At 46.0% G+C, this 144,179-nt stretch overlaps 1 protein-coding gene across 2 annotated transcripts; it reads left to right on the top strand.

The window, feature by feature from the left end:
- The first annotated feature begins 75,175 nt into the window (after window positions 1-75,175).
- LPAR2 (lysophosphatidic acid receptor 2) lies at window positions 75,176-132,792 on the top strand. Of its 2 annotated transcripts, none has more exons than XM_077262096.1 (3): window positions 75,176-75,332; window positions 107,510-108,262; window positions 128,222-132,792. In XM_077262096.1, exons 1-3 carry the CDS (start codon window positions 75,326-75,328, stop codon window positions 128,518-128,520), a joined length of 1,059 nt encoding a protein of 352 aa, XP_077118211.1. In that variant the 5' UTR covers window positions 75,176-75,325; the 3' UTR covers window positions 128,521-132,792. The 2 variants fall into 2 exon arrangements, with proteins under 2 accessions (XP_077118211.1, XP_077118210.1); XM_077262095.1 differs by lacking the exon at window positions 75,176-75,332 and adding an exon at window positions 102,892-103,036.
- Window positions 132,793-144,179: the final 11,387 nt, after the last annotated feature.

Genomic DNA, 144,179 nt, shown 5'->3' with positions numbered 1-144,179 from the left:
GAGGGGGCCGGATCTTATTGACCAGGGTGAGGGGGCCAGATGTTATATACCAGGGTGAGGGGCCAGATGTTATATACCAGGGTGAGGGGGCCGGATGTTATAGACCAGGGCGAGGGGGCCAGATGTTATATACCAGGGCGAGGGGGCCGAATGTTATATACCAGGGTGAGGGGGCCAGATGTTATAGACCAGGGTGAGGGGACCGGATGTTATAGACCAGGTTGAGGGGGCCGGATGTTATAGACCAGGGCGAGGGGGCCGGATGTTATATACCAGGGTGAGGGGCCAGATGTTATATACCAGGGTGAGGGGCCAGATGTTATATACCAGGGTGAGGGGACCGGATGTTATAGACCAGGGCGAGGGGGCCGGATGTTATATACCAGGGTGAGGGGCCAGATGTTATATACCAGGGTGAGGGGCCAGATTTTATATACCAGGGTGAGGGGACCGGATGTTATAGACCAGGTTGAGGGGGCCGGATGTTATATACCAGGGTGAGGGGGTCGTATGTTATATATTGAGGTGAGGGGGCCGGATGTTATATACCAGGGCGAGGGGGCTAGATGATATGTGCTAGGGTGAGGGGGCTGGATGTCATATATTGGGGGCGAGGGGGCCGGATGTTATAGACCAGGGCGAGGGGGCCGGATGTTATATACCAGGGCGAGGGGGCCGGATGTTATATACCAGGGCGAGTAGGCCGGATGTTATATACCAGGATGAGGGGGCCGGATGTTATATACCAGGGCGAGGGGGCTAGATGTTATGTGCTAGGGTGAGGGGGCTGGATGTCATATATTGGGGGCGAGGGGGCCGGATGTTATAGACCAGGGCGAGGGGGCCGGATGTTATATACCAGGGCGAGGGGGCCGGATGTTATATACCAGGGCGAGGGGGCCGGATGTTATATACAAGGGCGAGGGGGCCGGATGTTATGTACTAGGATGAGGAGGCCAGATGTTATGTATTGGGGGTGAGGGGGCCGGATGTTATATATTGGGGGCAAGGGGTCTGTATGTTATATTTCGGGGGTGAGGGGGCCAGATATTATACACTGGGGATGAGGGGGCCAAATGTTATACATTGGTGTGAAAACATGGAGGTTATACACAGAAGGTGAGGGGCCGGATGTTATACACGTGGGGTTAGGGGCCAGATGTTATATGGAGCGCCCCCACTGCCGCAGGGCCGAGGGGTACCCGGTACCGGGCCTCAGAGTCTCCGCTCTGGGGGTTGTCACGGTGGCTAGGCCCGGTCCGTGGCCCTGCCAGTCAGTGGGAGACGTCCGGTGAGTGAGTGGTGAATGATGGTGTAGTTGTGAAGTGCCGGTCGCAGCAAATAACGAGGACACCAGGTTGCAGTCTCTTTACCTCTTTATTGAAGATCTCTGGGTCCTCAGTCCGGAATCCGGATAACCAGGCTGCGCAAGTCCGGCCGGTCCAATGGCACCTCCAGAGTTCTCTTTGCAGGTGGAAATCTGTGCCTTCCTACTAGCGCTATGTGGTGTGGTCCTTCCCTGCTGTGCTTACGGAAAGTCCCCACAACTGTTGTGTCTGTTTCTTATGTTCCCTCACAACTCGATTAGATGATGTTCTGCTAATCCTCCGTCCCTCCCAGTGTTATGGTTGGGACGCACCCGTATGACGGGTAGGCTCGGAGCTCTTCCGGGACCCTAGAGTCGCCCCTCTCCACAAGTTGCCCCCTATGTCTTCTTAGGTGATTTAGGTGAGACAGCCCGCCTGTAACTGACTGTCCTGCCGTTGGTTTGAAGTATTGCTTGGAGCTAGATATATAAATACTTCCTCGGCGTTCCGGCCGCCGGTTGTGCGCCTCAGTAGGATGTTGCCTCGGTCTTACAGCACGACTCCTACTGGTATTCTCCTTCTTGCTTTGATCTCGTTTCTCACTCAGCACAATCTATCTCGCTTCTGATCCTTTCTTAGGGCACCGCCGCTATGCTGAGCAGGCACGGTCCCGTGACGTTCTTCCTTGTCGCCAGGCCTCTGTCAGGGTCCCAAACCTGACAGAGACCCTACCGAATCTTCCCCCACAACACCCGCTGCCACAAGGTGTTGCCTGGTTCCAACCCAGTCAGCTTTCTGAACTAACTTTCTGCCTGACCCCCAGTTTACCCGCAATGGTGAGGAGTGGCCTAATAAATAGCACCCTTAGCTCCCCCTGGAGGCCCGACTGTGAAATGTATTGATGTATGTGATACCTGGTCAGATGAACTCCTTCAGTGCCATCAGACGTACCATAGCCCCTGGAGCGCCCCCACACTGCCGCAGGGCCGAGGGGTACCCGGTACCGGGCCTCTGAGTCTCTGTTCTGGGGTTATCACGGTGGCTAGACCCGGTCCGTGACCCTGCTGGTCAGTGGGGGATGTCCGGTGATAGAATAGTGAATGATGGTGTAGTTGTGAAGTGCCGGTCGCAGTAAATAACGAGGACACCAGGTTGCAGTCTCTTTACCTCTTTACTGAAGATCTCCGGGTCCTCAGTCCGGAATCCGGATAACCAGGCTGCGCAAGTCCGGCCGGTCCAATGGCACCTCCAGAGTTCTCTTTGCAGGTGGAAATCTGTGCCTACCTTCTTGCGCTTGTGTGTTGCGGTCCTTCCCTGCTGTGCTTACGGAAAGTCCCCACAACTGTTGTGTCTGTTTCTCGTGTTCCCTCACAACTGTAATGTTCTCCCTTTTAACGTCCCCCTGATCTTACGGTTAGGACGCACCCGTATGACGGGGAGGCTCGGAGCTCTTCCGGGACTCTAGCGTCGCCCCACTCCTGTTGGTACCTCCCTAGGTCTTCCTGGGTCTGGGTGAGACAGCCCGCCTGTAACTGACTGTCCTGCCGTAGGTTTGAAGTATGGCTTGAAGCACTGTACTTCCTCGGCGTTCCGGCCACCGGTTGTGCGCCTCAGTAGGATGTTGCCTCGGTCTAACAGCACGACTCCTACTGGAATTCTCCCTCTGCGGTGATCTCGTTTCTCACTCAGCACAATATATCTCGCTTCTGTTCCTTCCTTGGGCACCGCCGCTATGCTGAGCAGGCACGGTCCCGTGACGTTCTCTCAAGTTGCCAGGCCTCTGTCAGGATCCCACCCCTGACAGGGACCCTACCGAATCTTCCCCCCGCAACACCCTCTGCCACAAGGTGTTGCCTGGTTCCAACCCAGTCAGCTTTCTGACCTAACTTCCTGCCTGACCCCCAGTTTTACCAGTATGTGAGGAGTGGCCTAGTGAATAGAACCCTTAGCTCCCCCTGGAGGCCCGGCTGTGAAATGTCTTGGTGTCTGTGATACCTGGTCAGATGAACTCCTTCAGTGCCATCAGACGTACCATGGCTCCCCTTAGTGGCGGAGCCACAGTACTGCAACGACCAGGACTCTGGGGCGCTGCACTCCCCCCCGGTTAAATCCAGTACTCCGGGACTGGGAAGAAAACAACAATACAGGTTAGCAAAAAGACATACAATATTTGTGAGTGTAAAACAATAAGCATATTTGAACAGAGCTTCCCTTTATGGGAGGTGAGGACACTTGAACGTTACAAAACATGGTTAAATATCATAGCAACATGCTATAAATAACTTGCTCTTACCCAACCGGGTATTCTACTTAGTGCAAATTCACGAACAATACTTTAACATTGCCTTTAAGGACGTACACTCAGCATCCGCTAAAGACCCTCTTATAATCACATTATAAGGCAATTTAACTTTACATTCTCCTTCTTTAAGTCTGCAGGACCGCCTGTCCTAACGGCACCAGACCTTCTGCCTCTCCTTTCTATACAGGACCGCCCCTTTCAGCCCGAGCCTTCTGTCTTTTCAACTGCTATACACAGTATAGAACATAACATTACTTTCAATTTAAGATCACTGAGCCATCTCTATATGGCTCTTAGGAGGACTCACCACTAACCCCTACGGGTTCACTTCCTGTCCTCGTTCTCTAACACATTATTAAACACTTTCTATAAAACATTAAACTTCCTTCATTACTTTCTTACTGACAGGTATGCAGGACACTACGTCTACCCCTACGGGTCTACTGCATCTTTCTTCTAGCTTTCACTTTCTTTCGGGGAACATTATCAGCATTTCTTTACAATTAACTAGTTGGATACATATAACTTTTACATGTAAGCATTATCATCACTTTCTCTCGTCAAGACATTATTGCTATCTATCAGTTCTTTTTTTTTTTTTTTTAAGCAATACGGTTCATCAGCGTAATACATGGACATCCCCTTTAAGAGGGGACCAAGTCTTTATGAGGTAGCATATCTTCTCAGGCTACCAGTCCATACTCAGCAAAGGCTCTGGTGCGGTATCTTCGCAAAGAGTCTCTCTCTAAGTAAAACCAGTAGGGTGCACCTTTAAGAAGGTGCAAACTATTTACAAGCAGTTTGTATCATGCACTGTTCATGATGGCGGCAGTTCTTGATAACAGGAAACAAAAAGTAGAAAAACAAACCAAACAATGGGGATCCCGGGTCAACAAAGGGACCCCTTTAAGAGTTAACCCTGGACGGGTTCAGCAGCAAAATCAGAAAACAAACAGTTAACTATTTACAATAATGCAGTATTCTTTCTTACTGGAACCACGCAGGCGGCAGCACCAGTGGAGGCAACCCCTTAGGATACTGCGCACCACCTGGTACTGCATAAGGGGGAGTGTTGTCCCATCTGGGGGTCTGCGTACCCACCGTCTTCCGTTCTGGCGCAGCAGGAACACCGGTCACCTGAGGAAGCGCCTCCTTGGCCACAACAGCGGTGGTGGTAGCAATACTGCAGGTCGTGGTCTTTACAATTGTACAAGTGGGAGTGACCACGGTGGTCTGGGTGGTGGTCGTGGACCGACCACAAGGTGGTACCTTGGCTACAGGGGACGGCTTTTCCTGCACCTTGGTCGGGGGTTCCATCGGCTTTCTCTTGTGGACGTTCAAAGCGAACCACCCCTTCTCCCCAAAGTGCCTGGTGTAGGTAACGCTGTCCCCCGGGTAGAGGTCCCGATCGGGGTGGCCCTCTCTGAGATGAGACTCCACATCCCGGCAGTTGACAAAGACCTCAGCGTATAACCCCGACTCTTTAATGAAGCCCCAGCCTCCGCGGAGCTTAAAGTCAACTACAATGCCCTGCCTGCGTGGGGCCTGGTGAGTGGTGGGGTCCTTGCGGGCCCGGTCCTTGACCGCCAGGTCTTTTTGATGGTGGGCCTCCAGCCCAGCCTGGTACTCCTTTTCTCTCTCCCTCCACTGCTGTTCTAGCTGGACCTGGTATTCTTCCCAGCTTAGGGCCTGTACCATCTCTCCCTCCTGGGTCCTCACCCCGGGGAACCCCATAAGATTGGATCCGGGGTTCACCCAGCGGCACACTGTGCGCTCCGCGTGGACCTCACACAGCAGGGGAGTGGGTGCGATCGGGGCTCTCATGCGGTGTTCCATGCCCGTGGCCTCCTCCCATGGTAACAGGCGTTGGAGTTTATGGGTCCCAGGGAGAGGGGGTGCTGCAACGGGGCCCACTAACAAATCCTCCTCCGGCGGGACAGGGTCGGCGGACTCACCAGCCGGCGTAGGCTCCTCTTCCGCGACGGGTTCCGCTGGCTCCATCGGCGAGAACTCCGGTAGCAACTCCGGCAGCAGTGGATCCGATGTCAGGAGACTCTCTTTCGGCGCCACCTGGTGCGGAGCCCGGGCCTTCACATTCAGCTGGAGGAGCTGATCGATTAAGTCCTCCATCTCAGCCCGCAGGAAACCAGTGCTATCCGTGGAGGATTGGCTGCGATGCTCATCCGGGTAGTTGGGGGAGACTTCTGCTTCAACCCCGCTTTCGGGTTCCGAGCTGCTGGCCATGGCGTCCTCCACGTGTGTCACTTCCTGGTCCTTTTCCCGCTCTCTCCTTCATGGGCGGTTCCGTTTCCTCTATCTCCGCCCTCCATTGAGGATTAGGAGGCGGATCTCTGCTGCTGACGGACACGTCCTCACAGTGCAGAAATATTTAGACTGGGCGGCCATTATCTTTCGCGCTCTTCAGCTTGTCTACGCCTACTCCACGCCCCTCTTCTTCTCCTGCGCTTCTCCTCAGCGCTGCAATGGCGGCGGTTTTGGCGGTAATCCTTGTAGTAATGGCAATGCACAGTTTCTCAATAAAGCACAGTCCAAGCACAGTAAATCACAGTTCCAAGGCACACATGACCTGATTCTTCAGGCTTAAGTAGATCCTGTTCGTGACGCCAAAATGGAGCGCCCCCACACTGCCGCAGGGCCGAGGGGTACCCGGTACCGGGCCTCTGAATCTCTGTTCTGGGGTTATCACGGTGGCTAGACCCGGTCCGTGACCCTGCTGGTCAGTGGGGGATGTCCGGTGATAGAATAGTGAATGATGGTGTAGTTGTGAAGTGCCGGTCGCAGTAAATAACGAGGACACCAGGTTGCAGTCTCTTTACCTCTTTACTGAAGATCTCCGGGTCCTCAGTCCGGAATCCGGATAACCAGGCTGCGCAAGTCCGGCCGGTCCAATGGCACCTCCAGAGTTCTCTTTGCAGGTGGAAATCTGTGACTACCTTCTTGCGCTTGTGTGTTGCGGACCTTCCCTGCTGTGCTTACGGAAAGTCCCCACAACTGTTGTGTCTGTTTCTCGTGTTCCCTCACAACTGTAATGTTCTCCCTTTTAACGTCCCCCTGATCTTACGGTTAGGACGCACCCGTATGACGGGGAGGCTCGGAGCTCTTCCGGGACTCTAGCGTCGCCCCACTCCTGTTGGTGCCTCCCTAGGTCTTCCTGGGTCTGGGTGAGACAGCCCGCCTGTAACTGACTGTCCTGCCATAGGTTTGAAGTATGGCTTGAAGCACTGTACTTCCTCGGCGTTCCGGCCACCGGTTGTGCGCCTCAGTAGGATGTTGCCTCGGTCTAACAGCACGACTCCTACTGGAATTCTCCCTCTGCGGTGATCTCGTTTCTCACTCAGCACAATATATCTCGCTTCTGTTCCTTCCTTGGGCACCGCCGCTATGCTGAGCAGGCACGGTCCCGTGACGTTCTCTCAAGTTGCCAGGCCTCTGTCAGGATCCCACCCCTGACAGGGACCCTACCGAATCTTCCCCCCGCAACACCCTCTGCCACAAGGTGTTGCCTGGTTCCAACCCAGTCAGCTTTCTGACCTAACTTCCTGCCTGACCCCCAGTTTTACCAGTATGTGAGGAGTGGCCTAGTGAATAGAACCCTTAGCTCCCCCTGGAGGCCCGGCTGTGAAATGTCTTGGTGTCTGTGATACCTGGTCAGATGAACTCCTTCAGTGCCATCAGACGTACCATGGCTCCCCTTAGTGGCGGAGCCACAGTACTGCAACGACCAGGACTCTGGGGCGCTGCACCCCCCTTAGCGGCAGAGCTTCAGTACTGCAACGACCAGGACTCTGGGGCGCTGCATTATACAATGGAGTGAGAACATGGAGGTTCTATACCGGACGCAAGGGATCAGAGATTATACACCAGAGGGCAATCGTGGGCAATGGGTCAGAGGTTATACACTGGAGGCGAGCGAGGGGCCATATGTTATAAATTGTGGGCAATGGGTTAGAGGTTATACATAGAAGGCGAAGAGCTGGATGTTATACACCAGAGGAAATAAAACTGGACGTCATAACATAGAGGCAATAGGGTGAATGAGAAACCTGAACTGAATGATAAAGACTGGTATCCCTATATAGCGTATTCCAGATTTCATTTCTCAGTAGTCTTATAAGAAATGAACGCTGTGCTGTGATTTGTTGCTATGGGTAACAAAGGGTTTTCTTTTAGAAAGTTCTTATGAACCTCCCCCAATGTCTCCTAGATCTCAGATTATTAAGGCAATGATCAGGGATTCTAGATGTTGGTCTCTAGATCTGAGCAAAACAGTTATTTACAAAATGTCCTAATGGGGCGTCTTCGAGTAATAAGGATGTAGGGGACGAGACTGGCTGGTGGCTACTTGCGTGGTAGTGAGGTTTACTTCACGGTCCCTAAACACCCTTTATGGTGCCCCTGCGGGCGTGCGTGTGTGCTTTCTGAGGGTTTGCTGATTACCCCTCTTTGGGCCACAAGTGATATGATGGTATGGGGACTAGTGATGAGCGAATGTGCTCGGATAAGGTGTTATCTGAGCATGCTCGTGTGCTGAGTGTCTTCGGCGTGCTCGAATAATATGCTGTTCGACAGACATACACAGGCAGTGATTAACAAACAGGAAATCCCAGAGTGTGTTGAAACAGACAGAGTGTTTTTTCCACGAGCTCCCTAGCATTAACCTCCCATTGACTGTTTCCTTCACTACAGTGTAGCATCCCACGCAACAGTACTTCTTCTCTCTTCAGAATCTATTCACTAACTCCCTAGTAACCAGGCCCTACCTTCCTGAAAATGCCCATGTAACTACTACCCACCTGGGCTGACTTCTGTTAGTCTGTCAAGGGGTTAACTAAACTGCTGCTGCATATAGTACATGAAAAATCACATATAAAACAGATTATTACAATACGTCATCAATACAAGAAGGAAGGTGTCCGAACGACTTCTCCACCTTTCTTCTTTAAGGCCCCATAATATTGGTGATACCTAGTGAGTGATGAAACCGTGACATCTATCCAGTGGACATACTTATTTCACATACCATAGAAGAGAAGCAGGACGAAGGCACAGCTGTATGACCTCGGGTTGATGAAGCTGCACACACACCAGGGATTACAGGTGCCACTTCCAAAGAAAAAGAATCTGTATGTCCATAGAAAAGAAAGCGGATTGGCACATACTGTCCCGTGCAACAAAATCCTTTATTGTGGCATCATCATGCCAACAGCAGGCAGATAAAACGGTGGAGCAAATACAGACGACGATCGTTTCACACTTACAGGTCACAACCTGTTGAAGCGCAATGTAAGCGTGAAACGATCGTCGTCTGTATTTGCTCCACTGTTTTATCTGCCTGCTGTTGGCATGATGATGCCACAATAAAGGATTTTGTTGCACGGGACGGTATGTGCCAATCCACTTTCTTTTCTATGGACATACTTATTTCACAGCTCTACAGCACATGTTCTCAATCATCATTTCTTTAGAAATTTCAGAGAATTTGAATTATTTCTCAAACCCATTATTGTCAAGGAAGAGGGGAAAAATGTCATATATCATTTCCCAATATATCTGTGATAAATCTCCCCCCCCAAAAAAAAATCCAAGAAAAATACATTTTATATTACTCTTCAAAATGTTCCTGATCAAACCTGCGTGTATTACTTAGTCATTGTGGATCCAGTTACAGCTCTCCGCCACTGCCCTGGTGTTTGATTAGCAGCAGCAATGACGTTTGGTTGCCAGGGCTGCAGCCAATCAGTGGCTCATGTCAACTATACAGGCAAATCTGCTGAGCACTGTGATTAGCTGCGGCGCTGTCAACGTGACTTCAGCGCTGCAGCCGATCATAGGTCTCATCAGCTTTGCTTGTACTTACGGCACAAGCCAATGAGATTGTTTTTGAGGGGGCACCACGGGTCGTGGGATCACACTAAGACCTGAAAATAAACCAATAGAGCAAAAAAAGAAGAAGAGACAGACCAGGTCTATATATACGGGATCACCACGCTTAGACTATAGCTATAATTTTAAGACACAACTTTATTCAAGAAACAACAGTATCAATTGCAAACCACATACATTTTTTAAAAACATTTAAAAAGGCATATTATTGCCATGAAAGCAAACCCACAATAGGGTTAGTAGCCCACACTGAACTCACTAAATAAATGCAGTGGTTACCATAATATCACCTAAACTGCATAGACAGCATAGCCTCACATTCCAAGCAGCCAAGTTAGATGGGCAATACATACAGAAGCATATAAATATATGTACAAAGATAAGGCTTGAAATTTGGGGTTAATAAAGGAATCAGTGCATACACCCCACCAACTGCCTAAATACGACCTCACCCCCTACATGGGAGCAAACGTGTGGCAACATGGCTGAGAAAAACGATAAAGAGGCCACATGGAGCTGCTCAAATCCCAGGTATAATGAACAGCTTACAATGCCTCAGAAAAAGTAAGAGCCCAGTGACCAACAAATATCATAGCCACTTCATGGCCAAACAACATATAGTTACCAATGGTATAATAGCCCCTAGTGTTCAAGTAAGCTATGCCGCTGAGCAGAGTCCAAGTGTGGGCTACACAACTACCCAACGCGTATCGCCACCCGCCGGTGGCTTCGTCAAGCCAATGAGATCACCGATTGGCTTCACCACCGCCAATGTGCGTCAGGGCAGTAAAGGAAAGCCAGCAGTGAACCAGGGGAGGGTAAGTGACACATTTTTCTTTTCATAACTATCAAAGTTTATAGCCAAAACTTCTGAAAGGGTGCAACAATGAGTGGAAATGGCTGCCACGAGAGGTGGTGAGTTCTCCTTCAATGGAAGTCTGCAGAGGCTGGACAGACATCTGTCTGAGATGAGCAGGTTGTTGGATATGATGACACCGGAGGCCCTTTAAAGCTCTAACATTCTATGATACAACCCCTTTAAGTCCCACCTCTTTTGTTCTACTTCAGACAGAGCAGAGGGGGGAGGCTCCTGCTGCAGCCAGTTGTCTTACAACCACACAGGGCAGTGAGAAGGAGGGAGACACACAGACCTTACAGTATATATTTCTTAGAATTAATAGAAAAGGACCAAACAAAAAGGAGGAGATTAAGGGAGGGAGTATGGGATTGACACGACCACCCGCTCTCGCTGCTGACTCCAGTCCTGACAGTGTGCGGTGTACATGCTGTGAGATCTGCCGTCACTTAGAGACTGCAAACTTTTAGCAAAAGACCCGACAACTTCTTTAATAGACAGCTTTGCTAAATACAGTGCACAAAAAATAGCCATATCATTAAAGGGGCTGTCTCAGACAAAACCAAAGTAATAGTAATTTCATATGGATGTCAAGATGAATTTCTTGTCACTACATATAATATTTGTTATGCTTTGTTTATATAGCGCCATCATATTCCGCAGCACTTCACAGACATCATCATCACTGATGCTGGTGTTTTCTTCATTTCTTTATGGAACATGAAGGTAGAGAAAAAAAATCTCAGGAAAAGACATAAAAAATTCTAGCAAAAGACATTTCAGGTTTCTAAAAGGAAACTTTCCTGAAGCATCTTCTGCTTGAAAAACAGACATTTAGGACCAAAGGAAAAATGCAGTGTAAACTAAACCCTAGGATCGAGGTTGTCATTCTCCTTTTCGACCACTAGATGTCACTCTTCTCTTGTTCTTTTTACACATTCCTAACAGTCCTTTATGGTCACTGTGCACACAGAGCTTTCGAATTGAGCTGATAAAAAAGGAACCTATCTAGGAACCAAGAAGACCGGAAAACGTGCAAGGATGAGAGTGCTTGCAAAAGGGTAAATATTTTTTTTTTTTTAATGTATGATAAAAAGCATACATATATCCAACACAACAGACACGAAGATATATTTCACCAAGTTTTTCAGATGGAAATGGACATAGGCTGTAATAGTGGCTGCAGAAAGGAAGATTTTTTTTTATTTTTTTTTTAATTGCACCTCTCCGTTGCGGAGATAGTAGCAATCAAAGTATTTGGCACCTAATGGGTTAACTTTTAAATTCAATATAAAGAGCTACAAAGATGTAAAATCACTAAAGAATAAATGTATATTCAATAATATTAAAACACCAAATTCATGAAAGTTACATTAAAATATGTGGGGAGCTTCACAGAGGTAGAGAGTTCATGAAAAAAGTATCAGGGAGGGGGATAATACTGTATATAGTCAGTATTAAACTCAATGATAAGTAATAGGCTGCATATTACAGACATAGTATTGAATGAGAAATTACAATGACGGTTTAAGGGTAAAAAAAATGTTTTAACACTGACAAATTGTCTATTAAGGTATCTAAAAAAAATTCAATACAATTAAAGGGGTTGTCCACTACTAGGTTAAAATAAAACTTCTTATAGTCCCCTCCATTGCCGTCGCCGTTCCAGCAGTGTCGGCCCTAACGTTCCCGGAGCTCATGTGAGGTTGTTCTGAATCGCCCGCCAGGGCCGTGGGGAACTCGGTACCAGGTCCTGAAGTCACAGGGGAATGTCATGGTGGCGGCGACCCGGTCCGTGGCCCTGGGCGCCCATGTAAAAGGGGAAGGTCTTTAAAGGGAATAAAGTTTATGTTCGTGATGCCACCTGTGATATTCCGTCAGTGGGGACCGACGCGGATTTAAGGGGTCCTCTGGGGTGATGGTATGGCAGCTAGATGGTATAACTTCCCACAGGTGAAGTATATCCCCAGGGCTCCTGGTGTGTAGATGGTAGAATGGTGAGAGGTGCAATGAAGAACGAGGACACAAGGTGCAGTCTCTTTACCTTGCTTACTGAAGTTTTCAGGCAGCCACAGTCTAGGGCACCAGATTACAGGGCAGGCAGGGTCCGGCCGGTTTGGAGGCAAGTTAGGAGTCCCCTTACCCACGTGGAAATCAAAGCCTTCCTCTAACGCCGTTTTGTTGTAGTCCCTTACTGCCTATGGCTTCACATAAGGTTCTCACATATGTTCTCTCTCTCAGTCTCCCCCGTAGTCGGATAGGACACGAACCGTAAGACTGGTGACTTGAGGTGGTTTATAGGGACTCTAGCATGCCCCAGCCTCTAAGGGTGTCACCGTGCCTCCTAGGTACTGAGGTGGACAGGGAACGTGGAGTTCAGCTGTCCTGCCAGTCTCTGATGTAAGTCATGGAGGGCCTTACGATCCTCGGTGTTCCGGCTACCAGTTTCTGCGCCTCAGAAGGAGGCAGCCTGCTCGGGGCTGGTCTCCCCCTGGTATCCTCTCCTGTGCTTTGCTCTCCTGCACGTTCACTACAATGTATTTGGCTTTCTGAATGTCTCTTTCCGGGAGCTGCTGCACTGCGGCTACACAGCTCCGTAAACCCTCTGCTGCCTCAGACTGATCCAGTCTGTTCCCTGGCAAGAACAGAATAACTTTCCCTACAGACTACCGTATATATATGGGGAGTCACCTAGTAAATAGGATCAAAAGCTCCCCCTGGTGGCCTGGAGTGTGAATGTGTTGCATGCTTGTGTTACCTGGTTACAGTTATCACTTCTTGCCTTCAAGCGTTTCCCCATGAGGAAAGCAATGCTACTGTGACGACCAGGACCCTGGGGCACCACAGTTATGTCATGTGAGCCCTGACCCCAATCAGCCCCATTGTCCTGGTTTCTGGACATATTGAACATCAACGGGAAGTCAGGGCTGCAGCTGCTTTCTGACTTCCTGTTTAAGTTCGATTTGTCTGAAGGTGGAGACAGTGACGCCAGCACTGATTGGGCGCAGGGCTCACGTGACATAACACCGACACCGCTGGAACTTCGAGATCGAGACCATACGGGAACAGATTCAAAGTACCATCTCTGGTGACGAGTGTAAAAAAATTGTTTATCTTTGGAAGAAGAACTCTCTAAGTGGGAGTTGGAAATACAAAACAATAAAACCAAAAAATATCTACGTGATCTAGAAGATTACCAATTAAATCGAGTGTATCGGTGGTGTCAGAAACAGCCTAGAAAACAATTAAGGTCGCAATCAATTTCTATCCTCTCCACCACCTCAGAGGGAACATATGGAGATCATTTTTTAGACAAAGGATCAACCTCAACCAGTGGTGGTCTAGCAACAGGTCTCCATCTTCAGCATTCTTTCACACCAGCAACCAAAAAGAAAAAGCATTCATACAATATGAGAGACAAGAAAGCTAAGAGATTCTAAAGGTAATCAATCTATCAAAACACTCACTGAGCAAGTCACAACTGGAGGTACTTTCCAAAGGCCACTTTTTTTCACCGGTGGAGGGTTCTGATAGCTTCACTTTGATTAAGGATTTGGAACTCTTTGCCAGAAAATTAATTTTTTAAAAACATTTTGCTCTGAAATCTGATCTCTCAATGTCTCCGACTGAACTACAGGTTTTAAACGATCTAGAATCCCTGGAGGCAGAAAATGCACAGGCCGAGTCCCCTTCGGCCCCAGTACACCTACATCGGCGATCACGTACCTTCCCACCCTTGTCCGCCTGCCCTCCAGTTGAAATTTTTGTAAAACTGGTTAAAGAAGAGATCAACCAATTAAACCCGGATATTGACCATGATAATATTTCTCCTTCACTAAGAAGAGCTATTAAAGAATTGAAATCTATGAAGGATGTGGTCATTAAACGGGCGGACAAGGGTGGAAACATCGTGACCTGGCCCGTACTACTTTATGAGGCAGAGGCCTTTAGGCAGCTTCATAGATCTGATCACTATAAAAAAAACTTGACACTCTACCATCACTCTCATTCCAGCAGAGTTTAAAACATCTCCTGGATGAAGGAGTAGAATGTTCAGCAATCACTCCTAAAATGAAGGAGGCCCTCCTACCGGAGTTCCCCATTGTTCCGACGTTCTATCTGCTGCCTAGGGGTACCGTCACACAGTGCCATTTTCATCGCTACGACGGCACGATTCGTGACGTTGCAGCGTCGTATAATTATTGCTCCAGCGTCGTATACTGCGGTCACACGTTGCAATAAACGGCACTGGAGCGATAATTTAATGACGTATTTGCGATGTAGAAGCCGTTGGTTACTGTGCGCACATCGTATACAACCTGTGTCACACGATGCAATCATGCCGCCACAGCGGGACACTAGACGATGAAAGAAAGTTTCAAACGATCTGCTACGACGTACGATTCTCAGCGGGGATCCGGATCGCAGTAGCGTGTCAGACACAACGATATCGTAACGATATCGCTAGAACGTCACGAATCGTGCCGTCGTAGCGATCAAAATTGCACTGTGTGACGGTACCCTAAGGTTCACAAGGACCCCTCATGCCCCCCGGGTAGACCCATAGTCTCAGGCATGGGGGTCTTTGTGAACCTTCGTGCCAATTTATTGATTTTTATTTGCAAAAATGTGTGGAGACCCTTCCATCGTTTGTGAAGGACACCACAGATGTCCTGAGAAGATTGGATGGCCTTACTCTTGAAGAAGACATGTGGTTCGTCACTTGCGACGTGGAGTCCCTGTATACGTCGATAGGCCATGACCACGGGATGCGGGCTGTTAAATTTTTTCTTAATATGACCAATTTGGAATCTGAACTTATTAATTTTATTATGGATTTACTACAATTCATACTCACCCATAATTTTTTTGTGTTCAAGGACCGCCCCTTCCTACAGCTCCAGGGCACTGCAATGGGGGTGTCTTGTGCGCCCTCATATGCTAATTTGTTCCTGGGGCTGTGAGAGAGGGATGTGGTCCTTGACACACCTGGTCACAGTTCCGTCATCTCGTGGTTACGTTATATCGACGATATTTTCTTCATATGGCCATGCTCCACGTCGCAACTAGACACTTTTCTGAACCACCTCAATGGCAACATGCTAAATATCAAACTTACCTGGAAATATAGCCAAAGTTCCATTGATTTCCTGGACTTGGCTATTGCGAAATCACCTGACGGAAATATCAATACCGATATCTTTCGCAAGAGTACGGCCACCAATGCACTCCTGCATTTCACGTCGTCCCACCCGCCAAAGCTTAAAAGCTCCATACCGGTGGGACAGTTCTTGTAGGCACGTCGGATTTGTTCTGACGATGGTAGTTTTCACAAACAGACAAGAGACCTTACATGCCGTTTTAGAGACAGGGGCTATAAATATGCAGATATCAATAAGGGTTATTCACAGGCACTGCTGTTGTGAAATTGGATTTTGGGCTCCCCCGGTGGCCACTGGTGGAATTGAACTGGTGTGCATCATCCTCTCTGTTCACCTGTTTCCATCAGGATGTGGGAGTCGCTATTTAGCCTTGCTCCTCTGTCACTTCCATGCCGGTCAACATTGTAATCAGAAGCCTTTCTGTGCATGTTCCTGCTGCTAGACAACTCCCAGCTAAGTTGGACTTAGTCCTTGTTTGTTTTTGCATTTTGTTCCAGTTCACAGCTGTAGTTTCGTTTCTGTGTCTGGAAAGCTCTTGTGATCTGAAATTGCCACTCTGATGTTATGAGTTAATACTAGAGTCTTAAAGTAATTTCAGGATGGTATTTTGATAGGGTTTTCAGCTGACCATGAAAGTGCCCTTTCTGTCTTCCTGCTATCTAGTAAGCGGACCTCAATTTTGCTAAACCTATTTTCATACTACGTTTGTCATTTCATCTAAAATCACCGCCAATATTTGTGGGGGCCTCTGTCTGCCTTTCGGGGAAATTTCTCTAGAGGTGAGCCAGGACTATATTTTCCTCTGCCAGGATTAGTTAGTCCTCCGGCCGGCGCTGGGCGTCTAGGGATAAAACGCAGGCTACGCTACCCGGCTACTGTTAGTTGTGCGGCAGGTTTAGTTCATGGTCAGTTTAGTTTCCATCCTTCCAAGAGCTAGTTCGTATGTTTGCTGGGCTATGTTCTCTTGCCATTGAGAACCATAACAGTTTGACCGGCCAAAAAGGGTTAAATTAATTGACAGAGAAAGGAGAGAAAAGAGAAGTCTGCTGAAGATTTTTTTTTTTTTTCTCAGTTCTGAGTGTGCTTGTAATTGAATCTCTTGCAAGTCTGCCTATATTGCAGCCTTTCTCTCTCTCTCTCCTTCTAATCCTGGAATGGCTCTGTGTTCACCTGTTTAAAATGGATATTCAGAGTTTAGCTGCAGGTTTGGATAATCTCACCACGAAAGTTCAAAACTTACAAGATTTTGTTGTTCATGTTCCTATATCTGAACCTAGAATTCCTTTGCCTGAATTTTTCTCGGGGAATAGATCTTGCTTTCAAAATTTCAAAAATAATTGCAAGTTGTTTTTGTCCCTGAAATCTCGCTCTGCTGGAGATCCTGCTCAGCAGGTCAGGATTGTGATTTCTTTGCTCCGGGGCGACCCTCAGGATTGGGCTTTTGCATTGGCTCCAGGGGATCCTGCGTTGCTCAATGTGGATGCGTTTTTTCTGGCCTTGGGGTTGCTTTATGAGGAACCTCAGTTAGAACTTCAGGCGGAAAAGGCCTTGATGTCCCTATCTCAGGGGCAAGACGAAGCTGAAATATACTGCCAGAAATTCCGTAAATGGGCTGTGCTTACTCAGTGGAATGAGTGCGCCCTGGCGGCGAATTTCAGAGAGGGTCTCTCTGATGCCATTAAGGATGTTATGGTGGGGTTCCCTGTGCCTGCGGGTCTGAATGAGTCCATGACAATGGCTATCCAGATCGATAGGCGTCTGCGGGAGCGCAAACCTGTGCACCATTTGGCGGTGTCTACTGAGAAGACGCCAGAGAATATGCAATGTGATAGAATTCTGTCCAGAAGTGAACGGCAGAATTTTAGACGAAAAAATGGGTTGTGCTTCTATTGCGGTGATTCAACTCATGTTATATCAGCATGCTCTAAGCGTACTAAGAAGCTTGATAAGTCTGTTTCAATTGGCACTTTACAGTCTAAGTTTATTCTATCTGTGACCCTGATTTGTTCTTTATCATCTATTACCGCGGATGCCTATGTCGACTCTGGCGCCGCTTTGAGTCTTATGGATTGGTCCTTTGCCAAACGCTGTGGGTATGATTTGGAGCCTCTTGAAACTCCTATACCCCTGAAGGGGATTGACTCCACCCCATTGGCTAGCAATAAACCACAATACTGGACACAAGTAACTATGCGGATTAATCCGGATCACCAGGAGATTATTCGCTTTCTTGTGCTGTATAACCTACATGATGTGTTGGTGCTTGGATTGCCATGGCTGCAATCTCATAACCCAGTCCTTGACTGGAAAGCTATGTCTGTGTTAAGCTGGGGATGTAAGGGGACGCATGGGGACGTACCTGTGGTTTCCATTTTATCATCTATTCCCTCTGAGATTCCTGAATTCTTGACTGAATATCGTGACGTTTTTGAAGAACCTAAGCTTGGTTCATTACCTCCGCACCGGGAGTGCGATTGTGCCATAGATTTGATTCCGGGTAGCAAATACCCTAAGGGTCGTTTATTTAATCTGTCTGTGCCTGAACATGCTGCTATGCGAGAATATATAAAGGAGTCCTTGGAAAAGGGACATATTCGTCCTTCGTCATCTCCCTTAGGAGCCGGTTTTTTCTTTGTGGCTAAGAAAGATGGCTCTTTGAGGCCGTGCATTGATTATCGGCTTTTGAATAAAATCACGGTTAAATATCAATATCCGTTGCCACTGCTGACTGATTTGTTTGCTCGCATAAAGGGGGCCAAGTGGTTCTCTAAGATAGATCTTCGTGGGGCGTATAATTTGGTGCGAATTAAGCAGGGGGATGAGTGGAAAACCGCATTTAATACGCCCGAGGGCCACTTTGAGTATTTGGTGATGCCTTTTGGTCTTTCAAATGCCCCTTCAGTCTTTCAGTCCTTTATGCATGACATTTTCCGTGATTATTTGGATAAATTTATGATTGTGTATCTGGATGATATTTTGATTTTTTCGGATGACTGGGACTCTCATGTCCAGCAGGTCAGGAGGGTTTTTCAGGTTTTGCGGTCTAATTCCTTGTGTGTGAAGGGTTCTAAGTGCGTTTTTGGGGTTCAAAAGATTTCCTTTTTGGGATATATTTTTTCCCCCTCTTCCATCGAGATGGATCCTGTCAAGGTTCAGGCTATTTGTGATTGGACGCAACCCTCTTCTCTTAAGAGTCTTCAGAAATTTTTGGGCTTTGCTAACTTTTATCGTCGATTTATTGCTGGTTTTTCTGATGTTGTTAAACCATTGACTGATTTGACTAAGAAGGGTGCTGATGTTGCTGATTGGTCCCCTGCTGCTGTGGAGGCCTTTCGGGAGCTTAAGCGCCGCTTTTCTTCCGCCCCTGTGTTGCGTCAGCCTGATGTTGCTCTTCCTTTTCAGGTTGAGGTCGACGCTTCTGAAATCGGAGCTGGGGCGGTTTTGTCGCAGAGAAGTTCCGATTGCTCCGTGATGAGACCTTGTGCTTTTTTCTCGCGTAAATTTTCACCCGCCGAGCGGAATTATGATGTTGAGAATCGGGAGCTTTTGGCCATGAAGTGGGCTTTTGAGGAGTGGCGTCATGGCTTGAGGGGGCTAGACATCAGGTGGTGGTATTGACTGACCACAAAAATCTAATTTATCTTGAGTCCGCCAGACGCCTGAATCCTAGACAGGCGCGCTGGTCGTTGTTTTTCTCTCGGTTTAATTTTGTGGTGTCCTACCTGCCGGGTTCTAAGAATGTTAAGGCGGATGCCCTTTCTAGGAGTTTTGAGCCTGACTCCCCTGGTAATTCTGAACCTACAGGTATCCTTAAGGATGGAGTGATATTGTCTGCCGTTTCTCCAGACCTGCGGCGGGCCTTGCAGGAGTTTCAGGCGGATAGACCTGATCGTTGCCCACCTGGTAGACTGTTTGTTCCTGATGATTGGACCAGTAAAGTCATTTCTGAGGTTCATTCTTCTGCGTTGGCAGGTCATCCTGGAATCTTTGGTACCAGGGATTTGGTGGCAAGGTCCTTCTGGTGGCCTTCCCTGTCTCGAGATGTGCGAGGCTTCGTGCAGTCTTGTGACGTTTGTGCTCGGGCCAAGCCTTGTTGTTCTCGGGCTAGTGGATTGTTGTTGCCCTTGCCTATCCCGAAGAGGCCCTGGACGCACATCTCGATGGATTTTATTTCGGATCTTCCTGTTTCTCAGAAGATGTCTGTCATCTGGGTGGTGTGTGATCGTTTCTCTAAGATGGTCCATTTGGTTCCCCTGCCTAAGTTGCCTTCTTCTTCCGAGTTGGTTCCTCTGTTTTTTCAAAATGTGGTCCGTTTGCATGGTATTCCGGAGAATATCGTTTCTGACAGAGGTACCCAATTCGTGTCTAGATTTTGGCGAGCATTCTGTGCTAGGATGGGCATAGATTTGTCTTTCTCGTCTGCTTTCCATCCTCAGACTAATGGCCAGACCGAGCGGACGAATCAGACCTTGGAGACATATTTGAGGTGTTTTGTGTCTGCAGATCAGGATGATTGGGTTGCTTTTTTGCCTTTAGCGGAGTTTGCCCTCAATAATCGGGCCAGTTCTGCCACCTTGGTGTCTCCCTTTTTCTGTAATTCGGGGTTTCATCCTCGATTTTCTTCTGGTCAGGTGGAATCTTCGGATTGTCCTGGAGTGGATGCTGTGGTGGAGAGGTTGCATCAGATTTGGGGGCAGGTAGTGGACAATTTGAAGTTGTCCCAGGAGAAGACTCAGCTTTTTGCCAACCGCCGGCGTCGGGTTGGTCCTCGGCTTTGTGTTGGGGACTTGGTGTGGTTGTCTTCTCGTTTTGTCCCTATGAGGGTTTCTTCTCCCAAGTTTAAGCCTCGGTTCATCGGCCCGTACAAGATATTGGAGATTCTTAACCCTGTGTCCTTCCGTTTGGACCTCCCTGCATCTTTTTCTATTCATAATGTTTTTCATCGGTCATTATTGCGCAGGTATGAGGTACCGGTTGTGCCTTCCGTTGAGCCTCCTGCTCCGGTGTTGGTTGAGGGCGAGTTGGAGTACGTTGTGGAAAAAATCTTGGACTCCCGTGTTTCCAGACGGAAACTCCAGTATCTGGTCAAATGGAAGGGATACGGTCAGGAGGATAATTCTTGGGTGACTGCCTCTGATGTTCATGCCTCCGATTTGGTCCGTGCCTTTCATAGGGCTCATCCTGATCGCCCTGGTGGTTCTGGTGAGGGTTCGGTGCCCCCTCCTTGAGGGGGGGGTACTGTTGTGAAATTGGATTTTGGGCTCCCCCGGTGGCCACTGGTGGAATTGAACTGGTGTGCATCATCCTCTCTGTTCACCTGTTTCCATCAGGATGTGGGAGTCGCTATTTAGCCTTGCTCCTCTGTCACTTCCATGCCGGTCAACATTGTAATCAGAAGCCTTTCTGTGCATGTTCCTGCTGCTAGACAACTCCCAGCTAAGTTGGACTTAGTCCTTGTTTGTTTTTGCATTTTGTTCCAGTTCACAGCTGTAGTTTCGTTTCTGTGTCTGGAAAGCTCTTGTGATCTGAAATTGCCACTCTGATGTTATGAGTTAATACTAGAGTCTTAAAGTAATTTCAGGATGGTATTTTGATAGGGTTTTCAGCTGACCATGAAAGTGCCCTTTCTGTCTTCCTGCTATCTAGTAAGCGGACCTCAATTTTGCTAAACCTATTTTCATACTACGTTTGTCATTTCATCTAAAATCACCGCCAATATTTGTGGGGGCCTCTGTCTGCCTTTCGGGGAAATTTCTCTAGAGGTGAGCCAGGACTATATTTTCCTCTGCCAGGATTAGTTAGTCCTCCGGCCGGCGCTGGGCGTCTAGGGATAAAACGCAGGCTACGCTACCCGGCTACTGTTAGTTGTGCGGCAGGTTTAGTTCATGGTCAGTTTAGTTTCCATCCTTCCAAGAGCTAGTTCGTATGTTTGCTGGGCTATGTTCTCTTGCCATTGAGAACCATAACACACTGCATTCAGACAGGGCCTCTCTGCTGGCGGGACCGCCCAAAAGGACCTCTAAAAAAATGGATCAAGCACCACGTTTCATTACTCAATGTAATTCTAATTGATCTGAGATCAATAAAATCTTTTGGAAGCATTGGTTGGTCTTGCTGACTGACAAAGACCTGTGTGGTCAACTAACCCCTTATCCTCTCATTACCTGGCGCAAATCTCGCACATTGGGTGATATGTTGTGCAGCAGTCATTATGTCCCCCCCAGAAGTAATCCCTTTGGTACGAGCCTAAAAGGTCCCCCTTGGGGCTGCTTTCCCTGTGGAAATTGTTCAGCCTGTAAATATATCCGTAGGACCAAAGAGTTCACAAACTCCGTCGGGGATAAAATTTACAAAATTGTACATCATATCACTTGTAGTACGGAAGCAGTTGTGTATCGTGCCCGGTGCCCCTGTAACCATATTTACATTGGTATGACTACTAGACCTTTTAAAATTTGTGTTCAGGAACACATCAGGGTCATTAACAATTCAGTGAATTGCCCTGAACCGCTTTTGCTTAAATCTATCCCCAAACATTTCTTTGAGGCCCATCAGAGCAATCCTAAAGGCCTCAGATTTTGTGGGATCGATCATATATACATGGGGATTCGAGGTGGGGACATTAAACAAAAATTACTTCAAAAAGAAACACGCTGGATGGTCACCCTGAAAACACTTTCACCAGTTGGTCTCAATGAGGCCATCAGCTTCAAGTCTTTTTTATAAATCCGTATTTATTTTAACTGGTCTGGACTGGGGTTTTTAGCCTGTGATGTTTCTTCACTTGTTGTCTTTTTTGATTTTTCACTTATGTGTTTTCTTTGATTTAGATTTTGTGCCGACCTTACCTTTTCACTTTCATCTACCAGAGGGAATCTATGGAGGATATCCTACATCTAAGGACGTCAACACCCACAAGAATTACAGCATTCCTGATATTATTGCATTGAGTGTTGTGTGTTTTTTTTTTTTTTCGATGCATAATTATATACTATACATTCTGTCCGTCCACCATCCTCCTGATATATGAGATAATTCTGACTAAATCTGTGTTTAAATATTAAATATTATGATGACAGATTACCCATGACATACTAGGGGTGCCTCATTCACCAGGTCTTAGGATGTACCTCCTTGGCTATACCAGGCCCGGATGGTGCCACACGCCATGGTGGATGACCCCACGGACCTTATAGATTCAGGTATTTTGATCAGCGGATGGTGGCTCCATAATTTAGTATATATCTATAGCACTATGATGGTTCTTTAGATACATTTTTTATTTAGAGCACGCACTCTGAATTTGATGTCAGGTGCACTGATCTTGTGACTATAACTTTTGGATTTGCCTTTTATCTAATTCGGGTCCATATCATAAATCATTGCGGATAATCCCCATTATTTTAGAAACTTTGGATCACTAACGAGAGAAGTAGTTATGTCGCAAATTAGGATATATATGCGATACTATTTAATTTACAGCTGCATCAATATAGCGTTATAGATTTATTTTTTACCTAGAGCAAATGTTTTGTATATAACTGACAGGTGTGTGATCCCTTTTCCTCACGTCCTTACAAGTGCAATGACAGCTTCCTCCCCTGAGCCTCTATGGTATGTGCGCACCCCACGCATGCGCTGTACTGCTCCTGGCAGCATTGTGAGTTGGCTGCATTGACGTGGGGATGGACGGTGATGACGCACGTCCTCCCGCCCATGCTCCATGACGCGCGGCCGCCTTTGCCGCTACGGGCACCTACATCATGATAAGTACGTGCGATGATTTGCCTGCGAGCTCCTATTTTTCCCTATATGTACCCCAGCCCTCCATCTATTCAGTCACGCCTCCTGATGAAGCCACGACAGTGAAACGCGCGTCGAGGCCTTCCCTGCTGTCAGCACGCCGGCATCCCAAGACAACATGTCCCAAGGTAATTTTGGACCATTATGAATGGCGCACACACATATTTTGGCTGCCTGGGCTTGTCATGTGCTTCTGGTCTTTTTGGTTAGACTTAGGGATCATTCCCCATTGACTGACTAAACTTCTATTGCTCGATTGTATACCTTGTTATGAACCTCTTGTTTATCTTATATTCATAAATGATTAATTCCATCATGACCATATAGCATTTGCCAGTGCGTTGCTGTAGCAGGCTTTTTTTCGGATTTGCTGTGTCCTTTTGCCAGTGTCACTTTCACCATCGGTGTAAACTGGCCGTCTTTTAGTTGTTGCTCCCTATCCACCATTTTTTGTCTATATATCTCGTGTACCGGTATGTATTATTTTTTGATATGTATTTGATATCTCAATAAATGTGTATTGATTACTTTTGATACCTCTATTTGTTGGCGTGGATTTCTGGCCACAATTTATCTATTTGTTAGAAATTATGGACAACTAGACCCTTTTGGCATTTGTCATTGTTCCATAGCCACATGCTGCTTTATAGGTTTATATGTTTAGGCTTAGAGGTATGCCCTCTGCTGGCCGAGAGGGTGTTTTTGTATAGGTGTTGCACCACTGGAACTTCGCCGGCACTGGAAGAGTTTTTATTATAACAGGGCCAAACATGGGGAATGAGAAGGGGTTGTCCAAGGAGTGGTCATACCATGTATAAGGTGAGAGTGACCGAAGAGTAGGAACCCTAGAACTCCAATGCATGTTTTGCCTTGCCTTTCCAAGTGGATGTTATCAGACAATTTTCACTGGAGGTGTGTACTTCTTCTCCCTGTATGATGCTGACCAATCATAAGCAGGCAGCAACACACTGGAGAAAGATATAATCACACTTATGTCTGCTGTGCTAAAGCAACTTGTAATCGCACTGCAGTGAGATCAGGCTGTTATAACGTGTTACACAGGAGTAGCCTGCCTGTTCTGCACTACTACACCCTGTATGAGATGTAATGAGACTTTTGCTCTGATCTCACTACAGAGCAAGTGCAAGATAAGCACAACAGACAAAAGGGTGACACATCTTCGGACAGGCAGTATGAGGGAGGAGCAGTACAGCAGAGCTGACAGTGCTAGATGAGGAGGAGAGCTGATAGAATGGATTGTAATGAACACAGCTAAACTCAGCTGTGCTGCTCCTCCCCCTCGAGTTGAGTACCTGAGCAGTCTGACGTGCTCAATTCGCGTATCGAGCACCCGAGCAGTTTACTTCCTGCTAATCGCTAATTATTATTCAAAGATCTATTGATGAAAATCAACTTTATTCATGGGAAAGCTCCTTTAAACACTGACAGCACATGGACTGATGCCATCCTTGTGTTGTACGTGGTCTTTAGAACGTGAAAAACTTGTATGGCCCTCGTCAGTGGCGCATCGCCAATGGCAGGAGATGGCGCAACTGATATGGGGCAAGTGAGATGTGCTCAGCTCAGTTGACTAGTTGACTGGTACAAATAAAAGCAAGTTGAATTCGCAACAAATTTTATAAATATTATTATTATTTATTGTTATAGCGCCATTTATTCCATGGCGCTTTACATGTGAGGAGGGGTATACATAATAAAAACAAGTACAATAATCTTAAACAATACAAGTCATAACCGATACAGGAGGAGAGAGGACCCTGCCCGCGAAGGCTCACAATCTACAAGGGATGGTGAGAGTTTATACCGTATGGAGCACTATTATACTGTATGGAGCATTATATGGAGCCCATTATACTGTATGGAGCACTATTTGGGGCCCATTATACTTTATAAAGCACTATGTGGGGCCCATTATACTATATGGAGCAATATATGGGGCCCATAATACTGTATGGAGGACTATGTGGTGCCCATAATACTGTATGGAGAACTATGTAGGGCCCATAATATTGTATGGAGGACTATGTGGTGCCCATAATACTGTATGGAGGACTATGTGGTGCCCAGAATACTGTATGGAGGACTATGTGGTGCCCATAATACTGTATGGAGGAGTCGGACTATGTGGTGCCCATAATACTGCATAGAGAACTATATAGGAGGAAAATGATTTTGTAAGGCTGCAAGATTGTGAGATATGCTCTTCTGTGACTATAACTTTTGCTATGGGACCCCATGGTTTCTATATACGCCTCTGGCCATCATCATTTGTGACACTGAAAAAAAAGCACATGTCTGTATGTTTTGCACAAAAACACAGACACGTGAACAGCCCCATAGATTATAATGAGTTTGTGTTCTATCCATGAAAAAACGGATTTCACACATATGTGCAACACGGACACCTGCATGAGGCCTCACATCGTGTGTATAGTACAACAGGAATGTGGTAAAAGATCCTTTTAAGAAGGTATCATGGTGACTAGTAAGAATGTGAAAATATCAAGCATGCATGGTACATAAACTGGTTTGGATCGGGTGCAAAAAAATAATTCCCTGAAAAGAAGGCTACACTTAGGTGATCCAACAGGGACGCCCCTATATCAACATCTTTGTGTCTATTGTCTTGGGGATATTTCTGCTTGTTAACCTACATTTAATAAAAGCTCATTTTAACACTTTTGCAATGACTCTGGACGGTCCCTGCATGTTCTTTTGGTTTTGTAGGTTCCTGTTTCATGGTCGTGTTTTGGGACTTCCTACTTTGCTCAGGGTGACAATTTCTTTCTTCTGGCTGAGCATAGCCTAAACCTTCTCCCTCAGAGTCCCCTCATTAATAAGTAGTGAGCAAAGCAAATGTGTTTATTCCTGGGGCCTGGATCTAGGAAAATCTAAAGGATAGCTAGAAGGATATTTAGATAATTGTTTCAAAACACACACACAAAAAAAAACCAAATAGTTCAAATATAAAATTAACGTGGGAAAGAAAACATGATGTGCAAGTGTAAGGATATGGACAAGCTGCCCACGTTTCCATCTTGAAGAAACAAGTTTTATTATGAAAATGTGCTGTGTGGTGTAATGTGAAATGTCATGTATAATGCTATATATATTGTAATGTGAACTGTGATCCCCCATGTTCAACTCCTGACTCACCTGCTCCTCCCCTGCCTGGGACTTTTGCAGTGTCTCATGATTCATGCAGGAAAAATTGACCTCCTGTTCCTACATAACGCTTAGAAGGATTCAGCCAGTCAGTTATTAAAGGGAACCTGTCACCCCCAAAAATCGTATATGAGATAAGGCCAGCGGCATCAGGGGCTTATCTACAGCATTCCGTAATGCTGTAGATAAGCCCCCGATGTATCCCGAAAGGTAAGAAAAACAGGTTATATTATACTCACCCAGGGGTGGTCCCGTTGCGGTCCGGGTCCGAAGGGCGTCGCGGTCCGGGTCCAGCACCTCCTATCTTCATACGATCCCGTCCTCTTCTTGTTGATCTTTCCCGGTGCCTGCGCACTGCAGTACTTTGCTCTGCACTCAACAGGGCAAATCAGTATTTCTGCGCCGGAGCCGCGGCAGGAAGACAAGTAGAAGACGAGATCGTATGAAGATGGGAGGCGATGGACCCGGACCACGACCCATCGGACCCGGACCGCAGTGGGACCGCCTCTGGGTGAGTATAATATAACCTATTTTTCTTACCTTTCAGGATACATCGGGGGCTTATCTGCAGCATTACAGAATGCATTACGGAATGCTGTAGATAAGCCCCCGATGCTGATGGGCTTATCTCATATACAATTTTTGGGGTGATAGATTCCCTTTAAACATGTGATGTCACAGAACTAATGGAAAAGACAAAAATTATCTGAGTAGAAAGTCAAAATGAGCAATTGTAAGTACACAGTGCTATATAATATGATGACTGCAATATATTAAGAGGATACAAGCATCTTTATAAAATAAAGAAGAACATAGAATTGAGGGATGGGCTCTGTGCTCCCTGATTCAACCCTGAGGTACCCCTACCTAACAGCGGAGGTTGGCACCCTAATGTGGATGATGTGGTGCCCCTGGTCAACATGGACTGACCCTACTAGTCCCTATAAGACCCTATTCCTTAATTGAGCACCAAATATATACAGATGCTTCTCACAAAATTAGAATATCATCAAAGCGTTAATTTATTTCAGTGAAACTCATATATTATATAGAGTCATTACACAGAGAGTGATCTATTTCACGTGTTTATTTATGTTAATGTTGATGATTATGGCTTACAGCCAATGAAAACCCAAAAGTCATTATCTCAGTAAATTATAATACTTAATAACACCGGCTTGAAAAATGATTTTAAAATCCGAAATGTATGTTCAGTAAATACCCTTAATACTTGGTCAGGGCTCGTTTTGCATCAATTACTGCTTCAGTGTGGTGTGGCATGGAGGCGATCAGCCTGTGGCACTGCTGAGGGGTTATGGAAGCCCAGGTTGCTTTGATAGCAGCCTTCAGCTCGTCTGCATTGTTGGGTCTGGTGTCTTTCATCTTCCTCTTGACAATTCTCCATAGATTCTCTATGGGGTTAAGGTCAGGCGAGTTTTCTGGCCAATCAAGCCCAGTGATACCGTTGTTTGTAAACCAGGTATTGGTACTTTTGGCAGTGTGGACAGGGGCCAAGTCCTTCTGGAGAATGACATTTCCATCTCCATAAAGCTTGTCGGCAGAGGGAATCATGAAGTGCTTTAAAATGTCCTGGTAGATGGCTGTGCTGTATAAAACACAGTGGACCTACACCAGCAGATGACATGGCTCCCCAAACCATCACTGAGTGTGGACACTTCACACTAGATCTCCAGCAGCTTGGATTGTGGCCTCTCCACTCTTCCTCCGGACTCTGGGACCTTGATTTCCAAATTAAATACAAAATTTACTTTCATCTGAAAACAACACCTTGGACGACTGAGCAACAGTCCAGTTCTTTTTTTCCTTGGCCCAGGTAAGAGGCTTCTGGCGTTGTCTATTGGTCATGAGTGGCTGGACACAAGGAATGCGACACTTGTAGCCCATGTCCTGGATACGTCTGTGTGTGGTGGCTCTTGAAGCAATGACTCCAGCAGCAGTCCACTCCTTGTGAATCTCTCCCAGATTTTTTGAATGACCTTTTCTTAACAATCCTTTCAAGCCTGCGGTTATCCCGGTTGCTTGTGCACCTTTTTCTACCACACTTTTTCCTTCCACTCCACTTTCCATTAATATGCTTGGATACAGCACTCTGTGAACAGCCGGCTTCTTTAGCAATGATCTTTTTGTGGCTTACTGTTGTGATTTTGCTTTTTGCTCCCTCTAGTGGTCATTAGTGATTTGACTCTGGAGCTTCTGTCTTTTCCTATATCCTCACCTGGGCTGTTAGTTCAGGGGCGTTGCTATATAAGCTCCCTGGACCTTCAGTTCAATGCCTGGCATCGTTGAAATCAGAGCTAATCTGTTGTGCTCTTGTCCTATGATCCTGGTTCCTGTATTTCAAGCTAAGTCTGCTTCCTTGCTTTTTGCTTTTGTTTTGTTTGGTATTTTTGTCCAGCTTGTTCCAATCTGTATCCTGACCTTTGCTGGAAGCTCTAGGGGGCTGGTGTTCTCCCCCGGACCGTTAGACGGTTCGGGGGTTCTTGAATCTCCAGCGTGGATTTTTATAGGGTTTTTGTTGACCAGATAAGTTATCTTGCTATATTCTGCTATTAGTAAGCTGGCCTCTCTTTGCTGAACCTGGTTCATTTCTGTGTTTGTCATTTCCTCTTACCTCACCGTTATTATTTGTGGGGGGCTTGTATCTTGCTTTGGGGTCCCTTTCTCTGGAGGCAAGAGAGGTCTTTGTTTTCTTCTCCTAGGGGTAGTTAGATTCTCCGGCTGGCGCGAGTCATCTAGCGATCACCGTAGGCATGATCCCCGGCTACTTCTAGTGTTGGCGTTAGGAGTAGCTATTTGGTCAACCCAGTTACCACAGCCCTATGAGCTGGATTTTTGAATCTCGCAGACTTACATGTTCCTCTGAGACCCTGTCCACTGGGGTCATAACAGTATGCCAGGCCAGTATTAAATGTTTAATGCATTGCAGAAGTGGGATTATAAGAAAGAAAATTTTGAGGTTTTTTTTTCCCTCTCTCATTTTTTTTTTTTTTTTTTTTTTCTTTTCCCCTTTACCTCAGAGTGGCTTAAGCTTGCTGCAGACATGAATGTCCAGACCTTGATTACAAGTGTGGACCAGCTTGCCGCTCGTGTGCAGGGTATACAAGATTATGTTACCAGAAATCCTAGGTCTGAACCCAAGATTCCGATTCCTGAACTGTTTTCAGGAGACCGATTTAAGTTTAGGAATTTCAGGAATAATTGTAAATTGTTTTTGTCCCTGAAACCTTGTTCGTCTGGAGACTCTGCTCAACAAGTAAAAATTGTTATTTCATTCTTACGGGGTGACCCTCAAGATTGGGCTTTTTCGTTGGCGCCAGGAGATCCGGCATTGGCTGATATTGATGCGTTTTTTCTGGCGCTCGGTTTACTTTATGAGGAACCCAATCTTGAGATTCAGGCAGAGAAAGCCTTGCTGGCTATGTCTCAGGGCCAGGACGAGGCTGAGGTGTATTGCCAAAAATTTCGGAAATGGTCCGTGCTGACACATTGGAACGAGTGTGCACTGGCCGCTAATTTTAGAAATGGCCTTTCTGAGGCCATTAAGAATGTTATGGTGGGTTTTCCCATTCCCACAGGTCTGAATGATACCATGTCCCTGGCTATTCAAATTGACCGGCGGTTGCGGGAGCGCAAAACCGCAAATTCCCTCATGTTGTTGTCTGAACAGACACCTGATGTGATGCAATGTGATAGAAAAACCGCAAATTCCCTCATGGTGTTGTCTGAACGGACACCTGATTTGATGCAATGTGATAGAATCCTGACTAGAAATGAGAGGAAAATTCATAGACGCCGGAATGGCTTGTGCTACTACTGTGGTGATTCTACACATGTTATCTCAGCATGCTCTAAACGTATATCTAAGGTTGTTAGTCCTGTCACCGTTGGTAATTTGCATCCTAAGTTTATTCTGTCTGTAACTTTGATTTGCTCACTGTCATCTTATCCTGTCATGGCGTTTGTAGATTCAGGTGCTGCCCTGAGTCTTATGGATCTCTCATTTGCTAAGCGCTGTGGTTTTATTCTTGAACCATTAGAAAATCCTATCCCTCTTAGGGGTATTGATGCTACGCCATTAGCAGAAAATAAACCGCAGTATTGGACACAGGTTACCATGTGCATGACTCCTGAACACCGCGAGGTGATACGTTTTCTCGTTCTACATAAAATGCATGATTTGGTTGTTTTGGGGCTGCCATGGTTACAGACCCATAATCCAGTCCTTGACTGGAAGGCTATGTCAGTGTCTAGTTGGGGCTGTCGTGGTATTCATGAGGATTCCCTGCCTGTGTCTATTGCTTCTTCTACGCCTTCGGAAGTTCCGGAGTATTTGTCTGATTATCAGGATGTCTTTAGCGAGTCCAGGTCCAGTGCATTGCCTCCTCATAGGGAATGTGACTGTGCAATAGATTTGATTCCAGGCAGTAAATTTCCTAAGGGAAGACTGTTTAATCTGTCGATACCTGAACATACCGCTATGCGTTCATATATCAAGGAGTCTCTGGAGAAAGGACACATCCGTCCGTCTTCTTCCCCTCTTGGTGCGGGATTCTTTTTTGTGGCTAAAAAGGACGGATCTTTGAGGCCTTATATTGACTATCGGCTTTTAAATAAGATCACTGTCAAATTTCAGTATCCTTTGCCGCTGTTGTCTGACTTGTTTGCCCGGATTAAAGGTGCCAAGTGGTTTACCAAGATAGACCTTCGTGGTGCGTACAACCTTGTGCGCATTAAGCAAGGGGATGAATGGAAAACCGCATTCAATACGCCCGAAGGTCATTTTGAGTACTTGGTGATGCCTTTTGGGCTCTCTAATGCCCCTTCAGTTTTTCAGTCCTTTATGCATGACATTTTCCGGAACTATCTGGATAAATTTTTGATCGTTTATCTGGATGATATTCTGTTTTTTTCTGATAATTGGGACTCGCATGTGGAGCAGGTCAGGATGGTCTTTAAAATTTTGCGTGAAAATTCTTTGTTTGTCAAGGGCTCAAAGTGTCTTTTTGGTGTACAGAAGGTTCCCTTTTTGGGGTTCATTTTTTCCCCTTCTGCTGTGGAGATGGACCCAGTCAAGGTCCGAGCTATTCTTGATTGGACTCAGCCCTCGTCAGTTAAGAGTCTTCAGAAGTTCTTGGGTTTCGCTAACTTCTACCGTCGTTTTATCGCTAACTTTTCTAGCATTGTGAAACCTTTGACGGATATGACCAAGAAGGGCTCCGATGTGGTTAATTGGGCTCCTGCTGCCGTGGAGGCTTTCCAGGAGTTGAAACGTCGGTTTACTTCGGCGCCTGTTTTGTGCCAGCCTGATGTCTCGCTTCCCTTTCAGGTTGAGGTGGATGCTTCAGAGATTGGAGCAGGGGCCGTTTTGTCGCAGAGAGGCCCTGGTTGCTCTGTTATGAGACCTTGCGCCTTTTTCTCTAGGAAGTTTTCGCCTGCGGAGCGAAATTATGATGTGGGCAATCGGGAGTTGTTGGCCATGAAATGGGCATTTGAGGAGTGGCGTCATTGGCTCGAGGGTGCTAAGCATCGTGTGGTGGTCTTGACTGATCACAAAAATCTGATGTATCTCGAGTCTGCTAAACGCCTGAATCCTAGACAGGCCCGCTGGTCATTGTTTTTCTCCCGTTTTGACTTTGTTGTCTCGTATTTACCAGGTTCAAAAAATGTGAAGGCCGATGCTCTTTCCAGGAGCTTTGTGCCTGATGCTCCTGGAGTGGCTGAACCTGTTGGTATTCTTAAGGATGGTATTATCTTGTCAGCTATTTCTCCAGATCTGCGACGTGTGTTGCAGAGATTTCAGGCTGATAGGCCTGATTCTTGTCCACCTGACAGACTGTTTGTGCCTGATAAGTGGACCAGCAGAGTCATTTCCGAGGTTCATTCCTCGGTGTTGGCAGGTCACCCAGGAATTTTTGGCACCAGAGATCTGGTGGCCAGATCCTTTTGGTGGCCTTCCTTGTCTAGGGATGTGCGGTCATTTGTACAGTCCTGTGGGACTTGTGCTCGAGCTAAGCCTTGCTGTTCTCGTGCCAGCGGGTTGCTCTTGCCCTTGCCTGTCCCTAAGAGACCTTGGACACATATCTCCATGGATTTCATTTCTGATCTTCCGGTGTCTCAAGGCATGTCTGTTATCTGGGTGATATGTGATCGCTTCTCCAAGATGGTCCATTTGGTTCCTTTGCCTAAGCTGCCTTCCTCTTCCGATCTGGTTCCTGTGTTTTTCCAGAACGTGGTTCGTTTGCACGGCATCCCTGAGAATATTGTGTCAGACAGAGGATGCCAGTTCGTTTCCAGATTCTGGCGATCCTTTTGTAGTAGGATGGGCATTGACTTGTCGTTTTCGTCTGCTTTCCATCCTCAGACTAATGGACAGACGGAGCGAACTAATCAGACTTTGGAGGCTTATTTGAGGTGTTTTGTCTCTGCTGATCAGGACGATTGGGTGACCTTCTTGCCGTTGGCTGAGTTTGCCCTTAATAATCGGGCTAGTTCCGCCACCTTGGTTTCGCCGTTTTTCTGCAACTCTGGTTTCCACCCTCGTTTTTCTTCGGGTCATGTGGAACCTTCTGACTGCCCTGGGGTGGATTCTGTGGTGGATAGGTTGCAGCGGATCTGGAATCTTGTGGTGGACAACTTGAAGTTGTCACAGGAGAGGGCTCAGCGCTTTGCCAACCGCCGCCGCGGTGTGGGTCCCCGACTACGTGTTGGGGATTTGGTGTGGCTTTCTTCCCGCTTTGTTCCTATGAAGGTTTCCTCTCCCAAATTTAAACCTCATTTTATTGGTCCTTACAAGATATTGGAAATCCTTAATCCTGTATCCTTTCGCCTGGATCTTCCTGTGTCGTTTGCTATCCACAACGTGTTTCATAGGTCCTTGTTGCGGCGGTACGTTGTGCCTGTGGTTCCTTCTGCTGAGCCTCCTGCTCCGGTGTTGGTTGAGGGCGAGTTGGAGTACGTGGTGGAGAAGATCTTGGATTCTCGTCTCTCCAGGCGGAGGCTTCAGTACCTGGTCAAGTGGAAGGGCTATGGTCAGGAAGATAATTCCTGGGTGGTCGCCTCTGATGTTCATGCGGCCGATTTAGTTCGTGCCTTTCACGCCGCTCGTCCTGATCGCCCTGGTGGTCGTGGTGAGGGTTCGGTGACCCCTCACTAAGGGGGGGGTACTGTTGTGATTTTGCTTTTTGCTCCCTCTAGTGGTCATTAGTGATTTGACTCTGGAGCTTCTGTCTTTTCCTATATCCTCACCTGGGCCGTTAGTTCAGGGGCGTTGCTATATAAGCTCCCTGGACCTTCAGTTCAATGCCTGGCATCGTTGAAATCAGAGCTAATCTGTTGTGCTCTTGTCCTATGATCCTGGTTCCTGTATTTCAAGCTAAGTCTGCTTCTTTGCTTTTTGCTTTTGTTTTGTTTGGTATTTTTGTCCAGCTTGTTCCAATCTGTATCCTGACCTTTGCTGGAAGCTCTAGGGGGCTGGTGTTCTCCCCCCGGACCGTTAGACGGTTCGGGGGTTCTTGAATCTCCAGCGTGGATTTTTATAGGGTTTTTGTTGACCAGATAAGTTATCTTGCTATATTCTGCTATTAGTAAGCTGGCCTCTCTTTGCTGAACCTGGTTCATTTCTGTGTTTGTCATTTCCTCTTACCTCACCGTTATTATTTGTGGGGGGCTTGTATCTTGCTTTGGGGTCCCTTTCTCTGGAGGCAAGAGAGGTCTTTGTTTTCTTCTCCTAGGGTTAGTTAGATTCTCCGGCTGGCGCGAGTCATCTAGCGATCACCGTAGGCATGATCCCCGGCTACTTCTAGTGTTGGCGTTAGGAGTAGCTATTTGGTCAACCCAGTTACCACAGCCCTATGAGCTGGATTTTTGAATCTCGCAGACTTACACGTTCCTCTGAGACCCTGTCCACTGGGGTCATAACAGCTTACCCTCCTTGTGCAGTGTGGCAATGACTGCCTTCTGGACATCTATCAAGTCAGCAGTCTTCCCCATGATTGTGGAGCTACTGAAACAGACTAACGGACCTTTTTAGACGCTTATGAAGCCTTTGCAGGTGTTTTTGTTAATTGTTCTAATTAACTGAGATAATGACTTTTGGGTTGTCATTGGCTGTAAGCCATAATCATCAACATTAACAGAAATAAACACATGAAATAGATCACTCTGTAATGACTCTATATAATATATGAGTTTCACTTTTCGTGTTGAAGAACTGAAATAAATTTACTTTTTGACGATATTCTAATATTGTGAGAAGCACTTGTAAAAACACATAGTGTAATACTACACTAAACACAGAATGTACACAGTGTTATCACATTAGTCCCTATAATAATGGTTACTTTGCTGGGGCACGTGTTGGGCACATGTTGCTTCATTTCAGCAGACCATTGAAAAGTAATGTTTCACCCATACCCTACAACAATATCTCTCATGCCCAAAATGTATCAGTGTCCCTGATGCACAGGTTAAAGGCCAGGAAAGGGAAAAAATATGTTTATTCCCTCCATAACATCGGTGCAAGATATGTACAGCCTTTGTAAAGGGAATAATGTCTCTCCTTTCACAGCAGTTAGTTCAGAGTTAAAGAAGCTTATTAAAGTATGTAACCCACACTTATCTGTATCCTATGTTAGAAAAATGTCCCAGATTTCCAACGCGTTTCGCCCTCTTCATTCTAGGGGTTCATCAGGGGATAATGGTGAGGTAGGAAGGTGCTTGTGATGTGCACAATAAACCTCCATCAGAAGGAACGCACTGCAACCTGCAAAGTGTCCCTAGAAATGATTTTGGCGTGATGAATGACTTGTTTACATGGGACTGCTTATATCTCCATGAACTAAGTTATCATCATAAAGTGACCTCATTATTTAGCTATTTGCCCCCATATGTCTGGCCAGGGGCCTTCAGTCAGGGAAACATTTGGCAGTCATTTTAGTTAATGACGTGATATCTGTTTCCTGCTCTTCATCTTCTCTTTTCATCTTTATCGTTTTTGTCCACCATTATTTTTTATATATGTTCCAATTTTCACCTCCAGCTCCAGACTGAGGCATCGCTGTCAATGCATCAACTGCAGGCGATGCTGGAGATGTGTCCGGCTTACCTGCCTGCAAACAGGTCTGCTATCAATACTCACAGGCAGGGTGTATGATCACACACATGTGCAATGTTAATGGGGTTGCCCACCCCTGATTTATTTTTCTCAAAAACATTCCAGAATACTCTAAAATGGAAAAATATACTCACCTTACTGATCCCCCACCACTCATCCCAGCACCAGGTTTGTGCTTCCTCTTCCAGACGAATGGGCATGTGACCGCTGCAGTCAATCATGTCAAGACGTTAGTAACAGGATGTTAAGAACTGGTCTCTGTGCATCATTTTTTTACCATGTGATAACCAGTGGTGACACTTTAGACCCTCCTGAGTCGAGTGATTCGCTACAGTGACCACATGGCCATCCGACTAAAAGAGGGAATGGGTAGACTGACTAAGGACCAGACGGCTCTGGAAGAGGAGCAGCTTGTATTTTGTAAGGTCGCTACGCCTTTTTTTTTTTTTTTTACTTTAGAACATGTGAAAAAAACAAACAAACTGGGGTGGACTCCCCCTATTAAGGTCCTTACAATTGGTCATCAATATCAGCTTGGCAGGGGTCAACTTTTTCATTAGCAGGGGGTCAACATCGCTCTGTCAACTTTTAGGCTGTGTGCACACGTTGCGGATTTTTCGCGTTTTTATCGCGTTTTTTTCACTATAAAAACGCTATAAAAAACTTGCCTCCAAACCGGCCGGACTCTGCCTACCCTGTGGCCTGGTGCTCTGGACTGTGGATGCTGAAGTCTTCGGTATAAAGAGACTGCAACCTTGTGTCCTCGTTCTTCTCTGCGCCTCTCACCATACCACCGTCTACACACTGGGAAGCCCTGGGGATACACTTCACCTATGGGAAGGTATACCATCTAGCTGCCATAACATCACCCCAGCGGACCCCTTAAAGCAGCGTCAGTCACCCTGACCGAATACCACAGGTGGCGTCACGAACATAAACTTTATCCCTTTAAAGAGCTTTCCCTTTTACATGGGTGCCCAGGGCCATGGACCGGATCACAGCCACCGTGACATCCCCCTGTGAAACTGCAGGACCCGGTACCGAGCACCCCTTGCCCGCGGGGTGACTCATCTGCACCTGTCACCGGGCAGGAACCTAATCCTTGACTGCCCATAGGGATAAACCCTGGATGGGGTAGCCGCTAGTCAGCCTCCACTGCCACTAAAGGCAAAGCAGGAAATCAAATGAGGGAATACACATAGCTTAAGACGACACATGAGAGCTCATGCCAGTGCAGCGCCCCAGAGTCCTGGTCGTTGCAGTACTGACGCTCCGCCACTAAGGGGAGTGTTGGTACGTCTGATGGCACTTAAGGAGTTCACCTGACCAGGTATCACAGACACCAATACACTTCATAGTCTGGCCTCCAGGGGGAGCTAAGGGTGCTATGTATTAGGCCACTCCTCACAATCTGGTAAAACTGGGGGTTGGATAGAAAGTTAGAGAGAAGCTGACTGGGTTGGAACCAGGCAACATCCTGTGGCAGAGGCTGTTGCAGGGGAAGATTCAGGGGGGTCCCTGTCAGGGGTGGGATCATGACAGAGGCCTAGCGAAAAGGACAGAACGTTAAGGAACCGCGCCTGCACTACATCGCGGCGGTATCTCAAGAAAGGACAAGAAGCGAGGTTTATTGTGGAGAGTGAGAAACGAGATCAAAGCAAAAAGGAGATAACACCAGTAGGAGTCGTGCTGTAAGATCGAGGCAACATCCTACTGAGGCGCGTAGCCGGTGGCCGGAACGCCGAGGAAGTATTGGGCTCCAAGCATTACTTCAAACCAACGGCAGGACAGTTAATTATAGGTTGGCTATCTCACCTAAATCACCTAAGCAGACATAGGGGGCAACTGTGGGAGAGGGGTGACACTAGGGTCCTGGAAGAACTCCAGGCCTACCCGTCATACGGGTGCGTCCTATCCATATCATCTGGGGGACGGAGAAGAACATCAGAACAGACATAAGTTGTGGGAAATAACATGAGAAACAGACACAACAGTTGTGAGGACTATCCCGTGGTGCTCAGCAGGGAAGTACTACAACACACAGGCGCTAGAAGGTAGGCACAGATTTCCACCTGCAAAGGGAACTCTGGAGGTGCCATCGGACCGGCCGGTCTCTTGCAGCCCTCTTAACCGTACTCTGGATTGAGGACCTTGAAGCCTTCAGTAAAGAGGTAAAGAGACTGCAACCCTGTGTCCTCGTTATTCATCGCGACCTGCACCACTCACCACCACCTACAACTTTCATTGGACGCCCCTTAGCAGGGTCACGGACCGGGTCTTGCCACCGTGACAACCCCAGAACTGAGACAGAGAGGCCCGGTATCGAGTACCCCACGGCCCTGCGTCTGGGGGCGCTCCACCAGCAATCATCCAAGGGGCTCCAAAAAGAAACTAGTCGACTTCTGGCACTTCCAACAGACAGAGGTAAATAGAGCTATCACCGGCGCCTTGCTGAAGCGACTAATGGTAGCAGCACTTTAAAAAAAATTTTTTTAGTAGTGGTCAACCCCTTTAAGAAATTAACCAGTACAGAATTTGGGCCTTTAAAACGGCATCGGATTAAACAGTTGACAGTTAGGTCTGTAAGAAATCTGGATGACAGCCCAGGAAGAGTGGAGACTAGTAAAGCTTGAATATTGATTTGTGTTCTGCGGTCATAGTGTAATTTCGGCGTGTGCTGTGGTGATTTCCGTATTATCTCAATAAATAAACCCGATGGGGGAAATCAGATGCGAGTAACAAAAATAAACAGGCCGGGCCGTGTCTCTGAAGGCCACAGCTCCCTCTCCAGCCTGTGCTTGTGGGAAGAGGTGGTAATTCACACCAGACTCTGACATTTCACGACAGGATATGGACCCTCATCACCATGTCATAAACCTTCTAAACATCACCACATGCCCTGTTGTTTGTTATTACGATGCATTCATTACCACTACAAAGACCAGGAGAAGAAGTATACAGCAATATTACACTCCACGTCGTCCGCGATGACAGTCACCATTTTGATTTGCGTATGTCGACCACCATTGAACATATTTTATATCTATGCTTGAACAAGTTGAAAAAAATGGAATCATTGTAAAAACCTGGACATATCATATCTTATATTGATCTGGAGTTCCAAATTCTGCTGATTATCATTGAACAGTCAGCAAGTTTGTTGTCAGACATACTCTTATAACCTTACATGGGTTGTCCCATCTTCTGTCTTCAGGAGCCCACCGCTCGCCAATCTCCCAGCTTCCTGCTTGCCGGGAGGTGGTGCTCTTCTGATGATTGACAGTTAGGACCAGCGGCATGGTGGCAGCTGACCTGACTTGAGCGCTCTGCCATGCTTCCACGTACATTCTGTGCTGCAAATGGAAACATCTTTGCCTATTCACCTTGGAAGGAGGTGGAGGACAAAGGCACTGAACCTGGAAGGATGGAGCACCAAGGGTGGACGTATCATTGGAGCAAACTGTGTGGCCACACAGGGGCCCAAGAGGTAATTGGGCCCACTGCTACCTCCAAAGCAGGTAATATTGTGCCTTAGGCCGGCGTCACACTGGCGAGTTTTACGGACGTAAGAGCGCAGAAACTACGTCCGTAAAACTCGCATAACATACGGCACAATTATTCTCAATGGGGCTGCTCCTATTAGCCGTATATTACGGTTCAGTATTATACGGCTTTCTACGGCCGTACAAAATCGCAGCATGCTGCGTTTGTCAGCGTACTGCGCAAAAAAATCGCCAATGAAAGTCTATGGGGGCGTGAAAAATACGGATTCCACACTGACCAGCAGTGTGACTTGCGAGAAATACGCAGCGGTGTTAGTGAAAAGTCGGTAATTCAATTGCCGGCTTTTAATTTCTCCTGCACAAACCCGACAGGATATGAGACATGGTTTACATACAGTAAACCATCTCATATCCCCATTTTTTTTGCATATTCCACATTACTAATGTTAGTAGTGTGTATGTGCAAAATTTCAGCGCTGTAGCTGCTGAAATAAAGGGTTAAATGGCGGAAAAAATTGGCGTGGGCTCCCGCGCAATTTTCTCCGCCAGAATGGTAAAGCCAGTGACTGAGGGCAGATATTAATAGCCTAGAGAGGGTCCATGGTTATTGGCCCCCCCCGTGGCTAAAAACATCTGCCCCCAGCCACCCCAGAAAAGGCACATCTGGAAGATGCGCCTATTCTGGCACTTGGCCACTCTCTTCCCACTCCCTGTAGCGGTGGGATATGGGGTAATGAAGGGTTAATGCCACCTTGCTATTGGAAGGTGACATTAAGCCAGATTAATAATGGAGAGGCGTCAATTATGACACCTATCCATTATTAATCCAATTGTAGGAAAGGGTTAAAAAACACACACACATGATTTAAAAGTATTTTAATGAAAAAAACACAGCGGTTGTTGTAATAATTTATTGTACTCTCAGTCCATCAGGAACACCCTCGCTTGGAAAAATAATAAACGCACAAGATACATACCTTCTGCTGTCAGATCAGGTCCCACGAAGTAATCCATCTGAAGGGGTTAACTAATATTACAGGCAGAGCTGCGATAAACCGCTCGCTCGTACCTGTAATCCCCGGGTGCTGAAAGGAAAGCAGTGATCTATACTTACATTCAGTTGCGGTGATGCGCCCCTGCTGGATGTTCTCATGAACTGCAGCCTGGGAACTTTTTCCCACGCTACAGGTCATATGAGGACATCCACCAGGGGGCGCATCACCGCGACTGAAGGAAATGTAGGTCAATGACCTATAGTTACCTTCAGTCGCGGTGATGCGCCCCCTGGTGGATGTCCTCATATGACCTGTAGCGTGGGAAAAAGTTCCCAGGCTGCAGTTCATGAGAACATCCAGCAGGGGCGCATCACCGCAACTGAATGTAAGTATAGATCACTGCTTTCCTTTCAGCACCCGGGGATTACAGGTACGAGCGAGCGGTTTATCGCAGCTCTGCCTGTAATATTAGTTAACCCCTTCAGATGCCATACGGATTACATACGGAGGATGCCATGCGCAAAATACGCTGACACACCCTGACTACGGATCACTATTTTGGGAACATTTCACCGTATTTCGGCCGTATTACGGCCGTAAAATACGGACCGTATTGTCTTACGCCGAGTGTGACGCCGGCCTTATAGTGAGCTATTTTGCTGCAAAGGGTCCATATATTATTTTTACACAGGCGCCCTCTCCTGTCTGTGTCCGCCACTGTGCAGCAAATAGCCTTGATTTTTTGAGGCAGTCAAAAAGGAAGAGATTTCTAGAGGAAACTCTTTTTTCCTTTTTGAAGGATGTATTTCAAGGCATGTTTAGCTCCCTGAAGCTGTTTAGGAGAATTTTTTCAATTAAATTTAAGGTATGTCTACACAACGTATTTTTCATACAAATTTTGTCTGCCTAAAAAATGAACAAAATGCATAAAAATGTAAAAATGGCACTGCTGTGCACATGTTCAATCTTATGCTACTTTTATTGACCACGTCAGGGTTCGGAAACGCATCGCGATGTACTGATGGGAGCATGCAGGAAACCCTTTCCCTGATCAATACTCCTCGATGTCGCCTTCACTACTAAAAGGGGTTAAATGCCCGCGATCGGTGCTAGCACTGATCATGTGCGTTGCTGCGAGATGTCTGCTCTCACATAGAGCTGACACCCGCACCCGATCGCCGTGGCGCTCAGCATGAGGCCGCGCGATCGCTGTGCCGTGCATATACTGCCAACGTCATTCTGATTGCTCCTGTGTAACGTCATGCTGATTGTAACTGCGGGGAGCCGGTTTTCACTCAGCATTACGTCTGCAGTCACACCCAGAGCAGAGCAGAAGAGAAGCCGTTGCTCTGTCAACATGATGTCAGCAGAAGCAACTGCATCGCTGGCAGGAGCGGTCTGTGATCACTCTGTGTCAGCAAAGATCATCGCAGGGCACAACAGTTAACAACTACTCAGGGTAAAAAAAATTAAATAGTGCTGGATGACCCCTTTAAGATGCTGGCAGAGCAGCCTTCATTTTCCTAGGCGAAGCTGTTTCAGGACAAAGCCAACATTTTTCTTCCTGAAGCGGCTTTGCTGCCGGCATATTTTTTCTGTAATTTATACTGTAATTAGTGAGCAGAAGCCGCCCAAAGTCTGCAGCCCTGCTCTATGTAGCAGAGGCGATTGGACAACTGCAGGTTCTAGTCTCCCCTTGAGACTACTGAAGGAAGTAAAAAGTTAAAAAAGTGATTTAAAAAATATAAAAAAAAATTAAAAAATATAAAAGGTCAAATCAACCCCCTTTTCGCACCATTCAAAATAAAACAATAAAAAAATTTCAAATATACACATTTTTGGTATAGACACGTTCTGAATCGCTCGATCTATCAATATAAAAAAACAATTAATCCAGTCGGTAAACAGCGTAGCGAGAAAAAAAATCGAAATGCCAGAATTGCATTATTTTGGTCGCTGCAACATTGTAATAAAATGCAATAACGGGCGATCAAAAGATTGTATTGAAACCATAATGGTATAACTAAAAACATCAGATCGTCGCTCAAAAAATAAGCCCTCACTCAACCCGAGATCACGAAAAATGGAGACGCCACAGGTCTCGAAAAATAGCAACATTTTTTTGATTAACTATCTTTGGATTTTTTTTTCACCACTTAGATAAGAACCTAGTCATGTTTGGTGTCTGTGAACTTGTAATGTCCTGGAGAATCATATTGGCAGGTCAGTTTTAGCATTTAATGAACATGGTAAAAAAAATCCAAAAAACAATTGTGGAATTGCTTTTTTATTGCATTTGGAATTTTTTCCCCATTTTTCAGTACATGATATGGTAAAATCAATGATGGCATTCAACAGTACAACTCTTCCCGCAAGCCCTCACATGGCCATATTGACGGAAAAATATAAAAGTTATGGCCGTGGGAAGAAGGGGAGCAAAAAATGGAAACGCAAAACCGAAAATACCCCTGTCCTTAAGGGGCTAAAGTAGGACACATGGATGATATTAGGATGATCTCGTTTCTGGGCACAGAAGTGGTGTAAGAAGGTCCCATCCAGTTACTGTACACAGGTCCTCTGTGGTATGGATGCCACCTGCGCTCCGACCACCGACTGCTGCTGACTCATAACAATGAGGCCATTTGCAAAGCAAATATTTATAGGTACGAAAAATGAGTTTCGGCAGATGGGTCTCAGTCACTGAGGCCTGTGCCACCGGGACCGGAAGAACGAAGGAAGAAAGCAGATTATTTGTCTCTCTAGAAGATGCCCGGTCTGTTTCCAATCACAGTCTCCTTTCCTGTAGTTACAAAATAAGGGCATCAGTGACGAGAAATAACCATCTGGCCAACTGTGCTGTGAGATTTAGGATGCGGAAATCCTCCTTATCTAACATCTAGAGGAATTCCCACCATGGGAAACTGTGACCCATGGATTAGGGCCTCTGTATAGATGTCACCATGCCTCACGGATGATATTGTGATCCATCATGGTGTACAGTAGTAAACTAAAACTCGGATTAGTCGTTACTTGCTGACTGGTGGGGTCTTGAGCATCGGGAGCCTATTACAGGCTCTACATACGTTATTAGATTGTTAAGCCTCCATACACATTAGATTAATGTTGCCCAAATCTGGTGATATTCACTAGTTTACGGGACAGTCTAATGTTTATGGGGCCATCTGGCCAAATAGTTATCGGAATAGTTAAGGGTCGGGCATGTCTGATTTCAGACTGATTATCCTATTGTTCATATAGGGACAAACCGGCATCGACTGGTGGCAGCTCTATCAAAGAGAACACAGGAGCGCTTGGCTGAACAAGTTCTCCTGGGTGTGGGAGGGTCAACCTAGGTGGCTGCTGGCCCAACATTTGGTCATCAGCCATGGAATGAGTATAGTGAGCTTTAAATCGATGATGGCCCTCGCGGATCAGAACACTGTTGGATTTGGGTCCATTGCCAGGCTTCTAGACTGCAATTGGATGAGTTGGAATGAAGCAGCAGCACTTAGCTATCTTCATCAGTGTCACAGATACATACAGTCATGGCCCAAACTGTTGTCACCCTTGAAATTATTCCAGAAAATAAAGTATTTCTCCCAGAAAATTATTGCAATTACACATGTTTATTTCCTTTGGGTGTATTGGAAAAATACAAAAAAAACATAGAAAAAAAGGCAAATTGGACATAATTAAAAAAAATAATGGGCCGGACAAAATTGTTGGCACGCTCAACTTAATATTTGGTTGCACACTCTTTGGAATAAATAGCTGCAATCAATGGCTTCCTATAACTATCAACAAGCTTCTTACACCTCTCAACTGGAATTTTGGAGACTGTTCCAGGTCTCTTATATTTGAAGGAGCCTTCTTCCAACAGCAATTTTAGAATCTCTCCACAGGTGTTCAATGGGATTTAGATCGGTACTAATTGCTGGCCACTTCAGAACTCTCCAGTACTTTATTTCCATCCATTTCTTGGTGCATCTTGAAGTATGTTTGGGGTCAATGTCCTGCTGGAAGACCCATGACCTAGGACACAAACCCAGCTTTCTGACACTGGGCACTACATTGCAACTCAAAATCCTTTGGTAATCTTCAGATTTCATGATGCCCAGTGCAAAACGACCCCAAAACATCTTTGAACCTCCACCACATTTGACTGTAGGTATTGTGTTCTTTTCTTTGTAGGCCTCAGTCCATTTTCGGCAAACAGTAGAATGATGTACTTTATCAAAAGTTCTATTTTGGTCTCATCTGTCCACAAAATGCTTTCCTAGAAAGATTTTGGCTTACATACATTTTCAAATTGTGATGGATAGTTTGCGCTAACACTGATGCAGCCTGAGCCTGCAGGACAGCTTGATTTTCTTTGGAACTTGATTGGGGCTGTTTTTCCACCATCAAAACTATCCTGCGTTGCAACCTTAGATCAATTTTCTCTGTTGTCCTCGTCTATAGAGATTAGCTGCAGTGCCATGGGTTATAAACTTCTTGATTATGTTGTGCACTATCGACAAAGGAACATCAAGATCTCTGGAGATGGACTTGTAACGTTTAGATTGTTGATATTTTTCAATAATTTTGGATCTCAAGTCCTCAGACAGTTTTTTTTTTCTTCTTTCTGTTCTCCATGCTTAGTGTGGCCCAAAAAGACACACAATGCAAAGATTGAGTCAACTTTTCCCTTTTTTACCTGGTTTCAGTTGTGAATTTCATATTGCCCACACCTGTTACTTGCCACCGGTTTGTTTGAACAAGCATCACATGCTTGAAACGAAGTTGTTCACCCACAATTTTGGAAAGCTCCGGACCATTTGGGGGCTTTTTGTGTGAAGTGATGTCCAATTTGTCTTTTTTTCAGTTTTTTTTGTGTTGTTACAATACACACAAAGGAAATAGACACAGATATAACAAAACACATATAACTGCAATAATTTTTTTGGGAGAAATACTTCATTTTCTGAAACAATTTCAAGGGCACCAACACTTTCGGCCAAGATTATATATACAGCATCATGGCGCATGTGTAACCAGACGCACTGTTCATGTCCTCCTGGTTATGGTTATGGTCTTGTGAAAAGTGGAAAACAATGGGAAGCGGGTAGCACAATTTCCACATTCTGGTGATCAATGATGGACTTCTGGTAGGAACACTGGATCCAGCTACCTTCACAGCAACACTTGCAAGTGCTATGCTTATTGCATATGCTTATTGACTAGGAAAACATCTACCTCTGATAGATTGCAGAGGTGGCCGATAACCTCAGCAACGAGAATTAAAATATAAAATTAGCTATTCTGTTCTTGAAGGAGAACATTTTGTAAATGGGGGAGGCATTGAGTGTGGTTTATCTTCACTGTGCCTAGACAAGAACCTTGGATCCTTCCATCCCGAGCCCTTGTGGTTAAATCCTTGCCACTCAGCTATCACTTACATCAGATGGAACACCCCTTTAAGAGGATGTCATGACCAGATAGGATTATAGCAGTCTGCTGTCTTGTCTGCTCTGTAAGAAAATAATAGAGGGTCAAGTTTTGTGCCTGCAGTAAAGTGCGCAGTTTACTGAATCTTGCAAGTTTCTCCAGATACTTTCCCTTTAACGACACGTCGGATGACTACAGACAGATGGTAATTATTAACATTTACATGGGAATATGTATATCTACGTAACATCTTAATGAAAGCAGATAAGATTGTCCTGGTGCCGGGAAGTAATTATTATAAACAATCTAATTCTAATACATGGAAAAAGTTGTCAGTAGAAAAAGAAAAATGTTGTAGCTTCCTATAGGAATTTTTCATGTCAAAGTAATAAATGGGTGTTCCCTTCTTGGACCTTCGTGCCGTATTCACACGATCTGCCATAAATTCCCACCTCTGAGACCCATCTGAAAATGTCTTACTTCTCAACAGAGTGCCAGCTCACGCTAGACTAGATGGAGAGGACTGGATATTCAACAGAATTGAATCAATTAACTAATCACACTCTGATCAGAGGTATTATCAGTCATTGTACAGGAGGAGGAGGTGAGCTGTGACATCACCTACTGTGAATGGTGGATCCTGTGTTATCTACTGTATATAGAGGTGTTATAAGTCATTGTACAGGAGGAGGAGGTGAGCTGTGACATCACCTACTGTGAATGGTGGATCCTGTGTTTTCTACTGTATATAGAGGTGATGAGGGAATATGGGTCACAAGGGCCCAGACAAAACGACCAATAAGTCCAAGGTAAACTAATGTATGTAAAAAATTCAAAAAACTTTATTACACAGAATTCATATACAAAATATGACATACATTACATATACAGGGTACAGGTGAGTATCAGGTGCTGCACGGTGTGCCTCAACACCGCATACTAAAAACCAAACAGATTAAGGACGCACGGAGCCCAAGACACACACACCCATATTAATCAAAGCATGTGCCAATTGCAACCTAATCAATAATTCCATCAATATGTTTATACTACACATCTCAGACTATATACAGCCTCAATCGGACCAGAAGACAGGTCCCACTAGTGTATACAGACAAATAGCTGTCCAATGCAGTATGTCCATTAGAGGCAAAAGAAGGTCCAATTTACCTTAGATGGAAAGCTGGGTGGAATGTCCACAGGATCCGTGCGTCCTCCCCGACGCACGTTTCGGTTATTACACCTTCCTCAGGGGGCATGTTTAAGTGCAATAAGGTGCATAGTTTTATAGTCACATAGACCGGAAATGACCGGGAACAACCCGGAAGTAACTAGCGGTAACCATGGAGACCGCTGTATATTAGCCTGGGCAGCCCGGAGGGGCCGTGCAGTGATAACTTATTAATCGGAGTGCGCGCTGCAGGCCGCCGAGCCCGGACAAACACAGGGCCCTGTGAAGTCCGGCGACGGACGCCCATAAGCACAAACACAAACCGAAAAAAAGGGGACGGAAGTGCGCATGCGCAATAGATCAGTTCAGCCAAAGCGGCCATCACAGAAGTGGGAAAAGGCTGCCCATACCATGGTAAATATCTGACTGACAATGGACAACATATACATACAAAAAATATAATCCAAATACAAAATCAGTAATAATATACAGCAGAGTCGGGTTGTAAACAAATAAACCAACATAAAAAGACTATCTTATAAAGATGAAAAACGAGGAGAGGGGGCGGGGCGCAGGGGGATGAAGGGAATGTGCCAAAAGATCTATTGTCCACTGTAAATATACAAAAGTAAGTCTACAGAGGTCCATTTGGATATCCCCGGCTATCCCATTACATAAATTGCCTACATCGGCTCTGTATTACAGATTTTTGTTCTATGGGACACATTATATAGATAATACAAAAGACTGGCAGTCAGTATCAGAATGTAAACTGTATATATAGACAGTATGTATATAGAGGTGTAATAACTCATTGTACAGGAGGAGGAGGTGAGCTGTGACATCACCTACTGTGAATGGTGGATCCTGTGTTTTCTACTGTATATAGAGGTGTTATCAGTCATTGTACAAGAGGAGGAGGTGAGCTGTGACATCACCTACTGTGAATGGTGGATCCTTTGTTATCTACTGTATATAGAGGTGTTATAAGTCATTGTACAGGAGGAGGAGGTGAGCTGTGACATCACCTACTGTGAATGGTGGATCCTGTGTTTTCTACTGTATATAGAGGTGTTATCAGTCATTGTACAAGAGGAGGAGGTGAGCTGTGACATCACCTACTGTGAATGGTGGATCCTTTGTTATCTACTGTATATAGAGGTGTTATAAGTCATTGTACAGGAGGAGGAGGTGAGCTGTGACATCACCTACTGTGAATGGTGGATCCTGTGTTTTCTACTGTATATAGAGGTGTAATAACTCATTGTACAGGAGGAGGAGGTGAGCTGTGACATCACCTACTGTGAATGGTGGATCCTGTGTTTTCTACTGTATATACAGGTGTTATCAGTCATTATACAGGAGGAGGTGAGCTGTGACATCACCTATTGTGATCGGTGGATCCAGTGTTATCTACTGTGTAAAGAGGTGTTATCAGTCATTGTACAGGAGGAGGAGGTAAGCTGTGACATCACCTATTGTGAATAGTGGATCCTGTGTTATCTACTGTATATAGAGGTGTTATCAGTCATTGTACAGGAGGAGGAGGTGAGCTGTAACATCACATATTGTGAATGATGGATCCTGTGTTATCTACTGTATATAGAGGTGTTATCAGTCATTGTACAGGAGGAGGTGAGCTGTGACATCACCTATTGTGAATGGTGAGTCCTGTGTTATCTACTGTATATAGAGGTGTTATCAGTCATTGTACAGGAGGAGGAGGTGAGCTGGGACATCATCTATTGTGAATGGTGGATCTTGTGTTATCTACTGTATATACTGGTATTATCAGTCATTGTACAGGAGGAGGAGGTGAGCTGTGATATCACCTATTATGAATGGTGGATCCTGTGTTATCTACTGTATATAGAGGTGTTATCAGTCATTGTACAGGAGGAGGAGGTGAGCTGTGATATCATTTATTGCGAGTGGTGGATCCTGTGTTATCTACTGTATATAGAGATGTTATCAGTCATTCTACAGGAGGTGGAGGTGAGCACTGACATCACCTATTGTGAATGGTCGATCCTCTGTTATCTACTGTATATAGAGATGTTATCAGTCATTGTACCGGAGGAGGACGTGAGCTGTGACATCACCTATTGTGAATGGTGGATCCTGTGTTATCAACTGTATATAGAGGTGTTATTAGTCATTGTACAGGAGGAGGAGGTGAGCTGTGATATCACCTATTGTGAATGGTGGATCCTGTGTTATCTACTATATACAGAAGTGTTATCAGTCATTGTACAGGAGGAGGAGGTGAGCTGTGACATCACCTATTGTGAATGGTGGATCCTGTGTTACCTACTGTATATAGAGGTGTTATCAGTCATTGTACAGGAGGAGGAGGTGAGCTGTAACATCACATATTGTGAATGATGGATCCTGTGTTATCTACTGTATATAGAGGTGTTATCAGTCATTGTACAGGAGGAGGTGAGCTGTGACATCACCTATTGTGAATGGTGAGTCCTGTGTTATCTACTGTATATAGAGGTGTTATCAGTCATTGTACAGGAGGAGGAGGTGAGCTGGGACATCATCTATTGTGAATGGTGGATCTTGTGTTATCTACTGTATATACTGGTATTATCAGTCATTGTACAGGAGGAGGAGGTGAGCTGTGATATCACCTATTATGAATGGTGGATCCTGTGTTATCTACTGTATATAGAGGTGTTATCAGTCATTGTACAGGAGGAGGAGGTGAGCTGTGATATCATTTATTGCGAGTGGTGGATCCTGTGTTATCTACTGTATATAGAGATGTTATCAGTCATTGTACCTTAGGAGGAGGTGAGCTGTGACATCACCTATTGTAAATGGTCGATCCTGTGTTATCTACTGTATATAGAGATGTTATCAGTCATTGTACCGGAGGAGGAGGTGAGCTGTGACATCACCTATTGTGAATGGTCGATCCTGTGTTATCTACTGTATATAGAGATAATATCAGTCATTCTACAGGAGGTGGAGGTGAGCACTGACATCACCTATTGTGAATGGTCAATCCTGTGTTATCTACTGTATATAGAGATGTTATCAGTCATTGTACCTTAGGAGGAGGTGAGCTGTGACATCACCTATTGTGAATGGTCGATCCTGTGTTATCTACTGTATATAGAGATAATATCAGTCATTCTACAGGAGGTGGAGGTGAGCACTGACATCACCTATTGTGAATGGTCGATCCTCTGTTATCTACTGTATATAGAGATGTTATCAGTCATTGTACCGGAGGAGGACGTGAGCTGTGACATCACCTATTGTGAATGGTGGATCCTGTGTTATCAACTGTATATAGAGGTGTTATTAGTCATTGTACAGGAGGAGGAGGTGAGCTGTGATATCACCTATTGTGAATGGTGGATCCTGTGTTATCTACTATATACAGAAGTGTTATCAGTCATTGTACCGGAGGAGGAGGTGAGCTGTGATATCACCTATTGTGAATGGTGCATCCTGTGTTATCTACTGTATATAGAGGTGTTATCAGTCATTGTACAGGAGGAGGAGGTGAGCTGTGATATCACCTATTGTGAATGGTGGATCCTGTGTTACCTGCTGTATATAGAGGTGTTATCAGTCATTGTACAGGAGGAAAAGGTGGGGTGTGATATCACCTATTGCAAATGATGCATCCTGTGTTATCTACTCTATATATAGAGGTGATATCAGTCATTGTACAGGAGGAATAGGAGGAGGGGAGCTGTGACATCACCTATTGTGAATGGTGGATCCTGTGTTATCTACTGTGTATAGAGGTGTTATCAGTCCATGTACAGGAGGAGGGGAGCTGTGATATCACCTATTGTGAATGGTGCATCCTGTGTTATCTACTGTATAAAGAGGTGTTATCAGTCATTGTACAGGAGGAGGAGGAGGTGAGCTGTGATATCACCTATTGTGAATGGTGCATCCTGTGTTATCTACTGTATATAGAGGTGTTATCAGTCATTGTACAGGAGGAGGAGGTAAGCTGTGACATCACCTATTGTGAATGGTCGATCCTGTGTTATCTACTGTATATAGCGATGTTATCAGTCATTGTACCGGAGGAGGAGGTGAGCTGTGACATCACCTATTGTGAATGGTGGATCCTGTGTTATCTACGGTGTATAGAGGTGTTATCAGTCCTTGTACAGGAGGAGGAGGTGAGCTGTGACATCACCTATTGTGAATGGTGGATCCTGTGTTTTCAACTGTATATAGAGGTGTTATCAGTCATTGTACAGGAGGAGGAGGTGAGCTGTGATATCACCTATTGTGAATGGTGGATCCTGTCTTATCTACTGTATAAAGAGGTGTTATCAGTCATTGTACAGGAGGAGTAGGAGGAGGTGAGCTGTGATATCACCTATTCTGAATGGTGCATCCTGTGTTATCTACTGTATATAGAGGTGTTATCAGTCATTGTACAGGAGGAGGAGGTAAGCTGTGACATCACCTATTGTGAATAGTGGATCCAGTGTTATCTACTGTATATAGAGGTGTTATCAGTCATTGTACCGGAGGAGGAGGTGAGCTGTGACATCACCTATTGTGAATGGTGGATCCTGTGTTTTCAACTGTATATAGAGGTGTTATGTTGTGAACTCTATTTTTGGGCTCCCTCTAGTGGTCACAAGCGGTACTGTGTAGTGTTGTCTTTCTGCAGGTTGGCTTCATCACCTGGTTCGTTATCCTTGGTTGGTTTCCTATTTAGCTCACCTGGGTACTCAGTTCCTTGCCTGCTATCAATGTATTCAGTGCTCTTCAGATTCCTGGTGACTACCTTGCTCCCAGTCTCGCCAAGACAAGCTAAGTTTTTGTTTGTTCAGTTTCTGATTATCAGCGTTCATCATGTTTTTTGTCCAGCTTGTTAAAATGTGATTTCTTACTTGCTGGTTGCTCTAGGGGACTGAGTTTCTCCCCTCACACCGTTAGTTGGTGTGGGGGTTCTTGAAATCTCAGTGTGGATATTTTGTAAGGGTTTTTTACTGACCGCATAGACCCCTTTTCTATTTTCTGCTATCTAGTATTAGTGGGCCTCTTTTGCTGAATCTGCTTTCACCCCTGTGTATGTGCCTTCCTCTTACCTCACCGTTATTATATGTTGGGGGCTTCTATATCTTTTGGGGATTATTTCTCTGGAGGCAAGAGAGGTCTTTCTTTCTCTCTAGGGGTAGTTAGTTCCTCAGGCTCGAGACGTCTAGGATTTTAGACACGTTCACCGGCTGCCTCTAGTGTGGTTGGATAGGTTCGGTTTTGCGGTCAGTCCAGTTTTCCACCTCCCTAGAGCTTGTCCTATGTTTAGTCACCTTGCTGGAGTAATTTGTGATCCTCAACCACTAAGGATCATAACAGTATAGCAGGCCAACAAGTGTTTTTTGCATCGCAGAAGTGGGATTAAAAGAAGACCTGAGTACTTTTTTTTTTTTTTGCTGCAGTCTGTCTAGCTTCTTTCATCCCCTTGAACTCTGAGTGGTTTTGAGCTCAGCTGCAGACATGGATGTTCAGACTCTGACTTCTAGTGTGGATCATCTTGCTGCACGGGTGCAAAGTATTCAGGATTTTGTTATTCATAGCCCTATGTCAGAACCAAAGATACCCATTCCTGAGTTGTTTTCTGGAGATAGATCTAGGTTTCAGAATTTTAAGAATAATTGTAAGTTATTTCTATCTCTGAGACCTCGTTCCTCTGGTGATTCCGCTCAGCAAGTAAAAATTGTTATCTCCTTGTTGCGTGGCGACCCGCAGGATTGGGCTTTCTCTCTGGCGCCAGGAGATCCTGCATTGCTTAATGTGGATGCATTTTTTCTGGCTCTTGGATTGCTTTATGAGGAGCCTAATCTTGAGAATCAGGCAGAAAAAGCGTTGCTGGCCCTCTCTCAAGGGCAGGATGAAGCAGAGGTGTATTGTCAGAAATTTCGGAAATGGTCAGTGCTTACTCAATGGAATGAGTGTGCCCTGGCTGCAAATTTCAGAGAAGGTCTTTCTGAAGCCATTAAGGATGTTATGGTGGGGTTCCCCACCCCTACAAGTCTGAGTGATTCTATGGCTTTAGCCATTCAGGTTGATCGGCGTTTGCGGGAGCGCAAAGCTGCTCATCCTTTGGCGGTATTTTCTGAACAGGGACCTGAGTCTATGCAGTGTGATCGAACCCTGACCAGAATTGAGCGACAAAGTCATAGACGTCAAAATGGGTTGTGCTTTTACTGTGGTGATTCTGCTCATGTTATCTCAGCATGCTCTAAACGCTTAAAAAAGGTTGCTAAACCTGTCACCATTGGTACTATACAGCCTAAATTTATTTTGTCTGTTACTTTGATTTGTTCTTTGTCGTCCTACTCGGTTATGGCCTTTGTGGATTCGGGTGCTGCCCTGAATCTGATGGATTTGTCGTTTGCCAGGCGCTGTGGTTTTGTCCTGGAGCCTTTGGAATTTCCTATTCCTCTGAGGGGAATTGATGCTACGCCATTGGCTGAGAATAAACCTCAGTATTGGACGCAAATGACCATGTGCATGACTCCCGTTCATCAGGAGGTGATTCGCTTTCTTGTTCTGCATAATTTACATGATGTTGTCGTTTTGGGTCTGCCATGGCTGCAGGCTCATAATCCAGTTTTAGATTGGAAAGCTATGTCTGTGTCTAGTTGGGGTTGTCAGGGAATTCATGGCGATACTCCATTGGTGTCTATTGCTTCTTCCACTCCTTCTGTGGTCCCTGAGTTTTTGTCTGACTACCAGGATGTATTTGATGAGCCCAGGTCCAGTGCCCTGCCCCCTCATAGGGATTGTGACTGTGCTATAAATTTAATTCCTGGTAGTAAATTCCCTAAGGGACGACTTTTTAATTTGTCTATACCAGAGCATGCCGCGATGCGGAGTTATATAAAGGAGTCTTTGGAGAAGGGAAATATTCGCCCATCCTCTTCCCCTCTTGGTGAAGGATTCTTTTTTGTGGCCAAGAAGGACGGTTCTTTGAGACCGTGTATAGATTATCGCCTTCTGAATAAAATCACAGTCAAATTTCAGTATCCTTTGCCACTATTGTCTGATTTGTTTGCTCGGATTAAGGGTGCCAGTTGGTTCACCAAGATAGATCTCCGTGGTGCGTATAATCTTGTGCGCATTAAGCAGGGAGATGAATGGAAAACAGCATTTAATACGCCCGAAGGCCATTTTGAGTACTTGGTGATGCCTTTTGGACTCTCTAATGCTCCTTCTGTGTTTCAGTCCTTCATGCATGACATTTTCCGAGAATATCTGGATAAATTTATGATTGTTTATCTGGATGACATTTTGTTTTTTTTCTGATGATTGGGAGTCCCATGTGAAGCAGGTCAGGATGGTGTTTCAGGTCCTGCGTGCTAATGCTTTATTTGTGAAGGGCTCAAAATGCCTCTTCGGAGTACAGAAGGTCTCCTTTTTGGGTTTTATTTTTTCTCCTTCTACTGTGGAGATGGACCCAGTCAAGGTCCAGGCTATTCATGACTGGACTCAGCCCACGTCTGTTAAGAGTCTTCAGAAGTTCTTGGGTTTTGCTAATTTTTACCGTCGTTTCATCGCTAATTTTTCTAGCGTGGTTAAACCTTTGACGGATTTGACCAAGAAGGGCTCTGATGTGACTAATTGGTCTCCTGCGGCCGTGGAGGCCTTTCGGGAGCTTAAGCACCGGTTTTCTTCAGCTCCAGTCTTATGTCAGCCAGATGTCTCTCTCCCCTTCCAGGTCGAGGTTGATGCTTCCGAGATTGGAGCAAGGGCTGTTTTGTCGCAGAGAAGCTCTGAGGGCTCTGTGATGAAGCCGTGTGCTATCTTTTCAAGAAAGTTTTCGCCTGCCGAGCGAAATTATGATGTTGGTAATCGGGAGTTGTTGGCTATGAAGTGGGCATTTGAGGAGTGGCGACATTGGCTCGAAGGAGCTAAACATCGTGTGGTGGTCCTGACTGATCACAAAAATCTGATTTACCTCGAGTCTGCCAAGCGCCTGAATCCTAGACAGGCTCGTTGGTCGTTGTTTTTCTCCCGTTTCAACTTCGTGGTCTCGTACCTGCCTGGTTCGAAGAACGTGAAAGCTGATGCACTTTCTAGGAGTTTTGTGCCTGACTCTCCGGGAGTTTCTGAGCCGGCTGGTATTCTCAGAGAGGGAGTGATTTTGTCTGCCATTTCTCCAGATTTGCGACGAGTGCTGCAGAAATTTCAGGCGGATAGACCTGACCGTTGTCCACCAGACAGACTGTTTGTCCCGGATAGATGGACCAGCAGAGTTATTTCAGAGGTTCATTCTTCGGTGTTGGCGGGTCATCCTGGGATTTTTGGTACCAGAGATTTGGTGGCTAGGTCCTTCTGGTGGCCTTCCTTGTCGTGGGATGTGCATTCCTTTGTGCAGTCTTGTGGGATTTGTGCTCGGGCTAAGCCTTGATGTTCTCGTGCCAGCAGTTTGCTTTTGCCTTTGCCTGTCCCGAAAAGGCCTTGGACGCACATTTCCATGGATTTTATTTCGGATCTGCCAGTATCTCAGAAAATGTCTGTCATCTGGGTGGTGTGTGATCGTTTTTCCAAGATGGTCCATTTGGTGCCTTTGCCTAAGCTGCCTTCCTCCTCCGATTTGGTTCCTCTATTTTTTCAGAATGTGGTTCGCTTGCACGGCATTCCTGAAAATATTGTGTCTGATAGAGGATCCCAGTTTGTGTCCAGGTTTTGGCGAACTTTTTGTGCTAAGATGGGCATTGATTTGTCTTTTTCGTCGGCCTTCCATCCTCAGACTAATGGCCAAACCAAGCGAACTAATCAGACGTTGGAGACTTATTTGAGATGTTTTGTTTCTGCTGATCAGGATGATTGGGTGACTTTTTTGCCATTGGCCGAGTTTGCCCTTAATAATCGGGCTAGTTCTGCTACCTTGGTTTCGCCTTTTTTCTGCAATTCTGGTTTCCATCCTCGTTTTTCCTCGGGTCAGGTTGAGTCTTCTGACTGTCCTGGGGTGGATTCTGTGGTGGATAGGTTGCAGCAGATTTGGAGCCATGTGTTGGACAATCTGAAATTGTCACAGGAGAGGGCTCAGCGCTTTGCCAACCGCCGCCGCGGTGTGGGTCCCCGACTTCGTGTTGGGGATTTGGTGTGGCTGTCTTCTCGGTATATTCCTATGAAGGTTTCATCTCCTAAGTTTAAGCCTCGCTTCATCGGTCCTTATAAGATCTTGGAAATCCTTAACCCGGTGTCTTTTCGTTTGGATCTCCCGACATCGTTTGCCATCCATAATGTGTTCCATAGGTCTTTGTTGCGGAGGTATGTGGTACCTGTGGTTCCTTCTGTTGAGCCTCCTGCTCCGGTGCTGGTCGAGGGCGAATTGGAGTACGTGGTGGAGAAGATTTTGGATTCTCGTATCTCTAGACGGAGACTTCAGTATCTGGTTAAGTGGAAGGGCTATGGTCAGGAGGATAATTCCTGGGTTGTCGCCTCTGATGTTCATGCGGCCGATTTGGTTCATGCCTTCCACGCAGCTCGTCCTGATCGCCCTGGGGGTCTTGATGAGGGTTCGGTGACCCCTCCTCAAGGGGGGGGTTCTGTTGTGAACTCTATTTTTGAGCTAGTTAGTTCCTCAGGCTGGCTCGAGACGTCTAGGATTTTAGACACATTCACCGGCTGCCTCTAGTGTGGTTGGATAGGTTCAGTTTTGCGGTCAGTCCAGTTTTCCACCTCCCTAGAGCTTGTCCTATGTTTAGTCACCTTGCTGGAGTAATTTGTGATCCTCAACCACTAAGGATCATAACAGTGTTATCAGTCATTGTACAGGAGGAGGAGGTGAGCTGTGATATCACCTATTGTGAATGGTGGATCCTGTGTTATCTACTGTATAAAGAGGTGTTATCAGTCATTGTACTGGAGGAGGAGGTGAGCTGTGACATTACCTAATGTGAATGGTCGACCCTGTGTTATCTACTGTATATAGAGATGTTAACAGTCATTGTACTGGAGGAGGAGGTGAGCTATGACATCACCTATTGTGCATGATGGATCCTGTGTTATCTACTGTATATAGAGGTGTTATCAGTCATTGTACAGGAGGAGGAGGTGAGCTGTGATATCACCTATTGTGAATGATGGATCCTGTGTTATCTACTGTATATAGATATGTTATCAGTCCTTGTACAGGAGGAGGTGAGCTGTGATATCACCTATTGCGAATGGTGGATCCTGTGTTATCTACTGTGTATAGAGCTGTTATCAGTCCTTGTATAGGAGGAGGAGGAGTTGAGCTGTGATATCACCTATTGTGAATGATGGATCCTGTGTTATCAACTGTATATAGACATGTTATCAGTCATTGTACAGGAGGAGGAGGTGAGCTGTGATATCAGCTATTGTGAATGGTGGATCCTGTGTTATCTACTGTATATAGAGGTGTTATCAGTCATTGCACAGGAGGAGGAGGAGAGCTGTGATATAATTTATTGTGATTGGTGGGTCCTGTGTTATCTACTGTATATAGAGGTGTTATCAGTCATTGTACATGAGGAGGAGGTGAGCTGTGATATCACCTATTGTGAATGGTGGATTTTGTGTTATCTACTGTATATAGAGGTGTTTTCAGTCATTGTACAGGAGGAGGAGGTGAGCTGTGACATCACCTATTGTGAACGGTGGATCCAGTGTTATCTACTGTGTATATAGCTGTTATCAGTCATTGTACAGGAGGAGGTGAGCTGTGACATCACCTATTGTGAATGGTGAGTTCTGTGTTATCTACTGTATATAGAGGTGTTATCAGTCATTGTACAGGAGGTAGAGGTGAGCTGTGACATCACCTATTGTGAATGGTGGATCCTTTGTTATCTACTGTATATAGAGTTGTTATAAGTCATTGTACAGGAGGAGGAGGTGAGCTGTGACATCACCTACTGTGAATGGTGGATCCTGTGTTGTCTACTGTATATAGTTGTTATCAGTCATTGTACAGGAGGAGGTGAGCTATGACATCACCTATTGTGAATGGTGGATCCTGTGTTATCTACTGTATATAGAGGTGTTATCAGTCATTGTACAGGAGGAGGAGGTGAGCTGTTTCATCACTTATTGTGAATGGCGGATCCTGTGTTATCTACTGTATATAGAGGTGTTATCAGTCATTGTACAGGAGGAGGAGGAGAGCTATGACATCACCTATTGTGAATTGTGGATCCTGTGTTATCTGCTCTATATAGAGGTGTTATCAGTCATTGTACAGGAGGAGGAGGTGAGCTGTGACATCATCTATTGTGAATGGTGGATCCTGTGTTGTCTTCTGTATATAGAGGTGTTATCAGTCATTGTACAGGAGGAGGCGGTGAGCTGTGATATCACCTATTGTGAATTGTGGATCCTGTGTTATCTGCTGTATATAGAGGTGTTATCAGTCATTGTACAGGAGGAGGAGGAGGTGAGCTGTGACATCTATTGTGAATGGTGGATCCTTCATTATCTACTGTATGTAGAGGTGTTATTTGTCATTGTAATCCTGTCTGTGATGATTATGAGACAGCTGAAAATTCTTTTGTATCGAACAGGAAGCGTGAGTCCAGTAGTATGTCTAGTTGCCACTTTGAATATTTCTGAATGTTTCTTTTTTATTAGAGGTAGTGACATAGAAAAGAGAAAAAAAGGGAAAAAAATATCACCAATCTGTAAAAATTACTTTTAACATAAAATTCAATTGTAATTCCAGTAATAGATCATTTTCTTATGACATAAAAATGTGTCTGTGATAGCGATATACTGAGAGTATCGCCGGGGAGCTGAGCAGGTTTTATGTCAGTATGTGATACGTAATTACAGACACGTTAGTCAGGTAATGACCTTCACTAATAAGCGTCCTGGGAGAATTACAGCACCTGAGCCAGGAGGATGTGAGAATGACATGGAAGGTGTGCATGGCCGCAGACAACGCTGTATCCATGACAGTAATGATCATGCGGAAAGGAGGCGTCCCGAGGATATACAGGTATAGGCCGAGATAATGTTTACAATTCTTATATACAGACATTGAAATTGAGCGCCAGTGTGTTATAAATAAAGTTTATTGAAAGTGGAACATCATGTGATCAAAGCTCGGACTGTATCTTACGTGGCAGTGTGGTGGTCCGACAAGAGCATCATAGTCTCTGGGATTCACTCTTGGGTGGGAGGAGGGGGCTACATTTCTACTAAAAGTGTAATAAAAGATTTGGGCATTTGATGAACGTTTCAATAAACTTTATGTGGACCCTCACTCCTCCTGTTATTTGTTGTATTACATGTTATGTGTGATGTCCTGATATTGTCTGTACATGTCCCAGCTTAAGTTTCTGTGCAAATATATTTCTAAAGGTGATATTGACCTGAAATTCTCAGTAGATGTCGGTAGCAACCCATCAAATCACACCATAAATGTCTATATAATAAATTATTTGTAATAATGAGAAATGACACAGGGATAAAGTATTGAACACGCTTACTGAAATTTAATTAATACTTTGTACAAAAGTCTTTCTTGGTGATGACAGCTTCAAGACGCCTCCTGTATGGAGAAACTAGTCACAGGCATTGCTGAGATGTGATTTGCCCCATTCTTGAAGGTCCAGTGGGCTGCTCCTATGAACTTTTCTATTGGATTCAGGTCAGGTCAGGGCAGCTTTATTTTCTTTCTCTGAAACCAACTGAGAGTTTCCTTGGCTGTGTGTTTGGGATCATTATCTTGCTGAAATTTCCACCCTCTTTTCATCTTCATCATCCTGGTAGATGGCATTGGATTTTTATCAAGAAAGTCTTGGTATATTTGTCCATTCATTACTCCTTCAATCACATAAGCTTGCCAGCCAGTGATGTTTGCTGAAAAACAGCCCGGCACCATGATATTCCTACCTCCAAACTTCACTGTTGGTATGGTGTTTTTGGGGTAACATGCAGTGCCTTTTGACCAACAAAATAAAGCTGCATTTTGTAGTGCTGTAGCATGCAAACATGAAAGCTATGAAATCTGAATTGCACTACTGCTTTAGAAAATAGGAAAAATTGAGAATACTTAGTGCATAAATTGGCCAATTCATGTGTACCGCGCAGCCGCAATATGGCAATTCTCTTTGCTGGTGCCTGTCCTGTGGGAACTCCCTCCTATAATGGATTGAAAGCCTACATTTATTTTGGAAGGTAGGATTTTGCTGTATTTAAAATTGCCAGAGGCCGAGGGGTGAAGTTCTCAGTCAGAGAGCCTATGTATACAAATATCAAAAGACTGACCGTCACTTCCAAACAGAAATTAGGTGTGTACAGGTGCTTACTAGGAGTAGCCATCTCCACATGCAGTGCCTTTTGGTCTCCAAATATGGTGTGTATTATGGCAGCCAAAGAATTCAATTTTTGTGTCATCTGACCAGACTATATTCTCCCAGTATTTCACAGGCTTGTTTAAATGTTGTTCAGCAAACTTTAAATATGCTAGAACATGGTTTTTGTTCAGCAATGGAGTCTTGCGTGATGAGCGTGCATACAGACCACAGAGGTTGAATGCATCACTTATTGTTTTCTTTAAAACAATTGTACCTGCTGATTCCAGGTCTTTCTGTAGCTCTACAGAGGTGGAAAGGAAGATTGGCGTGCACTCAAACTGGGTAGTTCAAGGTGCTGGTGAAGTGGGTATAACCTCAGTAAACTGTAGGTAGTTATTCACTGCACACTCCTTTAGATCTGCAGTTTTTTTCACGTGTAGAAACTCAGCACAGTCATAAAAAGGTGGAGGAATATTACTTATGTCACATATTCCTGCACCTCTTTATGACTGTGCTAACGTCTGAGTTTCTACAAGTGAAATAAATTGTTTGCAAATCTAAAGGCGTGTGTTGTGAATTACTACCTACACTCTTCACAGGTGGAGCATGGCTCTTGGAAAATTCTTCTTAAAATTCTTTTCACTCCTATGTCGGAACTGTTGCGTGGAGCACCTGGTCCTGGCCGGTTTATGGTTAAATGATGTTCTTTCCACTTCCAGATTATGGCCCCAACAGTGCTCACTGAAACCCTCAATAGTTTAGAAATTCTTCTGTAACCAATGCCATCAGTATGTTTTGCAACAATAAGGTTACATAGGTCTTGAGACAGCTCACTGGTTTTACCCATCATGAGATACGCCTTGTATGACACTTTGGTATTGGCCTGATTACTGATAGATTTCAGCTGGTGTCATGACTTTCCATGGCTTTTTGCACCTTTCTTTCTTCATGTGTCCAATACTTTTTCCCTATGTCATTTCTTATTATTATACATAACTTAATTTATGGACATTTTCCCCAGAAAATTATTGCAATTACACAAGCTTTGTTACACGCATGTTTATTTCCTTTGTGTGTATTGGAACAACGCAAAAAAAAGAGAAAAAAAGGCAAATTAGATATAATTTCAAACAAAACAGCAAAACAACCCCAGAACATCTTTGAACCTCCACCATACCTAACTGTAGGTACCGTATTCTTTTCTTTGTAGTCCTCATTCCGTTTTAGGTAAACAGTAGAATGATGTGCTTTACCAAAAACTCTATCTTGGTCTCATCGTTCCACAAGACGCTTTCCCAGACGGATTTTGGCTTACTCATGTACATTTCAGCAAACTGAAGTCCAGCCTTTTTTAGGTCTCTGTGTCAGCAGTGGGGTCCTCCTGGGTCTCCTGCCATAGCGATTCCTTACATTCAAATGTCGACGGATAGTTCGCGCTGACACTGATGCACCCTTGAACAGGACAGCTTGAATTTCTTTGGGACTTGATTGGGGCTGCTTATTCACCACCCAGACTATACTGCAATGCAAACTTTCATAGATCTTTCTCTGCCGTCCACACCCGGGGAGATTAGCTACTATTCCGTCCTCCATTTGGATGTTCCTCCTTTCTGTACTCATGACTCATAATAAAGTGTTCTTAATATTTTATAGTGATTTATAAAAATAAAAATTGCTTGCTTTTACTTTATCTGGTGGTTTTTGTTTACTCTTCTCCGGGTTGTAAACTTCTTGATTATGTTGCGCTATGTTGACAAAGGAACATCAAGATATCTGGAGATGAACTTATAACCTTAAGATTGATGATATTATTGAACAATTTTGGTTGGTGCTCAAGTCCTCAGACAGTTCTCTTCTTCTCTATCTGTTCTCCATTTTTAGTGTGGCACACACAGACGCACAATGCAAAGATTGAGTCGAGTTCTCCCCTTTTTATCTGGTTTCAGGTGTGATTTTCTTATTACCCAGATAGGTTACTTGCCACTGGTGAGTTTGAACGAGCATCACATGCTTGAAACAAAGTTGTTTACCCACAATTTTTGAAAGGTACCAACAATTTTGTGTGTCCCATTTTTGGGCATTTGCGTGAAATTTTGTCCAATTTGCCTTTTTTTTCTCTGTTCTTTGTATTTTTTTTTAATACACACAAAGGAAATAAACATGTGTATAACAAAACATGTGTAATTGCAATAATTGTCTGGGAGAAATACTTCATTTTCTGGAACAATTCCAAAGGTGCCAACACTTTCGGCAATGACTGTATATGATAGTGTCCTCTCTTATTATGTATAGCACTGTCTTTTACTACATAGCATTAACTCTTGTTATGAACATCGCCATCCCTTATTATTCAGCATTCTCTCTTGTTACGTATAGCACCATCTCTTATTATATAGCATCCTCTCTTGTTATGTACAGCGCGATCCCTTAATATGCAGCATTCTCTCTTGTTATGTATAGCACTGTCACTTGTTACATAGCATCCTCTCTTGTTATGTACAGCTCCAAATCTCATTATGATTGCATCCTCTCACGTTATATACAGCGCCATCCCTTATTATGAAGAACCCTCTCTTGTTATATATAGTGCCATTTCTTATTATGTAGCACCCTCTCTTATTATATACAGCGCGATCCCTTTGACCCCTGGACAAAGCATTTCATTGTGAAACGCGCATTGGGTGTGGTGGGTCCCCAGTCTCCATCTCTGAGGTACAGTACCTATTACTATGTACTCTTTTGTTGCTTAAATTTCTGCTTTACTTGCATACCTATATGTACAGTATGTTAAGCTGACAGCATCATACATTTACCCTGCTAACATTCCATCACAAACATGGCAACTTTGCCTCCTACAATTTTAAAAACTCCTTGTGTAATGCAGTCAGTTTTCTATGAACATACCTAGATTTACTGTCTAGCACTCTTCACATTATGTGGCTTTGTTATTGCTATACTTTGTTAATATCTATTGCTATTTTTGTACTTTTTTCTGCCACTTATTACATAGCATCCTCTCTTGTTATGTATAGTGCCTTTCTTTATCACACAGCATCCTCTTTTATGTATAACACCATTCCTTACATTGCGAACTCTCTTGTTAGTTGTGTTATTCACAGCGACCTCTCTTTATTACATAGCTTCCTCTCTTATTACATATAAAATGACTGCTGATGGAGCAGTATCTGATCAGAGGACCAGTTTATCAGCCTCCTCCATTAGTAGAGAAGCTTTCCCATTTATTGACATTTTATATCTAACAAGAGAGGATGCTATGAAATAGAGGGCGCTATGAATTACAAGAGAAGGTGTTATGTAATAAAGAGAGGGCACAATGAGCAACAATACTAACAATAGGATACCTATGTAAGAGATGGTGCAGCACATAACCAGAGGTGATACTACATAATAATGGGATGACACTATACAGTATATAACAACAGAAGACGCTATATAATAAGGGACATCCCTATACATAAATAGAGGTTGTTCAACATAATAAGGAATGGTGCTATGCATAATAAGAGAGGAAACTAAGTAATTAAGGATGGCTCTATACATAACAAGAAAGTACACTACTATTTATATTAAGGGACGGCACTATGCATAATAATTGAGTACACCATATACTAAGGGATGGTGCTATACATAATAGGGCTACATTTCTATATCCATGTAAAATGTTGGTGTGCTGACAGATTATTTCTTAGACGGCACACAGTCCCACTGAGTCTGTCCTATTCTGATCCTCAGTATTAGATCAGGATGGGAAATACTCTGAGTTTCATAGATCTCATTCTCGGATGCCTGATGTCACGGATATGAGAAATAGAAACTCTACGGGTCTGTGCGCTGTCTGATAAAACAATCTGGCAGCACTCAGACATTTCACATGAATGTGTGAATTTAACCCAAGGGAGGTTGTTTTACAAATAACAGTATTACTCCCATTATCTTTCTGCCAGTCATTAGGTAAAGAGACAATAAATATTTACATTCAGTGACTGCTGACATCTCATCTGATTAGAGTCCTTTTCTGTTGTTTCTTCCTCCTCCATCATGTTGACATCTCCCAGCCAGGACATTTCTTACCACACTGATCCTCCTGGCCGTGAAAATAGCAAGGTCACATATGTATACATACATTTGCCTCCCGACTAATAAATCCTCCACACTGCGCCTCGGAATACAACCAACCCCTTAACCCTCGGAGCTTTTTTCATTTTTGCGTTTTCGTTTTTCGCTACCCTCCTTCCCAGAGCCATAACTTTTTTAGTTTTCCGTCAATTTGGCCATGTGAGGGCTTATTTTTTGTGGGACAAGTTGTACTTTTGAACAACACCATTAGTTTTACCATGTCGTGTACTAGAAAACGGGAAAAAATTCCAAGTGCGGTGAAATTGCAAACAAGTGCAATAACACACTTGTTTTTTGTTTTGCTTTTTTGCTAGGTTCACTAAATGCTAAAACTGACCTGCCATTATGATTCTTCAGGTCATTATGAGTTCATAGACACCAAACATGTCTAGGTTCTCTTTTATCTAAGTGGTGAAAAGAAATTCCAAACTTTACTAGAAAGAAAAAAAATTTGGGCAATTTTCGATTCACGTAGCGTCTCCATTTTTCATGATCTTGGGTTGGGTGAGAGCTTATTTTTTGCGTGCCGAGCTGATGTTTTTAATAATACCATCTTGGTATTATAGGTAAGATAGGATCTTTTGATCGCCCGTTATTGCATTTTAATGAAATGAAATAGATAAGATATGAATATAAATGAATCAGTCACCATGACTGTCCCACAAATTAATTCTAAGTCCCTGTCCGATGTCTTCTCTTTCCTAAATTTATTATAAGCCCCTGTATAGAGTTCTCCCCAATTTTTAGAATTCCTTGTATGATGATCTCTCTCACCCCCCATTTCATTGTAAGTTCCTGTAGAGTGTCCTCACCCACCCCCAAATTAATTAGTCCCTGACAGCATTCTCCCACACTCCGAATTCATTACAAGTCCCTGATGGCATCCTACTCCACTACCCAACTCATTGTAAGTCTCTAAGGGTATGTGCACACGTCCGGATTTCTTGCAGAAATTTCCTGAAGAAAACCGGAAATTTTCTGCAAGAAATCCGCATTTTTTTTTTTGCGTTTTTTTATGTTTTTTTTGCGTTTTTTTTAGCATTCTGCAAGCGTAATTAGCTTGCAGAATGCTAAAGTTTTCCAAGCGATCTGTAGCATCGCTTGGAAAACTGACTGACAGGTTGGTCACACTTGTCAAACATAGCGTTTGACAAGTGTGACCAACTTTTTACTATAGATGCTGCTTTTGCAGCATCTATAGTAAAAGATAGAATGTTTAAAAATAATTAAAAAAATAAAAAAAATGCTTATACTCACCCGCAGACAGCTGATCTCCTCACCGGCGTCCGTTCCGTATAGCTGGTGTGTGCGCGCAGGACCTTCCATGACGTCGCGGTCACGTGAGTGGTCACATGACCGGTCTCGACCAATCACAAGACAGCGACGTCATCGCAGGTCCTTCACCGCACACCAGCTACAGGAACCGAAGCGACAGCATGCAGTGGAGAGGCGAGAAGACATCGAAGGTGAGTATAGGGCTATTTTTTATTTTAATTCTTATTTTTTGACCACTTATATGGTGCCCAGTCCGTGGAGGAGAGTCTCCTCTCCTCCACCCTGGGTACCAACCGCACATAATCTGCTTACTTCCCGCATGGTGTGCACAGCCCCGTGCGGGAAGTTGGCAGATCAATGGACTCCCAGGTGTGCGGAATCCCCTGCAATTCCGCATTTTAATGAACATGTTGCTTTTTTTTCCGTGATGCGATTTTTTTCGCGGAAAAAAGGCTACATTTGCACAAAAAATGCGGAATACACTGAAAATAATGGGAGGCATATGTAAGCGTTTTTTTCGCGTTTTTATCACGTTTTTATAGCGAAAAAACGCGAAAAAAACCGCGAAAAATACTGAACGTGTGCACATGGCCTAATAGTGTAATCTCCCAACCCCAATTCATTGGATGTCCCTGTATAACATCCTTTTTTCACCCCCCCATTCATTATAAGTCACTGTATGACATCCTTAACCACACCCCACAACATTATAAGTGATTGATAGTGTCCACTTCTACCTCCAAATTCATTATAGGTCGCTGAATAGTGTTACCTCCCACCCCTCAGTTCATTATAATAATATATAGGGACTTACAATGAATTGGGAGGTGGGAAAGGATGCTATCAGGGACCTATAATAAATTGTGGGAATGCCTGAGGATGATATACAGGCATTTAGGCTGATTTCGATGGTGGGGAGGAAGCTACACAGGCACTTGTAGTGAATTGGGTGGTGAAAGAGGAGGCTATGCAGGGACTTAAAATGAATTTGAGGGTGGAGGTGAATACTATGCAAGGACCTATAATGAATTAAGGGGGTGGGAGAGGATGCTATTCATCAACTTATAGCAAACTGGACAGTGGTGCAGGAAGCTATACAGGGACGTATAATTAATTAGGGAGCGGTGGAGGACACTCTACAGGGACTTATAATCAATTGGGGGGCTATGGTGACACAGTCAGGGACTAACCAACATCTTTCACTTCCAAATTAATTAAAAGTTCCTGATAGCATTCTCCCCCCCCCCCAATTCAATATAAATGCTTGATAGCATCTTCTCCCACTCCCCAATTTCAATCCCCAAAGTCCCTTAGAGGGTCCTCCCCCACCCACCAATTCATTATAAGTCTGTGTATAGCATCCTCCCCCACTATTGAATTAATTCTAAATCATCCTATTCCTCCTTCTCCATCCATCATGGTCTCCCCACTGTGTTAATAAAAAAGAGTCTCTCACCTCTCCAGACAAGCCCTCTGCAGCATCACTCCCTTCCTATCCTAACTGAGTACTCTCTAAATGATGCAGGCGATATTCTGACATCATCCCGCCGCACGCGTCATAGAAAAAGCGCTGGGCAGGAAACCGATGATAGTTTCCTGTAGCTCTGCTGCTATTTTTTTTTTACTGTAGGCAATGGAGCTGCAGGAACGCCCCCTGCCCCATTCGCCAGTAATGATGAGGGCAATCTGGCCATGGGCCCCACCGATGTTTTTGATAGATTTTTTAGGCAGTTTCCTGGGGTGAATCAATCTGAAAAAGACGTCATGGGCACATAGCCGCCTGAAAAAGCGCAGCGAAACCACTACAAAAATTTACCCAATGCACAGCAACGTCAAAACGACATTGCTGTACACAAAGTTCAGAAACCCTGGAGCGATTAAAATAAGTAACATGTTTATTCTTCTCTATTATAGAAGATGCAGGAAAAACCCACCGGTGGTGGAACTGTGGCGCCCCAGGGTCCTGGTCGTCACAGTAGCATTGCTTTCCTCCCGGGGAGAGTGATGTTACGCTTGAAGGCAAGAAGGGATAACTGTAAGCAGGTACCACAAACATGCAACACATTCACACTCCAGGCCACCAGGGGGAGCTTTTGATCCTATTTACTAGGTGACTCCCCATATATATACAGTTAGTCCTCGGGTTACCACGGTCACGAGTTACGTTGTTTTGTGGTTACGACACTTTATACGACGCCTCATTCCGACTTAAGTGGTTTTGCATCGTAAGTTGAACTACGTGCAACTACGTGCAGCGGCGGAAGAAAACGAGTCTCCTGCACACCATAACACCCTTCATTATGGCTCCCAAACGTAAGCTAGACTCATCTGATACCAGTGCATCAAAGAAAAGGAAGGAGAACACTGTTTATTACTGTTACAGCACTTACAGTACAGTACAGTATTTCATTATTAAACGTACTGTACTGCACAATATTTTACTGTACCTATGTTTACTGATAATTATGTAAAGTCAGTCAGTTTTTGCTAGGAAACAGACTGGATCAGTCTGAGGCAGCAGAGGGTTTGCGGAGCTGTGTAAGTGCAGTGCAGCAGTTCCCGGAAAGAGACATTCAGAGACCCGAACACATTGAAGTGAACGTGCAGGAGAGCAAAGCACAGGAGAGGATACCAAGGGGAGACCAGCCTCGAGCAGACTGCCTCCTTCTGAGGCGCAGATACCGGTAGCCGGAACACCGAGGATCGTAAGGCTCTCCACGACTTACATCAGAGACCGGCAGGACAGCTAAATTCCACGTTACCTGTCCGCCTTAGTACCCAGGAGGCACGGTGACACCCTTAGAGGCCGAGGCGTGCTACAGTCCCTATAAACCGCCTCAAGTCACCAGTCATACGGGTTGTGTCCTATCCTATATGGGGGACAGAGAGAGAACATCTGTGAGGACCTTATGTGAAGCCATAGGCAGTAAGGGACTACAACACCATGGCGCTAGAAGAAGGCTTTGATTTCCACCTGGAAAAGGGGACTCCTAACTTACCTCCAAGCCAGCCAGACCCTGCCTGCCCTGTAATCTGGTGCCCTGGACTGTGGCTGCTGAAGTCTTCAGTAAATAAGGTAAATAAGGTAAAGAGACTGCAATCTTGTGTCCTCTTTCTTCATTGCACCTCTCACCATCTTCCATCTACACACCGGGAGCCCTGGGGATATACTTCACCTGTGGTAAGTTATACCATCTAGCTGCCATAACATCACCCCAGAGGACCCCTTAAAGCAGTGTCGGTCCCCACTGACCGAATACCACAGGTGGCGTCACTAACATAAACTTTATTCCCTTTTAAAGACCTTTCCCTTTTACATGGGCGCCCAGGGTCACGGACCAGGTCGCAGCCACCGTGACATCCCCCGGTGAACACAGGACCCGGTACTGAGTACCCCACAGCCCTGGCGGGCGATTCAGAACTGCCAAAAAAAGATTTAAAAAAAGACGCCAATTTTTCCTGAAGCGGCTTTGTGGTAGAAAATACTGGTGGATCCACCATCAGATTAAAAACATATTCGGCATAACACCCAGTGATTATGTTCACATAGAGTCTTTTTGTAGAATTTTCTTAAAACAATTTTCTTAGGAAAATGAGCAAAATCTCAAAGTTTTTGAGGAATTTTGCAATTTTTGAAGAAAATGAGAATAGTTTCCTTTCAGTTTAGAAGCGTTTCCTCACAGTTCCCTCTCAGTCTCTGCTTCAAAACCTCTTAAAAAACCTATGTGCGCACATGGCCACTATGTTCACTCAGTTTATTAAGAAGGTTTTAGAGTAGAAACTGAGAGGAAACTCTTCAAATCCTCTTAAAAAATGGTAAACTGCTCTACAACTTAGAGGTTCTGCTAAATGAGCAGGGGGGCCAATAACCATGGTCCTCTCTAGGCTATGAATATCTGCCCTCAGTCACTGGCTTTCCCACTCTGGCGAAGAAAATTGCACGGGAGGCCACGCAATTTTTTTCCCTGAATAGATTCGTTAATTTAACACCTACAGCTCCAAAATTTAACACACACATAGTTCTAACATTAATAGTCAGGGACATATATAAATCTAACGGATATGCAATAGTTTACTGTATGTAAACCATGTCTCATATCCTGTCGGCTTCTGCAATGATTTTACAGAACCAGACAATTGAATTATCGGCTATTCTGCTACCTAACTCTGTAGGAAATACAGTGGGGCAAAAAAGTATTTAGTCATTCAGCAATAGTGCAAGTTCCACCACTTAAAAAGATGAGAGGCGTCTGTAATTTACATCATAGGTAGACCTCAACTATGGGAGACAAACTGAGAAAAAAAAATCCAGAAAATCACATTGTCTGTTTTTATATCATTTTATTTGCATATTATGGTGGAAAATAAGTATTTGGTCAGAAACAAACAATCAAGATTTCTGGCTCTCACAGACCTGTAACTTCTTCTTTAAGAGTCTCCTCTTTCCTCCCCTCATTACCTGTAGTAATGGCACCTGTTTATACTTGTTATCAGTATAAAAAGACACCTGTGCACACCCTCAAACAGTCTGACTCCAAACTCCACTATGGTGAAGACCAAAGAGCTGTCAAAGGACACCAGAAACAAAATTGTAGCCCTGCACCAGGCTGGGAAGACTGAATCTGCAATAGCCAACCAGCTTGGAGTGAAGAAATCAACAGTGGGAGCAATAATTAGAAAATGGAAGACATTCAAGACCACTGATAATCTCCCTCGATCTGGGGCTCCATGCAAAATCCCACCCCGTGGGGTCAGAATGATCACAAGAACGGTGAGCAAAAATCCCAGAACCACGCGGGGGGACCTAGTGAATGAACTGCAGAGAGCTGGGACCAATGTAACAAGGCCTACCATAAGTAACACACTACGCCACCATGGACTCAGATCCTGCAGTGCCAGATGTGTCCCACTGCTTAAGCCAGTACATGTCCGGGCCCGTCTGAAGTTTGCTAGAGAGCATTTGGATGATCCAGAGGAGTTTTGGGAGAATGTCCTATGGTCTGATGAAACCAAACTGGAACTGTTTGGTAGAAACACAACTTGTCGTGTTTGGAGGAAAAAGAATACTGAGTTGCATCCATCAAACACCATACCTACTGTAAAGCATGGTGGTGGAAACATCATGCTTTGGGGCTGTTTCTCTGCAAAGGGGCCAGGACGACTGATCCGGGTACATGAAAGAATGAATGGGGCCATGTATCGTGAGATTTTGAGTGCAAACCTCCTTCCATCAGCAAGGGCATTGAAGATGAAACGTGGCTGGGTCTTTCAACATGACAATGATCCAAAGCACACCGCCAGGGCAACGAAGGAGTGGCTTCGTAAGAAGCATTTCAAGGTCCTGGAGTGGCATAGCCAGTCTCCAGATCTCAACCCTATAGAAAACCTTTGAAGGGAGTTGAAAGTCCGTGTTGCCAAGCGAAAAGCCAAAAACATCACTGCTCTAGAGGAGATCTGCATGGAGGAATGGGCCAACATACCAACAACAGTGTGTGGCAACCTTGTGAAGACTTACAGAAAACGTTTGACCTCTGTCATTGCCAACAAAGGATATATTACAAAGTATTGAGATGAAATTTTGTTTCTGACCAAATACTTATTTTCCACCATAATATGCAAATAAAATGATAAAAAAACAGACAATGTGATTTTCTGGATTTTTTTTTCTCAGTTTGTCTCCCATAGTTGAGGTCTACCTATGATGTAAATTACAGACGCCTCTCATCTTTTTAAGTGGTGGAACTTGCACTATTGCTGACTGACTAAATACTTTTTTGCCCCACTGTATATATATATATATATATATGTATATATATATGCTTTGCACAAAAAAAGAAGCATGAACCGCACCTCCAAAAATCATACATTGATCTAAAGCCGCTAGGCAAAAATTTATATCACTGAATATGAGGTTCTTAGGCTACTTTCACATTTCCGTCTTTTGCAGACCGTCACAATGAGTCATTCTGTGGAAAAAAACGCATCCTGCAAAGTTGCCCGCAGGATGCGTTTTTTTCACATAGACTTGTATTACTGACGCATCGCGATGTATGGACACACGTTCCATACGTCGTACACTGGATTCGTTGGTATTTGGCGGGCCGTCGTATCGAAAAAACGTTCAAGGGAATGTTCTTTCGTACGTTGTGTCCTGCATTTTTTACTGTGCATGCCCGGCCGGAACTCCACCCTGGGACTTTACAATGGGCAGTGGTCGCGTTGAAACACTGTGTCCGGCGCTCACATCACTCACAAATTCACAAACTTCCGTCGGTTCGTCGCGCCGACGCTTGGCAAGGGCCGAGTACCGACGGAAATGTGAAAGAAGCCTTAGTTTAACATTCTGGTCAGACTGTATGATGCCCACTGCCACATCACTGCAAACCTCGTAGTGGGTCCTACCGCCCTAATGGAGCGGAGCCGTGCGCCAACTACTGCCTCAACGGCAATACACCGGCAGGGCAGACGGCCTGGTGCCCCAAAGCACCCATGCTGCAAGACTGAGTTCCCCCGTAACTCCAGACCGCGCCGCCCCATCAGCACACCTAGCGGCATTAGATCAATGTGCTGAATTGGGGGTCCAGTTCCAGACTTGAGTCTCAAATCACGGACATGTGAATGGCCCCATAGACTATTACAGGTACGGTGGTGTCTGTGAAAACCTGGGATAGCCCTCATATGCGAAAATCGGAAGTGTGAATGAGCCCTTAGTGTGAGTGTACACCTGTGGTGTCGCCTCCTGCATAGGATTACCATACTGAGGGCACTCAGCTTTGCTTCCTGTCCAGACATTAGAATACCAATGCCAGGGCTGATGCTTCTCCTTCTCACCATAGCAGAGGTGTCATCGTTGCCAACACTGCCACAATTTCACATTACCCGCATTCACTCATATACTATGGAGATGTACATCCATTTCGCCGCGATTTAGGAGTATGTGCACACGGAGGTCACAAAAAACAACGAGTTTTCTAGTGGAAACTAGTTCAGGAATCGTTCCTTCTTAACAGGTGTACACTGGTTTTTTAGGAGGTTTTGGCTGGGTTCACACTACGTTTCCCTAGTCCGTTAGACGGACTACGTTACACCGCGGCATAACGCCGCCATTCAGCCCTATGTCGGACGCATCGCTAGTCCATGCCCAAAATGGGCGTGTGCTAGCGATGTGCCGTCATTGAGTGACGGACCCTGGGACGCGGGCTGCAGCGTTTCCGGGTCCGTCACCGCTAGCGCAGATAGAGCATCTGCTAGCTCTATCTGCGCTAGCGCGATGGCATGTCAGCACTTGTGTTAACGCAGCCTGTTTAACGCATGTGTTGAACGGACTGCTGTTAACGCAATGTGAACCCGGCCTTTGGAGCAGAAACTGGCTATGTGCACACAGAGGTTTTGATTCGTCATACAAAGGTTTAAAAAGTTGAAAATATTTTGGCGCAACTGGAAGCTACTCTAAAATGTGGTGATTTTGGCATTCTCATGCCATTTTCTAACAGCTCAAACTGGCCCTAGCTATGGTGGGACGAGGGAGTGACGACCACCACTTGTTAAATTCATGAGCAGCGATGTTCACTACGACACAAATCTTACTCCAGTAATACTTTCCAAATCTTCCCCCAAAAATGTAAACTTCCTCAAAAACGTGGAGGTTCTGCTCAGTTTCTGCTATAATGTTTATGTGTGATATATGTATACAGCAACATGTGTAAAGACGCATCCCAGGCATTAGTGGAGAGAGGTCAGCTTACAGAAAAGGAACCTTCTTGGGAGTGGAAATTTTACAAAACTTTATGTTTTCTGTACATCTGTAATCTCATAAATCTACAGTCATTTACATAACGGGAATTTATTCAGGATCCTGATCTAGCGCCCATGTCATTACTCTGTGGCATCCAGGCCAGAGTCTTGAAACTTCCTTGGCTATTGGAGTCTTCAAGAAACTTGCTACGTTATGATGTCATGTGAGGCGTTGGCCTAATGTGACATTATGGTTGGACTCATGTGATGTCATGGTTATTATTATTATTATGGTTGGGCTCATGTGACGACATGGCTGGCCTCATGTGAAGTCATGGCTGGCCTCATGTGAAGTCATGGCTGGCCTCATGTGACGTCATGGCTGGCCTCATGTGAAGTCATGGCTGGCCTCATGTGAAGTCATGGCTGGCCTCATGTGACGTCATGGCTGGCCTCATGTGAAGTCATTGTTGGCCTCATGTGAAGTCATGGCTGGCCTCGTGACGTCATGGCTGGCCTTATGTGACGTCATGGCTTGCCTCATGTGAAGTCATGGCTGGCCTTATGTGAAGTCATGGCTGGCCTCATGTGAAGTCATGGCTGGCCTCATGTGACGTCATGGCTGGCCTCATGTGACGTCATGGCTGGCCTCATGTGATGTCATGGCTGGCCTCATGTGACGTCATGGCTGGCCTCATGTGACGTCATGGCTGGCCTCATGTGAAGTCATGGCTGGCCTCATGTGAAGTCATGGCTGGCCTCATATGACGTCATGGCTGGCCTCATGTGACGTCATGGCTGGCCTCATGTGACGTCATGGCTGGCCTCATGTGACGTCATGGCTGGCCTCATGTGAAGTCATGGCTGGCCTCATGTGAAGTGATGGCTGGCTTCATGTGATGTCATTGTTGGCCTCATGTGAAGTCATTGTTGGCCTTGGGACATCATGGCTGGCCTCATGTGACATCATGGTTGGCCTCGGGACGTCATGGCTGGCCTCATGTGATACCGGACATGGACGCCGGAGCAGGGTCCAGCACTGATGTGGACGACGGAGCAGGGTTCCAGCACTGTTGTGGATGCTGAAGCAGGGTACACCACCGATATGGATGCCAGAACAGGGTCCAGCACCGATGTGGACCCCAGAGCAGGGTTCAGTACTGATATGGATGCCGGAGCACGGTACAGCACTGATGTGGACACCGGAGCAGGGTTCAGCACCGATGTGGACACCGGAGCAGGGTTCAGCACCGATGTGGATGTCGTTGGATGCTGGGGCAGGGTCTAGCACTGACGTGGACGCCGGAGTAGGGTTCAGCACCAATATGCATATCGTTGCAGGGTCCAGCTCTGATGTGGATGACGGAGCTGTTGTGAAGTGTACACCATACACAAGCCATGGTCAGGGTAGCGCTTTCTCTGGACATGTTTTTCTAGCCCTGGACATCTACAAGGTTTTTCATTTATTTCATAGACAATGGTCATATTGAAGGGGCCTTGGGGCTCCGAGCAACCAATCAGAATTCAGCTTCCATTTTTGCAGCAAAGTGTAGAACATGAGAGCTGCGATCTGATTAGTTGCTATGGGCATCGAAAACCCTGATGTTTGGGGTCACAGAGCTGCAGCGGGACAGTGCACGGTGTGGGGAAGGAATGTGTCCTCTGTGGGGCGGCTCGTAGGGGGCAGGGCAGGCGGCAATAATGGAATTTACACCGCCGGCCCCCTGCAGCCCCCATTGTAACCCGAGTGTGAGATACGGACGCGAGTGCGCCCCCTGCTGAGAGCCCGCCTCCCAGCGTGCAACAGGCGGACAAGATACAGGACAGGGCGGAGGAGAGCGCGGCAGTGAGTGCGGTGCTGTACTGACACCGGGACCACAGCGCCGGGCACAGAGCACAAAGCACACTGCACAGCGCCGGGCACAGAGCACAAAGCACACTGCACAGCGCCGGGCACAGAGCACAAAGCACACTGCACAGCGCCGGGCACAGAGCACAAAGCACACTGCACAGCGCCGGGCACAGAGCACAAAGCACACTGCACAGCGCCGGGCACAGAGCACAAAGCACACTGCACAGAGCCGGGCACACAGCACACAGCACACTGCATTACTCCGCTACTCCTGGGACAGTGCTGAGTGATCACAGCGCAGCTGCCAATGTTCGGTGAGTGCCCGCTGTAATGTCATCTGTGTTATAGCTCTGTCCTGTCTGTGTGAGAAGCGTCCGAGCAGCAAATGCACCACAGCCTGCACCAGCGGGAGATGGAGGAATGTACCAGAGGAGCGGCCAGTGTATCATTTATCTGTCATCTATCTATCATCTATTATCTATCTATCTATCTATCTATCTATCTATCTATCTATCTATCTATCTATCTATCTATCTATCTATCTATTATCTATTATGTTTTCTATCTATCTATTATCTATCTATTATCTACTGTATTATCTATTTATTCATCCATCTATTATCTATCTATCTATCTATCTATCTATCTATCTATCTATCTATCTATCTATCTATTATCTGTCTATTATCAATCATCTATCTATCTATTATCTATTTATCTAACTAATATCTTTCTATGTATCTATTATCTATCTATCTATCTATCTATCTATCTATCTATCTATCTATCTATTATCTGTCTATTATCAATCATCTATCTATCTATTATCTATTTATCTAACTAATATCTTTCTATGTATCTATTATCTATCTATCTATCTATCTATCTATCTATCTATCTACAGTATCTATTTTTTATCTTATCTATTTATTTCTATCATCTATCCAATTCAATGAAACTTTATTGGCAAGACTTAATACACTTTAGTTTTGCCAAAGCAAGTGTACTGTAGGGAATAGGGACTGTGGGGATGTTGGGTGGGGACTGTAGGAACCGTGGGTGGGCCACATAAAGGGTGGGGGCTATGGAAGTCCATAGCATATTACAGCTTCTTTCACGCAGCCTATGGCATGTGCTCACGTACTGCGCTGCTCTCCCCCCTGTGCTCACGTACTGCGCTGCTCTCTCCTCAGCGCTCACGTACTGCGCTGCTCTCTCCCCCGCGCTCACGTACTGCGCTGCTCTCTCCTCAGCGCTCACGTACTGCTCTGCTCTCTCCCCCCACACTCACGTACTGTGCTGCTCTCTCCCCTGCTCTCACATACTGCACTGCTTTCTCCCCTGCACTCACGTACTTCGCTGCTCTCTCCCCCCACACTCAAGTACTGCGCTGCTCTCTCCCCCCACACTCAAGTACTGCGCTGCTCTCTCCCCTTCACTCACGTACTGCACTGCTCTCTGCCTCGCGCTCACGTGCTGCTCTTCTCTCTCACCTGCGCTCACGTACTGCGCTGCTCTCCCTCGCGCTCACATACTGCTATGCTCTCAACTCTCGCACTCATGTACTGCTCTGCTCTCTCCCCCACACTCATGTACTGCGCTGCTCTCTCCCCTGCGCTCACGTACTGCACTGCTATCTGCCCTGCACTCACGTCATGTGCTGCTCTCTCCCCTGCTCTCACGTACTGCTCTGCTCTCTCCCCCACACTCACGTACTGCGCTGCTCTCTCCCCCGCTCTCACATACTGCACTGCTTTCTCCCCTGCACTCACGTACTTCGCTGCTCTCTCCCCCCACACTCAAGTACTGCGCTGCTCTCTCCCCCCACACTCAAGTACTGCGCTGCTCTCTCCCCTTCACTCACGTACTGCACTGCTCTCTGCCTCGCGCTCACGTGCTGCTCTTCTCTCTCACCTGCGCTCACGTACTGCGCTGCTCTCCCTCGCGCTCACATACTGCTATGCTCTCAACTCTCGCACTCATGTACTGCTCTGCTCTCTCCCCCACACTCATGTACTGCGCTGCTCTCTCCCCTGCGCTCACGTACTGCACTGCTATCTGCCCTGCACTCACGTCATGTGCTGCTCTCTCCCCTGCTCTCACGTACTGCTCTGCTCTCTCCCCCACACTCACGTACTGCGCTGCTCTCTCCCCCGCTCTCACGTACTGTGCTGCTCTCTCCCCTGCGCTCACGTACTGTGCTGCTCTCCCCTGTTCTCACGTACTGCTCTGCTCTCTCCCCCGCACTCACGTACTGCACTGCTCTCTCCCCTGTGCTCACGTACTGTGCTGCTCTCTCCCCTGCGCTCACGTACTGCTCTGTTCTCTTCCCCGCACTCACCTACGGCACTGCTCTCTCCCCTGCGCTCACGTACTGCACTGCTCTCTCCCCCGTGCTCACGTACTGCGCTGCTCTCTCCCCCGCTCTCACGTACTGCGCTGCTCTCTCCCCTGCGCTCACGTACTGCGCTGCTCTCTCCCCATGCGCTCAAGTACTGCGCTGCTCTCTCCCCCGTGCTCACGTACTGCGCTGCTCTCTCCCCCACGCTCACGTACGGCACTGCTCTCTCCTCAACGCTCACGTACTGCTCTGCTCTCCCCCCCCCGCGCTCACGTACTGCGCTGCTCTCTCCCCCGCTCTCACGTACTGCGCTGCTCTCTCCCCTGCGCTCACGTACTGCGCTGCTCTCTCCCCATGCGCTCAAGTACTGCGCTGCTCTCTCCCCCGTGCTCACGTACTTCGATGCTCTCTCCCCCGCGCTCACGTACTGCGCTGCTCTCTCCCCCGCGCTCCCAATCTGCACTGCTGTGTCCCACACACTCATGTACTGCGCTGCTTAAACCCCCCATCCCCCCCAACTCTCTTCTTCCCCCATCAGGATAAATATTTTCTCTAAGGCCGGAGACACACTGGTGCGAGATACGGCCGAGTCTCGCTGGTTAAAAGCAAGCTGTGGCACCGGCACTCCAGAGTGGAGCGTGCGGCTCCATGTATTGCTATGCAGCTGCACGCTCCGCTCCGGAGTGCAGGTGCCACAGCTTGCTTTTAACCAGCGAGACTCGGCCGTATCTCGCACCAGTGTGTCTCCGGCCTAACTCCTTCATGGATCTGAAATTCAGGAAGAGATCATAGAGTCCCCGACCTACTGTCTCCTTCCCCATAATCCTGTAGAATGTAAGCCCGCAAGGGCAGGGTCCTCTCCCCTCTGTACCAGTCTGCCTTTGTTAGTTTGTCTTCTGTAAATGATAGTTGTATTTTGATGTAACCCCTTCTCATGTACAGCACCATGGAATCAATAGTGCTATATAAATAATAAAAATAAGTGAGTGTCCCTCACTGCTGAGTATTTGGTGCAGTGTAGCAGGAGGTGGGTCTGATCCTCTAGGTCACAGTGTGGGCACAGGCTGTCTTCCCTGGGCTTGTAAGTCTGTGCCAGCCGGACTCGATGGCCAGATTGTGTACTTACTCTACCGGCTCAGGATCTGGTGGTCTCTGGGGTCTGCGAGTTTCTCCAGATATGGGGCCAGTCTGTAGTCTCTCTGTAGTTTCCGGTACATGATCAGTTTCTCTAAGGGTACCGTCACACATTGAAATTTTCATCGCTGCGACGGCACGATTCGTGACGTCGCAGCGTCGTATGATCATCGCTCCAGCGTCGTAGACTGCGGTCACACATTGCAATCACGGCGCTGGAGCGATGCCGAAGTCCCCGGGTAACCAGGGTAAACATCGGGTAACTAAGCGCAGGGCCGCGCTTAGTAACCCGATGTTTACCCTGGTTACCAGCGTAAACGTAAAAAAACAAACAGTACATACTCACCCGTCGGTGTCCTTCAGGTCCCTTGCCGTCTGCTTCCTGCTCTGAGTGCAGCCGTACAGTGAGAGCAGATCGCAGCACCGCTGCGCTCTGCTCTCACTTTCCGGCCGGCACTCAGAGCAGGAAGCAGACGGCAAGGGACCTGAAGGACACCGACGGGTGAGTATGTACGGTTTGTTTTTTTACGTTTACGCTTGTAACCAGGGTAAACATCGGGTTACTAAGCGCGGCCCTGCGCTTAGTTACCCGATGTTTACCCTGGTTACAAGCGAAGACATCGCTGGATCGCTGTCACACACAACGATCCAGCGATGTCAGCGGGTGATCAAGCGACGAAAGAAAGTTCCAAACGATCTGCTACGACGTACGATTCTCAGCAGGGTGTCTGATCGCAGCAGCGTGTCAGACACAGCGATATCGTAACGATATCGCTAGAACGTCACGAATCGTAACGTCGTAGCGATGGAAATTTCAATGTGTGACGGTACCCTAAGGGGATGATATCGTTCCTCCGGTCACTGACATACCTCTCCTGGTCCTTGTTTACCATCTTCCTGATTCTGACTTTTGTCAGGCTGCTGTGATTGGTGTTTTGGTCCAGTTGGGTTTGGGTGAGCTGTTCCTGGGGTCCTGGTTCATGAGGACCACCTACATGTAGCAGGGCTTTATGGTGATGGGAGTTTGGATTGCTACTATGTAGGTGAGCCTGGAATGACAGCGCCCTGCTAAGTGTAGAGTGACTCTGCCCAGCTCAGCCACTGTTGGTGGTGCTCCAATGGACCTGGAGAAGGTGCTCACAGAATTCCAGGTGGAATATTTCTGTTGGGCTGGAGTCCCACTTTGACCAGTCTGGGTATGTGTGAGGGCCCCAGACTTTGCCGTCATAAAGGAGGATTGTAGCGATGATGGCATTGAAGATTTTTAGCCAGACTCCCACTGGAGGCTTGAGATGGTAGAGTTTCCTTTAGATGGCATAGAAAGTTTTGCAGGCCGCCTTGTCCTTCAGGGTCTATATTGCTTCTTTGAAGCTCAATGACTGGTGAATTTCCAGGCCCAAGTAGGTGTATTTCTCCATTCCTGTAAGTATGTAGTTGTTTAGCACAACTGAAGAGTGCTGGTCCAAGCTGGTGTTTCACCTGTGGAACATCATGATGTTGGTTTTCTTTTTGTTGATGGGTAATGTCCAAGGTAGGCTGCACTTCTCCAAGAAGTCTTGGAGAACTTCTCCAAGAGGTCTTGGAGACCTTTCTTGTTTGGTGTCATCAGCAATAAGTCATCTGCATGCAGCAAGACTTTCACCTTGGTAAAGGTACCGTCACACTCAGCGACGCTGCAGCGATATAGACAACGAGCCGATCGCTGGAGCGTCACTGTTTAGGTCGCTGTAGAGACGTCAAACACACCAACTCCAGAACGATGCAGGAGCGATCCAGTGACGTAACGGCGACTCACTTATCGTTCTCGCTGGTTGTTAGCTCCATGTAAAACGTTGCTGGCATCGTTGATTTTGATGTCAAACATGACGATACACGCCGCCCTGACGACGAAATAAAGTTCTGGACTTCTAGCTCCGACCAGGGATGGCACAGCGGGATCCAGATCGCTGCTGCGTGTCAAACACAACGAGATCGCTATCCAGGACGCTGCAACGTCACAGATCGTTGTCTTTCTCATTGCAAAGTTGCTGAGTGTGAAGGTACCTTAAGACTCGGTGCTGCGGAGGATTCTAGGGAGGTGGCCAGCTCATTGCTGTTAATGTTGAAGAGCATTGGACTTAAGGTACCTTCACACGAAGCGACGCTGCAGCGATAGCGACAACGATGCCGATCGCTGCAGCGTCGCTGTTTGATCGCTGGGGAGCTGTCACACAGACCGCTCTCCAGCGTCCAACGATGCCGAGGTCCCCGGATAACCAGGGTAAACATCGGGTTGCTAAGCGCAGGGCCGCACATAGTAACCCGATGTTTCCCCTGGTTACCAGCGTAAAAGTAAAAAAAACAAACAGTACATACTCACCTGCGCGTCCCCCAGCGTCTGCTTCCTGACACTGACTGAGCTCCGGCCCTAACAGCACAGCGGTGACGTCACCGCTGTGCTTTCACTTTCACTTTAGGGCCGGCGCTCAGTAAGTGTCAGGAAGCAGACGCTGGGGGACGCGCAGGTGAGTATGTACTGTTTTTTTTTTTTACTTTTACGCTGGTAACCAGGGTAAACATCGGGTTACTAAGCGCGGCCCTGCGCTTGGTAACCCGATGTTTACCCTGGTTACCAGTGTAAAACATCGCTGGTATAGTTGCTTTTGCTTTCAAACACAACGATACACGGCGATCGGACGACCAAATAAAGTTCTGGACTTTATTCAGCGACCAGCGACATCACAGCAGGATCCTGATCGCTGCTGCATGTCAAACTAAACGATATCGCTAGCCAGGACGCTGCAACGTCACGGATCGCTAGCGATATCGTTACAAAGTCGTTTCGTGTGAAGGTACCTTTAGGCTTCAGCCCTGTCTGACTCAGCGGCTCTGCTGGAAATAAGCCGTTTTGTAGGAACTATGGATGGGGCACATTCAGGGTGGGGGCAATGGAGGGCCATGGTATATCCTATGTCATGTGCTCACATATAGATATATACATACCGTAGATAGATTATGTAATATGATGATGGAGGGTAGGAGATCACAGTTGTGTGGTCACAATGTTTGCTCGGGTGACATTGGTTGCTCTTCCACCTTTGGACATTTAACGCCTTTGTAACTATGTGAGGTCATGGCAAGGTTTGCTGGTGACCTCTCGCCCTTCTGTAGCAGGATGCCGCGCTCCCCGCTTTTCTCCTTGGTATCCAAGTATAACACTGTGTGTTTTCCTTCATTGGGGGGCCGGGGCGTTTCTCTAGGATTTGTGCTGTGATCTGGAATTCTTGTTTTCCTCTTGGAAGAGGACATTGTGGTCTTTGGCCCTGTAGTCCATGAGCCAAGAACCAAATTTGACGATATCGGTACCAAGCGGAGTGACTAATTCTCTTTGGTATTTTTAGGTAGATGCATGTCTGTAGTTTATTTTTTGATATGATAGCCCTTACATATACGTAGCTTATTAACCCCTTCAGCCCTAGGCCTATTTGTACCCAAGTGCCTAAGCCAATCTGACCTGTGCCACTTCATGGGCTAATAACTTTGGAACGCTTTCACCTATCCAAGCCATTCTGAGATTGTTTTCTCGTGACATATTGTACTTCACGTCAGTGCTAAATGGGAGTCAATATATTTTACCTTTCTATATAAAAAAATGCTAAATATTCGGAAATTTTGGAAAAATCGGCAATTTTTTAACTTTGAAATTCTCTGCTTTTTACAAAAATACTGATACCCCCCATAATAGTTATTAATTTACACTCCCCACATGTTTACTTCATATTGGCATCATTTTGAAAATGAAACCTTATTGTTTTACGACGTAATAGGGCTTATAGTTTTATGCGCAATTTTTCACATTTACAGCAAAACCCACTTTTCAAAGGACCAAGTCACTTCTGAAGTCACTTTAAGGGGCTTACATAACAGAAACCACCCATAAATTACCCCATTTTGCAAACTACACCCCTCAAGCTGTTCAAAACTCATTTTTAAAAACTGTTAACCCTTTAGGTGTTCCACAGGAATTTTAGCATGAGCCAAGAACCAAATATGACGATATCGGTACCACCCGGAGTGACTAGATGTAGTATTTGTAACAAAATTTAATCCAAGTTATGTAAATACACACTGAACATGTCATGTGCATATATATATATATATATATATATATATATATATATATATATATATATATATACATATATATATGTTACTCCATAATATCTTCAACATCGGACTCTGAATCTGACTGTTGTTCTACTGGCTCGTCTTCAGTACCCTTGTTCTGGCATGTCTGTAATCTGCACATGTCTGTGCACTTCAGGCCATTGCTGAGGCAAGTACACTGAGGAAGTTCACATGACCGCACACACTTGCAGGACAGTAGCTGTATAATAGCTTCTGGTGCTGGTGCCCCTTGCATCCACTTGACAACAAGCTTTCCGTCGTTATCTATCATCCAACCGCAGTCTGTTGGGTTTGCAACCCATGGCTGGCTCTGCAGACTTCTCCTCCAGATCGCAGCCTGGTAGTTTGCACGCAGTGCATGCATGAAAAGGCAGTCCTGGCAAGGAGGGAGTTGACTTGACTCTACCACTCCACGTCTGGCACAGAACAGCTGATAACGGAGCCTGTTTACCTCAGTTGTTTGGGTAGTTGGCAGGTACATGTGGCAGGTGATTTCCTGTAACTTCTCAAAAAGTTCGGTAGACACTTCCCATGAACGACCAACTTCCTGAAAGGCATCCTGGTATGTCTTGTTCATCTTCAACTGCTTGAGTGTCGTCATCTTCCCACGGCCAGCGAATGCACTGACGGTGTCACAGCCTGTAAATGCATGCATACCAATCAATGAATCACATACGCTGCCTCCCAATGTTCGGCTCAGAGTGGTGATATCCAGGAATCTTGTCCGGTTCTGTGTACCGCATTTCTGGAACAGGTGGGATGGGATTTTGTGGCACATGCCCAGACACAGGACCATGACATCAGTATCCTCCGAAGTGATGATGACCGACTTGTAACCAGATTCTGCTGCATGAAGAGCATGGAGAAGGAGGCGTGTGTCTGCTTCTTCTTGATTTGACTTAAGGTCAGCAGCCTCTTCCCACTGTTCTTTGGTGATCTTAAAGCAGAGCTGCTCACATGTGACATACAGCTCCTTCTCCTCAAGCTTCTCCCTGTGGTGTTTCGCCTTCCATTCTTCTACCAGAAACTTTATGAGACTTGCCTTGTTGGAGGAACTACTTAGAAGCTTTTTCCACTGCTGGATGTTGTGCCCATGTTGAATGTTCTTGAAATGGATCCCTGTGCCTTCATATCTGTTGACTCTTTCTGTATCTTTGATGGATGTCTCCTTGTAGACGTCAAAGACAATATCAATGCGCTTGCTCTTAGCACCCTCATGGATAGCGCGACTCATTGCTGTGCCTGCTAGCTGGCCAAATGTTGCATTGTTTCCCTTCAGTTTCTGAACCAGGCTCATCCCATCAATGATGGTTGCAGAGGGCTCGGGGATCACTTCTGCAGGACGAGCATTCCTCTCCAACTCCCTTGCGAGGGCAGCCTTGTTGGTCTTGCGGATAGACCCATCACCATTGGCAAGTGCCCATGGCAATGGACCCAGGGGATGAGTCAAGACATCACTCATTTGTAGCTTTCTGTTCTCAGCTACAAGTATCATCTGGCCAAATAGGTTTCTGTCAGCCTTCAAAATTACCTCCTTGCCAAGACCTTGTCTGCGTGTCTTCATTTGGATGTTAGAGAACGTTTTAAGTTTGTTCTTCGTCATCTTGTCATGAAACAATGTAGTTGGCTTATCGGTACCCAAACGCTCATCCTTGAATGTTTGATATGCATCCTCTCCTATACTGTATGCCCCTTGAAGGTCTTTGGCTACATCTGGTGGTGCTACAGTCGCTGTTGACAAACTGATAAGTTCACCATTATGCTCTTTGTTGAAGGGGTTCACCCAACCTGTCTCCAGCAGTTGAACGAAAGATTGGACATCGGCTTCATCTCTTCTAATCCTAGACACCTGTAGGTCTGAATGGCTGAAGTCAGTATATTGTTGGCCTACCAGGGCCCTCAGCTGCCTCAAGTACATACTGCGGTACTCTGATGTCAGGTAGAACCTGGAAACAGCTCCAACTTTGAGGCTGAAGCCTTTTGTGCCCCCTGGTGTCTGGGTGTCTTTGTTGATTGTCTCTTCAATGGTCTGGTCCACAGGAATTCGTCCAAAAGGATTCTTGCTACCGATCTGGACCGAAAAGCCACCTTGCATGAAGTATTCATGGACCTCTGGGTGTTCTATGGGCAGCCGAGACATTGTGGCATAGTAATAGGTTAGGTATCGGGCATAGTTGACCTTGTCATAGGCAAAACACCATGGTATCATCTGTCGGATTGCTCCTAGGTGAAGCATCCAGTTGCCTTCTCTTGAAGCTCGAACCAGGGCCAGCATGGTCTCGACCATGTCCAAGTATGACATCCAGAATGCTGAGAGTTGTTCATTTCTGAGGGTCTCAAGATAAACTTGAAAGAGCTTCAGGGTAAGTGTGCAAGATTCATTATCCAAGAGCTTTTCGAAGGATCCCTGCGACACACTGATGCGAAAGTTTGTGATGTTCTTCAGTGTTTCATCCAGATGGTGAAGGTCCCTTGCATGGTTTTCTTCTAGCCATGGAAGGAAGTTTTTCCATGCAAGCCTCATAAGTGCTTCATAGACCAGCTTGTGTAGTCTCACTGCTCTGTTGTACCTCCGGCCGTCCATCACTCCAGACACTGATCCTTCAGCGATTACACCGGATTCAACACACAGATCTCTAAGGCCTGCATCCTGAAATAGGTGTCAGCCTCTACAGAGGGAGATAGGAGCTCTGCAGAGAAGACCGGAGAGTCCTGTTCAGCACAGAACGTGTATGTGTCAGTGTGTGTGCGTGTGTTGGGGCACCTCAGGGTGTCTTCAAATGTGACATAGCCCCCTAGATTTCTTCCAGTAAAATTTGCACTCCAAAAGTCATTTGGCGCTCCTTCCCTTCCGAGGCCTGCCGTTCCCCAATACTGCAGTGTACGACAACATATCGGGTGTTGTTGTGTTCGGGAGAGATTGGTGAACAAATAGTGGGGTGCATTTTTTGCTGGTACACCTCTTAAAAATAAAAAAATGAGCCTAAAATGACACCTTCATGTAAAAAATGCACTTTTTCCATTTTCTCAACCAAGTGTTTCCAACTACTGTGAAACACTGGTTGGGTCAAAGTGGTCACTATACCCCCTAAAAGATTCCTTGGGGGTGTAGTTTCCAAAATAGGGTCACTTTTTGGGGTTTCCACTGTGGGGGTACCTCAGGCAGCCTTCAAATGTGACATGGCCCCCTAGATTTCTTCCAGTGAATCCGCCACCCAAAAACCACATAGCGCTCCTTCCGTGTTGAGCTGTGCTGTGTGCCCATACTTTAGTTTACGAGTACATGTGGGGTGTTTCTATAAACTGCAGAATTAGGGTAACCAAGTTTGGGTTTGCCGTTAACCCTTGCTAGGTTGCAGGTAAAATTGGATTACAATGTAATATCTGGAAAAAAAATGAAATTTTGAAATTTCGCCTTCATTCTGCTAAAATTCCTGTGGAACACCTAAAGGGTTAACAGTTTTTAAAAATGAGTTTTGAACAGCTTGAGGGGTGTAGTTTGCAAAATGGGGTAATTTATGGGTGGTTTCTGTTATGTAAGCCCCTTAAAGTGACTTCAGAAGTGACTTGGTCCTTTGAAAAGTGGGTTTTGCTGTAAATGTGAAAAATTGCGCATAAAACTATAAGCCCTATTACGTCGTAAAACAATAAGGTTTCATTTTCAAAATGATGCCAATATGAAGTAAACATGTGGGGAGTGTAAATTAATAACTATTATGGGGGGTATCAGTATTTTTGTAAAAAGCAGAGAATTTCAAAGTTAAAAAATTGCCGATTTTTCCAAAATTTCCGAATATTTAGCATTTTTTTATATAGAAAGGTAAAATATATTGACTCCCATTTAGCACTGACGTGAAGTACAATATGTCACGAGAAAACAATCTCAGAATGGCTTGGATAGGTGAAAGCGTTCCAAAGTTATTAGCCCATGAAGTGGCACAGGTCAGATTGGCTTAGGCACTTGGGTACAAATAGGCCTAGGGCTGAAGGGGTTAATAAGCTACGTATATGTAAGGGCTATCATATCAAAAAATAAACTACAGACATGCATCTACCTAAAAATACCAAAGAAAATTAGTCACTCCGGGTGGTACCGATATCTGGCCCGGCTCATGGACTACTGGATGATTTTCTTTTATCGGAGCCACCCGCATCTAAAGAATGAGCAGATCCTTATCATTATGCAGGGGGTCAGGCCATGATGGGGGCGCCCCGTGCCATGTACATGGATTCCTGAATTTAGAGGCACAGGAGGATCTAGCTTAGTAGAAAATGCCTGACATCTGTGGGGAGGACTCACACGCTATCTAGGAGCCCATGGTTTCAGAAGGTGCCTCATGTTCCCGCTTCCTGAATTTAATAATGTGTCATCCACACACTAGCTTTAATGATGGTTTGGTACTGTAATGGTTTGTGAAGCATTCTGACTCAGAATCACTTAGTTTTCAATACCCCTGCTTGCTGTCAGTGACTTAGGCTACTTTCACACTAGCGTCGTGCACTGCACGTCGCAATGCGTCGTTGTGGAGAAAAAAATGCATCCTGCAAAGTTGTCTGCAGGATGCGTTTTTTCCCCATAGACTAACATTACCGACGCATTGCGATGCAGTGCCACACGTTGCAACCGTCGTGCAACGGTTGCGTCGTGTTTTGGCGCACCGCCGCCACAAAAAAAGTTACATGTAACTTTTGTGCGTCGGGACTGCCATTTTCTACCGCGCATGCGCGGCCGAAACTCCGCCCCCTCCTCCCCGTACCTTACAATGGGGCAGCGGAAGCGTCGTAAGACTGCTTCCACTGCCAACTTCGGGCATTTTCTTCACAGTATGCGTCGGTACGTCGAGCCGACGCTAGTGTGAAAGCAGCCTTAAATCACTTGTTGTTCTCGTCTAGAGGCTGAGAAGGACGCGTGTGTGTTTATCTTGGTATCTGTGTTATATGTATGTACAGTCATATGAAAAAGTTTGGGCACCCCTATTAATCTTAAGCTTAATGTTTTATAAAAATTGTTTTTGTTGCAACAGCTATTTCAGTTTCATATATCTAATAACTGTTGGACACAGTAATTTTTCTGCCTTGAAATGCGGCTTATTGTACTAACAGAAAATGTGCAATCTGCATTCAAACAAAAGTTGACAGGTGCATAAGTATGGGCACCCTTATCATTTTCTTGTTTTAAATACTCCTACCTACTTTTTACTGACTTACTAAAGCAGTTTGTTTGGTTTTGTAACCTCATTGAGCTTTGAACTTCATAGCTAGGTGTATGCAATCATGAGAAAAGCTACTTAAAGTGGCCACTTGCAAGTTGTTCTCCTGTTTGAATCTCCTCTGAAGAGTGGCATCATGGGCTCCTCAAAACAACTGTCAAATGATCTGAAAACAAAGATTATTCAACATAGTTGTTCAGAGGAAGGATACAAAAAGCTGTCTCAGAGATTTAACCTGTCAATTTCCACTGTGAGGAACATAGTAAGGAAATGGAAGAACACAGATACAGTTCTTGTTAAGGCCAGAAGTGGCAGGCCAAGAAAAACATCAGAAAGGCAGAGAAGAAGAATGGTGAGATCAATCAAGGACAATCCTCAGACCATCTCCAGAGAGCTGCAGCATCAACTTGCTGCAGATGGTGTCACTGTGCATCGGTCAACTATACAACACACTGTGTTTTTTTGCCGCCATGCATACCGCCTTTTTGTATTACCAAACAACTCAATCTTGGTTTCATGAGTCCACAGGACCTTCTTCCAAATAGAAATTGGCTTCTCCAAATGTGCTTTTGCATACCTCAGCCGACTCTGTTTGTGGCGTGCTTGCAGAAACGGCTTCTTTCGCATCACTCTCCCATACAGCTTCTCCTTGTGCAAAGTGCGTTGTATAGTTGACTGATGCACAATTACACCATCTGCAGCAAGTTGATGCTGCAGCTCTCTGGAGATGGTCTGAGGATTGTCCTTGACTGATCTCACATTCTTCTTCTCTGCCTTTCTGATGTTTTTCTTGGCCTGCCACTTCTGGCCTTAACAAGAACTCTACCTGTGTTCTTCCATTTCCTTACTATGTTCCTCACAGTGGAAATTGACAGGTTAAACCTCTGAGACAGCTTCTTGTATCCTTCCCCTGAACAACTATGTTGAATAACCTTTGTTTTCAGATCATTTGACAGTTGTTTTGAGGAGCCCATGATGCCACTCTTCAGAGGAGATTCAAACAGGAGAACAACTTGCAAGTGGCCACTTTAAGTAGCTTTTCTCATGATTGCATACACCTAGCTAAGAAGTTCAAAGCTCAATGAGGTTACAAAACCAAAAAAAGTGCTTTAGTAAGTCAGTAAAAAGTAGGTAGGAGTATTTAAAACAAGAAAATGATAAGGGTGCCCATACTTATGCACCTGTCAACTTTTGTTTGAATGCAGATTGCACATTTTCTGTTAGTACAATAAACCTCATTTCAAGGCAGAAACATTACTGTGTCCAACAGTTATTAGATATATGAAACTGAAATAGCTGTTGCAAAAAAAAACAATTTTTATAAAACATTAAGCTTAAGATTAATAGGGGTGCCCAAACTTTTTCATATGACTGTATGCGTGTAGTGTACGTGTATTCAGTGGTGATTATATATATGTGTTCAGGATTGTATGTATATATGTATCAGTGTTTTTATCTGTGTATCTATCTACAGTTGCAATCAGAGTTAGCCACCCCTTCATGACAAGCGTCATTAATACTTTCAGGTCACTAATAATTTTGGGTTTTTGGGCTGATACCTCCTTTACATCCCACCAAAGATTTTTAATGGGGTTCAAATCAGGCAACTGTGAGGACCACTCCAGAATCTTCTTTTGTGGACTGATTTTGCTTAGGATCATTGTCCTGTTGGAAAGTCCAATGACGCCCAACCTTCAGCTTCCTCACAGAAGACATGACTTTTTTTTGTCCTAAGATTTCCTGATACTTGATTGACTTCGTCTTGTCCTCCACGCTGCAGATTTCCAGTGCCAGAGGAAGCGAAGTCTCTACAATGCATCTCAAAGGCACAACCATGCTTCACTGTAGGCATCACTGAGTCATAGCCATGCAACCATCACTAAGCCACCGCCATGGTTCAGTGTAGGCATCACTGAGCTACCGCCCTGCTTCATTCTAGGCATCACTAAGCCACTGCAATGCTTTACTGAAGGCATTACTGAGCCATCACCATGCTTCACTGTATGCATCACTGAGCCACTGCCATGCTTCACTGTAGACATCACTGAACCACAACCATGATCCAGTGTAGGCATCACTGAGCCACAGCCATGATTCACTGCATCAATGAGCCACCTCCATGCTTCACTGTAGGCAGGACCGAGCCACCACCATGATTCACTGCAGCTATCACTGAGCCACCACCATGCTTCACTGGAACCATCACCAAGTCACCGTCATGCTTCACTGTACCCACCACTGAGCCTTCTTGCTTTAATGTAGTCATTACTACTCACTGAGCCACCTTCTTGATCCGTTGTAGGCATCACCAAGCCACCACCATGCTTCATTTCAGTCATCACTGAACCACCGCCATGCTTCACAGCAATCATCACTGAACCACTGCCATGCTTCACTGCAACTATCACTGAACCACCGCCATACTTCACTGCAACCATCACTTAACCACCGCCATGCTTTACTGCAGCCATCACTGAAACACAACCATACTTCACTGCAACCATCACTGAACCTCCACCATGCTTCACTTCAACCATCACCAAGCTACCTCCATGCTTCACTGCAACCATCACTGAACAACTGCCATACTTCACTACAACCATCGCTGAACCACTGCCATTCTTCACTGTAACTATCTCTGAACCACTGCCATGCTTCACTGCAACAATCACCGAGTTACCACCATGCTTCACTGCAGCCATCGCCATGCCACTGCCATTAATCACAGCAACCATCACTGAACCACTGCCATTGTTCACTGCAACCATCACTGAGCCATTGCAATACTTCAGAGCAACCATCACTGAACCACCACCATGCTTCACTGCAGCCATCACTGAACCACTGTCATGCTACACTGCAACCATAACTGAACCATCATCATGCTTCACAGCAACCATCACTGAGCCACAGCCGTGGTTTACTGCAATCATCACTGAGACATTGCCATACTTCACTGCAGTCCACACTGAACCACCACCATGCTTCACAGCACCCATCACTGAGCCACTACCATGCTTCACTGCATCCATCACTGAGCCACTGACATACTTCACTGCAACCATTACTGAACCACTGCTATGCTTCACTGCAACCATCGCTGTACCACTGCCATACTTCAGTGTTTTATTTGTGGTTTTCACAGATTGAATACTTACCCATTACAGCCTATGGTGCTAGCCACATGTCTGTATTTTTCCCGGACCGTATGTCATCAAATATATCAGAGGCGTGTCTTTTTTTTAATCTGAGTCACAAATCAAAATTACCCAGACAAGTCTATGGGTCTGTGAAAATAACATCAGTATGTTGTCCATGTGCCGTCTGTGATTAACATTTAATGGATAGGAGAAGATTGGTAATTTATTCCTTTTTTCTTCCCTTGAAATCACTGAGGGTAAAAAAACTAGTACTCTGACCAAACATGGAAGAAAATCGGATCCAAACTCAGACCGCTTTTTTGCGTAACTGAAAAATCATGTACGCCTGAGAGATGCCTTACTGCAGTGGTCCCTAACTTTCTGACATTATGAGCCACGTTCAGCTCCGAGAGAGGATCGCGAGCCATATTCAGCTCTGCAAGAGGATTGCGAGCAATATTCATCTCAGAATCTCAGACAGAGGGTCGGTAGCCACATTCAGCTCCGAGAGAAGGTAGCGAGCCGCATTCAGCTCCTCCGAGAGAGGATCGCGAGCCGTATTCAGCTCTGCAAGAGGATTGCGAGCAACATTCATCTCAGAGAGAGGTCATTAGCCACATTCAGCTCCACGAGTGGATCGCGAGCCACATTCAGCTCCGCGAGAGGCTTGCGAGCAACATTCATCTCAGAGACAGGGTCGGTAGCCACATTCAGCTTTGACAGAAGGTCGCGAGCCACATTCAGGTCCGCGAGAGGATTGCAAACAACATTCATCTCAGAGAGAGGGTTGGTAGCCACATTCAGCTCCACGAGTGGATCGCGAGCCACATTCAGCTCCGCGAGAGTATTGCGAGCAACATTCTTCTCAGAGAGAGGGTCGGTAGCCACATTCAGCTTTGACAGAAGGTCGCGAGCCACGTTCAGCTCCGCGAGAGGATTGCAAACAACATTCATCTCAGAGAGAGGGTCGGTAGCCACATTCAGCTCCACGAGTGGATCGCAAGCCACATTCAGCTCCGCGAGAGGATTGCGAGCAACATTCTTCTCAGAGAGAGGGTCGGTAGCCACATTCAGCTCCACGAGTGGATCGCGAGCCACATTCAGCTCCGCGAGAGGATTGCGAGCAACATTCTTCTCAGAGAGAGGGTCGGTAGCCACATTCAGCTCTGAAAGAAGGTCGCACCATTGCAGATGTCCTCTCGTGTGTGGGCTTCAATTCAGGGGTTGAATAATTTTCAGATTGCAGTCGTCATTAAAAGTGTCATTTTGTATTGAGTCCTGAGAAACCATTTTTTATATTAGGTGTGTTGAGATATTTTTGTTGGTCTCGTTTCTTTTTTATATTGCAAAGAGCAGAAAGTTTGCACATTTTGGTAATAAACAGAATTTGGAATGGGGGTTGGATAATTTAGATGCATTATTTGTACATGCATGTCCATAGACCTGTGAGACCCCGCACCCCGGGTATACACTGTATACGCTAGTCACCACTGTGAGTCACAGATGTGGTCGATGCGGCCTTTCCTTGGCTTGGGGTCCGTTACGTGATGGTTTGTGGATGTGTCTTGTGTTAGTATAATAACGCTGGATCTTGGCTGTAAATTTCATGACATTGCTCAATAACCAGAGAACACGCTGTATTTCTGCTCGCTCACAATGCCCTGACCAAAACCCAATGACATCAGCGGGGGAGCAGCCAAAAACATATTCTGTCGCCACAATTCCAGAATGCTGACGGGTGGTGGGGGGTTCATGATATCACCTCACAGTGCTGATAAGCGGATCACATTCCTTCATCACAACCTTAATTACTCCAAGAGAATGCCTGGGTGTACAGTCATGCCCTCAGTATAAAAGGAGTGATGATTACTGAGACCACAACCCTTCCTTATGCTCCCTGTGTATTACATACACATGAGCCGCCAAAGCCCCCCATTCACATTAGATAGCTGTCGGCCAAACTATGGTTCAGGCGACAGCTATCTCTCAGTAGAGTGCTCCATGTTCTCTAGGAGAGTGTCACTGCCAGACTTTTCTTTTTTATCTCCCAGAGAACAAAAGGATTGATTGTTAGAAATCCAACGTGAAGGTTCCTTTACTCCCCCGGCAGCCGGCTGAGCGTCATACACATTACACTATCAGCAGATCCTGCCCATATTTGCTGGTTTGGCTGATTTTAGTTCAATGTGCTTGGAGGCCTTATTGGTGCTCAAGCACATTAGAATAAAGTTAATGGAAATGGCCGATTGTTCAGGACTTTGTTTTTTTTCCCGTCTGAAACTATGTATAAGAAAGACATAGCTGAACTAGAGCGGGTGCAGAGAAGAGCGACCAAGGTTATTAGAGGACTGGGGGGTCTGCAATACCAAGATAGGTTATTACACTTGGTGCTGTTTAGTTTGGAAAAACGAAGGCTAAGGGGTGATCTTATGTTAATGTATAAATATATGAGGGGACAGTACAAAGACCTTTCTGATGATCTTTTTAATCATAGACCTGAGACAGGGACAAGGGGGCATCCTCTACGTCTGGAGGAAAGAAGGTTTAAGCATAATAACAGGCGCGGATTCTTTACTGTAAGAGCAGTGAGACTATGGAACTCTCTGCCGTATGATGTTGTAATGAGTGATTCATTACTAAAATTTAAGAGGGGACTGGATGCCTTTCTTGAAAAGTATAATGTTACAGGGTATATACACTAGATTCCTTGATAGGGCGTTGATCCAGGGAACTAGTCTGATTGCCATATGTAAAGTCGGGAAGGAATTTTTTTCCCCAATGTGGAGCTTACTCTTTGCCACATGGTTTTTTTTGCCTTCCTCTGGATCAACATGTTAGGGCATGTTAGGTTAGGCTATGGGTTGAACTAGATGGACTTAAAGTCTTCCTTCAACCTTAATAACTATGTAAACTAGGTTCTTATCAGCAGGTGTCATAGTTGCTTGCTATCTGCTTGTTCTGCCTAGCTCTGATCCCTTCCGGCTTAGAGCTGTCACAGACTGCTACCTACCAGCGATGCTTCTGGTGATGTCACTTTGACAGAGCAGCTCTTTCACTTCTGCTTTGCTCTGTCAACGGAGTGTCACTGCTGTGGTCATGCTGATTGACAGCCGGCTCCCCTCTGCCTACCTGCGGGGAGCAGACAGTCAATCAGTGTGATGTCGGCAGTGACGCCCTGTGAATAGAGCAGAATGGAAGTGAAAGAGCTGCTCTGCTGATTTGAGGTTAAATGAAGCAGGACAATTGCCGCCTCAGCCAGAACATATCGTTGCATGGCAGATGTCACAGGGATACCGCAACAGAGTGGGGTCCAGGAGATATTGGCGTCTAGTTACCCGAACTCCTACGCAGTTTAGAACTGCTTCAGCAAGTGCAAGTTTTCTTTGCTCTAGCATTGCTAGGGTTAATCAGTTCAGTTTATCTCCTGGAGCTCTCCATCATGGATTGCCTGAGCTGTTCTGTGTTGGACACTCCCCTCTGGTATATATGCTCGTCACTGGCATTTGGGAATTGCCAGTGATAGTTCATTCTGCCTGGTTTGGAGTTGGAGCAGTTGTTCTCTTGTTTGGAATTGGCGTTTGGAGAGTTGTTTTGGCGATTTCTGCATTGTGTTTTTTTGCGTGTTCATCCTCATCCTCTCCTATTTAGTTTCACCTACCTTACCGTACCCTGTGTTCCACTCTGTTGTTTGGTGAGTGTGTTTTGTATGACTGCAGTTTTCATTTATCCCTATATGTCTTCCCTTGTCTGTCTGGTTAGTGTAATCCTAAACACTTCGGCCTCACACCATCCTGGGTGGTAAGGGTAAGTCAGGAGCATAGCAAGGCACGTGACTCCGGCATCTCCGGGGTAATCTGGGAGACAGGGATAGACTGGGGCGACCCCCAGTGTGAGGGATAGAGAAGCCCCTGTCCCCGAGAAATCCTGCAAAAGTACCGTGACAGCGGAACAGGCAGGTAGTTAGCAGATACCAGTTGGTAAGTTCTTAGCCTCCAAAGTCCCAAATTACTCCTTTGAGGGTTTTTTCCAACTGGGCAAGTTATCACTTAAGCACAGTATAGGTGATAACTTGCTGATTGCTGGGAGTCTGACTGTTGGGAACCTCACTGAATAGAGCTTTCCCTATTTTCCCCATCACATCTATCCGAGATCGGCAGGTACGGCCGCTTTCATCTACAATGTATGGGGACCTTTAGAATGAAATTGTTATTGTGCATGTGCCCCAGTGCGCACAACTGCTCCAGTCATTGTCGGTAGGACTGCCAGAGATAGCCCCGTATTAACAGAGCAAACGCATGCACTTCAGAGCCTCAAGACCCCCCCAACGATCAGTGGATTGGTGATAACTTGCCTAACTTGGAATAAAGGCCCCCACACATTAGACTTCACATAAGACTTTGATTTCGACAGGATCGGACGACATTCTAATGTATATGATGGCTTCCCTCTCGAGAGAAGGATCTGGTATGTCCGATATCTCCAGGAAATAAGAGGAGTCTCATAGAGAACACGGGAGAGTTCATTTGAATACTCCTGCGTATGGGGAAGTTGGAGGAAAGTAGATGTCGTCCGGCTGACTGCTAGCTATTTTGTATCCAGGGCCTATTATTTAAGAGGTGCTCGCTCCCTGTCGCGCGCCCAGAGATCAGCCAGCAGTCAACACATCTCACATTTGGTGAGATGTCCTGTGAAACTGGTAGCAGGAGGTATGAACTATCATACATACCCCACCTCCTGATCAACGCGGGGTCAAGTGGGCCTAACGAGCGCCAATCACTGTTCTGTATGGGCAGCCTCAGCACTTGCTGTGAGTTGTAGTCTAACAGCTTTAGGTCGGAGTGGCGTGGTTTACTGGTAAAGTACAGTTATTAGAGAAGACACTATCATGGCGGCGGATGTTTTGTGTAGGTGTCTCTATATCGTTGTCTGGGGGAACATCTGCTCTGGATAAGTGTAATGTAAACAGGCTTTCAATGTACAGCATCTGTGGATGTGGATATACAAAGCACACTCATTTCATACCCACCGCAGCTCAGAGCCTCGGGGCTCCTTACCAGTTAACTACTTCCCATACCAGATGAAATTAAAGCACTTGTAAGAAGCAGAACAAAAATAATCCTTCTTTCGAGACCACTTTCAGATGATTATTGGTGGCGTGACTGCAAAACCCAAAATCAAGAGTTCCACTTAGTATTCAAATTATAGGTTTGTGCCCAAAGCCTGCGGGCAGCTATATGGGGATCTGTAGAGCGCCGTATAACAAGAGGGTCTGGGACCCCTACAGTTCTGGGGATACATCTCTGGAAAAGTGCTTAGTAAAATGATCGTAAAGGACGAGAAAAACATGGATGCTTTCGATCAGAAACAACGGAGCTGATCTGTCTACAGGTTGGGTCTGCTGTTACAGATTAACTCCTGCAATGCCATACATGGCATGTGAACGCTAGTGGTCCTACTTCAGTCAAATCAAAGTGGGGGGAGGCTCCTGCTGCAGCCAGTTGTTAGGAAGGCATGTTTGAACTCCTAGGACACATATGGTGGCTCATACACTGTTGGCCAAACCGCCATTTTAGCCGAGAGCTATCTCTCCCACCATATACTGGATTGGCTGAGTGCTCTGGTGTTTTCAATAGGAAGAGGGAAGAAAGCCATTACTAGATACCTCAGGCGGCAGCTTATTAAAGAGGTTGTCTACTACTTTAACATTGATTCTTAAGCCATCGATGTTAAAACAGTGGACAACTTCTACATGAAAAAAAACCCAAAACCTACTCGATCCTCTCCTTCTGTCAGGAAGTCTCGAGAGACCCCATACACATTAGATGGTCAGCTTATTGAGACTTATTGAGAGGGAGGAAAGGAGAAGTAAGGAGCCCATACACCTTAGATAACGGCCTGGCACATGGTCTTTTTGACTTCCCCATGTACCAGCACTCGCTACTCAGCCGAGCATGCATGTTAATTGCATGTGTAGAGAGGGGTAAGCAGCTGCCAGACAACTATGGTGGCAGCTCATCATCCAGAACTAAAGGATTGAAATTCAACATGTTCAATCCTTCAAGCGGCCCCATACATGTTATATGGTTGGCTACTCTCGCCATGGAATGGCTAGTACATTCAATACATTTATCTGATGTGTATGGTGGCTAGTAGGGGGCCACCTTCAATTGGCTAGGTTGCCAGATACTCATTTAATGTGTATGGTGGAATTTTTGGCTTATTTTTTGTGAATTTACTATGTTTTTTAGTTGTTTTCCACAGTCATGATTGTCCCTGTGCTAATCTAGAGTAAACATTGTAGTAAGTAATGAGGTGTCTCATGCTGATGATATTTATTACAATCCCTGACACACTTTATATACAAAGGATCCGACCTGCAGCCCCCCATTTATCTGCGGCCTTTATCAGGGCTGTTTGGATAATGGCTTTGTGAGGGTTAGGAGCATCAGATAAGTCTGTGACTAGAGGCCGGGCCTTTGTTAAGGCCCCGTCTCACATAGCGAGATCGCTAGCGAGATCGCTGCTGAGTCACAAGTTTTGTGACGCAACAGCGACCTCCATAGCGATCTCGCTATGTGTGACACGTACCAGCGATCAGGCCCCTGCTGCGAGATCGCTGGTCGTGTCAGAATGGCCTGGACCTTTTTTTGGTCGTTGAGGCCCCGCTGACATCGCTGAATCGGTGTGTGTGACACCGATCCAGCGATGTCTTCACTGGTAACCAGGGTAAACATCGGGTTACTAAGCGCAGGGCCGCGCTTAGTAACCCGATGTTTACCCTGGTTACCAAAAAAAACAAACACTACATACTCGCCTTTCGGTGTCCCTTGCCGTCTGCTTCCTGCTCTCACTGACTCCCGGCCGTACAGTGAGAAGTGAGAGCACAGCAGTGACGTCACCGCTGCGCTCTGCTCTCACAGTACGGCGGCTCAGTCAGAGCAGGAAGCAGACGGCAAGGGACCTGGACACCGAAAGGCGAGTATGTAGTGTTTGTTTTTTTTGGTAACCAGGGTAAACATCGGGTTACTAAGCGCGGCCCTGCGCTTAGTAACCCGATGTTTACCCTGGTTACCCGGGTGCTGCAGGGGGACTTCGGCATCGTTGAAGACAGTTTCAACGATGCCGAAGTCGTTCCCCTGATCGTTGGTCGCTGGGGAGAGCGGTCTGTGTGACAGCTCCCCAGCGACCACACAGCGACTTACCAACGATCACGGCCAGGTCATATCGCTGGTCGTGATCGTTGGTAAATCGCTTAGTGAGACGGGGCCTTTATTCTGGAGATCAGCAGTGGTCAGATAAACACCACAGGATTGTCCAGATCCCGCTGGTTACAGTAACATGATCCATGTTATTACTGGGAATTGTGCCGTCTTGGATTAGTCATTGGGACTCTAGCCTTAAATTCTAGGTCTTGCTATAAGGGTACTGTCACACAGTGCCATTTTCGTCGCTACGACGGCACGATCCGTGACGTCGCAGCGTCGTATGAGTATCGCTCCAGCGTCGTAGACTGCGGTCACACTTTGCAATCACGGCGCTGGAGCGATGCCGAGGTTCACTGGTAACCACGGTAAACATCGGGTTACTAAGCGCAGGGCCGCGCTTAGTAACCCGATGTTTACCGTGGTTACCAGCGTAAAAGTAAAAAAAAACAAACAGTACATACTCACCATCTGATGTCCGTCAGGTCCCTTGCAGTCTGCTTCCCGCTCTGACTGAGTGCAGCCGTACAGTGAGAGCAGAGCGCAGCGGTGACGTCACCGCTGTGATCTGCTCTCACTTTCCGGCCGGCGCTCACAGTCAGAGCGGGAAGCAGACTGCAAGGGACCTGACAGACATCAGATGGTGAGTATGTACTGTTTTTTTTTTTTTACTTTTACGCTGGTAACCACGGTAAACATCGGGTTACTAAGCACGGCCCTGCGCTTAGTAACCCGATGTTTACCCTGGTTACCAGCGAACGCATCGCTGGATCGCTGTCACACACAACGATCCAGCGATGACAGCGGGAGATCCAGCGACGAAAGAAAGTTTCAAACGATCTGCTACGACGTACGATTCTCAGCAGGGTCCCTGATCGCTGCTGCGTGTCAGACACTGCGATATCGTAACGATATTGCTAGAACGTCACGAATCGTACCGTCGTAGCGATCGTAATTGCACTGTGTGACAGTACCCTACGGCCCCACACACATTCAATGGCTGAATGATTTTTTGGCCAACAACAAGTAGCTATCTTCTCGACTCCCCCATACACAGGAACGCTCTCCGGAGTGGTCTTGTGCCCTCTCTGAGAGATCCTTCACCAGTGTCCTCTGTCAGCAGTTCATCTGCAGGGAGAACAAAAGGTTCGGCCATTGGAATGACACCGTTCCAAACCTTCTCTCCCCTACAAAATGCAAAGGGAATCAAAGGGCCCCCATACACTACATTAGACTTTTGACTGGGTTCGCCCGACTTTAGTCTAATCTGTATAAGGGCTTTTAATGCCCCCATAAAGTTGCCTAGAAACAATTAAAGCATTTTATCTTGAGGGCTCACAAGTGGCCCCGATTGTTTTGTAGGGAGCACACTGAAGTAAAGGGGTTCTCCAGACTTTTGACATTGATAGCCTTTCCTTAAAAATCGATATCATTATCAGATAGGCAGAGCCCGATACCCAGCACCACCACCATCACCTGTGAAATCGGCTAACAGTTGCCAGATTCCCACCGATCTGATACCAATGACCAATCCTTCTTGGACAACCTGTTTGAAAGGGTTGTCTAGCCATGAATTGAAAAAAAAGCTTAAAAGGTTATAAAAGAACTAAGTAATTCAAATCCACCTTATAGATTGCCAGCACTCCAGTTCTGATGCTTCTCTCTGGACATCCTCCTTCGACAATGACATCACGACACAGATATGTGACGACTGCAGCTAATAACTGGCTGTAGTGAAACGTGGCTGCGGGCAGTGACCGGGAGCTGTATGGACCCCATTGTACCTCCGGATAGCTATGATTTCATATAGTGACCAACAGAATATAAAGTTGATGCGTGCCACCTCGTTTGTCTTAATGAGTTGTACAGCGCAAAGAATGACCACTCATTGAAACAGAGGCATATCCGTCACACAGTTTCCAATTCAACTCTATTAAAGTAAATGAGATTGAGCTGCAATACCGCACACCACCTGTGCACTGGTGTGGCGCTCTATTGTAGTGTTGCACATGGTGTATTCATGGAGATGATGTGGATCTCAGAGGCTTCTATAGTTGCAGAACTGACAAGAAATATGAGCACCAGAGCTTTGGTTGTGTCGCTGTGACTTCATTTTAGCAAACAGTGGGGTTCACAACAGTCAACCCTCATCCGGCATATGCCCTTAAAGGATTAACATTGTCATCACACAGGAAACCTTTGTGATGGTGATTTTCTGTGCCACCTTCAGAGGGAATTACCGGCCCAATGTGTCGTGCACATGCTTCATGGCGAGACTGTGTCACTGCGTGGAATCACAGGGGAAGTAGCAGAAATGACTTTCCTGCCACATTACTGAGCACGTGAATCGGAACGAGAGACCGAGAACATGAGAAATGCCGAGTCCCTGCACTGCTGTGGGGAAGAGTAAAGGCCCCATACACATTAAACAAAGATGGACTGGCGAACGAGCAATCGCTGGAGGTAAAAAAAAGCATCTCAGACTCCATCGGCCAATAATAAAGCCAGTGATCAGCCGAATAACGACATGATTCCTAATCAATCTCCAAGACAACAGTGAATGTTCATCGGTCGGCCAACGTTTGTTCACTTCACCGAGGCAGCCGACAATTGTTCGATATGGTTGAAAATGTCTGTTTTCGACAACATTCAACTGATGTGTACAGGGGTTCTTCCACTAAACGATTGTGGCCGTTACCAAGGACTGCTGATCGACCACGGCATGCAACCTGATCGGTGGTTCCCATGCGTTACCATGATTGTTCTGTCCGCATGGAGTATCATTTTTCTCAGCAGCACTTGTCCTGTTTAGGCTGTGTGCACACGTTGCATTTTTTTCGTGTTTTTTCGCTATAAAAACGAGATAAAAAAGCATAAAAAACGCAGACATATGTATCCCATCAGTTAGAATGTATTCCGCAATTTTTGTGCACATGATGTGTTTTTTTCCCCGAAAAAAACGCAGCATGTTCATTAATTTTGCGGATTTTCCGCGTGTTTCCCGCTATTTAATGCATTGGGGAAAAAACGCGTGAAACGCGAGAAAAATTCGAAAAAAACCCGTGCGGATTTCTTGCAGAAAATGTCCGGTTTTCTTCAGGAATTTTCTGCAAGAAATCCTGACGTGTGCACATACCCTTACACATGGCGATGTCAATGTGCTACCCAGAATGAGCCTGAGCGTTTTGTTCATTCATCTGGTAAACAGCTGCCTATTTGCCCAATGATGAGGGATCCCTAGGAACTCTCATTTCCAATAATCTTCCAGTGTAAATGCACCCGGTCAGTCAGACGTCCATTTTTGTTTTCAGACATCATAAAAACGTAACAATTTTCATCAGATTTCCAGCAGTGTTTAATTAGTGTGTACACTTTTGCCATTAAAGAGGTTGTCCGCTACTAGAACAACCACTTATCAATCTACCAAGTGTTTGCCCCGTTAAAATAAAAACACCTACTGTATACTTACCTGCCGTTTTAGCAGTGTCGAAGTGGAAACCTTAGCACCACGAAAGAAAATGAGACTTTAGGTCTTGCTGCAGTGTTATTTATTTTATCCGGCAAGGAGTTAATCAGATATGGTCCAACGTTTCGACCAAGAGCGGTCTTTCATAGAAATCGTGGTGTCGCTTTCTTCCTGCTGTACCCCATGGTGACTTTTACTGTAAAATGGGCTGCGGAGATACGTGGGCTGCAATCTCATAGTTCACTTCTATGCTAGGTGGTTGATATCACCTTACGATGGGCTGAGAAACTGCATGGTGCGGTGTCCTAGCCCACCGCTATGCTACATCATGACTATTACCAGGCAGTTGGTTGGAAGACAATGCTTACTGCAGTCTCATAGCCGACCACTACACTTGTTATGCCGTGGACTGGGGACCATGCAATTTTCATAGTCCACTGGTAGGTTACATGAGGGCTTTTGCTTTTCATTGAGCTGAGGAAATGTAGACGGCTGGCATAACTGTGCTGTCCATGATGTTCATGTTTATGGACTTATAGACTCGTATTTTGAGTGGTGACTCTGACCAATTTGGACATGTCTGATTTTTTTGCAGACATTTGACCCACTACTACACTACTTGGTGAATTTTTGCCATCCATTGAACTTAAGGACCATGCGGGGTTCAGTCTTGTACTTCGTTGTTGTTACATGGTAACTTTTATTTTTAGAGAACATGCATGGTGTAGTCTTGTTATCTACTGATGTAGTACTTACCGTACTCGTCCATTGGGTTGAGGAACCATGCATAGCACAGTCCTGTGTCCTACTACTATGTTACTTAGTGAATATTGCCATCCATCAGGCTGAGGGAACATGCATGTTGTAGTGTTGTGATCCACTGATGTAGTACCCACTCATCCATTGGTTTGAGGAACCATGCATAGCACAGTCCTGTGTCTTACTACTACATTAGTGAACATTGTCATCAATTGGGCTGAAGGACCCTGCATGGTTCAGTCTCATATCCCATGGTGGCCTGTGCCAATGTGCTAAGGAACCTTATACAGTGTGGTCCCATCAGACAGATTTGCACAGGTTGTCCTAATGTCTTTTCCAGTCAGGATTGTGTTAACTGTAACCTGAGCATAGACAGAGAGGTGTGCTCTTCTGCAAAGGTGAGTTCCTCCCTCCTGTCACACCTTACTGGTAGCTGGTATTTGGAAATAATCAGGACTGTACCGGCAGGCAGTGGCTTGTATATCAGGAGTTATGCTGTGTACCTCACTGGGGGAGGAGATGCTGCTTGTTGGGACCTAATGGAAGGACGGAAGGAGCCGAGGGCAACTACAGGGTGACTTCTACCTGCATGAACAGTGGTAAGAGTAGAGCTGAATGGTCATAGAAGATTGGGGTATGGATAGAGAAGGACAGTGTAGGGAGAAGCTACACCTTGTAGTATAGGACATAGGAGTGGACTGGGAGGGGCGCTGAGTCCAGAGGGGAAGGAGAAACCAACTTCAAAGGGTCTGCTCCAAGGTCTTTGGGTCACCACTCACCATGGTTGTAGCGAAGCAAATGGGATGTTGGGGAGGCAGCGATCAGTATTTGGTGGCAGAGGCTTCTTGTAGTAAGGGAAGGGATACAGGAGGTAACAGATCGGAGGTCATTGTAGGTGTAATACATTATATATATATATATATATATATATATATATATAGAGCTGTGTCTTTATCTGTATGTAGGTTATTATGAGCCGTGTGAAGAAATGTACATTGGTGTGTAGGTTCAGCCAAGTCTCGCTCTTTTGTCAGCATGATTTGTGTCATATTCTTATTTTTAAGATACTTCTGAATAGGATTTTTTGAGTTTTTTTTAAAGGAGCATCCCAGGCAAAACGGGAATATTTATGGTATACTTACTGTAGGGCCCCGGGGGGTTTGGAGCATGGCTCAGGGACTGTGCTCTCACAACCATGTCCTGCCCCCTCAGGTCCTGCACTAGTATTTATTTGGTCTGGAGACTTCCTATAAAATGGAACTAAACCATTAAATAATTTTTTATATGTTGTAGTGGTTGTAAGGTCCTGAGACCCATCTCTTAAAGGGAACCTGTCACCCCCAAAATCGAAGGTGAGCTAAGCCCACCAGCATCAGGGGCTTATCTACAGCATTCTGTAATGCTGTAGATAAACCCCCGATGTTACCTGAAAGATGAGAAAAAGAGGTTAGATTATACTCACCCAGGGGCGGTCCGGTCTGATGAGTGTCGCGGTCCGGTCCGGGGCCTCCCATCTTCTTACGATGACGTCCTCTTCTTGTCTTCACGCTCCGGTGCAGGCATACTTTGTCTGTCCTGTTGAGGGCAAAGTACGGCAGTGCGCAGGCGCCGGGAAATGTCAGAGAGGCCCAGCGCCTACGCACTGCAGTACTTTGCTCTGCCCTCAACAGGACAGACAAAGTATGCCTGCACCGGAGCCGCAGCGTGAAGACAAGAAGAGGACATCATCTGATGAAGATGGGAGGCCCAGGACCGGACCGCGACGCTTATCGGACCAGAACCAGACCGGGACCGCCCTGGGTGAGTATAATCTATCCTCTTTTTCTCATCTTTCAGGATACATCGGGGGTGTAGAATGCTGTAGATAAGCCCCTGATTCTGGTGGGATTAGCTCACCTTCGATTTTGGGGGTGACAGGTTCCCTTTAAGTTTGTGCCATAGAGTGCAGCGCTACACTATTTTGCCCGTGGGGGAGGCTGAGCGCTTTTACTTCTTGGTTTGAGCAACCATTGTGGATTTCCTGCCAACTTCCAGTGAATCCTATGTGTTGCTGTAGGCTATTATGGGAAAGGGTTGTTTGGTAGTTCTCTGGTAATGAGCCCCTCCTGCTTCCCACTCATATACATGGTGAATGCACATTTCACCACTATTAGTTTCTGTTTGTCTTGTCATTCATCAATACTAGTTGCTTGTATGGGACTAAATGCAAATTTTGCACCTCGAGAAATATGTAGTCTCTCGAGGTTTGCTCTCTTTTCTGTACTGCAATCTACTTTCTCTGTTATCAGCCAGTCAATTCAACCATAGTGTTCTTTTACAGATAAATGTAAATGCCAGAACTATTTACATACATATACAGGAGAGATAATAATATTCCAGGCATTGTATGTTAGCTTAGGTTGTGAAACGACTAATCCCAGCATGTCGCACAGGTTGGAAACCCTTGGTGTAGACAGAAAATGTGATTACTGCACCTCCCCGGCCTCTAGAAGATAGATATGTGTACTATGGAGCCGGGCAGTCACCTCCAATCTTATCTCTTGTGTGCGGCTACTGTTGTGTCTAATCATTGTCTGTCCCCATGATGTCCCACTGTTCTTGTCTGGTTAGACAAAGGCTTTTCTAGATATCTATTAACATTCATAAATGGGTCCTCAGGTCGGGTTTGTCCCCTTTCGCTTAAAAGAGCATGCAGGACCTGTCATATTTGTGCAGTACATACCTGGTCTCTGACTGATGGTTCTCGGGTAGTTGGGAATCTACAACTCACCTGCCACCTTTGTGCATGGCATACCTGGTCTCCGACTGATTGTTCTCGGGTAGTTGGGAATCTACAACTCCCCTGCCCCCTTTGTGCATTACATACAGTCTCTGACTGGTGCTTCTCTGGTGATTGGGAGTCTACAACTCACCTTCCAACCTTTGTGCAGTACTTACGTGGTCTCCGACTGGTGGTTCTCTGGTAGTTGGGAATCTACAACACACCTGCCACTTTTGTGCAGTACATACATGGTCTCCGACTGGTGGTTCTGCGGTAATTGGGCATCTACAACTAATCTCCCACCTTTGTGCAATACATACATGGTCTTCGACTTGTGGTTGTCTTGTGGTTGGGAATCTACAACTCACCTTCCACCTTTATGCAGTACATACACGGTTTCTGAATGGTGGTTCTCCAGTTGTTGGGAATCTTCAACTCTAAGACCGAATTAAGATATCGTATATGGACCGTGATATACGAACTGGCTGCAGCTTCCTGACACAAAACTCAACAGCCTCACAGATAATGAAATTGATCTGAACTTCTCCATTTACACCCATGGATGAAACCTTCCTGTTACTTGGGATGAGGTTGTCTTTTAGATATCTGTTTATACGCTACAATCATTGTGTTCAGCAGACACAATTTTAAGAACGTCATACCAATTTTCTGGCCGATGAGACAGCTTTCAGTCAAGGGAAATCTTGTCATGCCCCAAAATGCTATTTACCTGCAGATATAGGATCAATCTGCAGGATAACAGCGTTACAATGCTGCCTGGCCCCCTTACTGAAAGTGCAGCTACTGGAAAATTAACTTCTTTCCTCCCAGGAGCTGCCGACTTTCGGTCATAGGGGTGTGCACGGAGTGGCTACATTATACTCATTATACTGTGAGCTGCCGATGTAACCACTCCTTACCATTTTGATTGACAGCTTGCTTTGCATAGATGATCTGCAGAGCGAGCTGTCAATCAAAGTGCCAGGACGGTGATTGCAGCTGCCACACACAGTGACCAGTGACTACAGTCAGGCCTGCACGCTTCTGTGACTGAAAGCCGGTTCATTTTCTCCCGGTAGCAGCGCTTTCAGTAAGGTAACCAGACAGCTCTAGGATGGTATATCTGCAGTGTTTCGGAACAGGGCAGGTTCACTTCAAATATCCATTTGCAGACACCAATTTTGAGCTAATCTGATAGGAATTGGTCAGATATCTGTGTGTGTAAATTCACCCTAACCTCATTTGACAAACCTTCTGTCCCTTCTCCATTTTAGTATTTTAGATGACTCTGAGCATTGTTCCTGATGCGTGTCATTCATTTGCATGTTTGTGCCTTAATTAACTTGCAGAACTTGATTGTGGTGTTGTCAGGAGTAGAGAAAGGGGCAGGGGAATGGAAGACAGAGGTAAAATGCTGCTATTGTCTCTGTTTTCCATTTGCCCTTGTCTGAGGGCCCCCTGACACCTTAGAATAAAGTCTGCCAAATCCGCTGATATCAGTGCGATCAGCCAACTCCCCTGTCAGATGATGTCAAGGCAGAGAAGGATTCGGTAGCTGGTAATCTGGTGGAGGATCTTTCTAATTCTCTGGGAGGGAAGAAAGCTTGTCTGCAGAACAAAAGGATAAGGTTGAAACTGTCCAATCCTCATCTCCACAAACATCTGTCGGAGGGTCGGTGGTCCTCCATACACATTATATGATTGTCTGATCCTTCTGTAATCGTCAGTTTTGGACAACCTTTATCTAATGTGTATGGAGGTCCTTTAAGGCATAGAAGTACCTATTGTTGGGTCCTTCATACTCTTGATGTGCCCCATACACTTTAGATTGCTGTATGGCTGACAGCTGTCTCTCCCGTCCCTCTTGTACACATGTTAGCTCAGTTTGGCCAAGCATGAAAGTGTTCTGAATGTGAAGAAAAGAAGGATTGGGTTATGAAATTCAACATGCTTCATCCATCTCTACCCTGACCTCAGCCGTTGGTGGAGAGACAGGAGGCCCTCATACATTTCAAAATGGCAATCCAGTCCTCTCAAAATCTGAGGGCTTGGCCATTTTCTCTCTAATGTATATAGGGGCCTTTAGACTATCATTGGCTCTGTATGACGGACTTCGGGTACCCTTTTGATACCCTTTTCATTCAAGTAAATAGAGAAGATGTTGGCACATTTTTAGGCATTGGTTAATAACAGTGATTAGTAATCAAGTTTACAAGTAAAATGTGGAAGCTTTGGGATTTTCTCCGAAGAAGTCTCCATATTGATTTTTTTGTACATTTTCAATTTATTTGTTTTTCCTTTTTTTTTTCAGGATTTACTGATCCGGTTAAAATGAGCCAGTGTTACTATAATGAAAGTATCAGCTTCTTCTACAACAAGAGCGGGAAAGACTTAACAAAAGTATGGAGGTCAAAGGACCTTCTGGTGGTCGGCCTAGGCCTTACTGTGTGCGTCTTCGTCCTCCTGACTAACATACTGGTCATTACTGCCATTATAATAAACAAGAGGTTCCACTATCCCATCTACTATCTCCTGGGAAACCTGGCGGCGGCGGACCTATTTGCTGGAGTAGCCTACACATATCTCATGTTCCACACTGGTCCCCTGACATCTACCCTAACTTTGAAAACATGGCTCCTCCGACAGAGTTTACTAGATACAAGCCTTACAGCCTCCGTAGCCAATCTGCTGGCCATAGCCGTAGAGCGGCACCAGACAGTATTCACCATGCAGCTCCATAGCAAGATGTCCAACCAACGCGTCTGCATACTCATCGCTTGCATCTGGCTCACGGCATTGCTGCTTGGTCTCATCCCGTCTTTTGGGTGGCATTGTATTTGTAACATCGACACATGTTCGCGAATGGCCCCGCTGTACAGTCGGAGTTATCTCATCTTCTGGGCGGTATCCAACTTGGTGGCATTCCTGATTATGATGGTGGTGTACCTACATATCTTTGTGTACGTCAAGAGGAAGATGGCCAGGATGTCCAGACACACGTCTTTCCATCCTAAGTACCGGGAGACCATGATCAACTTGATGAAGACCGTGTTTATCATATTGAGTAAGTAATATGTTTATGTTGACAAGGCTATGTATGTATTGTAAAAATACTTTTACTTTAAAGGGTCTGTGCAGGTTAGAAAACCCCCTTTTATTCACCCAAGTAAAGATTTAATAGAGGGAGGCCTATGTTTAGGATCTTCATTTCTTGTCCAGAGCTTTTGTTTTGGAGGACCTGAACTTTCCTGCTCTAGGCAGGCATCTTATTGATTTAAATGGGCATTGTGTCATTCCTAATTCCACCTGTGGGGGCACTGCTGGGAAATTTAACACTTGGTTTTCTAGCAGATCATAGCTGATCACTGGGATTCCCGGCAGAAGGACATGTTCTTGCAAAGGCATCCTTCTAATTAGTAGATTGTCCAAAATTCCTTTTAAAAGACTGATCTCTCAAAAATGAGAAGGATTTGTGCTGAATTGTTGTCAAATGTTGTAGAAAATGATTAATTTTAGGGGGATACACTCGTCGGCAGCCAAAGAAAAGAGTAGTCATGCCCAAGATACATGTTTTGCGAGATCTGAGAAGTTGATGTGTTGGAGATCCACCACAACTATCCTTCCTAACTGTTTCTTAAAGTCTTCTATTGAGGGAAGTGATGAATGGATAGATTGGAGTTGATATTGATTACTTAAAGTGCAACCGTTATTTTAATTTTTATTTCATAAATCAATAGTATATTTGAAAATAAGCTACTTAGTAATATATATGTATCAGAAAAATCTGCTTCTTTCTCCTACCGGACTGATCTTTCACTCCCAATTCTTGGGTAAATTCTGTAAAATCTGTATTCGGTGAAGGCAGATCCCATTACTGGAATAGGAGATGACAGTTGGTGCTTATAAGATTCTATGGAAGGGTGAGGAGCTAGAGACCGACACCGACATTCTACTGCAAGTTCTTCTGAAATGACAGTTTAAAGCTGTAACTGTCGTTTTTTTTGTGAACTTGCAGGAGAATGTTAGTGTCGGTCTCTAGCTCCTCCCCTTTCCATAGAATCTTATAAGCACCAACTGTCATCTCCTACTCCAGTAATGGGATCTGCCTTCACGAAATACAGATTTTACCCATTAAATGAAAGTGAGAGATCAGTCCAGGAGGAGAAATAATCAGATTTCTCTGATAGGATATATTATAATATACCTTTCTTATTTTTATGTGTACTATTGATTTATTATATAAAAAATAAAAACGGCATTTACGCTTTATTGTGGCCATCCATTTTAGCCACTTTTGCTGAAAGTTCAGATTTTTCTCTTCCGGTTTGCACAATAAGATGGTGTTAAATCAGTCGTAGTTTTGGGGTCGCCTTTATGCGATAAATTTATGAGTTTCTAAAGCTGTTGGATTTTTTCATCGGATCGAAGGGGTGCCTGTACTTTCAGTCATGTAAAAATTGTCCCTCCATCCGTCAGATACAGTAAGACTGCAGGGCTGATAGTTACAGCATAGGAGTTCACCTGGACTCTGTCATTGTTCAGCCGCAGTCACGGAAGGTGTGGTGGGTGCCGCGGGATGTTGTCACCGAGGTGTGATCGCTCATCATCCAGTAGTACGGTGTTACTCTCGGCCCCGTACACTCACACTGAAACACGTCGGGGACATTTTCACTTTGCACGTGACATATGTCTGATTGCGGACTTCTTTCTGCAAGATGTGACTTCTGTAGAGATCCAAACTCTAGAGTCACCGCAGGGCAGGGATGTGAGCGAACACGTCAGGTGGGACGTGACCTGGGACCCTCACTAATATAAATGGTGTATTATAGTCCCGTTGATCTTAATAAAAGAAAAGTAAGATGGATAGAAGTAAAAGTAAGCCCACCTCAGGGACCCTCGCCATCTATAGAACATGTGGACCCCAAACCTGGCCCGACAGCTGCTCTCAGAGGAGGGAGGTGGTCAGGCATGCGCAGCTTTCTCCACTGACTTCCAGAAATAGCCAAGCTCAGGATAGCCCCTCGCAGTATGCTCCATTATGGCACATGGATTGTAATAGACCAATGGGGGGGTCTCCTCCATGTGTTCCATCGTACCATACTGCAGCCGGACGATCAGCTCCCAGTGCAGGAAGCTCCTCTTAGGCCTCATTCAGGCATCCATGTTGCACATAAGTGTTGTATCCACAGATAAAACATGTAGTCATTATTATAATCCATGGTGCTACCCACATGTCTGGTTCTTTTCCGGACACCATGGATGAAAAGGGTCATCACAAGTCTATAGGTTCATTCGTGTGCTGTCCGGGTGGTATTCGTGTGCTGTCCGAGTGCCACTCGGGTGCCATCCGTGTGCTGCCTGAGTGCCATTCGTGTGCTGTCCGGGTGCCATTCATGTGCCGTCCGTGTGCTGTCCGAGTGCCATCCGTGTGCTGCCCAAGTGCCATTCGTGTGCTGCCCAAGTGCCATCCGTGTGCTGTCCAGGTGCCATTCGTGTGCTGCCCAAGTGCCATTCGTGTGCTGTCCAAGTACCATTCGTGTGCTGTCCGAGTGCCATCCGTGTGCTCTCTGATTGCCATTTATGTGCTGTCCGGGTGCCATCCATGTGCTGTCCGAGTGCCATTTGTGTGCTGTCCGAGTGCCATCCATGTGCTGCCCAAGTGCCATCCGTGTACTGTCCGGGTGCCATTCGTGTGCTGCCCAAGTACCATTCGTGTGCTGTCCGAGTGCCATCCGTGTGCTGTCCGAGTGCCATCCGTGTGCTCGCCGAGTACCATTTGTGTGCTGTCCGGGTGCCATCCATGTGCTGTCCGAGTGCCATTTTTGTGCTGTCCGAGTGCCATCCATGTGCTGCCCAAGTGCCATTCGTGTGCTGTCCGGGTGCCATTCATGTGCTGCCCAAGTGCTATCCGTGTGCTGCCCGAGTGCCATTTGCGTGCTGTGCGTGTGACATCCGTGTGCTGTCCAAGTGCCATTCGTGTGCTGTCCGGGTGCCATTCGTGTGCTGCCCAAGTGCCATCCGTGTGCTGCCCAAGTGCCATTTGTGTGTTGTCCGAGTGCCATCCATGTGCTTCCCAAGTGCCATTCGTGTGCTGTCCGGGTGCCATTCATGTGCTGCCCAAGTGCCATCCGTGTGCTGCCCAAGTGCCATTTGTGTGTTGTCCGAGTGCCATCCATGTGCTGCCCAAGTGCCATTCGTGTGCTGTCCGAGTGCCATCCGTGTGCTCTCCGAGTACCATTTGTGTGCTGTCCGGGTGCCATCCGTGTGCTGTCCGAGTGCCATTTGTGTGCTGTCTGGATGCCATTCGTGTGCTGTCCGAGTGCAATTCGTGTGCTGTCCAGGTGCCATCCGTGTGCTGTCCGAGTGCTGTCCGGGGGCCATTCGTATGCTGCCCAAGTGCCATTCGTGTGCTGCCCAAGTGCCATCCGTGTGCTGTCTGAGTGCCATCCATGTGCTGCCCAAGTGCCATCCGTGTGCTGCTCGAGTGCCATTTGTGTGCTGTCCGGGTGCCATCCGTGTGCTGTCCGAGTGCCATTTGTGTGCTGTCTGGATGCCATTCGTGTGCTGTCTGGATGCCATTCGTGTGCTGTCCGAGTGCAATTTGTGTGCTGTCCGAGTGCAATTCGTGTGCTGTCCAGGTCCCATCCGTGTGCTGTCCGAGTGCCATCCGTGTGCTGTCCGAGTGCCATCCGTGTGCTGTCCGGGGCCATCCATGTGCTGTCCGGGTGCCATTCGTGTGCTGCCCAAGTGCAATCCGTGTGCTCTCCGAGTGCCATTTGTGTGCTGTCCGGGTGCCATCCGGGTGCTGTCCGAGTGCCATTTGTGTGCTGTCCGAGTGCCATCCGTGTGCTGTCCGAGTGACATTTGTGTGCTGTCCGGGTGCCATCCGTGTGCTGTCCGAGTGCCATTTGTGTGCTGTCTGGATGCCATTCGTGTGCTGTCCGAGTGCCATTTGTGTGCTGTCTGGATGCCATTCGTGTGCTGTCCGAGTGCAATTTGTGTGCTGTCCAGGTGCCATCCGTGTGCTGTCCGAGTGCTGTCCGGGGGCCATTCGTATGCTGCCCAAGTGCCATTCGTGTGCTGCCCAAGTGCCATCCATGTGCTGCCCAAGTGCCATTTGTGTGCTGTCCAAGTGCCATTTGTGTGTGCTGCCCAAGTGCCATTCGTGTGCTGTCCGAGTGCCATCCATGTGCTGCCCAAGTGCCATTTGTGTGCTGCCCAAGTGCCATCCGTGTGCTGCCCGAGTGCCATTTGTGTGCTGCCCGTGTGCCATCCATGTGCTGTCCGAGTGCCATTTGTGTGCTGCCTGTGTGCCATCCATGTGCTGTCCGAGTGTCATTTGTGTGCTGTCCGTGTGCCATCCATGTGCTGTCCGAGTGCCATCCGTGTGCTGTCCAGGTGCCATCCGTGTGCTGTCCAGGTGCCATCCGTGTGCTGTCCGGGGGCCATCCGTGTGCTGTCCGAGTGCCATCCGTGTGCTGTCCAGGTGCCATCCGTGTGCTGTCCGGGGGCCATCCGTGTGCTGTCCGAGTGCCATCTGTGTGTCATCCATATTTAACATTGCACAATGTAGGAGAAGATTTGTCATTTATTTATCCATCCTTGAAAAACACTTATGACTGATGGTAAAAACAGACAGATGACACACGGATGGTAAAAACGTACACACGGATGACACACTGATGGTAAAAACTGACACATATGACACACTGATAGTAAAAATTGACACGGATAACACACTGATGGTAAAAACTGACACTGGTGACACACCAATGGTAAAAACTGACACGGATGACACCCTGATGGTAAAAATGGACGTACTGATGAGACACTGATGGTAAAAACTGCCCCACAGATGGTAAAAATGCACACACTGACACACTGTTTGTAAAATAAGGACACACGGATGGTAAAAACGCGCACACTAATGATACACTGATGGCAAAAAGGACACACGGATGATACACTGATGATAAAAACCACACACTGACCAAACACAGATGAGACACTGATGGTGAAAACAGACACAAGGACCATACACTAATGACACCGGTACCATTTTTTTGCATACTTGTTTAAACATGGACGTGTGAATGAGGCCTTAATCAGAGAACCCTTTTAATTGGGTATTTGAGCTTAGGGTTCGCTCACAATAGCGTATAAAAAATCTGTCCCATTTTCATCCAGGACAGAGGGGTGTTTTTTTGTCACTTGTCATCTGTGTGCTGTCCGTGTACAATCTGTTTTTTTACTCAGCAGTTATTAATCTCTTACAGGACCATTTACAGTTGTCTGTGGTACAGAATTGTAATGTATCTGTAAGGATCGGAGGCCGTGGTGTACGGCATGTGTGAGCGATATGGCATGTGTGAACGATATGGCATGTGTGTGAGCGATATGACACGTGTGAGCGATATGGCATGTGTGAGCGTTATGGCACGTGTGAGCGATATGGCATGTGTTTTGTGTGCGATATGGCACGTGTAAGCGATATGGCATGTGTTTTGTGTGCGATATGGCACGTGTAAGCGATATGGCACATGTAAGCAATATGGCACGTGTGAGCGATATGGCACGTGTGAGCGATGTGGCACGTTTGAGCGGTATAAAGACAAAACACACGGCACTCAAGGATCCTGTGTGGTGCCCAAGTCAGGTTTCCAGCCCGTCAATCCAATAGTAATAAGTCACTTGGCACTCAAATGGTTTCTTTCAGATGAAAAAAGTGAACATCCCATTTATTTGTGCATCCAGTTCAAAGATTATTTAAACGTTTTCGGTCAAATCACAAGACCTCCATCAGAAATATCTTTAACAAAACTGGAAGCATAGGACAATGAGGTATATGAGCCTAGGCAACCCGGGATGGAAAGCGCACCTGGAGCGTCTCAGATCCTTGAAGGGAGAAGGAGGGCGTGTATCCGCCGCTGCATATGGCACTTATAGACGTCCGGTCCGTCACGCTGTGTGCAGCCCCCGGGATTACTCCACACAGCGTGACGGACCGGACGTCTATGAGTGCCATATGCAGCGGCGGATACACGCCCTCCTTCTCCCTTCAAGGATCTGAGACGCTCCAGGTGCGCTTTCCATCCCGGGTTGCCTAGGCTCATATACCTCATTGTCCTATGCTTCCAGTTTTGTTAAAGATATTTCTGATGAAGGTCTTGTGATTTGACCGAAAACGTTTAAATAATCTTTGAACTGGATGCACAAATAAATGGGATGTTCACTTTTTTCATCTGAAAGAAACCATTTGAGTGCCAAGTGACTTATTACTACGTTTGAGCGGTATGACACATGTGAGCGATATGGCACGTGTGAGCGATATGGCACATGTGAGCGATATGGCACGTGTGAGCGATATGGCACGTGTGAACGATATGGCATGTGTGAGCGATATGGCACATGTGAGCGATATGGCAAGTGTGAGCGATATGGCACTTGTGAGCGATATGGCACATGTGAGCGATATGGCAAGTGTGAGCGATATGGCACGTGTGAGCGAAATGGCACATGTGAGCGATATGGCACATGTGAGCGATATGGCACGTGTGAACGATATGGCACGTGTGAGCGATATGGTACGTGTGAGCGATATGGCATTTGTGAGCGATATGGCACGTGTGAGCGATATGGCAAGTGTGAGCGATATGGCAAGTGTGAGCGATATGGCACGTGTGAGCGATATGGCACGTGTGAGCGATATGGCACGTGTGAGCGATATGGCATGTGTGAGCGTGGCACGTGTAAGCGATATGGCACGTGTGAGCGATATGGCACGTGTGAGCGATATGGCACGTGTGAGCGATATGGCATGTGTGAGCGTGGCACGTGTAAGCGATATGGCACGTGTGAGCGATATGGCACGTGTGAGCGATATGGCATGTGTGAGCGATATGGCATGTGTGAGCGATATGGCAAGTGTGAGCAAGCCCTGAATATGTTTGGCTCCATGCACCACGGCGTACTTTTGAGTGCACACCTCAGCTCACGCGTGTGGAAGCAAAAATCATGAAGGGTTTACAGGAATTATTTTCTATTTTTCCTGTGGAATATCCAATTGTAAAAAAAAAAAAGAGCAAAGAAATCGATGTATTTCTTTTGCATTGTAAGACTCGTCATTGTACCCGCCATGAGAGGGAAATACACGATACTCTACCTATGTTTCTGGTGGTATCAGATTTCAAAAAAGATAATAAGATGTCAGCGACACATGATTGATCACCGAGCCGAGGTGGAGACAGACGAGAGCGACGTCTAACCAGTTTTCGTCTGTTTCTATTATAAAAATCTGTCTCTGTCACAGATGGAGCCAAGACTGATGTAATACGTAACCAGAAAATACTGTACATGTGAAGAGACTTGAGCCTGGTTCACACTGTGTTTCTGCAGTGGGTTTGGGGGTCCCACCTGAATCCTTCTTAGGCTATTTTCAAACTAGTCCGTCGGTACGGGCCATCGCAAACCGTCAGCCGACGTACCGACGGACAGTGTGTTAATTTAGCACAACGTGGGCAGCGGATGCAGTTTTACAACGCATCCGCTGCCCGATTGTGAGTTGCGGGGAGGAGGGGGCAGAGTTTCGGCCGCGCATGCTTGGTCGAAAATGGCGGACACGATGCACAAAAAAGGTTACATGGAACGTTTTTTTTGTGCCGACGGTCCGCCAAAACACGACGCATCCGTCGCACGACGGATGCGACGTGTGGCAATACGTCGCAATGCATCGCTAATAAAAGTCAATGGAGAAAAAACGCATCATGCGGGCAACTTTGCAGGATGATTTTTTTCTCCAAAACGACGCATTGCGACGTGCGTTGAACGACGCTAGTGTGAAAGTAGCCTAAGAACGGGACGAAACGTCCGACTGGGCCATTGACAGCACTGACACAAATGAAGTGTCCGTGTTTTCAGATGGGCACAGAAACGCAGCGGGTCACGTTTGTGTCTGTGCCCAGGCTGAAAACACAGAAACGTTCAGAAAAAAAACACAAAGTTTCTCTTGATGTCAGTGCGTTCTATGGCCCCGTCTTTAGATAAGATACTCAGTGTGAACAGGGCCCTAGATAGCTGCATGTATAGCAATCCCCTAATGTTTTGTCAAGGGAAGCTATTCACTAGTAATCTGAAACAGTTTAATCTTGTCCTCACAGGGGTTAATAATCCTGATGCTGATTGGCTAAACCCCATCTGTTAAGCCATATCCCAGGGGTAAACATTAATAAAGTCCTTTGTCCTGGTGCCAACAGAGCAGTTGGGGGGAGGCTCCTGCTGCAGCTAGTTCTTGTACAAATAGGGAAAGGTCAGTGAGGAGGAGGGGGACATAGATAAGCTCGAGACTCAGGGTGCTGTCACACTGCAAACTCCCCCCGCTGTGTCTGCGCCGACGGGACCATAGACTGTATTGGTGCCAACAAATTGAACGTGCCCTCTGACGCACATCATTTTTGGGACATATATGCCTCCTGAAGGAGGACACTCAGACGTAGTAGACTGTAGGAGATGAGGGTGAGGGATATCTTCTGTCATGACTCTGTGCGTGTGTGCCTTGCTGTGTATGACTCGGGTTGCCCCCTGACTACTGCCCTTGTTTTCTGCTTCTCTGTCTGTCCTGGCTTTCTGACCTCTTGGCTTGTCTCTGACTAATCTGCTGTTTTGCCCCTTGGTACCTTGCTCCAGTCTGGCTCCCGACCCTTGTCTTGTCCTTTGACTACGTCTCTGTCTTAGTACTCTGTGTCCTGCGTTTTTTGTAGCCCCTCCGTTCTCACGCAGTATCTCTGCCCCTATCATCCCTGCAGTGATCACGTGACCTGCCTAGTTCGGGACCTGTGTGCACTGCGTGCCTCATTCCTCCCTCTCCCTGCTTTCCCGGTAGCGCCCCCTTAGGCTGCCTCTCTACGACACCAGGCAGTGTCATTACATCTTCCACATGCGACATTTAGATGTGAAGCAAAATATCAACTGAAATAAATGTCTTTTATTGGGGGGGCAAGTTTAGGGTCTGGGGTCACAGCGTGCAATTGATTGGGGACAAACTGTAGGCAAGAGCCGTAGGCCAGAGTAGCACCTCTTTTCTGTTCTCACAAACCCTTTTATCTGACCTGTGATAGGTTCCCTTTAAATGCGGTGGACGTAAAACGCCTGAAGAATGTGTCAGGAGGTTAACATCCCATAAAACACCTTTACACCTGCCAGGGTGTGATTGCCGTGTGATGATCCCCACAACATTCTTGTGTCCTCTCGCTTCCTTTATTATACCCGGAGTGGGCCTCTATTATTGCTCTGGTTTATGGTGCTATAAGTCTTGCTCTGGTCACTGTCAGTGGGACACTCTGCAGGTTTCCTATATATCCCTACAAGGATATATACAGAATAACCAGCACCTATTACGATTAATAAAACAAACAAAATAGTTTTCAATTCGTTTCATTTTTTTGTCATTTGTATGATCATTGTTACCCCCAATCACTTATACTATCGTTGCTTCCCTCCATCATTTGAATGTTCCTTGCTTCCCCTGATTTTTATGATCATTGCTTCCTTTATCATATATACTGTTGTTGCTTTCTATTATATATGATTGGTGCTTCCCCGATCATTTGTATGATCCTTGCTTTTCCCGATGATTTACGCTATTGTTGCTTACTTCTATCAGTTATATGACCGATACTTCCCTGATCATATGTACGATCCTTGCTTCAATCCATCTTTTGTATGATCCTTGTCCCACTCCATCTTTTGTACAATGGTTGCTCCACTCAATCCTTTCTATGATCTTTGCTTCACGCAATCTTTTATACAATTGTTGCTTCACTTGATGTTTTGTACAATTGTTGCTTCACTTGATTTTTTGTGCAATCAATGCTTTACTCGATCTTTTCTACGATTGTTGGTTCACTTGATCTTTTGTACGATCCTTGCTTCACTCGATCTTTTCTATGATTGGTGGTTCACTTTGTACGATCCTTGCTTCACTCGATCTTTTGTACAATCGTTGCTTTACTCGATCTTTTCTACGATTGTTGGTTCACTTGATCTTTTGTACGATCCTTGCTTCACTCGATCTTTTCTATGATTGGTGGTTCACTTTGTACGATCCTTGCTTCACTCGATCTTTTGTACAATCGTTGCTTCACTTGATCTTTTGTACGATTGTTGGTTCATTTGATCTTTTGTACGATCCTTGCTTCACTTGATCTTTTCTATGATTGTTGGTTCACTTTGTACGATCCTCGCTTCACTCGATCTTTTGTACAATCGTTACTTCACTTGATCTTTTGTACGATTGTTGGTTCACTTGCTCTTTTGTACGATCCTTGCTTCACTCGATCTTTTCTATGATTGTTGGTTCACTTTGTACGATCCTCGCTTCACTCGATCTTTTGTACAATCGTTACTTCACTTGATCTTTTGTACAATCAATGCTTCACTCGATCTTTTGTACAGTACAATCGTTGCTTCACTTGATCTTTTGTACGATTGTTGGTTCACTTGATCTTTTGTACAATCAATGCTTTACTCGATCTTTTGTACAATCGTTGCTTTACTTGATCTTTTGTACCATCGTTGCTTCCTCAGATCATTTGTGCTATTGTTTATTTCCCCGAATATTTGTACAATCGCTGTTTTCACAATTATTTATAGTATCATTGTTTCCTTCATCATTCATAACATCTTTCGCCCCCCGATCATTTATACGATTGCTGTTTTCCCCGGTCATTTGTGTGATCGCTATGTCTCCTACTCTATTGTACCATCCCCAATCATTTTGTACGATCCTTGTTTCCCTGATTGTTTATATGATCCAAACCCCCCCATGGGAATGTGTATTTTTGTTTTGAAGGAAAAAAAGGTTAATATACCTTTAAGCATCCAATGCATTAATTACTTTTCAGAAATGTGATTTCCCGCCTGCAGCTGTAACGTCTGTATGAAGAAACTGAAACTGATAGACCACAGTGAGAGGATCTGCGGCGGCGGCCAGGGGACAGTGAGTGACAGGCGCAGCCTCAGCCAGGCACGGGCCGGTGTCTATTGTCCTGCCCCGCTCTTACACATTCTGCTATTATATTCTTCACACAAAGCAAACAGCGGCAAATAGTGACTAATAATACAACATGTTACTATTTCTACACTTCCGCTAATCCAGGTCTTACCCCCCATCACCCATTCCTGGCAATAGTAGAAATATTTGCAGATGGATTTCTGTAGTCAGCATTTTACATAAGAGCTTAAAGGGACGGGAAAGCCTGTTTTCGTGTGCATCTTAAGGTGACATTTTTGTGTTCTTTAAAGGGATTAACTGAATAATAACCCTAGTGTCCCCAACTTTGGATCTTTAAGTCACTGTCTGCAATGGGGGGAGCCTTCAGAGACATCTGCGTGTGTAAGTGCGAGCGCTGTCATCTCCTCGTCTCCCGACATCTCACTTGCCTTCTGCTCCATTGCAGATCATATTACTATTTATTTATGGGCGACCACACCTTGCTAGTTATACGACAGCCCCAATGCGTAGGCATCTCCAATGACAGGGACTAGGCCTGTTTTAATAGGGGGTAAACTGCTCTACTACCTGCCATGGTTCGTGTCTGATATTGTCTGAGGAGGAACTGCAGTACCACTCACAGTCTATGCCCAAGAGTGGCGCTGTTTCTGAAAAATAAAATAAAAGACCTGAAGAGAGGTTTATTAGGCCATTTTCACCAGGTCTTGTCCCAAATGAAAAAATATGGTTCCAAGATGTGTATGGAATTGCTGCTTAGTACCAATCAATTCAATGTAGCAGAGCTACAGTAGCGCACACAACATGTGGATAGTTGAGTGCTGTTACAAATCGGGTGGAATCATTGAGCTTAGGGATCGGCTGATTGCTGCCTCTATGATCCTTAGTCTGCCTCTTATTTCCCACAGCGGCCTCTGGAGGAGAAATGTAGTATTACACGTCGACAGTAGGACACACGGATGGGCTAGGTCTGCCAGAGATCTCCATTCTGGTCCCCCACAGAGGCGAACCCTCTGCTATCCGTATGTCCCACTAGGGTATGTGAACAGTGTAGGAAAACATAGAGGCGTCCTTGAACCCCAGAGGCAGCCATTACCATATCACATAGATCCTAGAAGCAGTCCTTTACACAAGGCCTTAGGATCTCATTTAGGAAAACATCAGATAGTAACAAGTCCTGCTAAATCTGGAGCCAGACCCTCACATATTGCTGAATGGGCAAAACGTGAACTTTTCCCTCAAGATGCATTCTTGCCTTATCGAAAGAGATTGTGGCCAGATCCTCCTTTCTGCAGGGGGGGACAGCAGCTGGGATTTATTTATTTCTACAGATGTCTTCCCTCATGGTGTATTCATGCCTGCTTCTCTTCCATTTCCTTTCATCCAGACGTCCTTGGTTCTCATTGTCATTCAGAACATCTGTCGTGGTCCCACCAGGCGTCTTGCATTTGTCTCGATCTTATAAGTTGTCAGTCACAGTTCCCTTAATATAAAGGGAACCTGTCACCCCATTTTTTAAAGATGAGATAAAAATAGCGTTAAATAGGGGCAGAGCTGTGCTTTACATTAGTGTCTTTTTTGAGCCTTTATGCCCCACCTATGCTGCCGAAATACCTTTGTAAAGTCGCCGTTTTGGGCTGTCACTCACGCTGGTCTGGTCAAATGGGCGTGGTGACATCGCTGTTTCTTCCCCCAGATCTTGCTTATCTGTCCGTTGGTGGCGTAGTGGTTTGCGCATGTCCAGCTGCCGAATCCACTGCGCAGGTGAAGGAAAAGAGCGCGATCTGTGCTATTCCCCTGGTGATCGGTGGGGGCGGCCATCTTCCTGAGGCCGCGCGTGCGGAGATGGAGTGCTCTGCTGCACGGGGCTTCAGGAAAATGGCCGCGGGATGCCGCGCGTTAGCAGATGGAGATCGCGGCGGCCATTTTCCTGAAGCCGAGTTCGCATCCCGGCTTCAGGAAAATGGCCGCCGCGATCTCCATCTGCGCACGCGCGGCATCCCGCGGCCATTTTCCTGAAGCCCCGTGCAGCAGAGCACTCCATCTGCGCACGCGCGGCCTCAGGAAGATGGCTGCCCCCACCGATCACCAGGGGAACAGCGCAGATCGCGCTCTTTTCCTTCACCTGCGCAGTGGATTCGGCGACTTTACAAAGGTATTTCGGCAGCATAGCTGGGGAATAAAGGCACAAAAAAGACACTAATGTAAAGCACAGCTCTGCCCCTATTTAACAGTATTTTTATCTCATCTTTAAAAAACGGGGTGACAGGTTCCCTTTAATCAATAAATGGGGTTCAGTATAACCGGAATCTAATTTTCCTACATGTTTTCCCCCAACACCTAAATACTGCCAAGCCAACAGCTATCTCCCAACTGCCCCACACACGTGGACACTCGGCTCGTCTGAGCGTTCATGTGTTCTCTATGGGCAGAGTGGAGTTAGCCATGGGCAGAAACCTCCTGCTGCATCTTATATTCTTAGGGCCTGTGCACGCGATGCAGATTTAGTGCAGATCTGCAATGTTTTTTTCTGCTGCAGAAACGCTGCAGATCTGCACTGTGATTTACAGTACAATGTAAATCAATGTGAAAAAAAAAAAAGCTGTGCACATGGTGCAGAAAAATCAGCGCAGAAACGCTGTAGATTTCAAAGAAGTGCATGTGACTTCTTTTGTGCCGATCTGCAGCATTTCTGCACCCCTCCATTAATAGAAATCCGCAGTGGTAAAAACTGCAGAAAATCCGCACAAAATCCGCATAAATTCCGCACAAAAAACGCACTAAAACCGCATAAAAACCGCGGCAAATCCGCAGATGCGGATCCTGCCAGGAGATGCGGATTTTGTGCAGAAAATTCTGCACCTCTTTTTTAACGTGTGCACAAAACAGGACCGGAGAAGCCCGAGAATTATCTCTGTGGACGTCATCTGCCAGCACATCTCAGAAATGTAGAAAGTCTTAATTTACCAATTATTTTATACTGTATAAAAACCTGTCCAAAATCGTGGTCTTGCTCCCCTCATTCTCCACAACAAGGTAAAACAGCTTTTGCTGTACAAACCAACTTACAATGTAAGGTCCCTGCCCCTAGTATTACACTTAGCAGCCGCCATTTTCAGCTCTTACCAGCACTTCTGTGGTCCCCTTCTGGAATCTTGTGACTGCAGATTCTGACTGATCAAAAGTCAGAACTAAGGGTAACAAGCTCTTAAAGTAAGTCTATGAATGCCTCGTTCTAGCTCAGGTGACCACCAACTCACTCTGCCAGCACTGGAGCAAAATCGGCAGGTCACAGACTGCACAAGAAGACTGGGTGGCATGGACAAGTGCTTTCACTTATAATCAACTGATTTTCAGTGTGCAGTTCCTATCATTAGCATTTTGCCTGTACTATAGGATCCGAACCTGTCTTTTCCTGCCATTATCTATAGGCTTGCCTGCACCAAACTGAAATCTCACCTTCTGCTTATATCTAGTTTGACAAATAGCAAGAATGAAGACACAAAGATCCACTACCCCGCACTTGCTGTACTGAGAAGAAGAAACCCCCATTTCCTATAAAGAGACAAAGATTCACCACACTTCCTGTAGAGAGACAATGGCCCACCCCCACTTCCTGTAGGGAAACAGGCGAGCTGACACTTCCTGTAGAGAGACAATGAGCCACCCCCACTTCCTGTAGGGAAACAAAGGCGAGCCGACACTTCCTGTAGAGAGACAATAACCCACCCCCACTTCCTGTAGGGAAACAGGCAAGCCGACACTTCCTGTAGAGAGACAATGACCCACCCCCACTTCCTGTAGGGAAACAGGCGAGCTGACACTTCCTGTAGAGACAATGAGCCACCCCCACTTCCTGTAGGGAAACAAAGGCGAGCCGCCACTTCCTGTAGAGAGACAATGGCCCATCCCCACTTCCTGTAGGGAAACAGGCAAGCCGACACTTCCTGTAGAGAGACAATGACCCACCCCCACTTCCTGTAGGGAAACAAAGGCGAGCCGACACTTCCTGTAGAGAGACAATGACCCACCACTTTCTGTAGGGAAACAAAGGCGCGCTGCCACTTCCTGTAGAGAGACAACGGCCCACCCCCACTTCCTGTAGGGAAACAGGCGAGCCGACACTTCCTGTAGAGAGACAATGACCCACCCCCACTTCTTGTAGGGAAACAAAGGCGAGCTGACACTTCCTGTATAGAGACAAAGACCCACCCCCACTTCCTGTAAATAAACAAATATGATCGCCTATTTCCTATAGAGAGACAAAGACCCATCCCCACTTCCTGTAAAGAAGCAAAGATGATCGCCTATTTCCTGTAGAGAGACAAATACCCACCCCCACTTCCTTTAGGGAGAGGGGAAGCCATGTCCCACTTCCTGTAGACAGAGATGAAGCCACACCCCACTTCCCGTATAGTGACATACTTGTCCCCACTTTCTGTACAGAAACAAAGCCCTGTCCCCTTTTTCTGTATGGGGACAAAGACCCACCCCCACTTACTGTACGGGGACAAAGACCCACCCCCACTTCCTGTACAGGGACAAAGACCCACCCCCACTTCCTGTACAGGGACAAAGACCCACCCCCACTTCCTGTATGGGGACAAAGATCCACCCCCACTTCCTGTATGGGGACAAAGACCCACCCCCACTTCCTGTACGGGGACAAAGACCCGCCCCCACTTCCTGTAAACCATCATGGCATCAATGTTGCTAGAGATGGATTACACCTGACAACAGGTAACTGACCTAGTGGCAGCACTCTGGAGTGATATTATTGGTTGAAAATATAATTTCATGTCCATAAAGTACTTTACAATATGGTTAATTATGGCACTGGCCATCAGAAGGCCGTAAACTTCTGTAGGTCTTTACTTTCTCCTAGTGAAGCTCCGATTCTTTCAAAGTCTTTTCCTAGCAAATTCCATATGACTCCACCAGAAAAAAGCACCGTGTGCCATCACATATCATGTTACAGAATTATTTTTCCCTAGAAGCCGTATTGAGGTGCAGGCAGAATCAAGTATGTAATATATAAGTCTGTAGAGAGCTGTATACACGGAGGATGGAGCTGTATGGGTCAGAGTGTGTCTCTGTGGCGCCTGCTAGAAGAGGACGCCAGGCATACAGAGATGGAGTAACTTAAAACATCTGGATTTTAGGAGCCATTCTCCACCACTGGGAATAAATTACCAAAATGTTTGCACAGCTGGAGACAGAATCCTCTGCATCAGTCTTATGTAAGCGTGACTCAGCGTCACCAAGTAATGACACATAGGGACAGTCCTGATAATGACATGACCAGCAAAGTCTGAAAAACAAAGACTCCTCTGCACAGCACAGCAATAGGAATGTAATATTCAGCACAAAGGATGATACAGCAGATGTATGTCCTATATATTAACCATTCAGATGCTGTAAGTCCAGAGACTTGTGTTGTCATATAGAAGGGGTTGATGACATATGGCATGTAAAGTGTTAGCTCTTGGCTACGGAAGGTAATATGCATTCACGTTTGCCAAAAAAAGGACTTGAGCTGCATAACTGGCATGGAAGAGTCTAACCCTCAGGTACCAGGAAGCAATTAGCATAATGGAACTCTGCCGATGGAAAATTAGAACGCCTGCCCGGTCAGGTGCCGGCTCCTGTCCTCCAGCTGTCCTTAACGTATTCGTTAACTAGGTATGACGTAGACCAAAGGTGCTAACTGTCCCGATTTTGCCAATGCTGTTCGAATTTACAGAAACAATATTGGAAATTTGGTCCAAAAATTGGCATTTACGGAAAGCTTGCCTAAAAGCAGGCATTCTTGTCCAGATTTTAAGTGTTCCAGGTGCTGTTCTGCGTTCCTACATTACCAACTGAGGTGTTAGTAAATTTGCTAGACATAATGGCAAACAAGGACAACTAGCTGCCCCAATTTTGTGACCGAACCGATGGGAATGGGTACTGCTGCAGCCAGTTGCCTTACTGCCAGACACCTTTGTTATATGGAGAAAATGTTTGGTGTCTTGACCATACATTACAGTATTGCGTATTTTGCGACAGAAAAGGGGGAAAGGAGAGAAAAGCTGTACACAAAACAGTGTCACTAAAAGCCCTACAACTTCATTATGTCTGGTCTATCATTCCTCGACATGCTAGTCTACACTCATAAATGTCATCATAGGTCTATACAGGGTGATACTGAGTGAATAAATTCTCAGGACCCTGGTCAAGTGGAGAGGTCAGTAATATCTGGTTACTGGATGGGGTCCCGCCGAGATCCGCAACGTTGGCGGCACACTCCCCAGCTAATGAAAAGAGGACTGCGGTTGCTGGCAGGTAGGAGGTGGTTCGCAGGCCTTCTGACCTCAAATGTATTCACTCATCTCTATGAATTATATAAATTAGGTTGTTTGGGTCTACCTCTATGTTATTCAATCTCCTGCAGCTATCCATGATGACTATGAAGCACGGTCATGCCCTGACCATTATCATTGTAGCTTCCTGCAGATAACTGGGACAGGGGATCCTGTAGTGGTAGAAGGGTTCATCAAAACTGGTCTTCGCCATTGAAGCTTATAGATCCTGCAGGAGAAGTAGCTGATCGTTCTTCAGAGCATTGTAAGAAAATACCCTCATTCTCTTCAGGTCTTTCTTTATTTTCACCCTCCTCTCATCTATTAGGCACTCAGATGACCATCTCTGTAGCCTCCTGCCACTTGGGCAAGTCCCATTTTCCATCTCTTTCAACCCGAAGCTCTCCAACTGTTAAAAATCTACAATTCCTGTTATAAACTTACAGCATGCGTCTGTCTGGCGATGCTGGAGTCGTAGCATTGTAAGAGCTAAAGGTTGGGAACCACTTGTATACATGGTTATAAATGGCAGCTTGATTTTCAGTATCAGAAAGTTACTAGAGCCCCAGAATGACCCTTTTGGAAAAACACCTTTGCAGTATATAATTGGTGTCTTATGATGATAATATCAACGGTGGGAGACAACCCTTGCCGGGAAAACTCTTGACAGTGAAAGCTATGATTAGTGTTGGCAATCATTGGCATAAAGTTTTGCTAGGTAGGCCAATAGTTATCCGCCTTCTTCACCCTGTGTTATCAAAGGGTAGAAGCGAGTAGGTTGCTGCCCAACAACTTATCTGGAGTTCGACTGAATCCCAAAATGTTCGATCTCTCTTTCTCTCGATATTTTGGGGAAAGTCATGACATTATCATACACATTAGACGGTTGGCATGTCTCACTGAAGTCAGGGGGTTTGTTTGGCCTATATGTAATATGCATGACCCAGCTTTTGGCAGTCACGAGAACCTTATTTCATTACACAATGTCCAGCTCCTCGGAGAGAGACCGTCCTGTGCCGGCAGCAAAGAGCGCACATTAGAAAACTCAGCACAGGATCAAGGACACTGTAATTACTGCGTCTACTAGGAAGGAGGCGTTTTTCCATATTATGCAACAAGGGTGGATTAATTACGTTTAACTCACCTCATGCTGGACTCGGCACACACCCATTTTATATGCGGAGCTGGCTGTTGTCAAATATCTGAGAATAAGTCACGGGGGTGTAACCACTGAACAGGTTTAGATGCTGAAGAAATGAATGGCAAGGGTCAGAGAGGAGAAAAACACGCTGTGTCATTAATGAATTCACTGTCGCTTCTGGATCTATATCCGGACAATATACGAGTGAGCTAGAAACATCTTTACCCACCATAGGAAACAAGTTCCATATGAGTTATGCAATATTAATGTGTACAACTATCTGTCGGGGCAATGTCGCAACGGTGGACAAATTACTGTAACTTTTCAGAGCCATTCTGATTCCTCCATTACCCAAGTAATAGGAACTTTCTTAAATATTTAGGCTCTTAAAACTAATTTTGCTACATTGGTATCCTGGCTGCTGGGAGTCTCTTATCAAAAACTTGGCTATTTTTAGTGATCCAAAAAGTTGAAAAATCACCATGTCATAAACCTAGTTTGATCGGAGTGTCTCGGACGTAGCAGACTGCATCTGGGTGTGCGTCTCCAGTAGGCGTATACACCAGAAAATGATGCACAACAGAGAGCACGTTGGCCATACCAGCACCATTTTATTCTATGGCCCCGTCGGTGCATAAGTCCGAATACCATTTTTCAGGGGGTTTGGATGTAAGCCCCAACGGGACCAATGAATGGGTGCCAGACTCTAAAGATGGAACACACAAGTTAAAACAGTTCTAGATGTTGATACAGGAAGATCTTTCACTACTTGTGACTTAATTGTGTCAATATTGGTCTACAAAAGGTGAAGGCCAGATCTCATAGGGGCAAAGGGTCTTACCAGTCAGTGTATGGCATTCAGCCTTTTTCCTTGACTATGCTGTGTTGTTCTGCTGACAGCTATTATTGCCACCCACCACATACACCTGCAGGCTTAGCCCGACCACGCATGTGTTTGTTCTGTGGAAACAAGCTACCACCAGACAACTGAGAACAAAGGATCAGCATGTTGAAATTCCAGATACGCGATCCTACTTTCCTCAGCGTTTGCTGTCAGGGTTCGAGACACCCAACTACTCATTAGATGATGGTTGATCCGGAAGAAATTGACATTTGTCTAATTTTTGTGGATAGCTTTAATTTAACGATGGGTTTACACAAACAGATCAATGATGTAACCAACTCAATCGGCGATCGTTTAATGCCTTTTTACATAGACTAATGAAAACTATATGGGGACAGAATAAGATAGGTCGATCCCCATACCATCTGCATATTGTTGGCGGCACATCCACTTTACATAAGAACATGTGCCGTAAGGAATGATGATATATGCTTCGACCAGCCGATCATCTTGCTCATTATGATCTCTGCCCAAAAGCCAGTGATCAGTGAACGTTCTTAGGTTCCTGTATGCTGATTATGTCCCTGTATAAAGAGACCGTTACATTATGAGACAGATTACAATGCGTGTATTATTTGCAGTGCTGTCGCTATTTCACATTCTGATGCCCATGTTTTCGTCATTTCTTCTAGGTGCCTTTATCATCTGCTGGACTCCGGGCCAAATCGTTCTCCTTCTGGATGGTTTAGGATGCAAAACCTGCGACGTCTTGGCCGTTGAGAAATACTTCCTCCTCCTTGCCGAGATCAACTCCGTCATCAATCCCATTGTGTACTCCTACAGAGACAATGAGATGAGAGCAACTTTTAAGCAGATCCTTTGCTTCTTCTGTAATCGAGGGTCCAGGTATTCACCTTCTGTCCGGTCGACAAATACCGAGAGGAGAATATTGGCCGACAATGGACATCCAGTTCGCGACTCCACACTATAAACCACTTTGGTGTATGCTCTGAATTTACTCTTTACGGGATCCAAGACTGCATATAATAGAAAATTTGCCCATGTGGTACCATGGGCAGCATTATTAGTAGTGCATGTGACCGCATGTCTCGTGTTGAAGAAATTGATATAAACCTGAGTAGATCCTACTTTGCTTTGCTCGATTTAAGAAGTGCACAATGTGCCTTGACTTATTTTATGACTGGTTCAGTTTCTGTCTTCAATCCAAGGAGACTTCTTAACCTGAGCAATAGAGCAAAGATATCAAGTACCACAAAATGCATGAGATTATTACCGATGTCTTCGAAAGTTAAGTTGGCTTCAAGACATGGAACATGCAGAAGATGCCTACATAGCACTAAGGAAGAGAGTCTTAGAAGAAGAAAGAAGATGAATTCATATGAACTACTTTATGTGTGAGGGAGAGATAATAAGCAGGTGTTTGAGGGACAGTATTTTGGGGGAGTCAACTGGATGGAAATGAAACCTGCAGAAAACTTAATATTCAAACCCCTAAGGTTTCTACACCCTAATGGAACTGATTTGGGTGATCTGTACCCTTTATGTTTTGGTGCTCATTTGTATGGTTACATAAAATTTTGTTTGGTTCATTTTTTTATTTTATCTACGTGTTATTTTTATGTATCATTCCAGTTGTTTTAAAGCACAAATTGCATTACCAGCAGGACTTTATGACTTGTAGACTCTCTTGTTTGAGTGGTTCTCCGAGGCTCTTCGAGATCCCTGTCGATTAGCACAATGAACGCACAGCTGTGCTAATAATGTCCAGGTACTACAGATTAGTCCCATTCAAGTAAATGGGACAAGTGGCCGAACCAGGCGTAGACGATTGCACAGATGATCTGTGTTAAAGTGGTTGTATCTGAGGTTGAACTCAACTTTTCAAACATTGAGGACTTGTTTAAGTACACGAGAACATCAGAGTAGGATGAATGAACTGTAAGTAGACACTGAAGAAAAGAGGTCAGGAGGACACTGTACGTTTAGATGGCTGAGAGTATAAGCAGCATATCCAATTTAAAGGGGTTATTTGTGATGAGATCCCCCCATCCCCCCACAAAGAGCGCCAGAATTGTTGTATGGCATTATACCTGGTATTGAAGAATGGAAGTGGATTGGGCTATGCTGCAATTTCACACTACGTCAATGGAGAAGAGTGGCGCTGGTATTTAAAAAAAAAAAAATTATGTGTAGAAACAGATATACATACAGTGGTGCTTCAAAGTTTGTGAACCCGTCAGAATTTAACAGATTTCGGTATAAATTTGACCTGAAACTACATCACATCTTCACACAAGTCCTAAAGTTAAAGAAGAAAAAAATAAATGAGTTAAAAATATACTTTGTGATTTTTAAAGAGGAAAATTATTTAATAACATGTTTTCAGTAATTGTTGATTAGTCCTCCTCATCTGCTTGTTGGAATTTTAGACAATTCCTCCTCTGAGTTTCACACCTTTGTCATCTTGAGGAGGGGGTAGAGTGTTTCTCTCATGAACAGGTCCGTCCACAAAATTTCTATGATTAAAGGACAGGATTTTGACTTGGCTATTTCAAGATATAGACTTTTTATTCTTTAACCATTCTTTTGTAGAATATTTGTATACTTTGGGTCATTGTCTTGCTGCATGACCCACGTTCTGTTGAGAATCAGCTTATGGACAGATGTCCTGGCATTTTCCTTTCGAATTTGCAATTAAAATTCAGAATTAATTGCTCTATCAAAGATGACTGCCACAACCGTGTTTCACAAATAGTATAAGTCTTTTATGCTGTAGTGCAGTGTGTTTCTTTCTCACACTAACACTTCTCATTTAAACCAAAAAGCTCTATAAACCCTTGTTCCAATAACTGTGTGGCTTGTTCTGGTGATCTTTAGCAAACTGCAGGCAGTAATGTTCTTTTTGTAAAGCAGTAGCTTTCTCCTTGCAATCCTGTCATTGTCACCTTTGTTGATCAGTGTCCTCCTAAGGGTGGAGTCATGAACAATAACATTGGCTAATGTGACAGAAGCCTTTAGTTGTTTAGAAGTTATCTTTGGCACCTTTGTGACCTTGTGGACTATTATATGCTTTGCTCTTGGAGTGATCTTTGTTGATCAACCACTCCTGAGGATGGTAATAATGGTCTTTAATTTCCTCCATTTATACACAGTCTTTATGACTGTGGATTGGTGGAGTCCAAACTCTTTAGTGATGGTGTTGCGACCTTTTCCAGCTTGATGGGAATCAACAATTCTTCTGAAGTTCTCAGAAAACTACTTTGTTCATGCCATTATACACAGTCACAAACTTGCAAAGATCAGACTTTGATAGATTCACAGTTCTTTAAATAAAACAGGTCGTCCACTAATACCTGATTGTCATCCCCCTTGAAAGAAAACACCAGAAACCAATTTCACTTTCAAATTATCTGCTAATTCTAAAGGTTCACATACATTTGCTATTTATAGACATATGATATTGGATAATTTTCTGTAATAAAAAATGTCAAATGCTAATATTTTAGACTTGTATGACTTATATGACAATCTGATATAATTGTAGGTCAAATTTATTTAGAAATATTTAAAGTTCTGTGGGGTTCACAAACTTTCTCGCACCGCTTTAAACCAATATTTTATCTTTATGTATGTTTTTTTTATTGCCACATCTGCTTGTATGGTGTTTTTATTTAATGTCCCCTGTGAGAAATATTTATGCAAATAGTAAAAAAATATATAGAATTGGATCCTTGGCGTCCTTATTGAGTTTATTTTTTAGCTGCGCAACAGTCATGTTAAAATGGTAGTCTTTGCTTGTCTTAAATTTTTGATTACAACAAGTCATTCATAATTTTTTTCTCCCAAAGAATAGCATTGAGGTTGCATAGCCAAGCTTTACTGCAACCATAACATGATAATAAGACGATGTGCTAGACTTAGGATTAAAAAAAATATATAGGTCTCCTCCATAAAAACTAGAAAAATTTGAGCCAATCAGACACCATCTTGATGGTATTATATGGTCAATAAGTATCTGCCTGTATTTCTAAGCATTGACACCATTAATCCCGACCAAATCATTGGTTTGCTGAAATGCAGCCCCAAACTGGTAAGGACTCTCCCACCATGCTTCACTGATGCCTGCATGCTCATTATTGTACCACTCTCCAGCCCTTCTGCGAACAAACTGCCTTCTGTCAGGCAAAAGTTTTAAATTTTGACTCCTCAGTCGATAGCACCTGCTGCCATTTTTCTGCACCCCAGTTCTCACGTTTTTGTGCATAGTTGCGTCGCTTGTCCTTGTTTCCATGTCGGAAGTATGTATTTTTGCTGTTATTCATCTATGAAGGCCACTTCTGGACAGACTTCTCTGAAATAGTAGACGAGTGTAACAGGGTCCCACTGGTTTCTGCCATATCTGTGTTGATGGCACCACTGGACATCTTCCGATTTAGAAGTAAGCATGATGTGTCTTTCATCTGCTGCACTAAGTTTCCTTAGCCGACCACTGTGTCCACAATGTTGCCCATTTCTTGAAGCTTCTTTTAAAGAGCTTGAAGAGCAAATGTTGAAACTGCAGTCTGCTTTGAAATCTGTGCCTGGGAGGGACATTGCTGGTGCAGTATAACTACCTGGTTTCTTGTTGTTGGGCATGACCTGTGATATGAAACTTCCTTCCACAACCAACTTCACCTTTGTAGCAGAGTTTGGATGTTCTTCACTCAATTTTAAGCCTCCTACACAGCTATTAGTTTTTTTTAGTTAATGACTGTATTTCAGCCTACACATAAAAACGATGACCATTATTACCTGTTTGGTATAATTACTTACTCATACACCTGATTGTAATCCTTAAAAATCCCTTACTTTGTGCAAGTGTACTCAGAAGAATTGATGCTGTCTTGAAGGTAAAGCAAAGGCGGTGACACCAAATATCGATAGAAAAATATTAAAACTTAAGAGTCCTCAGTGGTTGATACCTTTTAATGGCTAACTGAAAAGATGGTAACAAATAGCAATCGAGACTACTCAGGTCTCTTCATCAGGCATAGAATAACACAAAATCTGAAGAGTCACATATTTATACACAAGACAGAAAAGTGCAATAAATAAGACAAGTGACATGAAGCAGAACTAACAATGTGGGATGAGGAAAACAGTTGTGGGTGTAAATATTGGAGCAGTTCATAGATCTGATATGATACTTATCTCTTAATTTTTGTTAATTGATAAAAATATTAACACTTCTATTTTGAACTCATTATTACGTTGCAGCATTTTTTTCCCCATACCTGCCTAAATCTTTTGCGCAATATTGTATATACACACAAATGTATAAAAGAGTCAAGCACCCACACATACATATTTCGGTCATTATTTCAGGACTGTGGAGTTGGTAAGCCAAACCAGACTCCGATTTCTCAATTTTCCTGACTTACAACTCCGACTCCACAGCACTACCTCACTACTGAGCATGTACATAAAGTGCAGCACAGATTCATCTCATCCACGACTCCACAGCCCTAGTCACTACTGGTCATGGACTCATGTGCATAATTGCAGCACAGATTCATCTCATCCACGACTCCCCAGCACTGGTCACTACTGAGCATGTGCATAAAGTGCAGCACAGATTCATCTCATCCACGACTCCCCAGCACTGGTCACTACTGAGCATGTGCATAAAGTGCAGCACGGATTCATCTCATCCAAAACTCCACAGCACTGGTCACTACTGAGCATGTGCATAAAGTTCATCTCAACTAAAAGCTGAGGTACTTAGATCAGGAACAGAACAGGCATTTATAGGACATTTCATAACTTTCCCAAATTCTTATGAAACAAATGTACAGCACATACTCTATTGTTCTACTGTACCCAATTTATTATATATTGTCGGAGTCAGTCCACTTTATACGGGCTCCATGACTCCAACTTCACAGCCCTGCATTATTTTTGCCTGTTTTTATGTAATGCTGGTGAGATGACCAAGAAAAAAAAAATTAGATCATTTGCCTTTTTCCCATTAAAGATGTTGCCTGAAACTTCAGTTAATTTCATCCTTTTTTATTTTTATTTAATTTTATCATCTAAACCGTTTTCTAATATACACCGACGAGGAAAAGGGTAACAATGTTTTGACCTTTTGACTTTTGTGCTCCATATCTCACCAACCATTACTGCCTCGAACGCGAGACTGCCATCATTTTATAGACAATCATCATGGATATCTCATAAATTTTACTTGCAACTATTTAGTATATGATTAGTTGTGCAGATTTGGGTCTTGTCACTGCATTGTTACTGTTTTGCTCCTAAAAATCAAAATTTTAATTTTGTCAGTATTTCGTAACTCCGCCTTTGGCTTTCGACACTGCCTGAATCCGTCTGGGCATGCTGCCTGTCCTTAGCAGTGGTTTCCTAGCAGCTCTTTTACCATGAAGGCCTGCTGCACAAAGTCTCCTCTTAAGGGCTCATTTCCACATGCGAGTCACGCGTCCGTATCTCGCATGTGGAAACCAAGCTGTGGAGCCGGCACTGAGGAGCGGAGCGTGCGGCCGCATAGGAACACATGGAGCTGCACAGCTCCGCTCCTGAGTGCCGGCACCAGGGCTTGGTTTCCACATGCGAGATACGGACGTGTGCCTCGCATGTGGAAATAAGCCCTAACAGTTGTTGTAGAGAGGTGTCTGCTGCTAGAACTCATTGGCATTGATCTGGTCTTTAATCTGAGCTGCTGTTAACCTGCGATTTCTGAGGCTGGTGACTCGGATAAACTTATCCTCAGAAGCAGAGGTGACTCTTGGTCTTCCTTTCCTGGGGCGGTCCTCATGTGAGCCAGTTTCTTTGTAGCGCTTGATGGTTTTTGCCACTGCACTTGGGGACACTTTCAAAGTTTGCCCAATTTTTTAGACTGGCTAACCTTCATTTCTTAAAGTAATGGCCACTCGTTTTTCTTTACTTAGCTGCTTTTTTCTTGCCATAATACAAATTCTAACAGTCTATTCAGTAGGACTATCAGCTGTGTATCCACCAGACTTCTGCTCAACACAACTGATGGTCCCAACCCCATTTATAAGGCAAGAAATCCCACTTATTAAACCTGACAGGGCACACCTGTGAAGTGAAAACCATTCCCGGTGACTACCTCTTGAAGCTCATCAAGAGAATGCCAAGAGTGTGCAAAGCAGTCATCAAAGCAAAAGGTGGCTACTTTGAAGAACCTAGAACATAAGACATAATTTCAGTTGTTTCACACTTTTTTGTTAAGTATATAATTCCACATGTGTTAATTCATAGTTTTGATGCCTTCTGTGTGAATGTACAATTTTCATAGTCATGAAAATACAGAAAAATCTTTAAATGAGAAGGTGTGTCCAGACTTTTGGACTTTTCTGAATTTCAATACATTTTTATTAGTACAAAAAATAAGAGATATATGTACACAGAATTAAAAGGAAGATGTAAAACACGTAAGTCATAAAAGATTTTCAAATAAAATTATGCAGATACAATACAGTAGATGTCAGCACCTAGGGGTGCTCTTCTTTGATCTTCTTTTACTTGAAGTCTGTACCACCTTGTGTGCCTATGTTGATCTTATACTACAGACCATTATACATGGAACATGCTAAAGAAGCCGGCTGTTCAGAGTTCTGTATCCAGGCATATTAATGGAAAGTTGAGTGGAAGGAAATAGTGTGGTAGAAAATGTTGCACAAGCAACCGGGATAACCGCAGCCTTTAAAGGATTGTTAAGAACAGGCCATTCAAAAATGTTGGGGGAGATCCACAAGGAGTGGACTGCTGCTGGAGTCATTGCTTCAAGAGCCTCCACATACAGACGTATCCAGCACATGGGCTACAAGTGTCACATTCCTTGTGTTAACCCACTCATGACCAATAGACACCGCTAGAAGCATTTTATCTGGGCAAGGAGAAAAAGAACTGGACTGTTGCTCTATGGTCCAAGGTGTTGTTTTCAGATGAAAGTAAATTTTGCATTTCATTTGAAAATCAAGGTCCCAGAGTCTGGAGGAAGAGTGGAGAGGACACAATCCAAGCTGCTGGAGGTCTAGTGTGAAGTTTCCACAATCAGTGATGGTTTGGGGAGCCATGTCCTCTGTGTTTTATGAAGACCAAAGTCAGCGCAGCCGTCTACCAGGAGATTTTAGAGCACTTCATACTTCCCTCTGCCGACAAGCATTTTGGAGATGGAAATGTCATTCTCCAGCAGGACTTGGCCCCTGTCCACACTGCCAAAAATACCAATACCTGGTTTACAAACAACAGTATCACTGTGCTTGATTGGCCAGAACACTCGCCTGACCTTAACCCCATAGAGAATCTATGGAGTATTTTCAAGAGGAAGATGAGAGACACCAGACCCAACAATGCAGACGAGCTGAAGGCTTCTATTAAAGCAACCTGGGCTTCCATAACCCCTCAGCAGTGCCACAGGCTGATCTCCTTTATGCCACGCCGCATTGATGCAGTAATTGATGCCAAAGGAGCCCAGACCAAGTACTGAGTGCATTTACTGAACATACATTTCAGTAGGCCAACATTTAGGATTTTTAAATCATTTTTCAAACTGGTGTTATCAAGTATTCTAATTTACTGAGATAATGACTTTTGGATTTTCATTGGCTGTAAGCCATAATCATCAACATTAACAGAAATAAACACATGAAATAGATCACTCTGTTTGTAATGACTCTATGTAATATACAAATTGTCTCCAGAGAGGAAGAGGACTAGAACTCTAGTGCCACCTATAGGAAGTAGGAATTCTATATAATGAGGTTTACCCCGGGGGTACCGTTAACATGGGGGTCCCTCCTGAGGGACGCCGGTCCTGCCAGAGGTACGAAAGGTTTACCTTGCGGTCCCACTGGAGGGACAAAAAGGGGGCTTTCCGGGGGCTCGGTTACCCGGATCTAGAGATTCCTATACTTTAACATGGCAATGGAGTTAATACAGTGTCCCTGTGGTGGGACGCGAGGGACAATCTGCTTGTTGACTCTACTATCTCCTATACTTTAACATGGGGCCAGCGCTGAGCTTCGCTCGGCGCTGGCCTGCGCTATTTCAGAGCGCGCCAAAGTCGAATTGGGCTCGCTCGCGCCATGCTTGAGCGCGCCACATTTTTTTTAAGACCGTGAAATTTTTTTTTCAGAAGCTTGGCGACCTCCAGGTTCGAAAACGCACGGAATACAGCCCCCGTGAAGGGTTTTGGGGCTGGATTGCGCCATTTCGGAGAGCGCCAAAATTATATTTCGTTCGCTCGCACCTTAAGTGAGCACGCCAAAGTTGTTTCGGACCCACAGAGACCTCCAAATTTGAAAGCGCGCTATATACAGCCCCCGTAGAACGTACTCAATTGATCTGCTTCGCGAAATTCACGTCACGTTTTTCGTTATGACGCGTATGTCACAAATTTGACGCGCTTTTTCCGGGGCCTGACTGCCTTCTATGTCGATATCGTCCGGTAACAGCCACTTTACACACTTGGGAGATGATCTGCGTCGCAAAAACACGAAAAAATGTGGCGTTTTCATTCAGCGGAGCTAGCATTCTGAGGTATTATTCACCATGACACGGTGCATACTCAAAAGTGGCCACCAGATGGTGGTGGTGATCTACCACAAAAATTTTAAACGAATTAAAATAATTTACACTTCCACAATAAAAAAAATCCACCAGGTGGCGACGTTTGCAGTGAGATCCGGGTAAGAGACGGCTAGGTCCCACGTTTCTTAACCAGAAAACAACCGTGTCATTTTCATTGAAGGGGAGCTCACGATCCCGGCCTCGTTTCTCCGGAACCACAAGTCGCAGCGACGCGCTTTTGGTGTCTTTTTAAAGGGCAGACCCTGGGCTTTCTTCCACGAAAAGAACTTGTGCGCAGGTCCTACGACCGCCGAGCGGTGACCCTTGGAGTTTTGGCATGTTTTTCTCATAGACATGCATTGGAAGCGGTTTGATGGGGGGTCCCTGTTTGGGGCCAATATCTCTGGAATCCCAAGTCTCAGCCCGTGGAGGGGGGTCTTCACATTTGTGGGAGAGTCTGTGCTCCCACCACCTGAAATATCTAGTGCCTATGTCAGTCAACCACGGAGATATAAGCGTTTGTCTCCCTATGAGGAATCCCATTCATTTAGGACTTTGAAATATTTTTACCACTCGCAGAGTGAGATCCGGGTAAGAGAAGGCTAGGTCCCACGTTTCTTACCCAAAAAACATCCGTGTCATTGTCATTGAAGGGGAGCTCACGCTCCCGGCCTCGTTTCTCCGGAACCACAAGTCGCAGCGGTGCGCTTTTGGTGTCTTTTTAAAGGGCAGACCCTGGGCTTTCTTCCACAAAAAGAACTTGTGCGCAGGTCCTACGACCACCGAGCGGTGACCCTCGGAGTTTTGGCATGTTTTTTCTCATAGACATGCATTGGGAGCGATTTGATGGGGGGGTCCCTGTTTGGGGCCAATATCTCTGGATTCCCAAGTCTCAGCCAGTCGAGGGGGGTCTTTCCATTTGTGGGAGAGTCAGTGCTCCCACCACCTCAAATATCTAGTGCCTATGTCAGTCAACCACGGCGATATAGGCGCTTGTCTCCCTATGAGGAATCCCAATCATTTAGGACTTAGATTTTTTTTCACCCTTGTTTAAAGCCGAGTAATAAAATGGAGTAGGGGGAATGAGATTTCTCTTATTGTTGATAAATGTGTTTTTTTTTGCACCTGATTGTGTGAGTTCTATTTTATTACATCGCTATGAAGGTCACTGCCCACTTTTAAAGCACTGAAATTGAGAAAATTAGATATGCACGGTCCCCGAATTCCTTAGCCTAGGTATTGTTGTCACTGATAGAGGGTAGGCCTGATAAAGGTGAGGTGGATTTTTAGTCTGGTGCTGGTTCTGGCCAGGATGCAAATTGCAAAGCTGTACAAACAATGGTTTATCTCCAAGAGCAGGCCAAGGCACCATATATCACTATTCTGAAAGCTCCACATGATGAAGGTGATTGTTTTTGTTTATGTAATCAAGCTTGATGAGGTAACCATAAAGCCAACAGGACTAGTGACCCCAGGTAGACAGTAGACTCCTGTTGACAATGCAGAAACATATATGGTGCAACTTCTTAAACGTCAGCATGATTATATATTTTTTTAAAGCTGTGTATTGGACATCACAATTACATATATCCAGCAATTATGGTAAACTGTGAGCCAGCCGAAAGAAGCAAGGCCATGCTTGTCTCTGTCGGTGGATAATGGGGTGCTGGATTTTGCAGAAATGACCATAATTAAGGCATTTCCATTGTCCATCTATTATAGGTGTAAAATGAGCCATGTGAAAAGAAATCTCCACTCCTGCCATAACCGTTTTGAGTGGGTACCACTGGCAGGGACCATCTTCAAGTGGCCCCCCGACAATTATCGCCCAACATCCTATGGGAAACGATGGACATACATGCCAGTCCTTTGGTTACAGCTACGCACCCCTCCATCTGGAGCATCTTGGAAGCTGCATGTGCAGTGTAGGGACTTGAGGGTACCCTCAAAAATTAGAGTAGGGGTGGCCCTTCTGGGCCCTTTTGACAGATGTTTGAGGATTCTTCTCTAGGCCGCACAGCAAAGCTCTGAAAACACCCTACAATTGCAGCCATTTTTCAACTCCAGTCATTTGGCATTGAATGTGGCACTGTGCTTCCAAGCTGATTAGGTGAACTATTGCAAGCCCCAGCATGTGCCATTTGCTCTCAAAAAACACATCACCCCCTCTGCTATGGCAAGCAAAAGTTGCATGCCACAGAAAGGTAGGGTCTCCGAGTGGCAGCCTCGCATACATCACCCAAAATCCTACAAAAAGTGCCATCAACTGCACTGCACCGCCAGACTTACGGCCATCACACAAATGCCCTTTGCTTCACGGACGTCAATCCAGCGTCTTCAGATATTGGAAAAAAATCCTCTTCGAAGAGAGACCTGGCGCAAGGCAGTGAGACCTTCCCTTCAGTTTTACTGAATGTTTTTGGGATAAAAACAAGGGATTAGAAATACTCCAATTAATTGCACGGCAGCACAACATTTTATGGCCTAACGGCATTGTATTTTACTGCACGGACCTCAACCCAGTTTCTAAAAGTGCAAAAAAGTCTCTCCTTCCCCACGAAGCCCCCCTCAGCATTTTAGGAGGTTGCTTTCCATTTTTCACAACCTGCCCCGGGCTCGCTGGCCCCGTTAACCACATCATCCATTTTTACGGACAATAGGTTTTTTTTATGGCGTCAAAATGAAAACTTTTTTTTAGCGCAAGGTCTTCACATGGTCCAAAAAAAAGGTACGTGTGGCTATGATCCCGTTCACTGCAGCATCCATAGCACATATAGAGGGCATGACCGTCCCCTAATGTCTGCGTCCTCTTCTCCAGCGGTGGCCAGGATGTTGAGTGCTGGGAGGACGGGGGTGGCGGAGAATGTCCTTGGAAGAGTAGACCCCGCGTCCCTCATCCTTTCTCAACACTGTCCGGCAGCGGAGTACGGTGTGGAATTGGCACCTCAATCCTGGGCAGTGTTGAGAAATCTGGTAGTGCTCGACTCCGATGAAAGGCTTGTTGGCTTGTTGTCCGGAGAAGGACTTTGTTCACTTCTTAGAAGTGATGACTTTTGTTCCTTTCATTTTTCCTCTTCCCAACTTTAGCGTTGGTTGCACATATGTGACAGATTAATTATAGTCTGTGGTGCCCATTCTAAAATGATTATTATTAATGCAGGTATAGTGTGTGTAATACAGAGGCGAGAGCATCAGTGTAATAATAATTATTAGTTTGGGTATATAGTACAGAAAGGCAATTGCATCGGTGTATTAGTGTGTTTATATGGTGCACATAAGACGGAGAGGTGAAAGCACTACTGTATAGTGCATACGCATTCTATAGTGTTTATATCCTAGAAAGATATACTGATGGGGACCTTAGATTGTGAGCCCTGAGTGTTGGTGATATAAGTACTTTTTATTTCACTTATAGCACAATAATCCGATAGCACTGCACATATATTAACACATAGTGATGAGGGCCCAATGCCTGGGCTGGAAGAGGCTGTCAGGGGCAGGAGGAGGGTGTCAGGGGCAGGAGTCAAGGGCTGGAGGTGGGTGTCAAGGGCTGGAGGTGGGTGTCAGGGGATGGAGGAGGCTGCCAGGGGATGGAGGAGGCTGCCAGGGGATGGAGGAGGCTGACAGGGGATGGAGGAGGCTGCCAGGGGATGGAGTCAAAGGCTGGAGGTGGGTGTCAAGGGATAGAGGAGGGTGTCAGGGGCTTGAGGTGGGTGTCAGGGGCTGGAGGAAGGTGTCAGGGGCTGGAGTCAAAGTCTGGAGGTGGGAGTCAGGGGATGGAGGAGGCTATCAGGGGATGGAGAAGGCTGTCAGGGGATGGAGGAGGCTGCCAGGGGATGGAGGAGGCTGCCAGGGGATGGAGGAGGGTGCCAGGGGCTGGAGTCAAAGGCTGGAGGTGGGTGTCAAGGGCTGGAGGTGGGCGTCAAGGGATAGAGGAGGCTGTCAGGGCATGGAGGAGGCTGCCAGGGGATGGAGGAGGCTGCCAGGGGATGGAGGAGGCTGGCAGGGGATGGAGGAGGCTGGCAGGGGATGGAGGAGGCTGCCAGGGGATGGAGGAGGCTGGCAGGGGATGGAGGAGGGTGCCAGGGGATGGAGGAGGGTGCCAGGGGATGGAGGAGGCTGCCAGGGGATGGAGGAGGGTGCCAGGGGATGGAGGAGGGTGTCAAGGGCTGGAGGTGGGCGTCAAGGGATAGAGGAGGGCGTCAGGGGCTGGAGGTGGGCGTCAGGGGCTGGAGGAGGGTGTCAGGGGCTGGAGGAGGGTGTCAGGGGCTGGAGTCAAAGGCTGGAGGTGGGTGTCAGGGGATGGAGGAGGCTGTCAGGGGATGGAGGAGGCTGCCAGGGGATGGAGGAGGCTGTCAGGGGATGGAGGAGGCTGCCAGGGGATGGAGGAGGCTGCCAGGGGATGGAGGAGGCTGCAAGGGGATGGAGGAGGCTGTCAGGGGATGGAGGAGGCTGCCAGGGGATCGAGGAGGCTGTCAGGGGATGGAGGAGGCTGCCAGGGGATGGAGGAGGGTGTCAGGGGATGGAGGAGGGTGTCAGGGGCTGGAGTCAAGGGCTGGAGGTGGGTGTCAAGGGCTGGAGGTGGGTGTCAAGGGCTGGAGGTGGGTGTCAAGGGCTGGAGTCAAAGGCTGGAGGTGGGTGTCAAGGGCTGGAGGTGGGCGTCAAGGGATAGAGGAGGTTGTCAGGGGCTGGAGGAGGCTGTCAGGGGATGGAGGAGGCTGCCAGGGGATGGAGGAGGCTGCCAGGGGATGGAGGAGGGTGTCAGGGGATGGAGGAGGGTGTCAGGGGATGGAGGAGGGTGTCAGGGGCTGGAGTCAAGGGCTGGAGGTGGGTGTCAAGGGCTGGAGTCAAAGGCTGGAGGTGGGTGTCAATGGCTGGAGGTGGGCGTCAAGGGATAGAGGAGGGTGTCAGGGGCTGGAGGAGGGTGTCAGGGGCTGGAGTCAAAGGCTGGAGGTGGGTGTCAGGGGATGGAGGAGGCTGTCAGGGGATGGAGGAGGCTGCCAGGGGATGGAGGAGGGTGTCAGGGGATGGAGGAGGGTGTCAGGGGCTGGAGTCAAGGGCTGGAGGTGGGTGTCAAGGGCTGGAGGTGGGTGTCAAGGGCTGGAGGAGGGTGTCAAGGGCTGGAGTCAAAGGCTGGAGGTGGGTGTCAAGGGCTGGAGGAGGGCGTCAGGGGCTGGAGGAGGCTGCCAGGGGATGGAGGAGGGTGCCAGGGGATGGAGGAGGGTGCCAGGGGATGGAGGAGGGTGTCAGGGGATGGAGGAGGGTGTCAGGGGATGGAGGTGGGTGTCAAGGGCTGGAGGTGGGTGTCAAGGGCTGGAGTCAAAGGCTGGAGGTGGGTGTCAAAGGCTGGAGGTGGGTGTCAAGGGCTGGAGGTGGGCGTCAAGGGATAGAGGAGGCTGTCAGGGGATGGAGGAGGCTGCCAGGGGATGGAGGAGGGTGTCAGGGGATGGAGTCAAGGGCTGGAGGTGGGCATCAAGGGATAGAGGAGGCTGTCAGGGGCTGGAGGAGGGTGCCAGGGGATGGAGGTGGGCGTCAAGGGATAGAGGAGGGTGTCAGGGGCTGGAGGAGGGTGTCAGGGGCTGGAGTCAAAGGCTGGAGGTGGGTGTCAGGGGATGGAGGTGGGTGTCAGGGGATGGAGGAGGCTGCCAGGGTATGGAGTCAAAGTCTGGAGGTGGGTGTCAAGGGCTGGAGGTGGGTGTCAAGGGCTGGAGGAGGGTGTCAAGGGCTGGAGGAGGGTGTCAAGGGCTGGAGGAGGGTGTCAAGGGCTGGAGTCAAAGGCTGGAGGTGGGTGTCAAGGGCTGGAGGTGGGCGTCAATGGATAGAGGGTGTCAGGGGATGGAGATGGGTGTCAGGGGATAGAGGAGGCTGCCAGGGGATGGAGGAGGCTGCCAGGGGATGGAGGAGGCTGCCAGGGGCTGGAGGAGGGTGTCAGGGGCTGGAGTCAAGGGCTGGAGGTGGGCGTCAAGGGCTGGAGGTGGGTGTCAGGGGATGGAGGAGGCTGTCAGGGGATGGAGGAGGCTGCTAGGGGATGGAGGAGGCTGCCAGGGGATGGAGGAGGGTGTCAGGGGATGGAGGAGGGTGTCAGGGGCTGGAGTCAAGGGCTGGAGGTGGGTGTCAAGGGCTGGAGGTGGGTGTCAAGGGCTGGAGGTGGGTGTCAAGGGCTGGAGGAGGGCGTCAGGGGATGGAGGCTGCCAGGGGATGGAGGAGGGTGCCAGGGGATGGAGGAGGGTGCCAGGGGATGGAGGAGGGTGTCAGGGGATGGAGGTGGGTGTCAAGGGCTGGAGGTGGGTGTCAAGGGCTGGAGTCAAAGGCTGGAGGTGGGTGTCAAAGGCTGGAGGTGGGTGTCAAGGGCTGGAGGTGGGTGTCAAGGGATAGAGGAGGCTGCCAGGGGATGGAGGAGGCTGCCAGGGGATGGAGGAGGGTGTCAGGGGCTGGAGTCGAGGGCTGGATGTGGGTGTCAAGGGCTGGAGGTGGGTGTCAAGGGCTGGAGGTGGGCATCAAGGGATAGAGGAGGCTGTCAGGGGCTGGAGGAGGGTGCCAGGGGATGGAGGTGGGCGTCAAGGGATAGAGGAGGGTGTCAGGGGCTGGAGGAGGGTGTCAGGGGCTGGAGTCAAAGGCTGGAGGTGGGTGTCAGGGGATGGAGGTGGGTGTCAGGGGATGGAGGAGGCTGCCAGGGGATGGAGGAGGCTGCCAGGGGATGGAGTCAAAGTCTGGAGGTGGGTGTCAATGGCTGGAGGTGGGTGTCAAGGGCTGGAGGTGGGTGTCAAGGGCTGGAGGTGGGTGTCAAGAGCTGCAGGTGGGTGTCAAGGGCTGGAGGTGGGTGTCAAGGGCTGGAGGAGGGTGTCAAGGGCTGGAGTCAAAGGCTGGAGGTGGGTGTCAAGGGCTGGAGGTGGGCGTCAATGGATAGAGGGTGTCAGGGGATGGAGGTGGGTGTCAGGGGATAGAGGAGGCTGTCAGGGGATGGAGGAGGCTGCCAGGGGATGGAGGAGGCTGCCAGGGGATGGAGGAGGCTGCCAGTGGCTGGAGGAGGGTGTC

This window comes from Ranitomeya variabilis, chromosome 5 (genome assembly GCF_051348905.1).
Source record: "Ranitomeya variabilis isolate aRanVar5 chromosome 5, aRanVar5.hap1, whole genome shotgun sequence".
Classification (NCBI taxonomy): Eukaryota; Metazoa; Chordata; class Amphibia; order Anura; family Dendrobatidae; genus Ranitomeya; species Ranitomeya variabilis.
Note: the sequence above shows the minus strand (reverse complement) of the source record. Positions and strands in the feature narration are given on the sequence as shown.

Excerpts from the sequence above, each read along its gene's own strand:
- LPAR2 (XM_077262095.1), top strand. Across the intron at positions 108,263-128,221 it reads GACCGTGTTTATCATATTGA|GTGCCTTTATCATCTGCTGG; the intron begins GTAAGTAATATG and ends CATTTCTTCTAG.